Here is a 144,179-nt window from a genome sequence, read left to right as displayed (position 1 = left end):
GTAAAGGTTTGGTTTACACTTAAAGTAAGTGACTTATAAGCTGCTACTTTATACAAAATCCATAAAGACATTTTGTAAACATAAACAATTACCACTTCCTCACCTACATTTTCTACAATGTGTAGTGATATTTGTTTTCTTCTGATAAGTTCAGCTGCTGATGTCCAGTGCATGTCCAGTCATATCTAACAATGATGTCAGTGATGGTGTAAAGTTCAAAAATACAGAAATGTACATTAGTATCTGTGCTAGCCTGGCTCAGTTTTTTTTTTCCAATCACACAATAGATACATTTCACAACAGTTAAATATAGCTAAAGATCAAATTGTAGAGTCTTGAGTATCAATTTCAATTAGAGAATGTTTTGGTAAAACTGTACTTAAAGATTGGTTTAATGTTACACTTAATTGTTGCTTACTTCATGAATGAACCAGAATACTTGTTACTAATAACTATATCACAGGTTTGACATGGAGGTGTAATTGTAATGAATTTCCACAGCCAAGAAAATTGTATCTGTAAGACATAATGGGGTTGCTAATAACATAGTGCTAACAAGTATCAAAAGTCCAATGCTAACTGAAATTTTGAAACACTGTTCAGCGTAAAATGCTTTAGTATTTGTTTAAAATGCATAATTGATTATCTTGCATAGTATAACTGAAGTATTCTGCTTTCATACAATATTTGTTATTCTTGCATAACTTAAGTATCTTTCTTCATCATTGCACGTGTTACCGTTGTAACTATGGCTTCTTTAGGGTATTTGTTATGACACCGCTAAATGAACAGTTAACAACTTTGATTTCATTAGGGTATTTGATATGAAGCCACTACATTAACTGTTAACAACTTTGATTTCAGTAAGGTATTTGTTGTGACATCTCTGAGCGAGATTAGCAGTGGCTACCGTATTATGTTGGTTGGCGGTTTATGTAAATTTCTGTTTGTTAAACGGTGTGTTACCTGTGGATTATAGATTAATGTATATGTTTGAGAGACAGTCATGTATTATGTTTATTCAAACATATAACAATAGAAAATCAGAAAAACCAACTTCAGTCATTAACTCTTTCACTGCAATGTCCGACTGCAGTCGATCCTACGACTTTGTGACATTTGCGACAATCGTCAAATTTTTATATTGTCTTTTTTATTCATTAGGTAATAGCACTTTAGGGCAAATGCATAGCTTCCACTTAATTAGTCTTAGATGTTTATCTTGGAATATTTACTTATTCATGAACCTGATCACGTGATTAGTATTGTTTCCGGGATGCAGAAAAAGGGAAGAATGTTGTCAACAAAGTTTCCAAGATGGCTTCGTGTAGGTGTTCATCATTCACTGCAGCTCAAGTTTTGTAAATAACTTGGCAAGATTCAGACATAAGCAGTGACTGCTTTGAGTATGATAGCTCAGATGAAGACTCGGAAAACAATGGTGAAGAATGTAAATTAAGCACACAAAGCAAATTGAAAGAAACCAACATAGTAGAGACAGTTAAAACCACGAAGGGGCGTTGTTCCACTACAAGGGGAAGGTTGGTGAAATCACGGGAAGGGCCCGAGGAAACAGTTCAGGAATTCCACCCCAAGTACAGTCCCAATCTCTGCCTGAACCCTAACCATCGACCATTTCAGAACAGGATCTCAGTGGGAAACAGTGGAAGAAATGGAAATGTTTGAACAGGATTGATTACCCAACTATGTATGTTCCAAACAAACTAGGAAAATGTGATGTTTATATGCTCATTTGTAATGAAGATATAATTTTTTTATGTAACGCACTCCTATTTACAGTACTAACACGCAAAAACAATGTGACAACCAGCATGAAATAATAATAATACGTTGACAGCAAGAGAGTTAACCAACAAGGTTCCAAGCTCAGGATCTTACATACAACCTCTTTAGTGACTGTAACAAATTATACAGTTCTTATATTCTTGGAGAGTTATTCCTATGAAACTGGTATGAGGACTTACCAATGAACACCAATTACAGAAAAAAAATAAAATCTAGTGATATTAAAAGTTTACATAACTAAGTGTGTGGACCTAGACATTAAGTTATTTCACACTCTTCTTTATAAGGAATTACTAAATAAACTTTTATTTTTGAATGAACGTAAATAACACAATCATTTACTTTTCTCTTACAAACAACATTAATTTGGCAAAAATATTATTGTTTTGGAATCTCAATTATTGGCGAAAGAGACAAAGCGTTAGTTTAATTATCCGAGCAGTATGTGTAAAAGTTTTCTTCTGAATATCGCGCAAAGCTACACGGGGCTATCTGTGCTAGCCGTCCCTAATTTAACAGTGTAAGACAACAGGGAAGGCAGCTAGTTATTACCACCCACTGCCAACTCTTGGGCTACTCTTTTACCAACGAATATGGGATTGACCGTCACATTATAATGCCCCAAGGATGAAAGGGCGAGCATGTTTTGTGCAACGGTGATTCGAATCCGCGACCCTCAGATTACGAGTCATGTATAAAGGAAATCTAAAAACATTTTGCAACAAATTAATGCTAATGGTATTTCACTATCGTAAACTCAGATGTATGAAGTGTAATTAACTTTATAAAAGTAAGTTGTAAGTCACAGCAGTAAGCATACGAACCTTTAAAGGTAAAATCCGGAATTTTATTCCTCAAGGTGGACTGTGTAACTAAAATATCACTCATACTTATTGTAATCTTTGAAATATAAACCTTGATCAAACATTTTTTACCGTTCTAATATCGAATAAAAGAAACTATTTAGAAGCACCAGTTTCTGTTTACTTTTGTTAGAAAGAGCACAGACTTTCTTGTGCCCAGCGGTAAGTCTTAGAGCTCACACCGCTAAAAAACCGGTGGTGGGCACGGCACAGACAGCCCATTCTGCAGCTTTGTGCTTAAAAAAGAAACATAAAAATAAATTTTATCTTGGTCTTTATCAGTACAAAATGTAGATAAACAGATATTTTATATGTAAACCCTAATACAATTTACACATTTTGAAGAAGACGAGAAAATTTCACCGTACGCTTTGTTCTAATTCACCATAATTTATATGTTTTGATGCGTTTGTTTGTAGGTAAGTAGAAAGTTTGCAATAGACTATTTTTCCTGTACGCACAACGGTTAACAAAATTCGGTTTTTAAGTTCACAGACGTATTGTTGAACTATAAAGGGTCCTGGCCTGGCTCGGTGATTAAGACGCTCGACCCATAATCTGAGGATCGTGGGTTCGAATCTCCGTCACACCAAATATGCTCGCCCTTTCAGCATCGGGGAGAAATAATGTGACGGTCAATCTCACTATTCGTTGGTAAAAGAGTAGCCCAAGAGTTGGCGGTGGGTGGTGATGACTAGCTGCCTTCCCTTTAGTCTTGCACTGCTAAATTAGGGACGGCTAGCGCAGATAGCCCTCGTGTAGCTTTGCGAGAAATTAAACAAAAAAGAAGGAAAAACTATCAGGTCATCCCATAAGTAATTTTCAAAAATGTAATACAGAAAGTGTATTGTCATTTTTGTCTTTGCAAAAGACTTTAATGACTGAAATATGTAGTATAGAGTCTGAGGAGCACATTAGGCATATAATGCTTTATGAATTTAAAAAAGACAACCGTGCAGCAGAAACTACACGAAACATTCAAGGTGTTTAAGATGCGAAGTCTCTCAATGAAAGAAAATGTCGAATATGTTTTCAGAAGTTCAGATCAGGTGACTGCAGTTTATGTGATGCGCCACGATCAGGTCATCCTATATAGTTTAACGATGACTTGCTGCTGGCTGCACTTGATGAAGACTGTGCTGTAACTGTTGAAGAACTGGCACAAAAGCTAATTTCAAACCATTCTGGTTCACCGTCATCTACAGCAGCTAGAAAACGTTTCAAAACTTGGCAAATGGGTCACCCATGATTTGACAGAAGCCAACCTTAGAGCAAGAGTGGACATTTGCACTTTTCTGCACTCTCGTAAATGTAACTCACCTTTTTTGGACAGGTTAGTGACTGGAGATAAAAAATTGATATTTTATAAAAATGTTAAGTGCCGCAGACAATGGCTACGTGCAGGTGAACTGGCTAAAGCACAGCCCAAAATGGACCACCACCCTAGGAAAGTCTTGTTAATCTTTCGGTTGGGTATTGTTGGTGTTATCCACTTTAATTGCTGCTACTAATATAACGATTACATCAGACTTCTATTGTCAACAGTTAGAGCGCTCAAAGTTTGCACTGAAAGAAAAGAGGCCTGCTTTGATCAGTTGTAAAGATGTTATGTAACACCAGGATAATGCACGGCCCCATACCCAACATCTGCAAAGATTAAAGAGCTAGACTGGAAAAACTTCCACAACTTCCTTATTTTCCAGACCTTTTCCCATCTGATTATCATCTATTCCGAAGTTTGCAGAACTATCTTGATGGAAAAGAGCTTGGAACATATGAAATTGTCAAAACTACCTTCTCTACATTCTTTTCCTCCTAACCCTAATAATTTTATAGAAGTGGCATTCAGAAGTTTGTGAATCGTTGGCAGGAAGTAATTAATAATAAAGAAACATACATTGTTGATTAAATGACATTAAAAGTGTTTGAAATCCTTTCTCTTTTTCTGAACCTAAAATCGGACATTACTTGATAATGTGTGGCTTGATATTAAAGTACGTTTTCAATAAGAAAATATATATTTCATTTCTTCAACAGTTACCATTAGAATGTGAAACACTGACATGAAGAAAAATAAAAATGCAGCGACCTATTGGCTAAATAACATATTCTTAAGTTTTATGTTACTATTATCAACAAAAGGAAAATTTTGGCTCTATAAATTCAACACTTTTGGGTTAACTCAAATAATCACAAACAAACCTTTTGCACGTGTTTATCCAGAGATGGCGCTTACCGTCAATATCGGTTAAAAATGTAACTTGAGCTATACGAGTGACTGAGTTTCACTGAGCATTACACGGATAGTGTAGCACTGCTAACGATAAAACGTAGTCACCATGACAAAATACAAAGTTTTTGTTACTAGGCCTGACATATCGCAGGAAGTGAACGACATGTTGAGGAAGGTATGTGATGTTGAATTTTATAAAGAACCCAAAACAATACCACGTGAGGCGCTTATTAAGGGTATTCAGGGAAAGGATATTATTTACTGTTCAACAACAGATATAATCGACAGTGAAGTACTTGATGCAGCTGGACAGCAACTGAAAGTAATCGCGACCAATTCTGTCGGGTACGACCATATTGATATTACTGAATGCAGGAAACGCGACATCCTAGTAAGTAATACACCAGGGATACCAACTGATGGCGTTGCCGAATTAACAGTAGCTCTTATGCTGATAACTGGGAGACGACTGTTTGAAGCTTCAAACGCTATAAAAAATGGAGAGTGGGTACATAAGTAGGAGCCTTATTGGATGTGTGGTGTAGGACTTAAAATGCCACTGTGGGCATCGTGGGCATGGGAAAATCGGTCAGGCTGTTGCCGAAAGAATTTTATCATTTGAGGTCAATAAAGTTGTCTACCATGATATACACAAACCTGTTGATGCTGTAGAAAGTATGGGAGCCCGCTATGTAGAATTTGAAGATCTTCTGAGGGAGTCGGACTTCGTTCTTTGTACGTGCAATCTGACAGACAAAACAACAGAACTGTTTACTGCTAAGCAGTTTAACCTGATGAAATCTACTGCTATATTCATCAACACGAGCAGAGGAAAAGTCGTCCAACATGATGATTTATACGATGCCTTAAAACATGGAAAGATCCGTGCTGCTGGTTTGGATGTCATGGTTCCTGAACCGATACCAAAAGATCACAGACTCACCACTCTACCAAACTTGGTCCTTCTACCCCACATAGGAACTGCAGAAGTAACAGTTAGACAAAATATGGCTAAACTCGCGGCAAGAAACGTCTTGTCGTATTGCGATGGGAAAGGTTTGATAACACCGATCCCAGAGTTAAAAGATGTTCAACACAAGGTGGATAAAAAAACTAGACTCACCCAAATAGTTACGTCAAGTTTGGATAAGAATGTAAGACGGTTTCTGTATTATTATTTTAATAGCAAAAATACTGCCTCTCTAAATAAGAGTTGAATGTAATTATGTTGTTTGTTTTGTAAGTAGTTCGCTATATGATGATTGTGTGTCTTTTACGCCCAGAACTAAATAAAATCATACGATAATTTTAATCTAGGTAGCGTAATTTAATTTGTTTTACGTATAAACATGTCATGAAGTATTTACATGAGGTATTAAACACACGTCAGCAAACATTGGAAATGGTCTAACTGCTCACAACCATTAAGAATACAACTATATATTAATTGATTACACAAAAAAAGTAAGTATGAATGTGCCAAAGGATATCGCTGGAGACATTGATGTTATATGCGTTTTATGAAACAAATTGAAACTGATCCATATATTGATTGTATTGCTATGCTCGGTAACAAATCACTCACCCCTCCTAAGAGTAAATTTGACACTGTTTATTATCTATGTTTATGAAGTTATACGCTTCGTCGTCTCAAAGGATTGGTTAGTTGTAGGTTTATACCATAAAGACAAAAGGATAACGTTGAAACCACAATGTTTTGGAATGTTGGAATTAGAAATAATATTTGTGTGTTATAGATAAAAATACAAGAGAAAAGATGTTCCTTTATTTGAAACAATAAATAAAATTCTACGGGAGAATCTGAAGACACTGATACCATTGGGTAGTGGATTTAAGGTTTGTTGGCCCAGGAAATGATAATTTTGTGAGCCTTACATCCCATGTAATTTTACATATAATAAATTTATCAATGAGCCCCCATTAAAACCATGGGCCCTGGGATTAAGTCCCCTCTAGCCCCAAACTAAATACGTCATTGGTTTCATGCACACTTAAGAGAAAAAAAAAGTGTAGACACACAGGTGTTCTAAGTAATGATAACCAAAGTTGGGATCATTTATGGTGTGTGAACATAATGGATTTCATATTTTTTGTCTTTCAGAGAATCTCCAACACATTTCTCAAGCACATACAGTCTCTTACTTAATTTCGCCAATGGACTCGTGATGTGGAAAACAAAGTTTAATAATAAAGATGGCAATTAACAAAACAAAATATTTTTATTCAGTTTCAAGAATTTTGGAACATACATACTCCATCATCTGGAAGAAAATTGGAAAAATAATATATGTTGACTAATGATACAGTATTGTCAAACACTAATTTACTGACATGGGAGACAGAAAGAAAATAGATTATGCTAATATGATATTCTATTAATAAAACCGTACGTTTTTCACCAGAAGGTAGGGGTTAAAAAGACTAAAGAACTTGTTTTTGCAAATACACTCCAACAACATGAATTAAAATATCTTAATGAATGTTTAATTTATAATAATTTAGCATTCCTGAAAGTAAAGTTACAGTAAACCCAATCAACCAATACACGTTGTGATGTAACTTAAGAAAGATTAGATCATGATTCAAATTTAACTTTTTGAGTGCAATTAAACTTTCGGCGAGTTCTCGAAAAGTGTCAACTAACTTTTAAATCAAGTATAGCGGAATTTGGGCCTTTTTTTAAGTCCTTTTTGAATATCATAATCCACTAGCTGCATTTTGGCTCCGTTATATACACACATACGGTGCTATGGTGGGAAATTAAAAGACGTGAAATATTTAGCACTTTATTAAATAGTTTTAAGTCTAAGAAGCTGTATACGGCGTTAAGAGCAGAGCACTCTTTTGTTACGAGTAAACTTTCTTTAATACGAAGTTCAAGGTCTGAAGATTCCGTGATATTGATAAAGAAATTGCGTGACCCAAGGTTTCGACATATGAACAAATAGATGAGTGTCTGGGTTAAATAGTGGACGGCCATTTCATTACAATACTCCTCACAAACTAGTTTCTTAAGTGGTGTTTTGTCTTGGCAATGTATGAAACTTTACAGTCCCTAATATAATGAATAATTTGCAACTTTCTCAAAATATTGAAGTTTTACAGCTAAGTAGAATTAGCAGTTTAAAATATGAAAAATTGGAAATAACTCAATTTTCTAAATTACCGTTAGAACTACGAATAAGCACAAAAGTTTCGTTAATGCACAAAATGAATTTGGAATTAAAGACGAAGTGGGTAACTTTTACTTAACATCGAGGCCCGGCATGGCCAGGTGGGTTAAGGCGTTCTACTCGTAATCGGAGAGACGCGGGGTTCAAATCCCGGTCGTACCAAATATGCTCGCCCTTTCAGCCGTGGGAGCGTTATAGTGTGACGGTCAATCCCACTCTTCGTTGGTAAAAAAAGTAGCCCAAAAGTTGGTGGTGGGTGGTGATGACTAGCTGCCTTCCTTATAGTCTTATGGACGGCTGGCACAGATAGCTCTCGAGTAGCTTTGTGCGAAATTACAAAACAAAAAATCTATAATCAGAAATAAGCATGTAGATAGATTTTTCACATTTGTTCCAGGAAAGAGAATTTAAAATTGCTGGTAAATTTTATAAAAATTATAAGAGCATAGAAACTTCCAAGAAAATACATATAAATGAACTGTGACTGTGTTTTCAGTCCTGTGCACATCGGTAAAAAACAAAGTGTACTACAAACTTCTACAAAGTGCGATAAATTCGGTTGTATATATTCGATGTTAGTGTTAGCAATTACTCACTTTAATTCAGGCCATATCTTGTAGATCTACAAACTTTCTTTCGTGTGTATCACCTCTATCGCGTGCACTCCACAAAATGTTGGAGTGTTAGAAATTAACTTGATGGGGTATCTATGGGTACAAGTGTTGTACCATGTGTGGCTAATTGAAGTTACTATGAAGAGAACTGGTTGATAGGTTCTCCGATAAAGTTTAAACCTAAATACTAACAGAAGATATGTTGATGACACTTTTTCACAAATTAAATCTGACACCTTAGAATTTCAAAATTACATGAATAATCGACATAAAAATAGAATTACAGTTGAAGAACACACAGTTAACCAATCTCAGTGTCTTACAAAAGTAATTTAGGTAGAAATTTTGACAAAGTATTATCATAAGCCAACTTATAGAGGTAAATATTTAACATATTTTTACCTTTCGAATTTAAAAAGAACCGAATTTATAACTTTATTTAAAACATACTTCTCTTTTCACGAAGAAATACAAAACAGATTGTTTTACAAAAACAAACATCCTATACAATTAATTCATACTGGTAACAATTCAGTAGAATTTAAGAACAAGGTTAAATCGATTTTCAATAGCAACACTCTCCCTCACATTAAGTTTAGGATTGTGTTTAAACCATTGTTTCACTTAAGTAATTATATTAAAAATAAAAATATGTTCCCAGTTACGCATCGCTCTACGTAATATATAAGATTACGTGTCCGATGTGTAACTTTGGCCACGTAGGCTCAACAATACGTTATTTGAGCTCACATATTAAAGAACATGCGCAGAATACTGTATATAATCAGTCACATATTCTTAGTCCTTGTTCTTCCCGCTCCATTCACCCCTCAAGATACTACTACGTTAATAAAACAGCTGAACATTTACCGTTGAAACCACTTATTTTACCTTACATTGGTAATAGCCTGTAGTAGAGGAAGAAGTGAATACCAGATATAATTAATATATTGGGATATCTGAAAAAACAAAAACCTGTAGATATGAAACTAACATATTCTAGAAGTTATGTAAATAAAGTATACACTGAACAAAAGCATTTTCAATCCTAGCAGTGTATGAAGCATCTCCAGCTAAAGTAGCTTCATTTTTCTAACATGGTTGGATGGCCTTTGGAATGGGTTGTCTTCGGATGTTGTAAAGGCAATAAGTTTAAGAAAAAGCTTGGTAAGTACGTGAATGATAAGGGCTAGCTTTGAGGTTTTGCTGTTTTTAATTTAGTTTAGAGGGTGGAACAACTGAGATAGACCAACAGGCTCTATATTGTTCTAAAACGCCATGTTAACGCAGATTTGTCAGTCTGAGTCAGATCGATGGTTTCAGTTCACAGACATATCTTGAGTATAAATATGATTTTATGTGCGTGACAAGCTTGTACGTTTCACTAAAATCTTACCATATTTTGGGTAAATAATGTGTATCACAGAGCTAATTTAAAATCATAGTAAACATGCCTTCCCCACTATGAGGTCAGTCCACTGGACCAACCCCCTGCACACACAATTAAAGCAATGATTTGATAACTTTACATGACTATTGTGTATGTAATCCTATATAATACGAACAAGTGTCTCTTCTCGTGTGAATAACTAACTATTATCTCATATATGCCTTGTTTCAAATATGTGTCAGTTGCTTGACATACAGAATTATTACACATCTTCCAATAAAATTGTCCGTTTTTACAGTTATAAAAACATACTTGTACAATCAAAACTCCGGCTACAATTTGAAAAAAACAAACACTTTTTATAGTACAATACTAGATATAAAAGACAGGCACAAAACTGCTAAAAACATGCCTGTATGTTACTGTAGGTCTATTTCTGGCACCTCATTTTCATAACGGAACTACACTTGCTCCTTATTATATCAAAAATAATAATTCTTTCAAGTTTTAGTCTTCACTGAATGGTCTTTAATATTCATATTTTTTATTACGTGCCAGCAAAACACTCCAACCTGATTAACAGAAAATTCACAACAGAAAACATAATACACATTTTGTCAGATTTTAAAATTATAATCTTTGTGCTCACTATTTCTTTACTAATGTTACAAACTCATGTTTCAACCAAACTAGAACCACTGTATGAAGCCTAGTTTTGTTCCATTAGTTTGACCTTCTCCACTGATGAGTTAAATACACTGATGTTATTATAACTCAGTGATAAATTGTAAATCATACGACAGACTGGGGGTTGATATTCATTATTAGTGTAGTTGATATTACAGATAATAAACCACATTATCCTTTCAAGGTTATCCTTTATCACTGGTTATAAAATTCTGTCTCTTTAATATCAGCTACAGTGAGGCTAGTAAATGATATCTAAGGGCTTTGAACAAAAACAGACATTCATATGGCTGTACTCTGTTACATGAAAAACAATCTGAAAATACAATATGAAACGGCATTTTCAGACATAAGCAAGGACTGGCTAAAGAACATTTTCTCTGTATGTTAGTATAATTAATTAATAACACATCATATACAAAACGTTTTTTCACCAGAATTATCTTTCAACAAAAATACTGCAACTGTATTACACAACACACATTCACAAACATTTTATTTTTACAAGAAAAATACTGCAACTTTATTAAACAATACACATACAGACATATTTTATCCATAATACAAGTATATTCTACAATAAATACAATAAATTTACTGAGATTCATTTTTAAAATCCAAATGCTTGAGCTGATGCTACTGTTTTCAAAACAAACACTTTACTGTTGGTACTATTACATCTTTCTTCCATAACATCTAACACACATACAAACAAATTTCTAGTTTTTTAACTAATAACGTCAAAACCAGAGATTTACGCTACTTCAAGAAACAACGCTTTAGAGTGGAGTGTAATTTCCTGTTGGTCTGTAGAAAATTTGACCCTCCTTAATACGTCGAAATACTTCCTTTTGTAGCAGAAATCTCTCCTTGTCAACCTTTTGGAGTACACTACTGTTTTCTCTAGCTCGACGTGATAAATATGGCAGTACATCATTCACAGGGCCATAAGGAACATATTTGTAAACAGAGTAACCAGCCTGACCTGTCAATTTAATAAACATTTAAACCTTATTGGTACCTGAAACACACCAACAAATCTCGTGATGTTTTTTTCAATGTTAAACAAATCAACAAATGTTCTCAAAGACATTTTTCAAAATGTTACAAACTTATTAATAAAATAGCAAACCTGCTATTGCAATTATTATGGAAAGATCCCAAATGTATGGTAGTATACTCTTGAGTAATAAATATATTCTGCAAGAAGAGACAACATTGCAAAGTGACTTTAACCAAAGTACTAATGGAAAAAACATAAACAGAAAATTTCTGCATATATACCAAAACTTTACTTTTAAAAATGGATAAAACCCAGGTTATTCATACAACTATTTTCACATTAATGTATTTTATTTTGTTTCATAAATCACCTATTTGTTAATTCAAGCCCAAACAGGTACAACATAAAGTATCAAGTGTAAACTATGATAAATAAATACAAAAACAAACACATACCCAGAGCAAAACTAACTTGATCACACATGCCATACAGCTGACCAAAACACACCAATCTGTCTTCTGGTTTTATACCTAAATCTTTCATTCTTTCAAGAAAAAAAAATATACAACAAAGATGCTAGTTACAAAAAATATCAAAATATATTACAACAAAAATAATATTCTGTTTAAGTTAAGTTTATAAAATATTATTATGCACTTTCTTTAGCTATAATGTCCATTAAGAGATACGACTTTAACCTTGAAATAGATGAATGGTACAAAAAATAGTACCAGTTCTTAATAAACTTAACTAACAACATGTTAAATGTTAAGAGCAGCATTTAACAACCTATCCCTAGCCAGTGATAAACCACCAGACGTAAGCATGTTATTTGTTTTCCCATGTGATCATGTTTTGTACTTAGCTTTTTGAATGTGTTTGCTTTTAAATCATCAGTAACAGTGTCAAGGTTTATAACAAGTCCTAGCAGAACACTTTTAATATTTCAATAGCTTATACTGTTAAACGTTTTCTAGTTAATCTCTTGAATGTTTATGCCATATACTGCAAGATGTTTAATTTTGTAAGTTACCTAATACTAACTGTTTCACTATTGAATAAATCTCACTTGTTAACTGTATAGCGAACAGTGTCTTCATTATGGGTAGCTACCATCATGGAAAGCTTCCTGTCTTTTCGTTCCACAATTCGTTGCATTATTTCTGTCAACGTCTTATGGTACATCATCGACGTGGCTTCAAATGTAGGATTTATAGGATCTTCGTAGCCTACTGTCTTTGCTCGCAAACGTTCCTTAACAGAAAAATCAATAAATGCTGTTTTACATATTATTTCCAATGAAAACCCTCACTGATTCAAGTGGATAAAGATTCAATGATATTTTCAAACACGAGGCACACTCAAGACCCATACCAGAATAAAAAAAATGAACTGGCTGTGAGAAATAAACATGCAAAACTCAAGCTACAAAGACATCATACAACTCTTAATTTTAGTTGCATGGTAACTTGAAAAGAAACAAACAAACAAAATTACAGCAATGTATTCTGCAGAAAAGAAAACTAATCAGTGTTAATATTAAATTCTCTACAAGTTTCCAAAATACAAGTTTATTGTTTATTGTACTTGAAGTAAAGGGAACACAAGATGATTATTATAACTGGCTGGAACTATACAAGAATATAGTATTGCCCCATTAAAACACTATCACTGGGATCTGCGTGTATAGGAGGTATCATAATCAACTAGTCAAGAAGGGACTCGTACTGAATAAGCAAGGATTTAACAAATAAACTGAGCAATCAATTAAAGAAATGTTTATTTACAAATTCTTTCTTCATTTGCAAGTGTGAGAGAAAGGAACTACAGTAAAGTTCTTCCTCTGTTAAAAACTGAAAGGTTTCACACCTCAATAGCATTATTTCTAAAAGCAGCATTAAATATATGTAAAGCAAATTACTAACTTGAAATATCGTAGGCTTCTATTAACACACTGTAACTAAACATGTGATTTTTCAATCGATTCACTAAAACAACCAAATATTTAAAACAAGAAACTTACAATATTATAAAAATTTACATAAGAAAAGGAAACCTAAGCCAACACACTTGCTCCATGTAAGCTCCTCGAACCAACTTGGCACCAAAGAAGAATCCACGTCGATCAGCCAGTTCCATGTCTAGAACTGCATTGTCATAAGCTTCCTGTAACAGAAGATATCAATTAATACATAAGAATAAGTGAATGTTGAATAAATCATTCACTTAAGTTAAACATATTATTAATCAGAAATATAAAACTGGCTTTAATTACTGTGCTAGCAAAATAGCAATTTATACATTAGACTTGAAGTTGCATATAACAGATCTACTGAATTTTAAATAAGAGGCTCAATAGAGTACAATAAAACTTTTCTTTTCTGAACCTATTTCATTCTATGTCTCAAAAATGTTATGTAATATATACCATAGCATACAAATATCATAACATTCTGAAACATACTTTTGTAATGATTTGATGAAAACATTCTTTTATATGAATGTATCAACAGCAAGTCAACATGCAACAGAACTTTAAATACCCAATAATCAGATATATCAGTACACTGATTACCCCACTGACTGCTGACTGGTTGTATAGGATTCAGTCTGCCTATGGCAACTGAATATGAATGTGTCATAGACAATGTATGACATGCAAACATTCCATATGCATTCAAAGCAGCTGTAGTCAATGGATCAAAATAATTATTCTTTATGATAGACTAAAGCAGACATTAAGAGATATTTACTAGTTAATAATTATAACAAACAGGTTAAAAATATAAGATTACTTAAATACAGAAACATATTTATTTTAGCATCTTTTTTTTATAAGCATTACAAAACTTAAATGCAACTGCTATTCAAAAACAAACAGAATGATAACATGGATGCTAAACATACATTTAAGAAACAAGTTAAATGATGCTTTCTTTACTCTGGCAAAAACCTCATATTTTAGACTTTCTTAATATAATAGATTTTAATTAACTACGTGTTTCAAAAGTTAGTTCTTCTGTCCAAACAACTGCATTTAGGAAACTTGATACGTAAACCAATTTGACCATGTGGAAGACAACATACATAGTCAATGTGGTGCAATACAATGACATCATGGTATCTACAGGTATAAAAACCATAGTGAGAAATCACATCCAAGCAGTTTTAAACATGTCCTTGAAATGTGTTTGCTGCATTCCACGAAGTCAAATTTCACAATATTATTTCCACTGATTATTTGTTTGTTTTGAAATTTTGCACAAAGCTACTCGAGAGCTATCTGTGCTAGCTGTCCCTAATTTAGCAGTGTAAGACTAGAGGGAAGGCAGCTAGTCATCAACACCCACTGCTAACTCTTGGGCTACTTGTTTACCAACAAATAGTGGGTTTGACCGTAACATTATAACGCCCCCACGGCTGAAAGGGCAAGCATGTTTGGAGCAACCGGGATGCGAACCCGCGACCCTCAGATTACGAGTCGCACGCCTTAACACGCTTGGCCATGCCAGGCCTTATTTCCACTGATTTCCTCAACTCGGTCATCTGAAGTTACAAGTCATTTTTGAGACACAAGGCAGAAGCATCTTAATTTTGCATATGAACAAATGTAAGAAACGTGTTCTGACAAATGACATAAGAAATTTTATTAACACAGAACAAAAAGAAACAGTATTCTAGGGTGTTCACCTACACTTATGTTCAATTTAAAAATCTAAGTAATTTGTATTAACATTTTAAACACAACAGTCACTTGTTTGTCTATCAAGAGAATGTATGCAGCTAATGAGAGATGACATGACAAGATAAAGTCAAAGTTAGTAGGTTTTAAGTAAATGAGAATTATTAGGTTTTATGCAATGGATACATGACCAAATTTTGCCTATAACTGAAAGAATATTTTCTCATTTAATTGGCCATAATTACACAATAAAAGGTTGAATATTATATAATTTCACTTTGATGATAGAATATCATTAAACTGTGCATCCTACTTCAAACTCTTGTTTAGAATATGACTTCATACATACTACTATATTTTTGTATGGTGCTAACAAAGCTAAACTGTCAAAAACATTAATCCATGATGACAAGAAAACCCATTTGTAGGGAAAAATATATATGTAAAAACGGCAGATATGGGTAGAGAAAGCACAATGTAGAAGGGTGAACAATGTTTTGACCTTCTATACGCACACACCTAGAAAAAAGCAAAATCAACCAACAACAGTAAATATATCCCATGAATTAAAAAATCACGAAACCATATACTGCTGTATACCATATATTCCAACATCAGCAGAAAAATAACAAACATTTAGCAAAAACTAGTAACAAAATATGGCATTCCAGTTAATACCAAATTTATTCAAAATCCAGGCACAAAACTAAGGTCTATAACTATGTAAAAACTACACTGACAAAAAACCACACCAACATTATTTCTAAAATACAATGTGATAACTACCATGACTTCTATATTGGAGAAACAAGTAGAAAAATGGAAACCAGATTCAAAGAACATAAAAAGTCACCTTCACACTTTTCGAACACTGCAAATCAAATAAACACAACATAACCATAGAAAACACCCAAATACTAAATAAAGAAACAAACAAACAAATGCAAAATTAAAGAAGCCTTACTTATATAACAACAAGCCCAAAATAAACCAACACAAAGGAACACCTTTATACCTATATTAATGAATACAATCAAACATCTAAGCACGCCCACTACATTCCTATACTCAATTATACAACTGCCTTCAAACATGTGGTCAGCTAACAGTCAGTTACTTCTTTCTTTGTGAACCTGATGCGATGACTGAAGAAGATTGAAACGTTCACTCCTCTGCAAAGAGCTTTCTCTACCCATACCAACTGTTTTTACATACATACATGTCAAAAACATTGTTATTTAAGGTTTAAGTTGTCCTTCACTCAACAATTAAACCTCTACTGGTCCAGTTCTCTGAAGAACATTTAGTGTTAATACTCCTGATTTATCCTTTTGAATTATTCATGAACAAGCCACATAATGTGATTGTTCTCCCTTTAATAATTTTACTTGCCCAGAGTTTCTGACAAGTGTTAGAATTCCCTAAATCCAGTATAACTCAGTAACAAATGGCAAAGATAATGATAAACTTGGCATCACTTACATTCTTTCTGTATTGTAGTTGTTTGGTAATCAAGAGAAAAAATCATTTATTTCACAATTAAGTATTAAAAACACATTGTTTAAAAATTTTTGGGTACACTGTACTTAATTTACTTTTAAAAATTACTGGAATTTTTTAAAGTATTATAGATTTACATTTGTCATATCAAATAAAACAATGCACTAGCTCTTAAGATAATTATGTGGACATACATTTTAAATACATTCACTGTTTTCTTGACAACTGTTCATATAAAACTAATAATAATAGCAAGCAATACTGAATGAGGCTTTTCAATACACACATTAAAAGTAAGCCACACCTTCAAGTAACATTGGTAGGTGTTGAAAATAATAGGTTTTTCTTTGTTGTATTTACGCATCAGTTCCATAGTGATCCTGCTGATGGCTGGCTGAAAATACGTCTGTTCAGCATCAATCATGACTCTAACATCCTTCTCTCTAGCCACCTAGTGTTCATACCAAATTCAAAAATATTTTTTAAAGAAATATTAGGAATTTTCTAATAACAGTTGTTTTCATCCCAACATAACTTTCAGCACAGTAAAACTATAACCATAAAACAAACATTTTTGATCAAATGTGTACAGCCCTATACTCTCGCATTCCTTTTTATGAAGATAAAAATTAATAGCAAAAAGTCAATCCATTATTACACCTATGTACTAAACATTTTCATAGAAAATTTAAGATAGCAATAATACTACACAACTCTTTCAAAAACGTTTAATCCTACCTATGGATGGTGTTGGTCATTATGGTTTAACATTAACTTCAAAAGTAGTATTGTTACTATGGTCTTTTCGACCTTTAGTATTGCCTTACATTTCTTACAGTCGCAGTATATACAGTTATCTTCATTACATTTAAAACTCATCAACTAATGTCCTTATATTTAAGACAATACATGTACTTAATGCTGTTCATATATTTATAACAGTATCATGTCCTTGTTCTTCTAACAGTGTCACTTATGTATTTTTAGCATAGTTCTCTATGTATTTCTATTAGTGATATTCAGATAATGCCAGTGCTTCAGATAATTTTTGCCACGATCAACAAATTACTGGTTAAATTTTGATGATAACAGTTTGTTTGTTTGTTCTTGAATTTCGCACAAAGCTACACGAGGGCTATCTGCACTAGCTATCCCTAATTTAGCTGCATAAGACAAGAGGGAAGACATCTTGTCATCACCACCCACTGCCAACTCTTGGGCTATTCTTTTACCAATGAATAGTGGAATTGACCATAACATTATAATGCCCCCATAGCTGAAAAGGTGAGCATGTTTGTTGCAACAGGGATTCAAACCTGCAACCCTCAGATTACGAGTCAAACACTTTAACGGTAACAGTACTGCCGAAGGTGGTCAATAAGCTAATATCAATGACAAGCATCCGTACACTAGTTTATGTATCAATTAAGTCAAATGATACTGACACATTAAAACTTGTATAAAGAGCTTTTTCTGTATACAACAAGCACAAGACAAATTTAAATGCTGTATGAAAAGTGGAAAAGATGGGAAGTTTCAAGAAAATTGTTAGAAACATATTACATTCTATGTATCCCCAGTTCTGCAATTCAAATGTGGGGCAGTGCTAATAACAGAAGGGTGATGCTTTCACAGCCATACAGAAAGATAATTAATTAAGATACACAAAAATGCACACTCACAATTTACAAAACTATTTTTAATTATCTTTCTGTATGGCTGTGAAAGCATCACCATTCTTCTGTTATTAGCACTGCCCCACATTTGAATTGCAGAACTGGGGTTAAGTACAATATAATATGTTTATAACAATTTTCTTGAAACTTCCCATCTTTTCCACTTTTCATACAGCATTTAAATTTTGTCTTGTGCTCGTTGTATACAGAAAAATCTATTTCACAATACATGCTTTTTATACAAAAACATAGAGCTATTGAAACAATCCTGACATGTTAGTAAACAGATCACCAACCAGTTGGATAATTCTCAAATAAATTTTCAGTTTCAAGTTTTTAAATGTACCTTTTAGTATCAACCTAAGCCAATAATTTTCTACTAAAGGAATAAATTCAATTTCAGTGTTTTTCTTAACATCATTTGTAATTTTTGTGACTTTAGTTGTTCCATAAAAACCTGTAAGATCTGTAGTAGTACCATCTGCTAGAACTTCATCAAAAGTAAAAGGCTTCAGTGTGTGTTGTTTGTATAGAGACATCTACGTGTGTAATGTTACCTAAAACAACTTCTGATGTTCATTTACAGACTTTTAGAGATTACGTAAATAAAATATGAAAATGTTTTTAAATGAAATAAGTATAAGTTATCCTTACCAAGCAACACTGCTAATGACAGATGTGATACAAACACTTTTAGGCTTACAGGTGAGTAAAAATTATAAAACCAGTCTATTTAAAAGGAAAATTTACTAAGGAATGGCTTATATAAAACAAACAAAACCAAGAATATTCGATTTACAATTGATGCACTGCTATTTAGATGTTAATAATGGTAAGGCATCAATAGTTCAATGTGTCATTACACTCTTAGCTGTTGGTTTTCTTCTTTTTACACATGATACATGCATCTATGTAGAAAAAAAATAGCCCTTTTTCACAGTAAGTAACCAGTAGCACATCACTTCAAATGTATCATATCAGTGACAATACATCTGCAAGTGATGTATGAAAAATAAAAAAATGACATCTCTCCAAAACACGTGCATGTTTTATACAGATAAACCATCTGGAGCACTGTAATGCTATTATTTGTTCACAAATTTAAAACTTCAAAATGAAAACATAAATATTATTATTATTATTACAGCACAACAACATACACACTTACTGGAATTAAAGAGAATAACTGTGGCTTTCCTGTCACATGTACGTCATGTGGCAGTGAAATGGATGATGACAAAATGAAACACTATACAGAAAAACAAATAACTCTGACAACAATATTATATCTTTATTCATACATACACAAGTGTAACAATAACAATGAATTTTTGTTTACATATATATTCAATGTTGTATTTACCCTAGAAATGCAATGAAGTCGTCGCATCATATTCTTAAACATTTCTTCCTCTTCTGTAGTCAAAGCTCTAATGATTGGTTCCATACGTCCAGTCTGGAAATCATTATTTACTTGTGTTACTGAAGATCTTGTATTAGTTTAAAAATTATAGTAGTATGAACATTGCTGAAGATAACCAGTCCTAAATCTTACAACTTGTACAGAATCTAAAAAATGTAGTGCCTGTGAATTAGTAAATAATTACTTTTAGATTATTAAAAAGCAATCATATGTTGTTGTTCTGTGTAATGGTGGGAAAAGTGTGCATTGATGTACGAAGTTTACAAATGAGAACTTGTAGTCATTTTCTGTATGTTTTCTTATTAATCATTGTTAAAAATCCTTTCTTTCCACAGCAAGAACAGTTTTATCAAATATCTAACTTGTAATGAATAACCAACTATGTATTTAAAGCATAAACTAAACAAATTAGAAAAATAAGAACAATACAGAGACTAAAAATCCCTTTTCACCCAGCTATTAGCAAGACGTAGATTAATAACAGCAAGGTCAACTGACCAATTAGGATGGACAAACCCACCTTAGTATTTTAAAGTATGAATTAATTAATAAAAGAAATATGAAAAATAAATATTATAATAAATATGATAATGTCTTCACCTAAAATGTCTGGGAACCAGACTGATTACTGTCAGTTATTCTTGGTTGAAATATTTTTAACATAGCTAAAAAACAAAGAAACATTCTCTTCACATATGTGATGAGAATAAGAATAAAAATAGAAACTAAAACCCCATCTTCTAAAGCCAAAATATTCAAGCAGAGATTGACAATTAATAAGCGACTAAGAAAATGCTTCTTTATGGTTCTCTTTCAGTACTATTATTTGTTGAATATACATAGTTTAAAACATAAAACAAATATTTATACAGGTGTACACATAATTTAATGATTTTGAATTGGGTTTAAGTTCTGAAACTTGAATAAACCTTAAGTCTACTCATAACCTAAAAACTTTGAAATTAATATCTCTAAGTGCGAGTGTTGGTGAATATTATAGTAGTTTAACAGATGAAGTGTGTTTGCAACTGTATATTAGACAATTAGAAAATGTTGAGAACTCAACCAGTTAGGCCTTTCATAGCTATCAAATTGAATAAAAAATATATTTATGCCAATTGATTCTTTGCTTGTTGTTAAGCACACAGTAAAGAATGGGAGATCTGTCCACCACAGATACCAGAAACTGATTTTTAGCATTATAAGTCACTAGATGTACCATTGAGCCACCACAGAACATGAATGACAGTTAAAAAGAAACAACTTTTAGTAAATAATTATTGATATAAATCAATAGTATTACTTGTATATTAATATTATTAACTGTAAATAATTATTACAGTTAAAATGTAATAATTTTTGGATTTATTTTTAATATTAGGTACAAGTAAGAATAATAATAATAATAATAATAATAATACACCACATGATTAAACAAAAGTAGAGAAAGAATTAAGTTATGAATAACTTGTTTGTTGAATATCATGATAAACAGCTTAAAAAATAACTGCACTAAATTTAAAACAAACAAGAGACTAACCTTAATACTGGGAACTTTGAAAAGTTCAGACATAACATAGTTCATATCCACTAAGTCACTCCAAGAAAACAAATTAATTAACCTGTAAAAACAATTAAAATAATCATAAATAATAATTAATACTAAACAAAATAATTCTAAAAAAATAAAATAATAAGTTTAAATTTATATTTTAAGTTTTAAAAGAAGTTTTCAGTCCATAAATTATATTAAAACAAAATTAGTTTTTTGCAAAGCTTATAAAATAAAAAAAAACATTTTAGGAATTTTTTTCTTAATAACTTGTAATATTTGTTTTAATTTTTCTATACACACACAGAAAAGTGGTAATTCTTACCACATCTCTACTACACTTGTAAAAAAAATAAATAAAGAATTCTGAGATTCCACCATTAATATTCAGCCTCAAACAAAAATAACATCCACTTGAATTATAACTTTCAAAAACAGCTTGTACTTGAGAACATAGTATCAGTAAAACTGTAGTCAGTAACTTAATAAAACATTTTTACTTTGGCATTTCTTTGGCTTAGTTAATTGTAATATAAGATCACTGACAGTTGGCAACACATAGATAGTTAACAATCCAATTTGTGACCCATTTTGCTGACTTTAACAGAGAACCAATCACCTTATGCTGGTTCATAATAGGTTCTGTTTGTGCAGTGGTACACAGAAACTGGAACTTACAAAACTTGTGCTTGAGAAGTGCAGCTTTATTTTGAATATGAATTGTGTTTTAGAATATAACCCATTAAACTGACATAATACACTACAACATTATGATGTCCCCAGCTAGAGTCAACAAAGCTTATTAGCAGTACATCAGCTAAAAAAAAAAAAAAATTACACAGCATACCTAAACATCCTCATACAAAAAATACACCTCGATAGCAGTTAAAAAAGAAATAGTATATTTTTGGGCTCATTGCCAAATGCTTACATAAATGTGCTGTGCACTTTAAAGCCTTGAGTACATTATGATAGAAACAGCTAAATCCAATTTTTCAGTCAGACAAAAGTAGTTGAACACTTGACAGTGTGTGTTGCTGAGAAGCTGTATACTTTATCAGTTTATAGTTAAGGACTGTTATACATAAATAGTCCTTTGTGTTGCTTTGCATGAAAATTTAGAAACAAATAACATTTTGAAGAATCAATTACCAGAACTGTATGTTAAAAATACCTCTTTTTACCAGATGTGAAACTAAGAATCTGTGACAAAAGCCCAGTGAGGTCCAATGTATAATATTGAATAACAAAACATCACAAAATTATTCAAATACCTAAATTAATTTAAGTTGCTATACAGTGAAGTAAAACATACTGAAAACCAAATAATTAATTGCAAGGATCGTTGTCACTCATTCTGGCACATCATTAGCTTCATTTTTTTTAATTTGATCTGTAAATCATCATTAAGTTTTTTGTATCATGTTGACCTAGTGCCAAAAACTGGATGACATATTTAAATGGCATAGACCTAGTGGCAAAAACTTGGAAAACATTTTAATATGATGCAAGACCTAATAGCAAAAACTGAATGGTGTTTTATCTGTATCATAAAAGGATTATACTGTTACACCTGTAACTACTGAATTATGCCAAACAAAAAAGGTCTTAGAATCAAACCACATAAAAATATATAACAGACTTATTTGCTCAAGAATGTTAATATACTGTAATAGTTACTAGTAATTGTTTTACCCTTTTTTATCATAATCCATTTTTTCTAACCAATCTTTCACTTCCTTCTGATGTGTATTAACTTGAAGATCATTCTGAAGTTTCTTCTCAAACAAAGATGGTTGCACTTTACTTAAAATCATGTTCTTCTCAGTGCCTGTAACATCCTTAAAAAACTTACGTGTTCGAGCAATAACTTCTGACAGCTGTATCTGGGAAAAAAATAGTAAAGTAACTTATACCATGTTTTGTACAAAGTTTTTTATTTATTTCATAACTACTTAGCAGAAAACAGCTAAGCATCAATAATTACTACTTAGTACCTGTGTCTAATACTAACACATACAACGTTTTTGCTAAAGAAACCTTTAAACAAAATACTTAGCAGACTGGATTATACACGATACAGACACTGTTAATGCTGGTATGATTTGAAAGAAGGCAATTCTGCCTGCATAATATTATGCCACATTTATCACATTACTGGTTTATTTACATACACAACATTATCCCTGAATTATCGTAGTCTTAATATGAATTACAGGTAAGGTGTTTCGTCTAATACACAAACAACATTCACTAACAAATAACTCGTGCAAAATTCTTTAAATAAAACAGTAGAACAAAATATTCCAATACAAAGAAAAATAATTACCACACATTAAACTTTGAAAGTACATGATCATTAAAAAACAAACATAAACAACTATACATTTACAATAACTCAAAAAGAACAAAGGAAAGTCTTGCTTCCAGTCATCACACAACAACCTAATGTATCTTCAAGGCCTAGCAAAGGAGGAAATTACATGACACAACATACCAGAAGCTGGGGTCGTCCTAAGGCAGTCATTTTGATTGCTGCAAAACCAGTACTTTTAGTTGTTCCTGGGAAGTGGTTAAATAAAACATTATTTAAAATTTCATAAACAATCCCTTTTGGAAGATCATCAGTCAATAGGCCTTACAAGTCTATTCCAAAAAATGTTTCCAATGAAGAACTGAGAAGAAACACCGCTATACCAAAATCTTAAATTTGGAAGGGAAAGGCATAATTGTATCACATAACTTTTCTCATCCAGTTCCTCATGTTAGAAATTTTGTGCATACATCTTAATACTCTAAGTCATGTATGATGTCTGAACAACTGAAGCTTTCCGGAAAGCTCCAGCACTCGTGTTTTCTGAACTTTTATGCATGGTGGTAATAAAATAGATAGCTTTCTTAACCAAGAAGAGTTTATTTTGGTGTGTTTTGAATTTTGTGCAAAGCTCCACAAGGGCTATCTGTACTCCCAGTAAAGTTAATTGGCAAAACATTTCATTTAATGGAGTGATGCATCATGTTTTAGGATGTGTGCTTATTTCACATAAATATTGTTTTAACAAACACCAGTTATGTAACAATAGGATTTAACATATTTTAAATCAAATTATTTAGGTGGTTACAGTAAATATTCAGTGTGTCCAGTGTGTTCTTATTATGTATCATGTTTTTAAAAATGTTACACCAGAAGATAAAAAACAAAACATGATACCAAAACTAGACTGCCTGAAACCTACATTCATAACAAATGTTTAAATTTTGATGTAAATACAATTTCTTCAAGCAACATATCTCAATTCATAACAATCCTTAACACAGACCTAGAAGGGTTAATACAAGTTGACATAGCATAAAAATTCTTGCATTGTAGTTTTTAGCAGGAAATTGTGGGTTTTACTTATTTCATATCACGATTATCTTTGTTATAAAGCACTCATAAATAGCACTACTTGTTCTATGAAAGTTGTCAATACTAGAATTCAACACAACTGGCCATTAGCATTCGATACAATAACCATAATACTTAAGCCTTGTTTTCATTATTAAGCACTTCTGCTTAGTATCCATACGTTCTACAAAACTAACAACCATCAGAACTGCTCATCACGCACGAGCTGGGCTTGACATAAAAACTCATTGTGTTAACTTACAATAATGTGCACTTTCTGTAAACCAGTATAATTACTCATCACTGGTCAACAGTGCTTGGTATAACAACAAATCTTGTTAACTTGCAAAGCATACATCTAGAAACCAGCAGAACTGCTCATCACTAGCCAGCAGTATTTGATTTAAAACTAACTGTAACACTAAAACAATACACATCTTCAAACATGGTTATCTGGGTTATTTTTTGCATTATAAAATGAACTGACTGAGTGAAACTTTTAAAAAGTAAAAAGGAACATCTGTATAGACATGGAAAAGACTGCTTTTAGTTACACAGTTTTGTAACACTCTTAAACACATGAATCAATAAGTTCAAACAGCTGTTAAATTTACATACCTTACAAAATTTTCTAGGTGTATATTAGGCTTACAAAACATTATTTCAAATCATTTAAAATATCACCACAGTGGTAAGGAAAAACAAGTATGACAATTACTTCTCACACACTCCCTTAATATTCAGTATCATCCCATTATAATTTAACTGCTTGTTCTAAACTTTGGCTGCAGAGATTGCTTTTCAGTTTTAAATAAGGATACCCCAGAAACCCAAAACATAGTAGACAAAATTAACAACATGATAATGAAAACAGTTAATTTTAACTTAAAAAACCAAAAAAGTTCAAAATTACACCTGTAAACTATCATTTGTGGTAACTCAAAGAAACTAAAAAAAAAAAACAGTATGACTTAAAACACACCTACAGAATTATAATGCATTAAACTTTGTTATAAGTAAAATACAAACCTCAAATATTTCCCTACAATAAATATCCAATAATAAATATTCTAGGTTTATATATGTAACTTAAGCCTTTTTTTTAATCTAAAACATTAATCTGTAATAGTTTTTAAACCATTTAATGCAATTTTTTTATCATACATAGAATTAATTAAGCCCACAGCTGGACACAATAAGTGTAAGAATATTACATGTTTAATTTAAATAACTAATTATGAAATCAACTGATTAGCCTTCTTTATTTACTACTAATCATCCAGGTAGCAGACAACATAAAATAACAGGTCAGATTATATCAATAAACACTGTCACTATTTTCATCACTACATTAACACAAATGAATGTGACCATTTAAATGTGATTTTGGATAAGGTGACCTTGTCTTGAATGTTCTTTCACTGACACAAAACCAACAAACCTAGATACTTTTAAATATAGCAGAAAGGACTGGAAATGTCTTTTCATCTTTCCAGCTTACTGGAACAATATTTTCAGACAAAGCCAAATAACCCCTCAGTTATATTTATTTTGTCAACCTGTCAATATCATCCTTCCATTCCACTGAAAATATTCTAAACCTTCCCCATTCCTTGAAGATTTCTGTTAATAAATTGTGATAATTCATGGAAGCACTTTTCATAGAAGAACTAACTTGAGAGAAGTCCTATTTGTTACTTAGTTTCATTTTAATTTCTCAGTTTCACCTGAGCAATTATAAAGTTTTCTGCATGAAGTTTTCAAACAGGAGGTCAGAAACTGAACAGACATTGAGAAGTAAACTGTTATCTTTGTTTTATTCTTATCTGTTTTATCAAGCATGAACATCTGAAGATTATCTGATTCTACACTTGAAAACTCATTACTACCTGAAAATAAGTAACTTTCTTAGCTTCAACCTCCAAGTACAGCTATGAAAAAATAAACTTTCCAGAGAACTTTTAAATACTTGTTTCACCTCTGAGCATTAAATGCCAACTCATCACCTAAAGCCAAGTTTCAAATAACAAATCTCATCAATTGCAAAGGAAGAATCCCATCTGGTTGATTCGGTTAAAAGAGATGTTTCATTCCAAAATCTTCTTATGATAGAAACTATAAATGAGATATTGCTTCAGATGCATCTGGTGTTTTTAATGCCTTTGCTAGTGCAAGATATAAGTTATGCCCAATAGCTTATTATCACCCTTCTTATAGTTTGATATCACACACAGCAGGTTTTTAAGCAATGCCCACACTCAGTAAATATCCAATAGAGTGATAACTTCCAGTCACTGCTCCCATTGTCCTCTGTGAGCTAATAAACAACTGTTCTTGCACACAAATCATATGTTAAGGAATAAATGTTGTTTTGTTTCAAATACTTCTTAAAATTAAAATTAACAACAGAATTGGAGAAAGCAAAGATAATTGTATATTTCACTTATTACTATCAGGTAAAAGCATTTATGAGTGAAACCATGGAAGTAATAAGTGAACATTTGTGAAACATGCAATTCTTTAGTTTTCTCAATTTTATAACTATGGAGTTTAACAAAGTACCAACAGCTTAAGTATTTATTAAGCAAATCACATCAGATGTTGGCTCAGATTACAAAATGATGATTCAACAAAAATGAAGAGGAAGTTTTTAAAAGTTATTTCATATTTTTCTGTACATAAAGTTAGCTATAATTTTGATATTTTATCTTGTATCAGTTATCTGTAATTCTCTATTTGACAATGATGACTATTATAATGTCAACCTAATGTATTTTAACCTATAACTATATAATTCCAAAACCTACATTTATTTCTATTTTAATAAATAACTGTACCTGCAACAGCATCAATGCACCGAAGGAATGTGTCTGTATTTTTCTCACACTGAGCTTCACTCATATAGAAATATGTTCTGGCTGTGACATTATACTTCCGTCTATCAGCAAATTTTTCATGGTATCTGAACTGTTTCAAATCATCTTGGCCTAACAAGCACATAGAAAGGAAATAAAATATATGTAGAAATCAGGTTAAATAATGTTCTAACACAATTGTTTTTTACTTTTAGCAGTGTTTTCTGAATGTTTTTCTCATAAGAGATAGAGTTAGTAGCCAAAAATTTAAATTTTTGGCAAATGAAAACAAAATAAACTAAACATTTAATTAGATTCAAAAACACTTTTATTCTGTTCAAGCAAAACCAGTCATATTAACAAATAGAGCTGATATGTCAAAATCCATGTGCAGTTTTCACAATAGTTATTTAAGAATAAATAAATTATATTTGATTTATTTGAACTTGATACTATACAACAATCACTTTTTTTTTTATAGAACAAATATCATTAGAAACATTATATACATTACTGAAATGTAAGAAATGGTGTGTGGAACTTTAGCTATAATACCTTTAAATTAAAATAAGAGATAATGGAGAGTAAGATATTATTTCTCATCTTGTCCAATACTTTATTTGGCATTTTGGAATCCTTGCATAATAAATATTTAAAATCTAAATGAACATGTATTGAAACTGCAAAAACAAATATATATTAGACCTAATTTTAAAATTCTAATCCTACTTTCCCATTCTCTTCATACTGAAGGTGTGTTTAAGCCATAGGATTAACTAACAGAGTGAGACAATGGCATAAATCCATGCAGACAGTCAAAGTTAATATTTTGACTTAACAATAATGGCAGAAAATTGTCATCCATATTCAGCAAAACAGAGTTATTCTCAGTATTATATACATAATTTAATATAGTGATACATCTGTTTGTATGAGCAAAAGAAATAAAATAGCCTATTTTAATAAATGGAAAATATATCACATTCATGTAAAACAAATTTTATGTAACAGTCTTGTAAAAGAAAAAACAAAGGATAATAAATAATTTGACCAATTAAAAAACAGAAATATATAATTTGTAAGGAACTTAGAAAACTAGACTCAAACAGAATTGATAGCAAATTTTTATTAGCTAATAATGTTTATACTGATATTTCGTGCAAGTAGTCTCACACACATCGTATTACACGATATTTGCTTTAAGTCTGTCCAAATTCTTTTCAAATTAATGAATTCCAAAATAACAATTTTGAAATGTATTGTGCTCAAAGTTGTAAAAATGCAAAAACAATAAAATGGAGAGAAAAGTTCAACATAGGAAATGAGTATAGAAGTAATTATAAGGATAGGCTTAATCATTACTATTGTAATGTTAGAAGTATAAAAATTAAAATAGGTGACTTTGGAGCACTGGTAGAAATGGAGAATTTTAATGTGATGGAAATAACTGAAACATGGTTAAACACAGATCACTCTTATTATGGAGGTTTCTTTGAAAAAAAAGGTTACAGGCCATTGAAGAGGATAGAATACTAAAGAGAAGGAGTGGCTTTGTATGTTAAATGTGAGTTCCATCCTGTTAAAGATAACAGCAAAGGAAAATGAATCCATTTGGGTTTTTATTAATGAATATAAAGGGAAGACTAACAGTGGGAATATGTTACAGACCACCAAATGATATTGATGAAATTAGTGAGAAACTTTACAATACAGTTAATATTTCAGCTGGTAATTAAGTCATTATTATGCCTGATTTTAAATTCAGACATATAGAGTGGGAAATGCTTGAGTCAAACCATGAGGGAGGAAAGTTTGTTTTGTTTGTAAACTGTTCACGGTGGCTTTCTTAACCAATTAGTCAATGAACCTTCTAGAATCAATAATATTTTAGATTTATTGTTAACTTCTAATATAGAAATGATTGAGTGGGTGGATAATGGGGAACATCTGGGTACAAGTAATCATTGCTCTACAAAGGTTAATGTTTTGTTGCATATGGAGATAAGAAACAATGATATATTGGTTTCAAATTTCAAAAGAACTAGATTTAAAAGAGTACAACAAGAACTATCTGTTGTGAATTGGACAGCTGAGTTATGTGAAAACACTGATCAGATGTGGAAAATGTCTTGTTATATTTTTAAATATTGAAGGTAAACATATTCATCATAGAAAGGAAAAGTGGCTGCAAGTAAAAAAACAGTTTGGTCCACAAAGAGGTTAAGAGAAAATTAAAGAGAAGAATAAAAATTTAAGAACTCTAAACTGATAGGTATGATTTAGAAGATTATAGAAAGTCAAGAAAGTTGGTGAACAGGAAATTAGGACATCAAAAAGAATTTATGAAGAAAGGATTGGCTGAAAATGTAAAAATTGACATAAAGGATGTCTTTAAATACATTAAAGGTAAACAAAATGACAGGATGGGGGAGGATGTAAGACCCTTGATGGGTGATAAAGGACAGCTAATATCTGATGATTACAAGAAGGTAAGGTTATTAAATTTTGCTTTATCTTTGGTTTTTACTAACAAATGTTTAAACAGTATTCCACATACTGAACAGTTGATAAATGGAAATTAGATCAAACAAGATAACTGCATTCATTCTAAGCTTATTAAGAAGAAATTGTGAATTTAAAAAAAAAACAGTCTCCTAATACAGATATTTCCCAAAGGGTTTTTAAGAAGGTTAAAGATTGGCTATGTGAGCCACTTACTATTTTTTGTCAGTCCTTGAACAGTGGGCAATCCATAATACTATCCACACTACACTTACCCCTCCCTTGTGCTTAAGGTGTTTTCCCCTTTTTCAATACATAATACTATCCACACTACACTTACCCCTCCCTTGTGCTTAAGGTGTTTTCCCCTTTTTCAATCCATAATACTATCTACACTACGCTTACCCCTCCATTGTGCATAAGGTGTTTTCCACTTTTTCAATCCATAATACTATCTACACTACACTTACCCCTCCATTGTGCATACGGTGTTTTCCACTTTTTCAATCCATAATACTATCTACACTCTGCTTACCCCTCCCTTGTGCTTAAGGTGTTTTCCCTCCATTGTATCTACACTATGCTTACCCTCCCTTGTGCTTGTTTTCCACTTTTTCAATCCATAATACTATCTACACTACACTTACCCTCCTTTGTGCTTAGGTGTTTTCCTTTTTTCAATCCATAATACTATCTACACTACGCTTACCCTCCATTGTGCATAAGGTGTTTTCCTTTTTCAATCCATAATACTATCTACACTACACTTACCCTCCCTTGTGCTTAAGGTGTTTTCCTTTTTTCAATCCATAATACTATCTACACTACACTTACCCCTCCCTTGTGCTTAGGTTTTTCCTTTTTCAATCCATAATACTATCTACACTACGCTTACCCCTCCATTGTGCATACGGTGTTTTCCACTTTTTCAATCCATAATACTATCTACACTCACTTACCCCTCCCTTGTGCTTAAGGTGTTTTCCCCTTTTTCAATCCATAATACTATCTACACTACACTTACCCCTCCATTGTGCATACGGTGTTTTCCACTTTTTCAATCCATAGTACTATCTACACTATACTTAACCCTCCCTTGTGCATATGGTGTTTTCCCCATTTTCAATCCATAATACTATCTACACTACACTTACCCTCCATTGTGCTATCTACACTACGGTTGTTTTCCTTTTTTTTCAATCCATAGTACTATCTACACTACACTTACCCTCCCTTGTGCATATGGTGTTTTCCCCATTTTCAATCCATAATACTATCTACACTACACTTACCCCTCCATTGTGCATACGGTGTTTTCCCCTTTTCCAATCCATAATACCATCTACACTACACTTACCCCTCCATTGTGCATACAGTGTTTTCCCCCTTTTTCAATCCATAGTACTATCTACACTACACTTACCCCTCCATTGTGCATATGGTGTTTTCCCCTTTTTCAATCCATAATACTATCTACACTACACTTACCCCTCCATTGTGCATGCGGTGTTTTCCCCCTTTTTCAATCCATAATACTATCTACACTACACTTACCCCTCCCTTGTGCATATGGTATATTCCCCTTTTTCAATCCATAGTACTATCTACACTACACTTACCTCTCCCTTGTGCATACGGTGTTGTTTTCTTCATTTAATTTTTGCATAGTTTAATCAAGTTTAAAAACCTTCCCATGCTTGTAGTCACATGTTACATAAGTTTAAAGGGATGCATGCACACACTTTCTTAAAGTATAAAAATACCTACTACACAAAATTTATACTATAGATAAAGATGGGAAAACATTAAGTGTAACAGTTATAGATACGTGGTTGAATAATTACTAACATTCATTTAGATACCACTGAGATATTAGACTGAGACATGTATACAACTATGTCATATCAACTGTACAAAAAAAAAAAACACTAACTTTGCTGCTGTTCTTTTTGTTTCATTTCTGCAGCAGAAATACAAGCTCTGTAAGAAGAAAAAGACTGTCCTGTTGTCTACCAAGCATATATAACACCAAGCACCTATGATACTTGTTATTAGTACACAACATAATTATTTATTTTGATGTCACACTTTTAGTGCTTTAATGATCTGAAATTGATTAAAAAATGCACTTTAAACATTTGATTAGCAACATTCCAATTTAAAACTGAGAATTTAAAATCTCAATATAAAAACTTAAAACCTCCTCAGAATAGATAAAAATTAATATTTATATTTATATTTCCAGTTTCTTATTCATGTATCAAAAATACATAAGATAATTAATGAAAAGTATACATTAAAATTCAAATAAAAAACTTCATAGTTATTAATTATGCTTTTAAGTTTCAGCTGTTTTAGATACATATTAATCAGCTTAAAGTAATCTGAACAGAAAAAATTCAGTTGCCAACACAAAGTAATGGCACAGAAGAGCTAGTATATTAATGTGACTTGTATAATTCTTATATAAAAGATATTTTTAAAACACTTCCTTTGATAAAAGTGATAAGTGTCATCAAGCTTAACTGTTTCTCACTGATTTGTACTTTTTGAAATAAATTAGTTTATTTTTATTTCTTTTCACATCATTTTGTTGATATAGCTAATAACTGAATAAGTCTAGCCTGGAAACAGTTTATCGGTGAAGCATTTATCTCTGTCTTGCACACACACGTTTGAAGTTACTCATATTACTAAGGTGATCAGTTTTGATAACAAGAAATCAATTTTTAGAAAATTAAATATGTAGATGGCTTAAATAGGTAATGAAAGAAAACTTTTTCCAAGTAACTTCAGGTACCTGTCTGTACTCATTTTCTCATTTTTTTCTGTTTTTAAAATTTGTTGATATCCACTCTAATTTCAAATAGGTGTAAGATCATAAATAAATATCCTTCTATTGTTCTGATTCCTCTATTATTTCTTGTAAAACAATTTCAAAATAAGGCCTTTCTTTAAGTGTTGCATATGAAATGAATTTTCACCATATGAGCTGTGTGTTGGAATAAACCTCTTTTGCTGCAAGAAACTGTACGACCAAGAACAGCACAGGTGAAAATACTAGAACTACATCAGACTTCTTTTTTTTTCCTGAAAATATGTTTAGTTTTTTTTGATAGATTGTTTATGAAGAGTATTCATGATGAAACTTTGAAAGGCAAAAGAATTTCGAAATGTCGTCCTCTACACTTGTGTCTCCACAGCAGGCAGTTGTCGTCCATTATACAGAGTTTCATCATGTTCAGCTTTGTTTGCATTTTTTTCCATCAAAATTTTTAAAAAAAGTGTGTACTTTTATCTGATATAAACAGCATTGTGTACTCATCTCTGATATGAACTTTATCTAACCAAGTTTCATTTAACAGCATTGTACATCACTTAAAGCATTTCTAAAGCTTTCAAGAACATTCCAGAAGCCACATAACATCAGTAATCCCTCTGGTTAAACAACAATACAAATATCAAAATTAAACACGTATAACCTACAGCATTTGTTAGTCCTCAGACTGTAGTCCCTTGAACAATCTTATGAAACAAAAATGATACAATAGAACAATAATCTCAAAATAATTATAATAATTCTTAATAATGAACAACTATTCATATATCTACAGACACATATATATCTATTTAACATCATTAAATAAAGAATTGAATTATCTGATACCATGGAAAGTAAAAAATGTTTAACAAAGTAAAATCTTTCTTTCCTCATTCACTATTTTTAAACTACGTAATAACCAAATTGTATGGTGTTTTCATTTTCCATGGCTTATGATAAAAAATATAAAATAAACTCTTGCACTTTATCAACAATCATTGTCTTATCAATTTGATAGCTCTCTTTAGTTAGATGGTTAAGAGAAGCCATTGGTAGTTTCATCCATGGTGAAACTTTGAATGTGGTCTTGACAGAAACCTCATTTGTCTCTGGTTAACTTTAAAATTAATCAGTTAGCAGTTCTCTTGCCAATGTACCTCTAAACAAATTCACAATGGATGAATCATTGTCTTATGCTTCCATCTTTCACCACTAGAAGTTCAACCTTTAGTGGTATGACTGGACATATAGTACAAATGAATGTCTTGTTATAAAATTTGCATTATTTGAAGCTAGTCTAATTTCATATTTATGTTTCCATCTGAATTATATTCTTAATAAAAATCTTTTTTGAAGTCAAAGACCTGTACAACATGTTCTGTAAGGAAACTTCCCACAGTGATGATGACTTATAACTTTCCCCCACATGAATCTTTATAACAACTTATGTCTGCATCAATCCATCCTCTTCCTTCATTGTTAGAGACAATTTTTCACCTTTATTATCAGATTTCAAACAATTGTAGCTGGCCCAGCATGACCAGGTGGGTTAAAGCGTGCGACTCGTAATCTGAGGGTCGGGGGTTCGCATCCCCTTGCGACAAACATGCTTGCCCCTTCAGCCGTGGAAGTGTTATAATGTGACGGTCAATCCCACTATTCATTGGTAAAAGAGTAGCCCAAGAGTTGGTTGTGGGTGGTGATGACTAGCTGCCTTCCCTCTAGTCTTACACTGCAAAATTAGGGACAGTTAGCGCAGATAGCTTTGCACAAAATTCAAAAACAAACAAAGAAAACAATTGTAGCTGTAGAGCCAGTATCAATTAGCATGTTGCAAGGTTTCCCTTTCAATGGACTCATACTGACTCATGGACAGGTTTCTTTAAATGTTCCTCTCTTTATCTCATGATGTGTTTTCTTATAGCAAAATCACATTGGGCTATCTGCCTAGCCCACTAAGGGGAATCGAACCCCTGATTTTAGTGTTGTAAATCCAAAGACTTACCTCTGTACTAGCAAGAGGGGTTATCTCGGTTATGAAATATTATTCTTCAGTTTACTATCTCTTTGGTTTATAAGTACATTTCTGAATTTAATTAAAGTTTGAAATCATCTGTAAAGCTTACTTTTTAAAGATGTACACCTATTTTGTCATACTGCCATTCATAATGACATCTTTGAATTTATCATTTCACAAGGATCACCTGTAAGATAATTATGAGTCTTTTCATACCCTCAGAAAATTTGTCTAAGCTTTTAAACTGATACACTTCTCATGGTACATCTCCATCATAATCTGTTGGTTTAATGATAAATTAATGTTGTTGAAATAGCCTGCACAATTCCCTAACCTAATGAAATTGTAGTGTAGCAACAGTAGTCCTCAAAAGTCCTGCAGTCATAGTTGAAAAATAGCAGTAATAACAGATATAAATCAGATAACTTTCATTCCATATGACACACAATGTTTCAAATTAACAATCCAGAGAGAAGTGTGGCTTCTTTAATCCTTACCACACTTCCCAACTCAGTTGATGTTTCATCCTAGCACTGATGTCCTTTTATACATTATTTATAGCTTCTTTAATGCAATTACTTTACTGTAATGATTTTACTACTTCAGTCTTCTAATAATGTTTCTGTATATTTTCTATGGCTTCTTCTATTTTAACTTCAATCAAATTAATTTTCATTTTTAATCATTCTGTAAACTTCACATCTTCATGCAGTTCCTCTTTGAAATTAATGTTCATTTCTTCTTATTTTCGGTCTCTTTTCTCTCAATCTTTTTTTAATTTTCTGTTGTTTTTTTATCACTTCTCCATTATGTTACCATTTGTACATCTATTTTTGGTTCTATTTTTACCAAAGTAACACTATCATGACATCAATGTTTTAAAAATATTTGTTGAGAGAAAATCTTTTAGGATTATTCAGAAAATAAATAAGCCGAGGTACAGTCCAGTTTATGATAGTTTTTTTACTTCAAGTACAAGTGCAGCAACCTATAGAAGTAACATGTATCTAACAATAAGCCTAACTTATACCATGTATCTAACAATAAGCCTAACTTCACAAATATATAGTCTCAATAGAAATGTCGCTTACTTGCTGATATTTTTGTATGTGTAGGTACTTCTCATATCTCAATTACTTCACTGAAAACACAAGCCTAAAATTTACAGTGCTCAATAAATTGGCTAGCTTACTCAATAACCAATCAACAATCTAAAACTTGTCTTATACCAACAATAACCATTTAATAAATTTAAGAATATTCCAATGATCAAGCCCCAAACTTGTCACAATGACATCAACACTCCTTCTCACAAAATAATAATAATTATGTCTGCATTAAAACCAAAAAAAAAGCATTCTACAACAGTATTATAATTTGCCTATCTTGCTTCCCACCAGCACCTCAAAGTACAAGTTTATATGAATATAAAAGGTGAACAGTTTAGTATTCAACTTACAAAAACTCCAACTCTTTAGCTTCCTCTTCACACATATCTTCTTCAGCACTGTAGTCCAAAATGGGTTTAACTCCAAAGGAGTAAAGTCGATTAATTGTTGGCTGAATTCCATCTACACTTTCACCAGCCACGAAATGCCCATAAAAAGTTGATCTCATGAGATAGTTAAAGAGTCTTTGTCCAAGGATACTTAGCCCAATTTTCAGAAGCTTATGGAATAATATAAAAAGGACTAAATTACACTTCATTTTAACAAACACATACACATGCACAAAATTCAGACAGTGCAAGTTGCTTTTTACCTTTAAATCCTTGTCTCTATAATTAAAACTCATATATAATCCATATAAAATAACAAAAACACAAAAGATAATCAAGCCAAAGAGTTTATTCACCCAACAAATATATTCAGAGCAATTTTTATAATAGCATAATTTAACAACTGATACATAGATATAACCTTTGCAAGAAATTAGTTTTTTTTGGCTAATGAAATAACAGTTTGGTCTTGATAAATAACTTTCTTCATTAAGTGTTACACGTTAATTATTACTGTATGACTATGTTATGTACCAGTGATACAGCCCTCATTCATTTGTTAATAAGCATTCTACTTTTCAGTATAATTTGTTTCTTTGTATAGACCAGTACCTATATTTACCTATGTACACACACACACACACACACACACAATGTATATGTGGCTTTTAAGCCTAAAATTTATCATCAGTCACACTATACATTAAGATTATATAATATTAATTATATAATCCTGTGTCATGATGCATTAAAGAAAAAATTTAAAAATGATTGAAATGTTCAATCATGACAAAATATTTAGGTGATCCTAAAGGCAAAATATAATATTTTAATAAACAAGGTTGATACACACCCTGTTTTTTGCTATGTGTAGCTGTAAACAATGAAACCTAAATTTACAAGCATCTGTGGCTTACTTAGGTGTGTAATAGTATCATCAATCCACAAATTCTATCCATAATGCCTCAGTGTTGCATACCTGTTTGTACAAAGCAAGGAGGACATACCTTCCCCCCTTCAGTAACTAGAAGCTGTTAAGAATGAGAGTTGAGATTCAGCAATAAATACATAAGCAATGGATACCCACAGAGGAATGAATTCCCAGCAAAAATGTTAACTGCAAGCTCAAATCATGGTTAACTATCTACTGATTGCATTGAAGTTGTTATCACAAGAGTACACCTACAAAGGAATCAGCTTTTCTTCTTTTGTTTGTACCATATATCAGTTCATATACTGATCTTTCGTCAATTTCAGTTTTCAATTTTACTTCTTTCAGCAACATCACATGTGCCCCATTGTGCAAGCATTGCAGAGCAAACAAAGACAACAGGTAAAAATAGTTGTATAGTGAAATAAGTTTGATAATACCATACATGTTTAGACAGGCCTAGAATGCTACCAGAAGTTTTTAATCATATTACATATCCCTGGGCCAGCTGTACATAACTTAAAGTATCACTATGGCATGTGGCTCCTGGTATGTGTTGGGACCAGTTATTTATGACTTCAATAAAATTAAGAACCCATTCCAAAAACAAGGAGCCATCAATTCTTGTTGGTCTCTCAGAAAAGCAAGCCAGCAATATTTTTATTACTCAGATAATTTGTGTGTATAGTTAGTGGGATGACATCAATAGATGGCTCTTCTCAGAACTAGTACACTACTACTATGACACAAGCTTTGCTTTCAAGTTTCCTAAAACTGAAGTAATTATCGATGGAAGACCATACCATCTCAACAAACCATGTTTTCCATTTACAAGACAAGATATATAACAAAGGTTGTGATAGGAGTCACATCATGTGAACTGATTTCCTGTGTATCACTGGCACTTGGTTGATTGATTTTGTATTTTATGGCACAAAGCATAGGTAGGCTATATGTGCCAAAAGCCCAGTAAAAAGGTAAAAATGAATTAAATGTAGTAAAATACAGAAATGGAAATAAAGGTAAAACAAACCATCATTGAACACTGGCACTTGGAGGATCAGCAAGTGACTGGTAGAATGTTGGACATCCTAGTCTAACACAAATGTGTAACCCTGCAGATGAGGTGATTGTAGACAAGGCATTAATGTTAATGATTTGTTCTTCCAGACCACTTACTGGCAGATATTCCAACTTTTGTTAGAACATTAGAACAGCACTACATGGTGGCTCGTAAGTCCCTACCCATCCATATGTTATTATGTTATGTTCAATTACGCATGTATTATAAATCTGTTTCTTTTTTTCAGAGAAATATGGCCGATGTAAGCCCATTTACACTTGAAGAACATGGAGTTGCATAATATTATGCAGCAAGAATGTGGGACAGCATACAGATACACTGGATACATAAGATGTATGGATGGGTACGGACTAATGGGCCACCCTGTAGAAATAGTTTTCAAATGAATGATAATCAGGGATTTACCCACTTGGTACCATTTGTCACAGTGCACTATGCAAAGATTTACTGCAGCATTGCATTGTTGGAGATGCTGATTAGCACCCCCTTACTCTGGTGGTGGTTGTCATATTACACATTAACTATTAACAACAACAACAACAAAATATATATATAAAAATTCTTCAGTCTGCAAACACTACAGTACACCACATGGTGCAAAATCATAATATGAAATTATTACACATTCCCAAAACCTAAAAATGGAAAACTAATACACTAAAAAACAATCTGTTCATGAACTACGAACATAACTCATTCCTCATATTTCTGTTAATAATATTTTATAAATACAAGACCCAAAAGTCCATTCATATTTGGCAACTTGTGTAAAAAAAATATGTTTGTTGAATGTTAAAACCTGATAAAAATTAAGTTTTATTAAAATTTCATTGCAGGATTTGTTTCAATGCTGTAAACTACCACAGCTGATATTTTAATGACTAGCTGTAAAATAAAAATGTTACAATGTATTCTATCATCATGTAGGTGGAAATATTTTCCTTCTGAAATTATTGCTCTAATCTAAAATTTTAATCTAGTGGTTTATAATGCTAAGCCTTCAATTTTTATTCATACTGTTGTACAAAACACGAAAATGTAAAAACTGGTACACTTTCTACAATTTTAAAGATTGTGGATATTTTTACATAAAAAATTTTATATTAATTTTTTTACAAAAGTTACTGAAAAAGTAATTTGGTGGCATTCTCATTGGCAAAACCATATCACCTTTCACTGGTTTAACAGCAATGAGGATAGATATTTTCCTACCTATACTTAATGGTGAAAGTTACAGACTTTTGGGCCTAATTTCTCTTCAAAAACACCATATAAGAAAAAGCAATTTTCACAACTACATTCAGTGCATACAAATATGCCAGTGAAATATTCCAGGCATTTTTGGGTGTAAAAATTGCTAAAGTATCCATGTTAGAGAAACAAAGGTGAAAATAGGTTTCATCATAGCAGATGGTGACCGTTTTCAGATTTGTTTCATCGCAAAAACACGGTCTAAATTACCAGTTAAAGGAAGTACATAATTTCAAATACACTTATTAGTTGATATTCCTTAAAGGCTTTTCATTACACTTTTTAAAGTAGGCCTAATATGAATGTTACATTTATTACTTTGGTATCTCTACATGAGAGAGAGTTGATGCAATCAAGTGAAGTTCAAAACCAAGATCAGCATTAAAATAATTTGTTTAGATACGTTATTATTAAGAATATAATAAAGAGAAAAAAGCATACCAGTGTTGAAATGCACGTACAAAACTTAATATGATTCTGCATGTTGGTTATTTACTTTAACATATGCAACAAAATAATTCAGTATCAAACAATCAGTGTCATTAACTGGATCACAAAACCATACACATTTGTCATAAAACCCCAAAACATAACATACTCTTAAATGAAACAGTTTAACTACATATTTCTCCTTAAAACATGAGAAGGAAAATTTTAAACACAATGTTTCATAAAAGAATGAAATACATTTGAAATAATAATTTTAAAAACTACTGTGCATTTTAATTAAACACCAATATATTTCTAAAGACATTTAAAACACTTTTTCAATCTCTCAGATGTCAAAATGAACTCTTACTGGAACACCAAAATAAAAAGATAGTAAACATTTTTGTTCCTTACACATTTCACAGTAACTTCTAATACTCCAATAACATTAAAAAAAATAAGGACAACATTCTCCAGCCATGAGGATTTATTAAAGATACATCATTTTTTAATATATACACACACACACACACTTATAATGACCAGTGTACGTGTTACCTGCTTAAGAATTTGGCCTGGCATATCACTGACTACAGAGCATTACTATATGAGTCAAAGGTTCCAGGTTTAAACCCTAATAAAGGCAGTTTTCCCAAGTATACTGATTTGTTACTGTAGTGCCCAGTTAATGGTTGTTTTAACTTGAAGATCATTTAAACTTTCAACTCAAATCGTGTGTATGTGTAGTTGGCCTAGTGAACCACGTGTTTGTAGTCTGAGGATATGACATTGTACGATGACAATCACAATATGCTATTTGTTGTTGGGCTGAGGATGTTGTAAAATAAGTCATGAATGAATGACTGTGTGTATTATGTATTGACCAAGATAAGAGATATCTGTTTGGAATTTGAATCCTAGTGGCTTCATTGGTAAAGCTGCATCCTAAAGTCATAAGTTCAAGTCCTCAGTTAGGGCATCTTCTTTGTACCTTGTATTGAAATCTTGGAATGCAAACAGATATCTTGAATGGATTTCATTTGCTTTTATTTTAATATATAATCATGAAATGTCTGTAATAACCATAATGTTGAAATCTTTAACTGTACGGTTTTGACATGGCTACTATCCTCAACCAGAACTTTATTAACCATAATGTTGAAATCTTTAACTGTACGGTTTTGACATGGCTACTATCCTCAACCAGAACTTTATTAACCATAATGTTGAAATCTTTAACTGTACATGGCTACTATCCTCAACCAGAACTTTATTAACCATAATGTTTTGACATGGCTACTATCCTCAACCAGAACTTTATTAACCATAATGTTGAAATCTTTAACTGTAATGGTTTTGACATGGCTACTATCCTCAACCAGAACTTTATTAACCATAATGTTGAAATCTTTAACTGTAAATCTTTAACTGTACGGTTTTGACATGGCTACTATCCTCAACCAGAACTTTATTAACCATAATGTTGAAATCTTTAACTGTAATGGTTTTGACATGGCTACTATCCTCAACCAGAACTTTATTAACCATAATGTTGAAATCTTTAACTGTACGGTTTTGACATGGCTACTATCCTCAACCAGAACTTTATTAACCATAATGTTGAAATCTTTAACTGTACGGTTTTGACATGGCTACTATCCTCAACCAGAACTTTATTAACCATAATGTTGAAATCTTTAACTGTACGGTTTTGACATGGCTACTATCCTCAACCAGAACTTTACTGATCAAAATTCCCCACAGAAGGTCCTGTTTTGCCATGTTTCAAACCATTTATAGGTTTTAATGAAATGCTTTAATAAATGTAGTGCATCTACTGAATTTTTTTTCTGTATTATTCACTTATACAACCATTTCAAGCAGTTAATTTAAAATGTTTAGCAGTAGCCTTGGTTGATTACAGCTACACATTACATTTAATAAATTCCCTGATACATATGTCTCTAAGCTGCTTCATTCTGATGCCGATATCTTTATTAAGAATTGCATTAGTAAAATGATTACATGCTAATGAAGTCACAGTCTTTTTAGGGACTTCACTTTCAGTCAATGAGAGAAGCATTCATACTAATGAAGTCAGTCTCTTTAGGGACTTCATATTCCACCAATGCAAAAAGCGTTCATGCTAATGAAGTCGCAGTCTCTATAGGGACTTCATATTCCACCAATGTGAGAAGCATTCATGCTAATGAAGTCACAGTCTCTATAGAGACTTCACATTCAGCCAATGAGAGAAGCATTCATACTAATGAAGTCACAGTCTCTTTAGGGACTTCATATTACAGCAATGAGAGAATCATTCATACTAATGAAGTCACAGTCTCTTCAGGGATTTCATATTCAGCCAATGAGAGAAGCATTTTATATCTTACAGAAACTCCAGGAGTTCATACTTTCCTCTTCACTTAATTAATAAACTAGTTTCATAATACCTTTTTCTAGGGATACGTTTTGCACTAATTTAAAACAATAATTGAGAGTGTTCTATTTTTTGCACAGACCTATCCAGTCTAATGCAGAAAGTTGGAGAGTAACATATTCATAACTGATCTCCTACTTTCTCTCTCAGAGATAAAATTTCCCACCCAGCACAATAATTAAAAACAGTTGATCAAAGTGAGATTATAACATAAGGAAATGAAACTGCCCAGCCTATCAATATTATTACACGTGAATCTAGTGCTAGAAAACAATTAATTTAAAGCTACTTTCTAGGACTTAATAGCTCAATGGTCTTGTTCTGTCAATCACCTTTGAAGACTGTTAATATGATTTTTCATATAATAAAAAATGACACACTTGGTATCTTCTCAGCCTGTTATCAACAAAATAAAACACAAATAAATTAGAGACTTTGATAATTTTACCCTCCTTCCATTAACCTTGTAATCTTTAAAAAGTTCACTTCTTACCATTTTATTTCAAGAGCAAATAAATTAAGAGATGTTAACATACCCCATATGTTAACCCTATCATTTCTTGGTTCATCCTAGAATCCTTCTTTTGAACAATTTTCAATAAATTAGTATTCTTTGGCAGGAGCCCAAAAGGTATAGCTTTTAAGGTCACATTTTGAGCACATTTCCTTCACAATCTATATCGTTATAAATTTGCGTGTAAGTTTAGTTTCACATAACTCTTGCTGAAATAAATTACTTAAAATGTATCTGATGACATGAACAATATATTATGATATTTTGTAAACCTGAAGAGAGGCACCTGTAACTGTTTAACCATGATTCCTTTTAATTTATTGTTTTTATATTGCTACAACTTGACAATTAGAACTTCTCTTGTTTTATAGAGGATTCAATTATCAAATCAGTTCAAGAAATATTAATAAATATCTTAATTTTTACTGAATAACCAGCATTATGTACTGGAGAATAAGATATAACAATAAATGTAGTACAGAAATGACAAGTTCCTCGCAAAAATAATCGTATTCAAGATATATTTTTGCCAATTCTTTAAAATTAATTCAAAGAGTCAAATTATTTATTCATTCTGAACACTTTTTATCTCTGAAAATTTTACTTATCCACAAATTTGTATAAAAATGTCATCAGCTCAATTTAAATTCGTTTTTTGCTTCTTTTTCATTTTAAATTCAAGATTATTTTAAATTTTATTTTTATAAACATAGTTCAAGGCTTGTCTTCACTTTTTAAGTTTCAGTAATTTATAACTTATAATGTTATACTACAATATACTTATATAAATATAAGCAAGCTGCAACAAATTCTCAATAAACACTTATTATTTTTATAAATAATAGTTAGGCTTTCAAGAATTTAGTTTCAACCAACCTTTTCATTGTTTTCTACTAATACTTTGTAAGAACTTAACTTCATAACAAAAATCCCACGAAGAAGTTCCCACGACGTTTTACTTTTGTATGCTATTTTTGTATTTTCAAAACTTAAATCTAGTGGGTCACGCTGCGACGACTCATTACTTCGAGCAGTACCTACGCCATTAGTTTCACCAGAACCAACTGTAGATAACGGCCTCCACCTAATATTGAAGTTAGGTCTACCCCACCAAAAATTAATGTACGTCCTAGTAACGTAATAACTGTTGAGACCTGTGTACTTTGCTCTTATACTCGCAACCCCTAATACCACCATTATTACTAGTATTATACAAAAATACTTTTTAAATGTAAATATTATAAGGCAAAGTTTCAATATACTGTGACGTAACGACGCTGTACCGATTCCACCAATAAAAATGAACTCAAGTTCTTGTTGAGAAAAATAAATAAAAAAAAAACCTGCTAGAGAGAGACACTCCTGAATGAGTGCTATTCTGCAAGACGTGAGAAGAGAAACTTGAATTAATTATAACAAAGAATGAATTGACACTTTTAAATGAAAATCTTTTTTACTTTATTTTGTGCGACGTTTCGAGCAGGAGCTCTTCGTCAAGTCACAGCAGCATGTCTCCGAACTTACAACGCTAGAATCTGGGTTTCGATACCTATAGGCGAGGGGCTCAGATAACCCATTGTGAAGCTTTGTACTTAACTTTGAAACAACATCATCCGGTAGTAAAGACTGTGTTATGCTATTGTATACCTTTTCACTTAACAACAAACATTTTTTTTTTTTGCAACGAAAAGCTATTTCTCTCTGTTTTCTTTTATCAGAAGGTTTGGTTTTGAGTTCCTTTCTTTGTACATTTATTGTTAGACTAGTACTAGAACAAAAGGGTTTGTGTTTTGTGTTGTTTTTTTTTATAGCAAAGCCACATCGAGCTATTTGCTGAGTCCACCGAAGGGAATCGAACCCCTGATTTTAGCGTTGTAAATCCGTAGACTTATCGCTGTTCTGGCGAGGGGCGTACAAAAGGAAGTTACCCGCAGTGTGAAGATTGAAATTAAAGAATAACAAAGTTGAAACTGTTCCAAAGTACACTTTACCATCCATAAAGGGAAGTTATATAAGTTAATAAAGACCTGGCATGGCCAAGCGTGTTGGGTCGCGGGTTCGCATCCCCGTCGCGCCAAACATGCTTGCCCTTTCAGCCGTGGGGGTGTTATAATGTGACGGTAAATCCCCCTATTCGTTGGTAAAAGAGTAGTCCAAGAGTTGGCGGTGGGTGGTGATTACTAGCTGCCTTCCCTCTAGTCTTACACTGCTAAATTAGGGACAGCTAAAGCAGATAGCTCTCAAGTGGCTTTGCGCGAAATTCAAAAAACAAACAAACAATAAGTTAATAAATTCAATCCTCCTTTTACTCGTTCATAAAAGAGTAGCCCAAGAATTGGCGGTGGGTGAGATAACAGGTCTTACACCGCTAAATTAGAGACGGCTAGCGCAGATAGCTCTCGTATAGCTTTGCGCGAAAGTTAAAACAAACCAAACCTTCTATACAATGAAATCTAGAAGTTTCATGAAAGCTTCAGGGAAATAGCAATGTTCATGTGATAGAGTACAATATAACGCCAGTATGAGTGTGTTAGAATTTAATAAATCGGTTCAGAGATTTTTAGTGAGCTAGTCTTTTCACAACTCCTTGATTTTGATGTATTTCTTTTTCTTGATGGCCTTTTTAATCGTTAGGGAACTGGGTATAGGGTGATTTTATTACTAATCTTTCTGGACGTGGTTCAGCTTTTCAATGAACAATTCAAAGAAATTTACTCCTTTTATCTTCCAGGGTCCACCGCTAGAGACCAGGTTTCGATACCTGTGGTGGGAAGATCACAGATAGCCAATTGTGTAGCTTTGTATCTGGTTCCAAATAAACTCTTCCAAGGTCGGTATTGGGTTTGGTTTACTCTGAATTTCACTTTTCACGAATATCCTGAAACAAACGAATGCAAGAGCGATTTCTTTTTCTCTAAAATTAGACGAGAGCAAAGAGAAATGTTACATGAAAATATTCCCAAATGAGATACTTTCATGTAACATTTCTCTAAAGCTTATTTATCAGCCTGTCTTACAAAAATAAAAATAGCAATTAATTAGCAAGCTGAACTGTTCTTGCTCGTGAATCAGATAACAGTTGTGGGCGGACTCACTCTTTGTCTACACTGCTCGTTATCTAACTGAACTAATAGAAGCAATCCTTGTTTCTCATAAGCTAGACACCTGACATATTAAGGTTATATTAGTGTTTAAGAAAGAGCATAATTTAAATTAATTTAGCTTATTTCAATCTTCAAGCAGGAGATCAAACATAATATTTATGTGAGGTTTTTCTGTCCGTTAGTGAAAGCTAGTAAACTTCTTCCAGTAGATATCTGCTTATTATTTAATTCATTTCCGTTTCTCGAAAGTTCTTAAAGCGTTTCAGTAGAGTAGAAGGTGTTTATTCTTACTCTCATTAACACGAATCCCCATTAGACAGTCGCTGGTAGCTCTTTTGTTGATGTCTGTCATAAGTGGACGGCGTGAAGTTTGTTCCGCAATAGTTATTCTCTTATTTCCTATATTGTTCGTTTAATTTAGAATGAGGAGTATTTAACGTAAATCTAGTAATTTTGTTTTTCCTTTTAACTGAAATCATTATTAGTAAATCAAATTATTGCTTGGAATTTGTAGTATTATAGTGTTTATTTAAAATTTGCTAAACTGGGTCTCATTTTTACTTTTTGGTTGGTTTTTACTTATTAGTTTTCTTAGAGTTGAATGTAGTTTACAGAAATGGATAATACACATTGGAAACAACAGTTTATTTTTATTAGTCTGCTTTATGGATCCTACTTGTCCTACAACATTTCATTTCTAAAATATAGAGGAACATTCGTCCATTTTAGGCTTTATTCTACTGTTTTCTAGCGTGTCGTTGATTATTTTTATATCGTGATATTGTTATTAAATAATTGTTACTAGTTGAGTCCTTTGTTTGTTAAAGGGAAATTTATGGACTTTTGATGTTAAAATTATCAGCTTGATTCTCCCTGGCAGAGATAATTAAAATATTCCATTGTGTAACATTGCACTAAGAAACCAAAAACTAGTTTTGTAAATTTGTATCCTTGTCTGTTTCTGAGGAAAATGCGTCCTTAAAGACCTGGAATCCAATAACCTCAAATTATTAGAAGGCCTAAGTTTCAACTTTACTGGTTAACCTGAAAGATACCGCACTAACATATTATCCACAGGTTTTGTTTGTTTGTTTTTGAATTTCGCACAAAGCTACTCGAGGGCTATCTGTGCTAGCCGTCCCTAATTTAGCAGTGTAAGAATAGAGAGAAGGCAGCTAGTCATCCCCACCCACCGCCAACTCTTGGGCTACTCTTTTACCAACGAATAGTGGGATTGACCGTCACATTATAACGCCCCCATGGCTGAAAGGGCGAGCATGTTTGGCGCGACCGGGATGCGAACCCGCGACCCTCAGATTACGAGTCGCACACCTTAACACGCTTGGCCATGCCGGGCCTATCCACAGGTAAGACATCTTCCATTGCACCTCTGTCATTGTAATCTTAGCCTATTAAACGTGAAAGGTTCGTTACACAGGCTAATGACATAATATATACCCCAAACAAACATTCGTTAGCAGGTTTACTTTCACGATCCAGTTCAATTCGCCAAGAGGTGGAAGAAATGCATTTAATCAATGGGAACTTTTCACTAGATCCAAATTCTTGTGAATGTATTACATCGAAAATACATCAACTTTGTGTGAGTAAATCGTACTGCTTGATGTCTGGGACAACAGGTTTTACCATTATACTTTGCTCCTTGGACAAGTTGTTTTTGGTTGTCTTTGTTTCGGGTAATTTGTTATGTTTATAGAAAACACTTAGTAGATATTTTTTCGAAAACCACAAAACCTCTGAAAATTCTGAACAACGAAAATCTGATCAAGTTTGACTCCTAGTTCTTAAAAAAAATATACACCATAGTAAAAATTTAAAAACGACAAACTTTGAACGCTTATAATTCTTTGTAGCATTCACTTAAACCATGATTTACTTGTCACTTTATGCGTACTATGGTGTACAATATTAATGAAGACGTGCTAAAACCATAAAATATGTGAAAAAATACATACAAAGAGCTTGAACCCAAAATGTGGTATTATATTCCAATCTCAAAGGCCTGGCATAGCCAGGTAGTTAAGATGTTTGACCCGTAATATAAAGTCGCGGTTTCAAATTCCCGTCACACCAAACATGCTCGCCCTTTCAGAGGTGGTGGCATTATAATCTGACGGTCAATCCCACTATTCGTTAGTAAAAAAGAGTAATTCAAGAGTTGGCGGTGGGTGGTGATGACAGCTTGCCTTCCCTATAGTCTTACACTGCTAAATTAGGGATGGTTAGCGCAGATAGCCCTCGTGTAGCTTTGCCCGAAATTCAAAATAAACCAAACCAATCCCAAAGAATTGGAAGTGCAAACTACACCCTTGTGCAAATTAATTGAAACAAAAGGTCATTTTACAATATTTTCAGCATGGCGGCCGGTGTAGGCTCGCTGAACTCGCTGATTTCCTTTAATAGTCATTTTTTCACACAGACGGCGCCGTTAGCTGTGTTTTGCAGTACGGTCGATCTATTATTGGGATATATGATGAAATATTGAAGAATATTATGTTATTCGAAATTGCGTTAGAAGGGCAAGGAGACCAGTCAAAAAACAACTTCTTACCAACTCAATGAATAAAAAACGGTATCAATGGGACCTGAAATAACAAAACTGGACGCAAGAACAACGGAGGAAGGTGTTATTCAGTGACGAGACTCATTTCTTCGTACATGGTCAAAGAAGTCTGCATGTTCGCAGATCTCCAGGTGAGAAACTTCGAGAATATCACATCGATAAGTTCATAAAACATCCCTTGAAGATGTTTTGGGGCTTTATCAGCTACTATGGCATCGCAAGCTTACATATCGTAGAAGGTATGATGCAAGGACCACAGTACATCAAAGTTTTGCAGAAAAGAGTTATTCCAGAATTGAAAAAGAGATTTCCTGATGGATCTGGCATTTTTCAGCAAGATCTGGCTCCGTGCCACACATCGAAACTTGTGAAGAATTTTATGACTACAACGCGAATAAAGGTGCTGGACTGGCTTGAAAACTCTCCAGACTTAAATCCTATTGAAAATCTTTGGGTGATTTGTAAAGAAAGACTTCGGGGAAAAACTGTATTACGAAAGATAAGCGAATTGAGGCCATAATTGAGGTGTGGTACCGCGATCCAAAAATTAGTAAAGATTGCAGTCAACTCGTGTACTCGATGCCAAAGCGGATTAATGATCTTCTGAAAATTAAGGCGATCATATCATGTATTAATTTGTGAGTAATTTTTGGATTCTCAGAAATAAAACGCAAAAAATTGAAAAAAATCGTAATTTTCCGTCTTGTTTCAATTAATTTGCACAAGGGTGTATGTGAAGAATGGTCTATGTATATATTACACTTCGCCAAAAACAAGTTTTCTAAAGTTCGAGGAGGACAAGTAATTTTTTTTATGAAAAGTAAGTCCTCTTTTTTTATCATTTATCCCTTTGATAAGAAAGTTTTTTCCTTAATTTCGCACTTCTGGTGTAACTTGTTTAGCTATTACAGTTTTCCAGAACCTTCATATTTGAAGTGATTGCTCTTAAGCACAAATCTACACAATGGACTATCTAGACTTTGCCAACCATAATTGTCAAAACTCAATTTTTAGCCTTCAAAGCCTGCAGAGTTGCCACTGAGGGGGCACCTGTATATAGCTCACTTTCTCAATAATAACAAATGGCGAGGACTAGTCAATTTCAAGAGTTTGTGTCAATCTATTCTTCATCATCCACTTAATTTATGTACTAAAATATCTTTAGTTGTCTTTGTTTGTTTTTGAACTTTAGCATAAAGTTACACGAGAGCTAACTGCGTTAGCCATTCCTAATTTGACAGTGAAAGATTAGATGGAAGGCAGTTAGTCATCACTAACCACCGCCAACTCTTAAATCACTCTTTTACCAACAAATAGTGGGATTGACCGTCACATCATAAAGCCCCAGGGCTGAAAGGGTATGACGGAGATTCGAACCTGTAACTCTCAGATTACGAATCGAGTTCCCTTACCACCTGGCCAGTATTTTTGGTTTTTTATTTCTGTCGTTTGTATCTATTTAATTATAAATTACCCGAAAAGAATTCTTTGTAAACAGTTCACTGATATATTATCTCTGTCTGTGTGAAATTCATATTGTTAGTACAATCCCCAGTCATATAGTACGGCTGCATCATTTCATCTCTGGCAATATGCCATGACAATTCCAACTATACGCTGAGTAGCTAACTATTTGAAATCACAGATCAGGTAACTATTTGAGCAACCACAACTAGATTTCTGGACAGAAAAAATGACAATGACAGTGCACAAGACTACATCTCCATAATATCATGGAACACAACTTGCATATTCTGCAGAACCATAAACTTATTCTCTACTACACTGTTTTCCAATTCAATTTTTGTCAGCTTTGGATGTTTTTGGTTGTTTTACTGCAAAACTAAGGATCATCTTCGGCATATGCAAACCAGAATAACACCCTCCATAGTAGGCTTATTCCTAAGGTTTCAACGACTGAACCAAGCTTACAGTCTATTAACATTTTCATTTAGTAACAAATAATGCCAGTGCGAATACCTCTTCACTCAAGACCAGTTTACTACCATTTACTCAAATAAACTTATGTCACCAAGTCGAATGTTTCAACAACTGTTCAGATTCCTTGTTTGCTACCCCTTTTCAACACTGAAAAGTTAACGTGCTTAACTGTATCAAGCATCGTTGTGAAACAGTAACTTGTCGGGTAGGTACATGCTGTCAGAATCTTTAGTTGAAATAATTCAGTATTTCTGTAAGACTTCCCTCTTAAAGCATCATCTCGAGAGAGAAGAATCGTAAATCAAAATCTAGTGTTTCTTCCATCTGCATCCAGATGTAGTTTCAGTGTTATAACAATTCACTTTAAAAGCATGAAACACTATTTTATGGTAATTAATATCTCAAACAAATAAAAACAGTGACATTTAACGTTTCTTTTGATAATAGATAGTAGTGTAATGCCTTCTGACTTTTGATATTAGATAGTAGTGTAATGCCTTCTGACTTTTGATAATAGATAGTAGTGTAATGCCTTCTGACTTTTGATAATAGATAGTAGTGTAATGCCTTCTGACTTTTGATAATAGATAGTAGTGTAATACTTTCTGACATTTTATATTAAAATTGGAGGGAATATGGCCCCTTGCACCAATTCCTTAGATCCACATCTGCTTATACAACATAATAGAATATTAACATCTAAAAAAAATGGAAGGGTCCAGACCCATAGATACTCTAAATATCCGCCTGCTTATACAACATTAAATAATGCGACTATGCAACTATAAATTGTAAACATAAAACAATGTAAAAACAAACGGTAAGTTTACGCTTTATTTAGCAACTTAGGTAGTCAGCGAGTCAGTGGCGGTTACTTCCAACCAGTTGCATTTCCTTTAGTCAGAATTAGAGACAGTGAAAACAGCCCTGGTTTAACCATTAAGCAAAATAAGCACGTGCTTAGGGCACCAAGGGAAGGGGGCACCACAGAATTTTTACCCTAGTTATCATGCCCTTTACTCTTTCACTGCCACACTTAACTTCAGTAGATTTTTTTTGTAATTATCCTTATCTGCTGTGTTCGACTTTACTCTGCATTGTTTAAAAAAAACAACATTTTCTTTGGCTCGGCGAGTGACTAACGTTTCGAGAAATTACTAAACTATGTATCTGAAGTAAGAAGTTATTGATTTACTGTAAAGAGCTGTACAAAATGTTGATTAAATTTCAGGTAAAAGATGATCGTGTGTTATGATGTCTGAACTAGAAGATGAAATATTTTTTCTCAATCATTTCTTCTTTTATGGCTGCTTATAAGAAATTATAGACAGTGGAACTGTTTTGTTTTACCTTTTACTGCTTTCTTTATTCAGTCACATCTACAGAAAAATAAGAGTATGATACACCAAAAGCCAATGGTGAGAAATACAAAAGAGAGTGTTTATTGTATTCACCATCAACAGGGTCAATTTACTGCTTTGTTTGTAAACTTTTTGCCCCTAAATTTTCCTTGCATTTTATGGAAAGAGAAGGGTTCAGAAATATAAGTTAAATGAATAGGTAACAAATGTATACAGAGACGTGGCTAGTTTTATGTTTTTCGGCTTCTGTTTTGATACGTTATATTTGGGTAATTATCTCGTTTGTTTCAGTTTTATTTGCATTAGTATTGCATTATTCATGTGTGTTTTGTAATATTTTTATAAGTGTGTTTCTCTCTGATGCTTTACTGAGCCGTAATTTTTTTGATTCAACCAACTTGCTGTAAAAACAAACAAACCTCCTTTGCGTGTGAGTTCATGTTTTGAAATTTATCAGACTAGGAAAAAATTAAAAAGAATTCCTCTGTAGCAATGTCACCATTCATAGATTACATGTAACCTATAAGAGTATTTGGGAATTATGTATTCCCTTGTGATTATGTAATAATATAAACAGATCTGAAGCTGAGATTTATTTGTGATTTTAAACTGGGCACCTTTGTTTTTATCCACGTTCATAAAGAGCCAACAAAATTTTGTTAAATATACCATTTTCAGACCCAAATATGGAGATCACAATTATATTCTCCTTACTTCTTCCTTGATCCTATCTTGACGTCATAATACCCAAACACGGCCCGGCCCTTTGGTAATATTTTTTATGAGACGAACGAATAATCTGGGACAGAAATGCAGAGACAACGACGACAAACTTTTAGGTGTAATTCAACTATCTTGCGATTATAAATTCAGATTAATATTTGTTCTATTACATTTCTGAAAAGATGGGAAAACAAATGACTGATGGAAGCAGTCTAAGGGCGATAATTTGACCTTTAAAGTCAAATTGCGTAAGACTTCAACATGTATGACAACATGATTCTTGACGTTGTTATGCATACTCTTTACTACTAGTACAGTGGTTCTTAACCTTGTTGGAGGTGCTGAACCCCGGAAGTTTCGTACTTGCATTCACTGAGCCCTTCGTAATTGGAAAAATAAAATATGATTTTTTCAAATTCAAAACATAAGTAGATATTTTATTAGTGCACAAAATGAACCATGCATCAGTTGCACACAGTATCACTGTGTTCAAAAAACAAAACCAACAAAACATGAATTTTACACAAAAACAAAAACATAACTTAATGAATATTTATTGCAAATCAATGTGACTTTTGCTGTTGCCTTTCAGAGACAAGTTCAGAAATGTGCGGCTTCACCTTGGCAAGTGCCACTCTCATATCATTTTCGCAACAAAGTCTGTTCCTTTTCTTCGTTTTTATGTCTACCATCCTCGAAAAGGATTGCTCGCAAAGATACATTGTAACAAACATTATGAGTATCTCAAGGTCTTTCTTAGCAATAAGAGGGTATGCTACGATTTGGTGACACTAAAACGTTGAGAGCGTTGTTGTTCTGAAAAGTTGCTGTTGAACCTGGCTCTGCTGAAGTTCAATGATTTCGTCGAGGTTGTGTTCTTGTATTTCCCATCTCCATGCAGCTTTAGGGAGTGTTCTTTTAGTTTTGCCGGTGCTAGACTAGAATTGCTCAACTTGGCATTGCAAATCATGCATTGAGGACGTTGACTCCCATTATGTTTCGTTATACACGAGAATCCATATTGTACGTATTCGTCCGACAACTTTCTGTTTTTGCTCGACATAGTTAGTATGAAGGGATTGAAAGATTAGGAAAAAAATCACAAACGACGCACGATTACTACAGTCACAAGTCGACTTCTAAGCGCACGAAGTTCCCTGCAGCACAGATATTAAGGCCAACTGATGTGACGTGATCAGCCGCAGCCAATGATGGCCAAATGTAGCATGACGTTACGAATCATACGAGTGGGTGAACGGAACGAACACACACACAGTGTATATGTCTTGACTTCCGCCGAACGCCTGAGACTGACTAACCGAAACTCTGGGGTTCGATTGAACCCAGGGTTTAAACCACCGTACTAGTAGTAATAGAGTACTGTGGCACCGTGGTTATATAAAGGTACTGGAAAGAACAAACAAACCAACAACAAAATCAATTTAGAATTGTATGAAAAAGTGAATCTATTTAACAAGTTCATGTGAGCAAGGTTAGTACTAGGCTTAACGCTAGTGGCCTCTGTTCCAATGTATTAGCATTAGGCCTAACGTTATTATCTCTCAGTTCTCAGATAAAACTGTAAGTATATTGGAAACGCTATTGTAGCCTGGAATAATGAAGTGGACTATTCCCAATTTAAGGCCATCGTTTTGAATTTGCCTTCGCGTCCAGGTATGCAGATAAAGTTTCAGACATATGCCTATTTTATATATGTAAAAACGGCTCGTTTGGGTTGAAAAATTTTTTTTACGTAGAGGAGCGAACAACGTTTCGACCTTCTTTGGTCATCGTCAGTTTCACCAAAGAAGGTCGAAAAGATGTTCGCTCCTCTACGTAAAAATTTTCTCAACCCAAACGAGCCGTTTTACATATATATTTTTCTTTACAAGTGGGTTTTCTCGACATCACTGATTATATGCCTATTTTGTTGATGTATAGTTTGTTGGCTCATCTAAAGTCCCCAGGTCAAAACTAAGTTCAAAGATGAGGTTACAACTCATTCTTTATATATTTGATTAGGATTAAGGTACTCTAGCCTAGGCCTAACCCAGTATTTAGTAGTTCAATATGAAGTACAGTTCACAATTGATTATATGTTATATATGTGTACCAGTACAGAATGATCACTGTGTATATAGACTACTATAGTATGTGTTGTTGATCACAAATTATTTTGGAATACTTTTCAGCTCACAATGGATTTGCATATTACCATTAACATTGCTTCTTGCATACAGCTACCATCGCAACAACCTTAATGAAACTTTTGCAATGACTGAAAACTAATTCTCCTAAAATGGATTGAAGCCAGTCTTGAATCGATTCGAGACTGGTCTCGAATGGTTTTCAACCAATCAAAATGCAGGAAATCAATAAAGATATTTACGAATTCATGTTTATGTGCTGATGGACCTAGGTCCTAGGATAACTTTCTTAAAATCTTTGTCTAAATGTAGACCTAGAGTTTAGTATGTTTGACTATCTTACCAACGATTGCCAAAAATTAAAATCTACTGGACTATGGCTAAATGCTTCAGTCTACAAAAAGATGAAGAAACTAAAACGAAAGATGCAGGGTTGTGGCTCGATTTATCTGTTGATGATGTGGCTTATTAGACTGCTTGTGGACCCACTGACTGTCAACACCACAATGGGCCATTTGGCAAATTTTGCCGGACTTTCAATAGTGTCAAACCAACGAGATACTGTTCGCAAAAATTTTGTTTTTGGGTAAAAGCCAATGGTGAGCAATACAAGAGAGAGTGTTTATTGTATTCACCATCAACAAGGTCAATTTACTGCTCTGTTTGTAAACTTTTTGCCCTTAAATTTTCCTCGTGTTTTTTGCTCTATACATTTTTCAACCTAGACCAGCCAGTGGAAAATTCACAAAGCTTGTCTTGGAAATAAAAGTGTGTTAAAATCCCTCTTTGATACCAGATGGGAGGCACATGCTATGGCAACAACAACAATTTTGAAGTCTATCTTTAAGATTCTGGAAGCTTTAGAATGTCTAGTTAAAGACCACTCACAAAAGGGAGACACTAGAAGAGAAGCATACAATATTGTAAATAAGATGCAAGAGCTAGAATTTGTTTTTATGTTAATCATGTGGGATGAGATTTTGCAAAAGGCATACTTGGTCAACTAATGACCCGTACTACTCACTTTAAGGGATGAATTTGAAAGATTTAAAGCAGTTGCAAAGGAAATGCTTCCAGATGTCAATTACGATGCAGTTCAAACTCGCAAACGTGTCAGAAAGAAGGTACTCAATGGCAGAGATGCACAAGAAGTACATCTGAATGCCAGAGATAAATTTCGCATCACCACATTCTACACAATTGTTGACAAACTAGAAACCCATATGAGAAGAAGAGGAGAGGTGTACAAAGAAATAGTAAACATATTTTCTTTCCTGAGGGATGTGCCAAATGACGTCACTTCATCTACTGAAACTGAAAGGTATTCTCAATGTTCCCAAAAGTTAATTGATGCTTACCCAGAGGTCTTGGACACTAATCTCTCTGCCGAACCTTAACAGTTTCACTCATATGTGCGCCATAAGTTCAGTGCAACAAAAGCTGTAAAAACCAGATTCAGTCATACTGAACTTTATAAAATAATTTCAGAAGACAAAATTGAATGTGCGTTTCCAAACGTAGACATTGCACTGCGTATATTTGTAACATTAATGGTCACAAACTGCACAGCTGAGCGTTCATTTTCTCAACTCAAGCATATTAAAAATCCCAACAGAAAAACTATACAACAAGACAGGCTGGATGCCTTGCATCTGCTAAGTATAGGATCAGATTTGCAACGCCAAATTAGTTTTGAGGACTTGATCAAAGACTGCAATTACAAAATCTATAAGAAAACTTTTTAAAATTTAAATAAATATTAAGGTATAAGTAAATAATTTGGTTACAGGGTTTTAAGTTCAAAGTGAGAAATTTTTAACATCAAAGTGAGAATTTTTGAATAAAAGGTTTTCAGTAAATTTTTCATTCTTGTTTACATCAAAATGTGAACTTGTGAACATCAAAGTGAGAATTTTTACATCAAATTGTTAACTCAGAGTAAAAACAAATATACAGTAAAAATAATTCTTTTTAATTACCATTAATAAAACAAGTGATTTCCCTCATCATTTCTAAATAAAAGGCTTCAGTCATTGTTTGATTTTGATCCATGCCCAATCTATTAAATAAATAAAATAAAAAAATGTTTTAATTTAATATAGTTGTGAGGTCTGGCCTGGAAGAAAACTGAAGAAGGGTTATAAATTTTCAAACTTTTATTTCACCTTAAGCACTTATTGAATCTTAATGTCTTGTCAGTCAAGCAATAGAGGAGCCGAGAGGGGGAACCATTATTAGGTTGTGCTTACGGCATCAATTACCCTTAATCCGGACCTGAGTAACAGATAACCTTATTAGCTTTGTAAGTTTAGTACCACATGTGGTATGATTAGTACCCACAATATTTATTGGATGTGACACATAGACATTTTCCATTTAACCGTCAAAGGACGTTGCAGTCGTTGACCTTTTAATACGGGTTACTGCAACACCCCTCGTGCAAAGTAGATGTTATCTGTATAGAGAACAAAGACACAAAGTTAACTAAAAAAGGCGTTTTCAACAATTTTCAGACCACGTGTGTATGTCTTTCTTGCAAACTAACTCCAAACATACTCGATCTTTCAGCCGTGGAAGTGTTAATTAAAATATTCCCACGATCAATTCCACTATTCGTTAGTAAAAGAATAGCCCAAAGGTTGGCGGTGGGTGATGACTAGCTGCCTTCCCTCTAGTCTTACACTGCTAAATTATGGACGGCTAGTGCAGATAGTCCTAGAGTAGCTTTGCGCAAAATTCAAAACAAAACAAACAAACCTATTCTTATTCTCGTGTTAACTGCATGTTTTTCAGGTTCATTTTTTCTTTGGATTTATAAAGCATTTCACTGAAGTTATCGCTGGAAAGTCATTTCAGTAGATTTGTTTTGTTTGTTTTTGAATTTCGCGTAAAGCTACTCGAGGGCTATCTGCGCTAGTCGTGCCCTAACTGAGCAGTGTAAGACTAGAGGGAAGGCAGCTAGTCATCACTGCCAACTCTTGGGCTACTCTTTTACTAACGAATAGTGAGATTAACCGTAACATTATAACGCCCCCATGACTGTAACGGGGATTCGAACCCGCGACTATCGGATTACGAGTCGAGTGCCTTATCCACCTGGCCATGCCGGGCGTCACTTCAGTAGAACACTTTATATTCTCTAGCAACATAAACTGTGTGCAGGTTTAGGAAGATCTGGAAGCTCTGTTCTCTCCATTTTTACTCGCTGAAGTAATTAAAGTGCTAAAGGTAACAGATGCATTCAAGAATAAATTATTATAATGTGGTATATAAACATAGGTTGCCTGAAAATATCACACCTTTTCCACAAGGCTTTCATAATTTATAGTGTCAACAAATTCCCAAACCATAAAAAGAGAAATATCGACCACCCGATTTAATATCTTTAGAAATCACTTTCTCTCCCCCTCGGTTGGTCCCCCGCTAGTACAGCGGTAAGTCTACGGATTTACAACGCTAAAATCAGAGGTTTGATTTCCCTCGGTGGACTAAGCAGATATCCCGATGTGGCTTTGCTATGAGAAAGCACACATACACACTTTCACTTACCTCAATACGCTTTTTAATAATTTCGAAAAGGTTAACAAAAAGGATGTAATTGCTGGTTAGAAAGTTAATAAACAAAATTGTTGAATAAACATCAAAATTATTATCAGACACTTATTTATTTAGTTGTTTCATAAAAAGCGCCAATTCTATCATCTGCATACAGCATACAAGGAAAATCAAAGGTTTTAATTTCCATTCGTATTTTCATTTTAATAGCAAAGTTAAATAAATATCACTGAGGGCGCTGTGTGAATATTGCAGGTTAATCAGGGGAAAAGTGAGGTAAGGTAACGTTTTCGATTACTGTGTTTTATTGTTTTTATCCGATTGAATTTACAATATTTATTTTATTTTATCGATATTAAAGGTAAAGTGTTAGTTAATTTTGTTTTATAAACAAAGAAAAAGGTATGTTTGATTTGCTCCAATTTAATATTAGTACTAATATTAAACTGGCATTATTGTTACTAGTATTAGTACTAGATACATGGTTTCATCCACTTGTCACAAAAATATAATAAACTCATTCTGACGTTTAGGTTATGAATATGTTTTAAGTGTGCCAGTCAAATCGCAATACTGGCTTAAAGAAGTCGCGTAATGTAGATGTGGTACTATTGACTAACTTTCTGGTCTCTGAGTGTTAATCTTAGTGTCACTCGTGTCAATTAAAAATTGGGAATGCTAGTGCTGATATAGTGATAATTCTTGTGTAATGAAGCACAAATAGTATAAAATATCCAAAACAAAACTAAATACTGTTTGTGGTATGTAATAGTAGTGCTTGTAACTGGTATAGTAACTAAATATCAGGCTTGGTTCAAGTTACTATAAATCACATTATGTGCACATCTCTTGTAAATTATAAATATTTAATATATAAAATTAAATTTGAAGATATGAAACTTGGTCAAACATTAAATGTGAATACCAACTGCACCAGAATTCTGAAAAAACAGCAAGCAGTTATCATTTCAAGTTTGTGCAATTTGTGGCATGTTGTTTAATTTCTAAATAGACATTACTCTTTGTTATTGCAGGTGTGTTGTTTAAACTTTACAGTTTAGCAGTATATATTGAATTGCTCTATAATTGACAGCATACAAATGCACAGAAATAGCCCATCAACTAAATGTTGATCTTATCTTTTCTGTTTATCATCAGATTATTCATATTTAATTCATTTTCCAAATTTGAAATTTTATGTATTTAGCATACCTTTACATATTTTATTTAATTAAGCTGTTGTTTATGTTGATTTTGAAAAATATTATAATACTTTATTAAAACTTTTTTAAGTTTCATGCATGATATGGGGGGGGGGGTAGAGGAAGCATGTTTTGATTATTAGACAACTCAGAATTGTGTGAAAAATCATCCCAGAGCTAGGGATGTCTGGGGGCATGCCCCCCAATAATTTATTGACAGTATTAATTGTTTGAAAGAAGTTCTTTATGATTCACAAAAATAAGTGTTCACTGGCACTTGTATTCTCAATAGCTGAAAGCAGACAGAAGCGTAACACTTTTAAATCACACATATAATATATTATACTGCTTCATATATACTACTATAAGTCTACCTATTTACCTAGAAGTTAAATTTAAAAAAACAATTTTAAAGTCTGTGAATTAATTTAAATTGATGGATTATCTTGAAGTTTTCCCCATCAATGGGGCACGTACTTTTGCTATATTAACCTGAATTTTCCCATCAGTGTAGATGGGTACTTTTGCTTTAGTGTCGCAAGAGAGATGAGGTGTTTAACACTTGCATACCCTAATTTTGTTTCTTAATATTAATGTACATTTTATTAAGCTCTAACCCATTTTGTATTCTATAAGAATAATAAAAAAAAAATGCCACTGTCAGCAGTTCTTGCCTCACCTTGTATCTTAAGATCAGTAGAGTAATATAGTCCCTAAATAAGTAACAAATATTCAGTATTTACCCTTTATGAACACTATTGCATTGTATTCTGCTTCTAAGAATGGTATGATAATTTTATTGGAGTGTATGGAATTATCCTTTTCAAAAATCATTCTTAACCCATTGACTGCAGTTGTTTTTAATTAACCCATTGGAAATTCTACAAGCTGTACATGTTACATCACACTTGCATTCAATACCCGAAGTGATTATACCCAATATACCAAATCAGAATTGGATCAAAGTACAAGTCAAAGTCAGATTGAAATGATTCAGGTCAAAAGTAGCTTTGATTTCAGACTTTTATATATATAATATATCGAAACCTAAACTGTTGTAAAGTTTTATATGAAACACTGGTTTAGTAGATTTTCTCTTGTTCAAAGTTATCACCAATGTCTGCATTACCATCTTACAGTTTTAGGATTAAAGTACAATAAGTTATAACAAGTTGTCTAAATTTTCACAATTTGTTTTGAAAACTCGCATATTCAGTATTGCTCTTTTAATAGAGCAAAAATTTATGTAAATATTTTGTTATTTGTATTAGTATAATAAGAAATCCAAAAAGTGTACCACAAATCATCTGAGCTATTTAAAATTAATCATGGAAACATGAGCAGTGTCTACCAAATATTTTTCTTGTGCCAAAATTATAGAAAAAGAGAAAGCTGTTGTTGTTGGTATTGACTTTAGAAACATTTTCTATTTCTTGCTTGGATTGAACAGAATTTTCTGGATTATTATACAAATATATATATATATAAAAAAAAAAATGTGGTGTTGGAAGATAATTGATTTAACATGCACCTACTTGTGCAAAAGTCCAGTGTAAAGAAATACAGAAGTGCACATGATTATGTTTACACACACTCACAATGATGTAAGTATCACAAATAAACCTGTGCTTTTACAGTATATTTTAATGAACAGTAATAAATGTTACATGGGTGGTTATTTATACAACTGCATTAAAAAAATGTGTTCATACAGTTTCTTGTAATGAACAGTAACTAAATAAATGTAACATTGGTGGTTATATCTCCATAACTGCATTGCTAAAAAAGGTATAATTTCAGTGAAACTGTCTCCAAACTTTCATGTTTGTTAATGTATTTAAGTTCTAATAAAGTTGTTTTTTTTTGTTATATGTTCAGTCTGTTAACTTTATCAGCTTACCTTGTCTCAGTTACCTGATGTCCTCTCATTGAGAAAGTTTCTCTAGCTTTTTATACATGTATAATTTGACATTACACTTTCACAGTTCTCAAATGAGTGGAACTAAAAGGAATAATTATATAAATTATTATAACTTTAAACCTATATATTTATTATTGATAATATAATTCTTATTCTGTACAGTTATACTTTATAACTGTAGTAAGTGTTTGAAACACTTGACATTGTATCAAAACAATGTTTCAGTCAAGGTCTGTAAAGATATTTGGGAAAACATCTGAAAAACAAGAAGAGGGTAGGGCAACTGGTTCTTGATGAAAATAAGTATTCTTTATGATGAGGAAAAAAATTCTGAGCAAAAATCAAGTTGTTTTGTTTGCAGGCTAAGCTCTTTGCAGCTATGAAGAATTGGAAATACAAACTTTGTTTCTTCTTGCATTACTTTAAATCTTAGAAAACCACAAAATTCTGGTTCTGAAACTTTGAAGTATTTAAAGTTGTTGTAATTAACACACAAAATCAACATTAATCTTGTGAAGAAACAGTTTATCAATTAAAAAAAAAAATCTGGAAGAACCATGTCTGTGTACTTGAGACACAGTAACTTGGAAGTAAGTTACCAACTTTATTGTAAGCATTATTTATGTATCAGTCATCTACTGCATAAATACTGTGTACATGTTTATGTTCCCGTTATACTATATAATTCAGTGTTGTTTTACATGTTTATGACAATGTTAGGGGCTTGAGCTGTATCCATAACTACACAGTTGTTCAAATGATTTATAACCACATAAGGGAAATTAATAATTGTAATTTTTATTTATTAGACTAACCAGTACTTAGCTTCATATTCTTCAGTAGCCTAGATTTGTAGTAAAAAAATCATATAAGAACAACATCAATTCATTTTTAAAAGTAAAACTTTTGGTAGTTATAACATTATTTTACAAAGTTTGAAAACTGCAGGACTGAATTTGATGGAAACAAATCTTTAAGTTCAAGACACATTTATTCAGTGTTTGTAAAAAAACAAAAAAAAAAGACTAGGGTATAAAAATTCACCAATGTGTCATTTAATTGATGCTGGTGTTGTTATATTAGCTTAGAAAATAACCAGTTATTAACTTATTCTTAACATGATTGTTACATACATCAGTTCCGTTTATTTCAGAAATTCTCAAAAATTGTTACTTTTTGATATTATGTAGTTGTGTAGGGAAGTCTGGCAGTTTTGTTTGTTGTTGTTGATTTGTGTAAAAAATTGTTGGACTTGGAGGATTGTTTGGACCCTTAAATTTGCATTCTTTGTATATACATGAAATGAATGAAAAAGGTCTTTATGGCCTAGATCCCCTCTTCTAGGTTTGCAGAACTTCATTAATTTGTATATATATAAAATTAACCTGCTGTTACAATGTTAAATAATACTGTTACCAGTTTTAGAGCACAAACATAAGACAGTGTAAAAGAAATGTAAATTTCATTCAAAGTTTAAGTAATTGGGAAGTTGGTCCAGGATGCTGTTAGCTAAATATCTTCTTCCAGTTCAAAATTACATAGGTTTGTGTTTAACAATGAACAAATGTGACAGTGATGTTTCAATCACTTAAACAGTTGGAATGATTGAAAACTGACAACTGGAAACACTATTTGTAATTAGTTGGCTATTTTTGTAGCATTACTTGATTAATTATTTCACATAGATAATTGCTTATTGATTAATTTGCTGAATTTTAACTGTGTTTGAATGTTATATAACTATTTTTGATATCATTATTAGAAGTCATGTGGTGGCATGTTTAATAAGTTCTTGAAAACATTGATGGGTTGGCCATCTTAGTGGCATGAGAAGGGTGAGCCGAAATTGTTTTTTGTAAATAGAACTGATCCTGTTTCTGCTCTAGTTGTGAAGATCTCTGAAAGTGCATTTGGTTTTATCATTCATTTTTAAACTTAAAAGTTCTGTGAAACATCTTAATCTTTTGGAAGAACTTAAATTTCTGTTGTTGGAAGATGTCATCAACGAATCAGAAATGGAAGATCTTAGTATTCAAATCCACTGTAGGAAGTGCTTCACTTTTGGAATACTCTGTGAAGATATTACATAGAATTGGGAATGGAGGTAACCCAAAGCCATTCTATATATTTTATCTGTAATATTGTTATATGAATAGGTAAAAATTATTTTCACTGGAGAGATAAAAAAAATGTGGACAAACATAGGAATTAAATACTGACATGGGTAATTTTCTTGTTTCGGAAGTCTGCTGGTAATTTTCTTGCTTTGGATGTCTGCTGGTTCATTGACTGTTACATTTGCAACAAAAAAAATGAATATAAAAACTGACCATTTTGTCTTTGTTACAGTTTTTTGTTTTATTAATGAAATATATATTATTCAGAATGTATGACAAAGAGAAATTCCCTGGAGAAGGAGACAGATGTTCTACTAATCACTTTGATAACAGATGAGAAACAGTTATAGATCTAGGAGGGCAGCTGTCCTTGTGAATTGTTAGCAACCTGTACACATTAGCAGAAAAGAATTTATCCATTTAAATATTTTTAAAATGTCTGGATAATTTAATGGATAGCGAGTTAGTCATTGTGTAACTATTTTCATCTTTTAGTTACTCCTTCAGTTTTGTAAGTAAATGTGTCCAGAATGAATTTTTTTTTTATCAGGTTTGGTCACTACAATATTCTTAGACTTTTGTAATTACCCTGATGATTTTATGAAATAATGAGGAATTTCTAAGTATTTTTTTTTTTCTATTGTGAAAGAATGCGGTAGTTATACAACCACATAAGAAATTCTAACCAATTTAACAATATCTGGTATCAAGTCATGGCAAAGGTTAGCATTTTCGAGAGAAAACAGTGGACCATAACTTAACAGAATTACAATATTTGTCTGTGGTTGGGAAGGTTTTCACTGCATACTTCTGAAGTTTAGTTTGAAATGAATCTTTCTGGTACCATTTGATGTTAAAGAGCTTGGAACTTCTGCTATAAACAAAGAGTATATGTATATATCCTACAAACAAATGTTGGATTAAAGAAGCTATGTGAAAAGTTTGAAACTTGTATCCTTATAAATTTAGGGTAATTCAACAACAATGGATACTACCTGGTATTGTGTATTACCATCTGTTATATGAAGAATTGATGATACAGGTGTCTTGATTTCTTTGTACTGAATTTTAAAGATTTGAAATATACAGGGTAGACTCCACTTAAGACATTTTCTTTTCTAACAGGGAGATTGGCTTGTGGAGTGAGTTACATATTTGGTGTTTTTACTTTTCTCTTACTTAACACGTAAAAATGTTTACACAGGATTTGAAGAATGTTTCATGAATGGTACTAATTTATTTATAATGAGTTGTAATTTGTAGTGAAGGCTGGAACTTCATGATATCTAAAAGAAAAATCAATAATTTCCTGGAATATAAAAAGTGGGCTCAAGTTTATATTTTATCTTAAGGTTGGTGAACAAGAACTAGCCTTGAAAGATCAAACAACTTATCATGTTTTATTGATATTAACTTCGTGTAACGTTAAGAATTTTTCTTTTGTTTTGCCAAATATCTTTACTGATTACTTAAATTATGGCTTATCATAATTTCCAAATCTCAAACCAGGACAGTTTTCTATTTTTATTATAGGTACTGGCACTGGTATAATAAAGAAGTGCTTTCATAACCTAACTCCTCTTAAGCTTTAATGCTGCCACAAAAAAAAAAAGGAATACTGGTAGTTTATATCTCTAACATTTAATTTCAGCAAGACAAGGAACATCAAAATTTCATTAATTTTTCACTGAACACTTTATTTTGTGACTATTCATATTTTTCACTTGAGTGAACTTTCTTCAGAAAATCTTTATTAGTTTTTATTTTTTCAAAGAACTCGCTGCAGTTCAAGTCAACAATGAGTTTACAATGCAACAGTCCTTTTACTGTTGATTCATTCATTCTACTTCTTTCTTGAGACCAAATGCTATTCATCACTGAAAATACTCTTTCAACAGAGACCAGAAGTGCCTGGTAAACAAAAAATGTACTCCATAACTTGCCTGAGATTAGGTACAGAAATACTTTGACCTTTGAACTGGTTGAAAACCCTTTTTTTTTTTCACGACCTATTTCTTTTGTTTTCCACTCGTCACATTTTGATGATTTAACAAGAACAACTTCATCAAACTGATCGTCAACATTGACTGCAGCATTTCCAAGGTTTCATTAGTTTTTCCAGCAGCTGCTTCTGTGTCAACCCATATAGAAACAGCTTTTTACCCAAACAAAGTATTCCCCACCACTAAAACTGTTTTCCCACAGCTCAATATAAGACAGGCAGCAGTCATAAAAACTGGTAACAATATAAGACATGCAGCAGTCATAAAAACTGGTAACAATATAAGACAGGCAGCATAAAACCTGGTAACAATATAAGACAGGCAGCGGTCATAAAAACTGGTAACAATATAAGACAGGCAGCGGTCATAAAAACTGGTAAATTCTTTCCTAATCAAGTCTACCTGACATCCTCCCTCTTCCTTTAGTACACTTGAGTATTTTTTTTGCACCAAGGGGAATAAAGTTATCTTGTGTTTCTTTCAGGTTGGTTTTCAACTTATTGAGTTCTGCAACGATATCACTTCCAGTTGCTTTTGTTTTCTCCATGGTTAAATTCACTTTGTTCAACAAGCCTGGTTGTCCATGAACAAACATTAGATACATTTCTCCACATTTATTCTAAAAAAATCTTATCAACAATGGGCACTCTTCTTGTGATAAAAAATATTTCTTCAATCCTTCATAAATCTGGAGAATTCTCTCAACAGCTGGTAACAAAGACAGAAATTGTGTATTTCCATATTGGAGAACCTTCTTGTACTCAGTTTCTACAAACTCACAGAATTATTTTAGGTGTGCAACTTGCATAGTGTAAATACAGAAATACTTGTAAATTTTGACCACCAAGCTTTCCACTTCAGTAGAAAGGACATCAACTGCAGTTTGGAGACTGTTATGTACAATATGAGCACCACAACCGACACCCACAATATTTCTGCCAAGTTTCTTTTTCAATCGACTATATAAGTTGTTTTTTCGCTTTCTCTTTACAAAATTTGTATTGCACTTGTCACCACAATAAGAAACATTTTTTTTTGATAAATCATGTTTTTTTTAAGTGAACACCAAGCAATTTGTCAAAATTTCTGATGTCACTACAGAAACCACTGAAATCTAAAAGTTTTACTTTCAATCTTTCCTCTGGCAAAAAAATATTGCCCCATGACAGGTATAATTTTGGTATATTTTTGGTTTGGAGCATCTGCTGTAAGTGAAACAAATTGGACCTCCATTAAATCTTTCTTCAATTCCTCTGGTGCTGAAGGAACAATTGTATTCAAAATTATAGCCTCATTCTTTGTTCTGGTAGAACTGAACTTTGGTTCAAATAACGTTTCTGTCATTTTGGAAGAGCAATCAACTGTTTTAAAGCTTATGTTATAGAGAGCACTGTGATAAACAAAGGTTGCTTCTTTGGCAGCTCTTAAGTCACTTTTCAGACACGCGTTTTTTGAAGAACACATCAACTCTTGAAATTTGAGCAGTTACTGAAAGACTAGCTGCATGTTTAGCACTTTTTAAATGATCTTTTATGTCTGAGCAGCCACCATGTGAAATAGAGAACTCAGATGAACACTGCAAACATTTGACTCTGTTCTTGACACAATTTTTTTTCAAGAATGGATATTCTTTCTACAATTCACTGTTGAATGTGCACTTTCGTTTACCAGCTTTGGGCATTATGATTAAGATTAATTTCTAAAATGAAAGAACGAAAATAATTCATCATGTACCATATGACTAATATAATAAATACTGTAATAAATAAAGCAATCACAAAGCACAAACAATTGCTCAAATAAAGTTTTGCATATGCTGCCGTTCCCCACTTGTGCAGCTGCTATTAATGCATGTACCCTCAATAGTAGCCCACTGATGAATCATTATACTTGTACATGTACCGTATCAGCTGTCTGTGAGTTTAATTTCGTATGATACGATACCTTTTAAAATTTGCATGCTATAGCACTATGGCTTCCTCTACCCATCAACTAATAAAATTAAAACTTAAAAATTATTTTATGTCAACACCAAGTAAGTACTCTATGCAGATTTTAACATTTTCCATTTGTCCTTTTTGAAGTTTAAGCCTTTCCATTGAAAACTGGAACATCCTGAGGCAATTCAGGGTCAACCAGGACAAATTAGTAAACTGGACAGGACACTAGGACAGACCCCTCAAACTTGGATAATGGTAAGCCTACTTAAAAATATAGGAAAAAGAACAACAAAAAAAGTGAAAGAAGTCTTTTCAGCCCATCAAGGTCACCCATCACAAACAATCAGAACACTAGAATCAGTTTCATTTTAGTCCTTTATGTTTATTTGCCTATCCAAGAAAAAAATCCTTTTAAGTAATTCATATATACTTCGATCAGCAAACCATTTCATTTGTCCACAAAATAGATACTGTTGCAGAACACATTATCACAGAACACTAACGTTGCTTTGTGTAATACACAACTTTTGTAAGGTCTTCACAAACATGGTGATATGGGCAAATGTGACACCTTTAATTCACATCAGGCATCTTTCTTGGATACACAGTATGTAGTTTAGAGTACTGTTCTTGAAACATCATAAACATGTCAGTGGAAACCTAAAGTATGATAGTAGTAATAATGTGTGATTACTTGACCCTGAGGAAGAAAGGTCAACCTTTCAAAACCACTTGGGTTGTAGTTTTGTACCTTTTATACAAAAATCACTGAAAGTGTCCTTTTTTATTTTATAAACAATTACTGTGTATTAAAGGATTTAATGCTAATAGCATTCCTTTTTTAAAGGCAGGTGTTATAAATTGTCACATTGATTATAGGTGTATTATTCTCACATCAATTGGGAAATATTTTGGAATGTCTGATGAAAGGTGCTTAATAAAGTCATTAAACAAGATTTAGAATTTTATTGGATAGTCAACATGGTTTCATTAAGAGGAAATCTTTTGATATTCTTTGAAAAATTACTGCTCATATAGACGAGGCTAAGGGTGTAGATTTGTTGTATCAGGATTTTCAGAAAGTATTTGACAAGGTGTTATGTATATGGCTTGTAAAAATTATCTCTATTGGGGGACAAGTTAGCAAATTGTATAGAAAAGTGGCTGATGGGAGAAAGCAGAGAGTTGTCATAAATGGAACTCAGTCAAAGTGGATTGATATCACAAGTGGTGTACCACATGGCTCAGTCTTAGAACCTGTACACTTTTTAAGTTGCTTGAATGACATAAATAAAGGAATGATTAATAATTTTAAATTTACTGATGATATTAAGGTTATGTGCTGTTGGCCATGAGAAAGATACTGTTGTTTTACAAAAGGATTTCGATTAATTTTAATTAAATATTATTTAGATCAGAATAATGTTATCATTATTATGAAAGTAAGAGATCTTGGTGTAACAGTTGATCAGTCTCTTAAACCATCCAAGCAGTGTGCTGTTACTAGTGGTAGGGCAAATAAGAATTTAGGTTGTATCTACAGAAATATTGAATATAAGTCTAAAGAGGTAAGGCATTGAATTGTTGAAAAGTGTTCAGAGAAGGGTTACTAGAATGATCCCTGGGATGAAGGGGTTGTCATATGAGGAGAGGTTGAAATCTCTCAAATTCATTTCTCTTGAAAAAAAAAAAGTTAGGGAGGATCTGGTTGAGGTGTTTAAGATTGTAAAGGGAATTAATAGTGTCAGTGCATCACATTTTTTTCATATTTAACAGTGAGAATAGTAGGACTAGGGAAAACAATTATAAATATTAGGCATGGTAGGAGTCATCTTCACATGATACAGTCTCGTTTTTCTAACAGGTTGGTTCGCCTTTGGAATGGATTGCCTTCAAATTTTGTGGTGGTAGTAAACTTAAGTGAGTTCAAGAGAAAGCTTAATAATGATATGAATGTTAAAGACTGGCTTTGATGGTTTTTGTTATTTATTTTTTAATTAATAGTTTTAGTTTAGATTGTGCAGAATGGTCAGTCTCTTCTCACTTGTTGGTTCTATAGCTCCTTATGATGTGAGAGAAAATGCTGTGAGACAGATATAGCTTTGTTAAACATGTTTACTGATAACATCAATAATAATGTGAAAAGAACAAATGATGTTTAACACAAAATATCCTGATGATGACCTGGTCAAGATATGCACAGTTTAATGTTCATGATTTATTGACTCAGCCAATTATTTCTGTATTCTAGTCCCCTTTTTGTGATTGGTCAGTTACAGAGAATATGCATTGTATATACATACAGCTCAAGTACTTTTGGAATAAATTCTAAACAACCTCATATGATAATTTACCATCCTACAGAAGCCTCACTTGTGAAAGGCCTGTTCTTGTCTCATGATTAGGGTAATAGACAAATCAATCTCATTTGTGTTTCCTATTCCTTCTCCACCAATTACTGTGTTTTTGTTTCATCTTTATCTTGTTCTGAGTACTGTTATCTCTTATTCCACCTGTCACAAATCAACTGCATATGACACCATAAAATCTCTCATTTTTGCAGAGCTTGAGTTACTATGAACAGATGCAACCCTGAATTATCACACTGCACTTAAACAAATACGAGATTTCTTTTTGTTTTCCTGGTTCTATTGATAGCACAAAAAACAACAAAATTTATATAATGCCAGTACTTCAGAAAAGTGTATAGTATAGGTGCACCTGTAAACCAGACACTATACTTGCTACTATATTTGCATCTCCTGTGTATAGGTGCACCTGTAAACCAGACACTATACTTGCTACTATATTTGCATCTCCTGTGTATAGGTGCACCTGTAAACCAGACACTATACTTGCATCTCCTGTGTATAGGTGTGCCTGTAAACCAGACACTATACTTGCATCTCCTGTGTATAGGTGTGCCTGTAAACCAGACACTAAACTTGCATCTCCTGTGTATAGGTGCCTGTAAACCAGACACTATACTTGCATCTCCTGTGTATAGGTGCCCTGTAAACCAGACACTATACTTGCATCTCCTGTGTATAGGTGCACCTGTAAACCAGACACTATACTTGCATCTCCTGTGTATAGGTGCACCTGTAAACCAGACACTATACTTGCATCTCCTGTGTATAGGTGCACCTGTAAACCAGACACTATACTTGCATCTCCTGTGTATAGGTGCACCTGTAAACCAGACACTATACTTGCATCTCCTGTGTATAGGTGCACCTGTAAACCAGACACTATACTTGCATCTCCTGTGTATAGGTGCACCTGTAAACCAGACACTATACTTGCATCTCCTGTGTATAGGTGCACCTGTAAACCAGACACTATACTTGCATCTCCTGTGTATAGGTGCACCTGTAAACCAGACACAATATTTGCATCTCCTGTGTATAGGTGCACTTGTAAACCAGACACTATATTTGCATCTCCTGTGTATAGGTGCACTTGTAAACCAGACACTATATTTGCATCTCCTGTGTATAGGTGCACCTGTAAACCAGACACTATATTTGCATCTCCTGTGTATAGGTGCACCTGTAAACCAGACACTATACTTGCATCTCCTGTGTATAGGTGCACCTGTAAACCAGACACTATACTTGCATCTCCTGTGTATAGGTGCACCTGTAAACCAGACACTATACTTGCATCTCCTGTGTATAGGTGCACCTGTAAACCAGACACAATATTTGCATCTCCTGTGTATAGGTGCATCTGTAAACCAGCCACTATATTTGCATCTCCTGTGTATAGGTGCACCTGTAAACCAGACACTATACTTGCTACTATATTTGCATCTCCTGTGTATAGGTGTGCCTGTAAACCAGACACTAAACTTGCATCTCCTGTGTATAGGTGTGCCTGTAAACCAGACACTAAACTTGCATCTCCTGTGTATAGGTGCGCCTGTAAACCAGACACTAAACTTGCATCTCCTGTGTATAGGTGCCTGTAAACCAGACACTAAACTTGCATCTCCTGTGTAAAGGTGCGCCTGTAAACCAGACACTATACTTGCATCTCCTGTGTATAGGTGCGCCTGTAAACCAGACACTAAACCTGCATCTCCTGTGTATAGGTGCACCTGTAAACCAGACACTATACTTGCATCTCCTGTGTATAGGTGCACCTGTAAACCAGCCACTATATTTGCATCTCCTGTGTATAGGTGCACCTGTAAACCAGACACTATACTTGCTACTATATTTGCATCTCCTGTGTATAGGTGTGCCTGTAAACCAGACACTAAACTTGCATCTCCTGTGTATAGGTGTGCCTGTAAACCAGACACTAAACTTGCATCTCCTGTGTATAGGTGCGCCTGTAAACCAGACACTAAACTTGCATCTCCTGTGTATAGGTGCGCCTGTAAACCAGACACTAAACTTGCATCTCCTGTGTAAAGGTGCGCCTGTAAACCAGACACTATACTTGCATCTCCTGTGTATAGGTGCGCCTGTAAACCAGACACTAAACCTGCATCTCCTGTGTATAGGTGCGCCTGTAAACCAGACACTATACTTGCATCTCCTGTGTATAGGTGCACCTGTAAACCAGACACTATACTTGCATCTCCTGTGTATAGGTGCACCTGTAAACCAGCCACTATATTTGCATCTCCTGTGTATAGGTGCACCTGTAAACCAGCCACTATATTTGCATCTCCTGTGTATAGGTGCACCTGTAAACCAGACACAATATTTGCATCTCCTGTGTATAGGTGCACCTGTAAACCAGCCACTATATTTGCATCTCCTGTGTATAGGTGCACCTGTAAACCAGCCACTATATTTGCATCTCCTGTGTATAGGTGCACCTGTAAACCAGACACAATATTTGCATCTCCTGTGTATAGGTGCACCTGTAAACCAGACACAATATTTGCATCTCCTGTGTATAGGTGCACCTGTAAACCAGCCACTATATTTGCATCTCCTGTGTACAGGTGCACCTGTAAACCAGCTACCATACTTGCATCTCCTGTGTACAGGTGCACCTGTAAACCAGCTACCATACTTGCATCTCCTGTGTACAGGTGCACCTGTAAACCAGCTACCATACTTGCATCTCCTGTGTACAGGTGCACCTGTAATCCAGCTACCATACTTGCATCTCCTGTGTACAGGTGCACCTGTAAACCAGCTACCATACTTGCATCTCCTGTGTACAGGTGCACCTGTAAACCAGCTACCATACTTGCATCTCCTGTGTACAGGTGCACCTGTAATCCAGCTACCATACTTGCATCTCCTGTGTACAGGTGCACCTGTAAACCAGCTACCATACTTGCATCTCCTGTGTACAGGTGCACCTGTAAACCAGCTACCATACTTGCATCTCCTGTGTACAGGTGCACCTGTAAACCAGCTACCATACTTGCATCTCCTGTGTACAGGTGCACCTGTAAACCAGCTACCATACTTGCATCTCCTGTGTACAGGTGCACCTGTAAACCAGCTACCATACTTGCATCTCCTGTGTACAGGTGCACCTGTAAACCAGCTACCATACTTGCATCTCCTGTGTACAGGTGCACCTGTAAACCAGCTACCATACTTGCATCTCCTGTGTATAGGTGCACCTGTAAACCAGCTACCATACTTGCATCTCCTGTGTATAGGTGCACCTGTAAACCAGCTACCATACTTGCATCTCCTGTGTATAGGTGCACCTGTAAACCAGACACTATACTTGCATCTCCTGTGTATAGGTGCACCTGTAAACCAGCCACTATACTTGCATCTCCTGTGTATAGGTGCACCTGTAAACCAGCCACTATACTTGCATCTCCTGTGTATAGGTGCACCTGTAAACCAAACACTATACTTGCATCTCCTGTGTATAGGTGCGCCTGTAAACCAGACACTATACTTGCATCTCCTGTGTATAGGTGCGCCTGTAAACCAGACACTATACTTGCATCTCCTGTGTATAGGTGCGCCTGTAAACCAGACACTATACTTGCATCTCCTGTGTATAGGTGCGCCTGTAAACCAGCCACTATACTTGCATCTCCTGTGTATAGGTGCGCCTGTAAACCAGCCATAAAACGTGCGTCTACTATGTTCACTCACCTTGGCTTTGTGATGCCACGTCTCTGGATTCGTAACGTTTCACAATTGGCTTTAGTATCTGGTCTTCGTGTTTTGTGTTATATTAGTGTGGTTTCATTTCTACCACTTGCACCTTTGTAAATAGAAACTTTTGATAATCTGTTATCCGCGAGAGACGCCGGTATGTTTGCTTTCACTGTCACTACATGGCTGGTCGTCTCTGGTAGGAATGCTAGTTTCAACAGATAGAGAATGAGATAAGCAATAACCTGCTAGGAGGTGCTTTGTTGGCGGATCACTTCGGTCCTGTTATACCCATTTGTTCTCTCCTATGGCCTAGGTCATGGTATTACGCGTTATTCACTTGTATTTTGGCCCAGCCCTCGGACTTTGAGGACCTACCAGTGGTCCTTGCGTGTGTTTATGTCTAACATTTTCCATAAACCTTAAACAGTAAACGCTTTGGAAAAGACATCTTGTATGCGTTTACAAACACCTAAAAAACGCAATACAAACTTTAGTTTCTAATAATATACAACTGCTTAAATGTGGCGTTTAATTGTGTTTTTTTTTCCGTTTGTTCTAATAAACCACAAAAATGACCAACGACATCGATTTTTAAGAGCTAATCTTTCTTTTCCCTCTTATCTTTTGTTTGAAACAAGAACCAAATAATGTTTAATATTTCTTCCTCTCCAAATGCATGTATTTTAGTAAATACGTGCCAAGTGACCATAATTCACGAAACCAATACGTGTTTGTTCTACCCCCTTACCTTTAAATGTACGCGTAGTGACTGCTGTTTCTTACGAACTGCAAGGTCATGTTTTATCGCAAGGAGATTCTATTACCACCTAGTTGTTCAATTATTTAACTAGAAAACCACAGAGAGGCTAGCTTCATTATGTGAACGATTTCACAGTCGCATTGATCTGATCCCTTCCATTTATTCTTTAGAACTGTTGTTGTTTGCTAATTATCGTTTGGTCTTATGCGTTTAAGCCTTGTTTGTGTGAGTGTGTGTTGTAATTGTTCACCGTTAACAGTAGTAGTTTGCAATCTGCAGTGGTGCTTGGAAAACTCGAAAGCTTTTCGGTGTCGGACACAATTTCTTCTGTGGGTTTGAAATCACTGAGTACTGGTGTAGCGTTTTGAGCAGACAGACGCGTTGAGTTTCCTCGCCGTGTGGCTTGTTTGCCTTGAGCGATAAGGAGGTTTCCGGTGCCTGGCGTCTCTTATCGCTAAGCGAGCGGACACAGCTTTTCGGAAGTGTGTAACAGAGGCAGGGATTTCGGCGCCGCTTCCCGGTGTGGGACGTACCTGACTTCGGCACGATTTACCACACACCAGTAACAACAGGATTCCACGGAACATTCTCTTCGCTTTCCACTTCTTTCGTCCATTGCTATGAATAATAAGTTAGTAATAACAACATAAACAACTTTAAGCACAGAAGTATCCCATCTGTTTTATTAGAGCACTGTTGTAACGTGTTAAAAGTTACTTCTGGTTAAACTGAAAGAAACAGGTGTTTGTGCACTTTCCTCAGATTCTGGAACGTTGTAAGTAAAGAATATTTTGTTTCGGGTGCAACGTTTTGAGTTAAAGTAATATAAGTAAACAGATAACGTATTCAGTTTTGTGGACAATTATTTTGTACTTATAAAATAGTGAAGAACTTTAGGCTTAAAGTTGTTACCCAGTTCAGCACAAGAGAAACTTGGGGGTAGATTTTTTTAGGGTTTTTGTTTTCTTCTTTAGGTTATTTGTAAGCTTGATGGCGTGTTATCGAAATAGTGTACATTATTTTTAAATAATTGAAATTGTTTTGTCATAATATCTCTGGGAAAGGGTCAGAGGTAAGGCGACCAGTTAGTAGAAACGTACTGCCCACACTAAGGGATTGACTGTCACTCACATAACGAACCCACAGCTTCAAGTGCGGGAAATCTTGAAGTATCCCGGAGATTCGAACCCTGCTCTTCGTCTCTAAACTAGAGAGATATAACACAGGCCATTCCGTGGCTGAATTTGTTATTTGGTTTTATAGAAAAGCGTTGTATGTCTTATTAAAAGTTAAAAATATTTTAAAAGGTTTACATATTTCACGAGCAGTGGCGTATTAGGTGGGGGATAGAACGGGCTCATGGTCTTAATGGTGGCACATTGATAATTTTATTCTATATAAAATTACATGGGATTTAGGGCCCATAAAATATTACTAGCCCTTGAGCTCTTACACAACCTTAAATCCGCTACTGTTTGCAAGTATAGAACAGTTTTAGAGATTAACGTTTAGTGTTTTTTTAGTTTACTTATAAGTCGATCACTGCTTCATTTTGATTGTGTAAGTATTTAGTTCGCTCTTCTACATAGTGTTTTCTCTATCCATACCAGCCGTTATTTTACATATATAATTTTCTCTACAGGTGGGTTTTCTCGTCATCACAGAGTTAGTTGTAATAATATTCCCAATTACAGGGTAATATTGTTCTGTATGAAGAAAGCTTACAATCATAAAGTTATACATATGTTTTTCTTTATAAATTAGAATACGAATTAGGAAATTTATTGATTATGCAAAGACACGCATCCTTTAAAAGTTCGGTCAGGCATGGCCCAGTATAGCGTGCCAGGACTGAGTACACTGCTTGATCACTGTTGTCTCGAAAACACATCTGCACTTTGGGCCTTGGTTTGCACTATTATTCCATCAGACAAGAGTATCCGAAGTTTTGACGGTGGGTCCTGTTGGCAGGCTACCTTTACTGTAGTCAACCAATTTAGAATTAGGGCTGAAGGATCTTTTCTGTTCAATGCACTGCGTCAAATGGAATTTAAATATTTTTGAGTGCAGTTTATAATGCTGATTTTTAAAATTAGGAGAAATGAACTTTTTTTGGCTTGCGAAACAAAGGAAATATTAGTATTACATATTTATCTATGTATTTAAAAGAACTACAAAACGTCAATACGATACAATGTATATAGAGACTAAGAAATTCAGTGTGAAAATTAGAGAATGATTCTTAAATATTTGCTTAAAGAATTATAATTTCCTTGCCTACTACGCCAAGTAAACTTGCAGAGTCAAGTGTTAATCGTATGATTGATTCCACTGTCTCATTTTGCGTGCCTTAACCACATTGTAACAATCTTCAGTTTGCTGCAGATTTCAGAAATATCAGTTAAAATTTGGAGAATTGATTTTCAAAGGAGTAAAACGGAAAATATTTACAATATTTTAGAATATTTAAAATTAAATATATTGTTTGAAATAAACATCAAGTTATTTGCTAATTCATCTAACTTTAACCTCACGTAAACTGACCTAACCAAGCAAAATAAAAACGTATATTTGTATTTCGCAAAATGTTAATTTACACTTATGAACTCAGCATTAAAAACATTTTTTCTAACTGAACGCGGTTCATGAAACAGAAAACACACACAGGTTGGCTATGTTCGAAATAAAATTTTGAAAATTTAACACAAGGAAATTTTGTGAAACTGAAATAAAAGGTCACGTGACTGTTGTTGTGCACGTTATTTCGGAGGGTGAAGTGGCATATCGTACACACACTCAGTTTTTTGGTATAACTGTTCTAATTTGCTTTACGTATGTTATCTGCGCTCTTATTGTTAAACTTACACTTTCTGTGTACGATTTATTATACAACAATTCTATTAAATTGGGAAATACGGATTATTTTATAAAGCGAAAAGTATTTGCATATCAGCATTATTTTTATAACGTATTTTACTGAAAATTGCATTGCTTGGTTTTTGCGGTTAAAGAGTCGGACTATGTATCGGAGGGTCTATAATTCGAGACGTGATATCGTGGGGCATTCTCCACACTTTCATTTGTGTACGCAGTTTAAAAGTGTTACTCAACTCCATTATTCATTTCAATATAATGAATACTTAGCTCTGAAACAAACTTAAATATATTTAAAGTTGATTCTCACTCATTCGCGTTGTGCAAATTTTTACTTGGGGTACAGGGCGGTTAGAATATTTGGCGCCTGTCCTGTGAAAATGGTTTTTTCGGGATCTCCCGTCTCTCTCCACAACAGATTCAATGGCACTTGGAATTAATGTCCCCAATCTTGGCATTGCATATCGGATCTCAGTCACCAGGTGATTCTGTTTACGAGACGTTTGTTTATGATATGTTTGTCGCCTTGCATCTTTGTCTTGAAAGTCATCATAGGCCTTGATCTTCTCTCTGTCTTGAAGACATACAGACATTTCTCAAGTTTTCTTGTCCATCAAATTAGTAGATATGGTCTGTCTTCGAAACTTTATCAATTCCACGAACTCAGCAAAAATGTCATCGCGAACGGTGTGATGTTAATATCTCTAAACACTCCAGTTTGGGAAAATTTTTTTCCTATAAAAACAAAATCCCGTCACGTTTTTTGTAGTTGTTTTTGCTTTCGTTCAGTTCAAAGAGCTGGACAAGCTTCTGGAACACTGGGTGTTGCTGGCAATAGTTCGAAATTAATAACTGCTATAAAACGGAGAGCTATGCGGCTTAAATTTTATTGCTTGTCATCGTTTAAGACTGGACTGTAGGCCTAACGTTCGAATTTTAGTGTGCAAGCGAAATGTTTTGTACCTTTGTTACCAAGTGTGTGCGTAGAATTGTAGGAGTTTTGTTAATGTTATTGTAATACTGGCGTATAGTGCGTCAACATTGATGGGTCAAGTACTACCACCCTTAGTGTACCGTAAACTTACATTTTGTAACTAACTGAAATAAATACATTTAGCTTGACCAACAAAGAGGCAGAAAAGTGTAGTCGAGGCAGTCAAACGTTGTGAAATTTATTTGTAAGCCAATCCACTTAATATCATTCATCAAATGAATTCGTGAAGTATTCGTAATTATTATTAAAACATCAGTTACATTAATAACTTTAATATATAAAAAACCCAGTGCTTTTTGGTAACACTACGTTCTAACTATGACTTTTATGTTATATAGCCAAATATTGTTGAACAATATACTGAAAGTTTAAAATATATAGACAACAAAACTGGAAAAATTATTTGTTGATTTTTTTACAAGTCTCCATTCATTAGAGGTTTGTTTTCATATTACGAATGTCCGTGTTATAACAATAAAATAGCTTAAATCAAAAACTATTTAAGTTTCAAATTAAATCGTTATTTTTTACTTTCATGATAAATTTTATGCTCTTGGCTCGAGATTAGGTGATCCTATACGACGTCTTTAGGCTTGATATACTAATACTCACTACGCTTAGATTACACGGCACTTTCTCACTCATATCCATGTCACTAAAATTGTAATGGGCAGACAGTAATCGAACCATTCAATATGGACAAGTGCATTTTGGTTTAATGAGTACCCTTGCTTTGAGAAATCAAGCGTTACGTACCGTGAAATACACTATCTTGAATATATAAATATGCTCGGATTTTTGTAAAACCAAAATTAATTTATTTCATCCATGCAATTTTTCGATAGCATGTGTGGTCATTATCAGGTACTATTTTGAGTAATTAAGAACACATTTTTATTACAGAATTCATCAGGGTAGCCGAAGGTATTGATACGTCGGAAATCTCCATTATGCTGGTCTGGAACTCTTCTGTTAGAAAAAAGCTACTTTAGTAAGTGGTAGGTGTTATTATTATTTCCACATTTGATTTTTATACTTTTATTTGCATGGTTTGTGTTAGCACTTTAGAAATCAAAGTTATTGAACATCTTTTTAGGCTTTTAAATCTCTCGTTTATAATATTGATTTAAAATTTTGTCATTATATAAAACACTGATTGTTAATGATCTTGTATAAAAAGTCGGTATGTGTCACGTGAAGGTTGATTTCTCGAAATAGAAGTCATAAAAAATGCATTTATACTGATAGATTAGTTTGATTATTGTGTGCACATTACGATTTTACTGACGGGCGTGAAAGGGACCCGTGAGAGAGGGTGTTGTAAAACCTTATCTGTAGTGTATTAAGCCTAAAGTAAAGACGTCGTATGGGATCACCTAATCTCGAGCTAAGTGTATAAAATTTATCATGAAAGTAAAAATATCAATTTAATTTGAAATTTAAATAGTTTTTGATTTAAGCTATTTTTCTGTTATAACACGGACATTCGTAATATGAAAACAAACCTCTAATGAATGGAGACTTGTTAAAATATCAATATTTTTCCAGTTATGTTGTTTATACATAAAATTTTATACTGATTGCATAGACTAACAACAATATTACGTTATACATTTGTTGCCAAGCAACGACACACAAATTCTCTTGTTGTGGCGTAGTGTTATCAAAACACACTGGCTTTTCTGTATATTAGAAGTTGTTAATCTAACAGATTTTTTACCAATAATTATTCTATGAATATGTCACGAATTTATTTGAAGAATGACCTTAATTTTGATTGGCTCGCGAATAAAAGTACCGACGTTTGACTGGTTCGACTGCATTTTTCTACAACTTTGTTGGTTAAACTAAATTTTTAAAATGTTTTTATTTTAGTTATCTATGAAATGTGATAGGGTGTAATATGTGGTGGGGGTGATAGTACTTGACCCGTCAGTTTTGACTTGGCTATACGCTAGTGTTTGTGATATAATACACTTGCTGGTAGCATGGCACAAACCCAAGAATTTTAGTGTACAATTATAATACTGCTAACTGAATAGTTAAATCATCCAAGATGTTTAACAAACTGGTCGCCAGATATCGCTGATGTATATGGTATAATCAACATAGATCGGGATATTTCTCTCAGCTGCATAGCAATTCCTGAACGCGAACTCTCTTCGTGGTTTTGGAACCTATATATATTTATAGGTAAGTGTGTCACGTATATGTATATATACACGTCGAGTTTGTTCAGTAATGATTAAGTTTACAAGTGAAATAACATCTTGGATGATAGAAGAGACAGTAATATTAAATATTACATCTGCGGACGAATGTCAAACATTTTTCTTCGGTGTTTCAGCGTGTAAAAATAAATACCAGACCACATAAGAATTTCACAAACTCTCATTCGATACAGTAACATCATAATGTTATACTGCGCTATTTGTATTCGAATCTCCGAACACTTTTGGTGTGATGAAAATTATTCTTTTTCTTCATTTCTACCATTATTACATGGTAATAGCTGGGAGAGTTTGCCCCTAAAGAAGAAAGGTCCACCTTTCGAAGACAATCGCGTTATAGGGTTTTCATTTCATTATAACAATGTTTTGTTATCGTCGACAATTAAGGTGCTTTCGCAATTATTTTTTATAATTCAAGAAACAACAACGTCACAGAGAATAAGAAAAATCAAGTTTCTACACCTTAGAACGTTGCTCTGTTTTGATAAAGCAACGTACAGGTAAATATACCTGCATGTTACAAGGTAATTTGTCAAAGACACGGTGTTATGTTGTGACATGTGTTCCAAAGAATCGGGTTGTGTGGCTGTACGCGATTAATGAGGTGCGAGGATACGAAGTTATTAAAACTGGGTAACAAGACATTGAGTGTTACATTTATGCAAGTCGGCTATTTTCTACAGACGTTTAGTCTAATGTTGTCAGGGTTCTTTGTTGTTTTTGTACAAAGTAATAAAAAGCAATTTTTGTTTTTGTACTAACTGTTTTTCAAGTTCATTTGTCACAGAATTCATTATCTATAGAAGTAGAGAGGGCATTTTTTTATTGTTACTTATTTGTTATACGATATAATTTTTTAACATGTTCACTCTAGGCTTACAGATACACATCGAAACGTTGATTCACAAAATAACTTTCTTCACAATATAGTTTTTGTTTTTCTGAATATTTTCATTGCCCCAAATGAATGCACAAGACGGCAAGGATTATAAGTTAGGGAGATCGACACTGTGTAGGTGAGACAAGTTAGGCTTAGCGTTCTGTATTCATTTACTAACTGGCAGAGTATCCACGAGATTTTAGACGACGATTTGCTTCCACTTGTATTTGATGCCTTATTTTAACGTATTGTTCTCTATAATTAGCTTTCAGTTTGCTCGCTGTGGCGGCGCCACGGAAGTATTACCCCCTCCCTTCCAAGGTAGGCATTGCAGTTGTCCAATGAGAGAAATCTGGCGCTGCCAATGTTTGCTTGAAACTCGAATATTCGCTGTACAAGACGTAAACAAATCTAATACATTGGTGAAACTATAACGCATATTAGGTGACAGATTCCATGAAGATTTCCGACTTTTACGCAACCTTACTCTCGAAAAAACACATCAACTCTCCGCATCGTGACGGTATTGACGTTGAGTGTACTAGTTTTAACCCCCCCCTTCAAGTTATTATTAGCTTCCGTCTATATTTCTTTGTCACTGTTGTTAAACTTGACACCGTCTATTAAATAGCTAGTTTATCATTTTTCGAACATATGTTTAGTACTTTTCAGTTTACTTTTAACTTCTCAAATCCCATTTTTCTTTTTAATTTCGCGCAAAACTAATTTAACAGAGTAAGACTAGAGGAAAGGCAACTAGTCATCACCACCCACCGCTAACTCTTGGGCTACTCTTACGAACGAATAGTTGTATTGACCGTAATATTATGACGTCCCCACGGCTGAAAGGGTGAGCATGTTTAGTGCGACGGGGATTCGAACCTGCGACCCTCAGATTACAAGTCGAACGCCTTAATCCACCTGGCCAAACCTATTTCTGCAACTTTATACTCGTTTTGTGATTGTTTATGGAACAACTACAACAATGTTGATTATAACAATATTCTTTGTTAACGTGTCCCCCGCTTGTACAGCGGTAAGTCTACGGATTTACAACGCTAAAATTAGGGGTTCAATTCCCTTCGGTAGACTCAGCAGGTAGCTCGAGGTGACTTGGTTATAAGAAACACATCTTTGTTAATGTACTCCACGCAGTACGTACATAATTTAGAATCTTTATTGTGATCTTTCAAGGAATCTGTCTTAGCCTTTTTGCCCGAAACGGTCCAAGTTAATAATAGTTTTTATCATAGACATGTATTTTTATCTTTTTAATTATTTCGTCAGAAAAAAACATTTTGCTTCCTATTACTTTTTTTTTTTTTTTTTCGAAAATAGGATAGGTTAGTTGAGTATTGGGGTGATTGGATTTTTTTGCTGTATACTTTGATCCAGTGGTACTTTTAACTTTCGCGGGTAATTTACACTTAGGCTTACACTGTCTTTTTTATGAAAACGTGGGCATTTGTTAAAAGCAACAGCTAGTATTGTAGTCGCCGGGATGAAATATTTGACCTCGCTCAACTATAATTGGCTGAAAATCTTCACACATCACACCAAGTAACGAACCATAATTGTAGTTTCTTATGACCTTCACCTTGCACAATATGGTAGTAGATTGGTGAAATAATATAATAAAAATAATTGAAGGGTGTTTTTCATTAGTTGTTTTTTGTTTTTTTTTGGAGGGGAAGCGTTTAGAGTGGACATTTTTATGGAGTCGGGTAACAGGAAACAAAACATTGTTTTGGGCTTTTGGCCCTAATGTGCAACCAGTTTAATAATGGTGTAATTAATACGAAATGGTTTTGTGTGTATGAACATTCAAGCGACAACGTTGAAATTTAATCGCGTACAGGAAAATATAAGCTATTGTTTGTATAATTTCTACATATATGAGTGAATGGAAACACAGTAGGAAAGTCACTGTACATATATAGAACGGCCTCATTTTGATTCTCTGTGTAATAATTTGATGGTGCTTGTATCTGCAAATTTTTTGTACTCAGTAATACTTTAATATCTTAATCAGTAATAAAGTTCAGCAACAGTTACATATAATGAGAACCAGTTGAAATTCTTTTCTCGTCAATTTTGTATTTTTCCATAAAATACTTTACGCATCTATTTGATTTGATACTAAAAGGAACGTGTTATTATTTAGGTACACAGAAGAATGTGTAGAGAAAATGTGGGTTGCTATAGAAACTCGAGGTTTCATCTGGTAACAAACTGTAGAAAAAGAGAATCTCTAAATGTAAGTTTTTTGTTCTACTTCTAATAGAGCAAGAAGGTTAACAAATATACAGGTTATAAGTAGTGATATAAACATTTGTTTACCACTTTGTGCAATGAAATTATGTGAAGAGATGTAATTTAAGTACTGTGTATTAAAAAAAACAAGAAAGAAAAATCAGTGGTTTATACACGAACTGTCTCATATTTCTATCTTTGGTCATCTACTGTTGGCTCAGTGGTACGTCAGTATAAAGACTTATGACACTAGAAATTGGGGTTTCAATTCCCCTGGCTGACGCACTACAGGTATCCCATACTTAATGGGCAACTGAATATTTACACCAGTTTTCTGTAGTTATGTTGTGATAAATATTTAAAATAAGTTTAACCAGTACTGGGGAAATTATGCTATACTTTTGTCCCCTTTTAATGGTGAATAATATACTCACTTCCTTCACTAGCTTTCATCAGAATTGTATAATTACAAAAGGTGCATATTCAATGGATCTCTGCTTGTCTTGGCAAGACAGATAGCCACTTTCTGTACTTGGTTCATCTACAGTTTGCAATTGTTGGTTGTTTTGTTTTTATAGTACATGAATTTTGTATCTAATCTACTCCTTGGACAGTTGAACAGAATTGATCCACAACTTTTAAGAAGGTATAGATCAGAACAAATGTGTAAATTGTAAAAATCTTCCTTTGATTTTTCTTCAGTTATCCCACATGAATGGAGCTTGTAAGAAATGTTCATAATGAACTTCTTAGTCTTCTGTGAATTTCCAAAAAAATCTAATCACTATGATTAGGTAAAACTGAATGGAGTGTTTGACTTGTAATTAATTACACATGCTACCACAAAACTCGGATGGTAAACTGGTCCTGTCTGAGGTGGTCCCTTTGTTCAAGAAGTTAAAGTAACACTATAAAACAATTTGCTGCAAACATGCTTGCCAGTAGAAATAAATACAAGACAAAATAAGTCTCACAGAAAGAAATTTTATAAAACAACCTACTGCTATATAATTGTCTGTGGCTATAATTTTTGGTAAAGCACCTCACTAGAAAGTCACATTACATTATTTTTTATTTCCATTACTCTGGGGTATTGAACTTTTAAACATTCACTAAGAAATACAAGCATGAAAAAAATTGCAGAACATATTCCATAACATCAGCATCTTTGCATACATTTAATCCATGTAAGCATTCCCCCTTCAAAATAATTTATATAAATAACTGACTTCAAACTTTGAAAACACTATTTTTATTGTTGACTCGAAAAATCATTTATAAAGATGATGGTACTGTACTAGATACTTCAGGTTTTTAAAGTTAAAAGAGGAGTTTATATTTTTCAAACTTCTTTAAAAAATATATAATTACAAATATAGACATACAGAAGTATTATTTGACTTTTGTTTTTCTCTGATTTATTTAGTCTGTTGAGCAGTGTTTGCCCTCTTTTTTACATGAAGTCTAGGTCTGATGCTGGTTATTGAAATATTATTCTTGAAATAATTTAAACAGATTCTCTTCCACTTGGAACAAATATTCTGTGCAACAGTTCTTTACTGTTCATAACTGTAGTAAAACAACAATTCTGAAGCTATGTGAGACCAGTGGTTTAGATGTACTAATGTTGCTTTTGTTTTCATTGTGTTATATATTATTGATCAGTGTACATTTGGTTTTATTGAACTGTTATTTAATTCATAACTAAAGATATTGATGTTAATACCAGCGTTGTGTTCTTCCTTAAGGCAGTGCTATGTTACATTTGTTTTTGTACTTTGAACCACTGCAGGAAGTTCCAGTAGGTAGTTTACTTCTGTGCTTTCATCTTTTTTTAGGCTCAGCATGGCCAGGTGGTTGAGGCACTCCACTTGTAATCCCAGGGTCACAAGTTCAAATCCCTGTCCCACCAAACATGCTCACCCTTTTAGTCATGGGGGTATTTATAATGTGACAGTCAATCCCACTATTGATTAGTAAAAGAAACCAATCATCTTTTATTCTTGTTTAGTAGTTTGACAAAATCTTAGGCCTTGTTAAATATTGAAAAAGAATCATCTAGCATTAACCTACAATAAAAACTAAAGAAATAATTTGATGCAGTTAAATCATATCTATTGGTTATTTAGTTTTGTATTATATTCCAATTAGTTCTTTAAATATAACTGATTTTGTGAAGTGGTAAATTAAACCTGTCTCTGTAAAATAGAAAAACTACAGTTATGACAGAAATTGGTGTGTGTGTGTATATATAATTATATATATATATATGTTATGACAGAAATTGGTGTGTGTGTATATATATATAATTATATATATATATATGTTATGACAGAAATTGGTGTGTGTGTATATATAATAGAAAAACTACAGTTATGACAGAAATTGGTGTGTGTGTATATATAATAGAAAAACTACAGTTATGACAGAAATTGGTTTGTGTGTAATTGATTATTAGAAAGAAAAATAATATTTTTAAAAACGTTTTTTCCTTCAAGTTATTTTCTTTTAAAGCTACAAATATGACTGAAAATTTTCTAACTTGTCTCACTCTTAAAATGGTTTCAATTATTTGTTGGAATAATAGCATTCATGAAAGTTTCTACTTGTGATTTAACATATTATTGAAAATATAAATGTTGCTTTAACACATTTGCTGCCATAGGGTATTTTGTGTTTTAAGTATTATTTGCCAAGTTCAGTTTTTTGTATATTTCTCAATGTAAATGTTTTTAATGCTTATATATGTATAAATACTTCTTCTACAACATGACAAATCATAATAATGGATGAGTAACCTCGTTTATGGCAAGTTGAAATGATTTTATTTCTGTGTACCAAATATGAGGAGTCTGAACGGTCTCGAAGTGACTTTAGATAGGGCCAGCATGAAGCAAATGAATTACTTGTACAACAATTTAAAGCTAAAATAAACCTATATAAAGGAATGCCTTTATACCCCCTTCCAAACATGTGGTCAGCTTCTGGTCATTTACCTCTTTCTTTGTGAACCTGACGATGACCGAAGAAGGTCGAAACGTTGTTCGCTCTTCTATGTAAAATATTTTATCAACCCAAATGATCCGTTTTTGCATATATATTTCTCTACAAGTGGGTTTTCTCGACATCACTGAACTAAATATTTGCTTAGTTGTACTTCATATAGTTGGTGATTAAACGCTAAAGAAAAAGAACTGTCCCTCTTGAGAACCTTGCTTCTACAAGTGTTCATTACTTAGAATCTCTTCCACCAAGAGAATAGAAAGCAAGACCTACCTAACTATGCCAAATGTGCATAAAGAAAAAGTTAGATATGAAATACAATCTGTGTGTTTACAGCTTGCACTGAAAACCCAGCTCTCTGTGTTGAAAATTGATTCAAAGAATATTGTATGTAATTCATATCAGATTTCACTAAAATTCTATTTTGTTAAAATTCTTTTGCAGATTTTGTTTAATGTGATTTATGTTATTTTATGCCAAACACTGCTTTTTTTTTTTTTTTTTTACAATAAATTTATTTTTTTGTACCAGATGATTAGTTTCTTTTTTGTAAGTTAAAACAATAAAACAAAGATTAATGTACATTTACAATCTTGCAACAAAACAAGAAGATACTGTATTTTTCATTGTCATTTTAAACCACTATACAAGGTACCTCGTACTATCTTAAATGAAGAACTGATGCCTCAGATCATCAGCCTCAGATATAAATGTTAACCCTCAAGAAAACAAGACTCTCGATATTAAAAGAAGTTACTAAGAGTTTTCTCGCATCTGGCAGCATCAACCCTTCTGCCAACTATGAGTTAACTCATAATTTGCAGCAAACGTGTTTAAAATTATCAAATAAGGATATCTTTTAGGGAAAAATAAATATTTAACTTATTTTTCGTAAACCTAGTAATGATAAAAATTTGTAATTTAGTTTTTTTTGTTGAATGTACATTCAGCACCTTTTTTATGCATTACTACATTTGTCTACAGTTTCAAATTTGGCTGACAATATGCGACACGATATCACTGTTACTGGGAACTGTGTCCTTTCCAGTAAATTTTATTATCAACACCTTAAAATGCTGGTTTGAAACTGTACTGTTGATATATAACTTGGATAGTCCATGAGAGTTTTAACCTCTTTAGTTATTGTTACCAGGCTGAAATATTAAGAAAATCCAGCGATATCTGGCAGAGCCACCTGTGAGATTTGTGATTCTTTTTTCCAGCATTCTTCATCATCTCTTTGTACATTTTAATAGTTTCTTAATGCTTATAGTACACTTGCTAGGACTGATCTAGGTCTTTCAACTCTTTCAGTATAGTCCATCATCGGGCTGCTTGCTGGTTTTGGTAGGCGAGCTGCCCAGTGAAGGGCTGTCTTGTTGGAGTATCCTCAGCATGCTGTGTCTCACTGGATGAGAGTGTAATGTGCGAGATTTATCATTAAAAATATGATCAGTTATAATGTATGCATGTTGAATATTCTAAAGTCTTTGTTTATAATAAAATGGGAATTTTTAAAGTTCCAAATACGTTGTTTTGTCTACTAGAAAATAGATTAGAATGTACATGGTTAGATTTGAACTCTATTTTGATAAGTAACAGAGAACGTTGTATTATTGTACTTGGTTAATTTAATTTCTCATTAAACCTAGTAAATAAGGTTTGTGTAAAACATTGTTAGTAGGATATCTTGTATAATGTAATATTTACCAGTGTATATGTTGAAAATAAGATTTATATAACACAGTGGGTGAAGTAAGTTTGGTTTTACTACACCTTAACAATGAGATCTGTAGTGATAGTTTCTTATTAAGATCTGGGTGTAGAGATGATTTTTTTATTATTACACATTTCAAGCTTAAAATTTAATTTGTTTGAGTTTTTGTACATAATATGATACACCAACTTGGAGTACCCATCCCCTGGATGGAAGTTATATAAATGAATGATTAATGAAAGGTTACCTAAGGACATGAAAAGTTACTGCCCTGTATCTAACTGTAAAAAATGTAGAAAATGCCTATAAAAACTGCAAAACATAAATGTTAAACTGTAAATTTGTAGGTATCTCCACACGGACCCAACAAACTTTCATACTAAATCTGGTGAAGATCCACCCATGGGGCGTGAGGTAGTGGTAAAAAATGCACATAAAATATGTAAAATGCAAAATTGAAAATTCATATATACCCTTGCATGGATCTAATGAACCTCCATACCAGTTTTGGTGAAAATCATCCATCCACACCCTGCGAAGTAGCTAAATAGATGTACAACACACAGTACTATTATATTCATAAAGATATAGTGCATAAGAAAGTTATTTGAGTATAACCAGTTTTGATCAGTAGCACTGGATCATCAACATCCCTGCTTCTAAGTGGCAGAAGTTTAATTCTGCAATCTTTAGGACAACCCGGGTAGGAACATGAAATATCCATTTGGTAGTTAGGTAATAACCTTTTCTCTTGTTTAGCATAATGATTTGTATGTACAATTTAAGATGTGTAAGTTATTGTAAAATAAAAATCATTACTTCAAGCAGTTTGGTAAACAACAGTGTTGAAACATTCTTTGTGACTTTTTGAAAAATCTAAAATGTTAGGGTGTAGTGTCAAATATTATTCTGCATGAAGGATCATGACTAACAAACTTGTACTGTTTATAGGCAGTGGTTAAATTTATTCTATAAGTTCTAACATCTGCCCTTTATTTTACAGGACCCTGTTGGCCAGGCATTGATAAATGAACCCTAAATCTTATTGCACAACTAAACAACAAACACAGTAACTGCATCATGTTTCACCTAAGTAAAGCTGAAGAAGATATAGATTATGAAAGTGACAGATAAGTAAGAAGCCATGTTATGTTTCCTACAAAATAGTATTCAACTTTTTTGATGGTTGGTTTTCCTTTGACCCTCTTTCCACCTGTAGTAAACTGATAGGTACATACTTTTCCTACAAGTTTGTTTTTCATGTGGATCTTGGTAACATAGTTTACTTGAGAAGTTATTTTTGTGCAAAAATGTACTCTTTATTCTGGATCTGTTATAAGAGTGATAGTCAGATCCTATTCTTTGATCAGGAAATAGAAGGCCAAGAATTGATGGTGGTCACTGTTGACTAGCTGCCTTTCCTTTAGTCTGTCAGTTCAAAATTAAATCTGGTCCTGTGACTTAGTACAAAATTCCAAAATAAATAAATAAATACATATGTAAAAACGGCTGGTTTGGGTTGAGAAAATTTTTTATGTAGAGGAGCGAACAACTTTCGACTTTCTTCGGTCATCATCAGGTTCACAAAGAAAGAGGTAAATGACTGATAGCTGGCCACATGTTTGAAGGGGGTTGTGTAATTGAGTATAGGAATGTAGAGGGCGTGCTTAGATGTTTTGATTATATTTCTTGATATAGGTATAAACGTGTTTCTTTGTATTGGTTTATTTTGGGCTTGAGTTGTTGAAAGTAAGGCTTCTTTAATTTTGCGTTTGTTTATGTTTGTGTCTTTATTTAGTATTTGGGTGTTTTCTATGGTTATGTTGTGTTTATCTGATTTGCAGTGTTTGAAAACACGTGAAAGTGACTTTTTGCGTTCTTTTGAATCTGGTTTTCATTTTTCTACTTCTTTCTCCAATACAGAAGTCGTGGCAGTTATCACATTGTATTTTATAAATAATGTTGGTGTGGTGTTTGTCAGTGTAGTTTTTACACAGTATAAACCTTATTTTTGTGCCTGGTTTTTGAATAAATTTGGTATTAACTAGAATGTCATATTTTGTTACTGGTTTTTATCAAATGTTGATTATTTTTCTGCTGATGTCGGGAATATATGGTATGCAGCAGTATATGGTTTTGTGATTTTTTAATTCGTGGCATATACTTACTTTTGTTAGTTGATTTTGCTTTTTGTCTACGTGTGTGCATATAATGTTTGCTACGGTTTGTGGAGGAAACTTATTGATGTTGATGAAGTATTGTTTTATTTTGTCTAATACTGGACTATACATTCCTTGGGATTCTGCACATGAAACAAAACAAATACTCAACATACTGCAAAACCAAATAAACACAGCCATAAAACTATGCTCGCCAGACAAAATTAATGACGAATTAGCCCATAATAAACCAATACAAAGGAACACCTTTAATATCTATATTAATAAATATAATCCAATATCTTAGCATGCCTTCTACATTCCTACAGTCAGTTACACAACCCCCTACAAACATGTGGTCAGTTATATCTTTCTTTGTGAACCTGATGATGACCGAAGAAGGTCGAAACGTTGTTCGCTCTTCTACAAAAAAATATTTTTTAACCCAAACAACCCCCTACAAACATGTGGTCAGCTATCGGTCAGTTATATCTTTCTTTGTGAACCTGATGATGACCGAAGAAGGTCAAAACGTTGTTTGCTCTTCTACAAAAAAATATTTTTCAACCCAAACCAGCCATTTTCACATGTATTTTTCTCTACAAGTGGGTTTTCTCGTCATCACTGAAATAAATAAATTATTTTTTCCTCTAAAAATTTCCAGTAAACTATTTTTTACCTTTTGTTGTTTGTTTATAGAGCAAGGCTTTTGATGGGAATGTCGAAGTAGGTTGAAATATATTTTGTTAACAAAACGGGGTCACTTATTTTTTAAACTGATCGTGAATGGTAAGCTGTCCTTTGTTAAGTGTTTTAATAATCTCTTCTGATTGGTTTCCAGCTAACACTGAGGTGGTCATCACACAGCTGGAACAAGTGTCTTGTGCAAGAACACAGTAACCTTCTGACTACAGTCAAAAGCATGAAGCCATGCATTAAAACTATTAGTGTAAGTAATTAGAACTTTTTTCCTGAGTTTGCATAAGTAATTAGAACACTTCATGAGTTTGCATAAGTAATTAGAACACTCACTTTTACATGAGTTTCTGTAAGCAATTCAAACCTTTTTACATGAGTTACCGTGAGTAATTAGGACCTTTTTCTTGAGTTTATTATATATTTTGTAATGAGCTATTATTCTTTTGACTTTCCCTAATTTTGTTGCTTGTAAGAGAAACAGAATGAAGGTTTAATTTCATAAGTATCTTATGTAATGATGTTAAATTTAAAATATTTACTTTTAGTGGTTTGTTATGTAATCTGAAGCATGTCGGAAAACCTTAAAAACACCTTAACAAATCGAAGATGAATTAGAAGCTGTTTAACTTACAGTAATATACCACTGGAATATAGTTTCCCCTTTCTTTTGTTTACATGTAAATAATGGTATAATAAAACATAACTTATTTTCGTAATAATGTAAATGACAAATTAATTGTTTTTTGATATTTACAGAAAGTGACAATGCAGATCAAGCAATATATAAGGCCTTGACTGAACAAATGTTTTGAAATGTCAACTATATGTGTTCCAAATCTTGCTAATTTTACCACCAGTCCCTATACCAAAGTGTTGCAGACTTTTCTTTTGACTATCTATTTATTTCGGAGGTTTATTCCTTCTTACACGTGTCTTTGATACAGATATTAGTATATTTTTTAAAGTTCCCTAAATTTTGCATTTTTTATAAAAACAATTGAGACTTATGTACTATTTATTTAAATTTAATGATAGAAAAAAAATCTTATCTGAAAATTTTTATAAATTAGAAATTTGCATTAGTATACATAACAGCTACTTTCTTTTTTCAACTTCATTGAAAATTATATGGTGGATGGTGATTCATTCCTGAAACCTTGGTACAGTGTTCTGCAGTCTAAAAAAAGGTTTGCTTTGCATAAATAAATTATATGTTGATAAAAATATAATACTTGGACTTTGCATTACAGATTAATTAATACAAACACTTTTTCTAGTAGTCTAGTTATCCTGTCTTCACCAAAATATATTCATAAACAGTGATAGCTTCAGTACAAAGAAAGATTGAATCTGTATTATTATGGACAAGGCACTCAAGTTAACAGTTTGGTTAACTCTAAGTATTATAATTTACACTTCTACTGCAGGTATTTCATTTTGAAGTTTTTACGTTTGCTTCTAGCGATGTTGTAAAGTACAAAAGGTTGAACATCCGTAAGCAATGAGTATATAACGGTAGTTTTCCCCGAGTTCAGATGTTTTTCATTTTTAACCTTTCCAGATGATGAATGTTTGTTGTGTTTAAATAACACATGACCAGTTTTAACTATAATTCACTAGAATATTAGAGATCTAATTCCATTTAAAACTGTGTGAGATAAATCCTCAAGATTGAAATATGTAATGCAGCAGTTTTTGAAGCTTATCCAAATAATACATTTTTAGGTAAATTTACTTTGATTTTTTGCTACTTAAAACCTAGTGTGACAATTTCCTAAACAGTACCAAACTTTCAGTCAACTAGAGATCACTTTTGAATTTTTTTGTTATATATACTTTTACAAGTCAAACTTAAAATATTTGATGATATAACAGACTGCCTGTTTTATTAGGTCTATTTTGTAATTTGATTTTTTAATTAAACTGAACTCTGCTATTTTCTGAAAATATGGTTGGTCTTAGAAGACTTTAAATTATACTATATTAAATTAGTGATTTTTTGTACATATCTAAACAAGTGTTATTTTCATATCTCACTTTATTTCTCCAGAAAGTTTCCCACTCCGTTAAAAGACTCGAAGCTCTCGTGTTTAGAATCTAAACCAAACATCTTTCTTCTGTTCGCATAATTGTACGCCCTATGAAAAGCATATTTTGCAGAAAACAAAACACCCAGCTGAGTTCCATGGAAGTAAAATGGGATTTTAATGCACTCATAATTCTTGTTTACATATTTCTGGGATAAATACATTCATTCTACAAATATCAGTTTTTGTAGTAAGTTAAAGCCTCTTGCTGATATAAAAAAACTTGAGGCACAAAATATTTAACACAAACAAATCAATAATTCACAACAGTAAGTTGAGCATTCTGAACATTTAAATTTTTAACCTACATAATCTTTTCTCAGTAAATGTGGGTTAAATGGTTTTAAACCTAACTTTTAAAAATGCAAGTACAGTAGTTTGTTTTAAGTTTAGATTTCATATAAATAAACCTAACAAAACATTATGAAAGGAATGTACAGGACAAAGGAGATTTTTTTAGCACCTATAATAAACAATAAAATTCACTCTTAGTCAAAAATATAAGTGAATCATTAACACAATTGTTTCATTTATACTCTTTGAACAAGACAGTTTTAAACAGTGTGATGGTATGTTAAAAACTGCTTCTCCCTGATGAAGAAAGTCTGAAACATTCTTCAGATTAGACAAAAGATGTTCACACACACCCAACTGTAATGTCCAAACTTATCCATTATATTTACATAATTCCAAATGTTGATAAATTTATTTCTAGCTTGAACTTGCATATTATTTTACCTTTTTTTCAATGTGTGAGAGGGAATGTACCTCTTCCTTCAAAGATTGTTCATGCTTGTTAATCTTAGAATAATGTCCTACCTACTGTAATAGCTAAAATCCTTTGATGGTATGAAAAATAATGGATAAGATAGTGTCTTCTGATGATTCAAGAAGCTTGCTTTAAAAAAAAATTTTGGGGAAAACTTTTTTCCTGTGGGTTGGATTACTCTGAAATCATATACAAAATTAGGCATGATACAACCCCCCCTGTTCTGACCAATCTCCAAACAAAGTCTCTGACTTACTTTTGTAGCATATAACCAGATATATACAACTGAAATTTATGTTGCTGTAATTGTGTACCTTATCAATATTCCTACCAAATCAAGGTATAATAAATAGTTTTTAAAACAACCAACATTATTAAACAGGAGTTATAAAAACACTTGAAAATTGAACTTGACTATCACTTAAAATAATTAAGAAGTCTGGAATATACAATCAGTAATTTCAGTTCTCCCTCTTTTAAGATATTGTCCAATGCTTTATACACACTTTGTTAGTAGCGTGTGCTGGTCCACACCCACACTAGAAGTTCAGCTCAATAATTGTGTACAAACTTAACATCTGTTTGTTACTGTAGGTAACACACAATGGTAATGACCACCCCAGAAAACAACTGGGGTTCAAGAGGGCAACATGCATTTCATCATTCATAAATTCTGTTCTTGTACACAAAAATTTACAGTTTAATAGCAAATAATTATTTTTTTTTTATAATGAATTTGTGAAATCACAAGAAAGTTTAACAATTCTTAATTAATTCAACTCCACTTGTACTCAATGGTTCTTATAATCTATTTATGAAAAACTATAACACATCAAGTACTTTAGTATATCCAGTCAGTTCATTTATCAAAATCATATATGCTGTATTGTCAAGAATTCATAAGTTTAAAGAAAGCCTTACTTAAGAAGTAAACGTTTTATTAAAACAACACATGCCTTAGAAGTTAGGAACTACTAAATATTGCTAAAAATATACTGTTTCAGTGTACCTTCAAGATGAAAAGAAATAACCAAGTTTTTACATGTTCTGAAATAAACTTTATATTTCCTACATTATTATTAATTCCATATGAAGTTTAATGAAGGAATATGTTACTGGACCATAAAGTCCAGAGGATTCAATCCACAATCACTATCTACAAAGAAGTAGAAACAAAAGCTTGTGTGGAAATAGTTGGTTCTTCTTTCTGATGTAAAACTCAATTAATAGGAGTTAAAACAATTCAGCATTTAACAGACAGAATTTTAGTACTTAACATAGATTTGACCTACTTTATTTAGTAATCTGAGAAAATGTTATTTATAATGCAACGTTCCATCCAGTTGTTATGAGTGATTTTAATTGTCTATTTACAGTACATGATAAGCTTGTACAAAGTTGTATTATTATTGTTTATAAATAGCAAGTAAAAATTCTTAAAAACTAAAATTCCAAAGAATGGTAAACCTAATAACAGTTTGGGATTTAGAAGTTTAACACACCAGAAACTACAAACAAAAAATTATGACTTTGCAACATTCACGTATGAACTCCATTACAGACATAAAAGATTTGATACTCACCAAACGTTGTTCAAGAGGTTTATTTGCTCTGCCCACCACACATATTGAAACTTTGTGTGGGGTGGGGTGCAAAAAAAAAAGAGCGTCATAGTAATAAAATTCCACTTTTTTACACAAGAGGGCGTTACTCATGACAAGGGCATTTATTTATAATTTAAGTCAGAGAACATTAGTCAAGATTAATTTCACTTCAAAATGCTAAAAGAAAAGAAAGTTTATTGTGAAATACAGACTTCTACGAACTGGAAAATGTTCAAAATCAGTGTAAAACTTTGAGAAAATTATAACAGTAAAAACAATTTTTCTGAAAACAACAGAGCCACAGAACAAAATTATTTATATTGGATAAACTGAGATTGATCAGATTTATACCAAAAAAAAGTAACCAAACAATATCAATAATAAATAAAATGTGCCAAAAGAGGAATCTGAAACAGAATTTACCTTTATTAACCACTTAGGAATCTGAAACAGAATTTACTTTTATTAACAACTTAGGAATCTGAAACAGAATTTACTTTTATTAACCACTTAGGAATCTGAAACAGAATTTACCTTTATTAACCACTTAGGAATCTAAAACAGAATTTACCTTTATTAACCACTTCCATGTTGTGTCCAAATAACTCTAGTACTCTCCGATTAAAAAAAAATTGCTTAAGTTTATTGGGACACAATTTCTACCTCTATTTTTAATTTGTTTGTGCTGATAGCTACTGGATTTACTTTGAATTATGTATTATAAACATGAGAGAAAAATATCCCTATTTCTTTAACTGTAGTTTCACTGAAATAATATATACTGTGTATGAATCCTCATACGTAAAAATTATTTATCAAGCATATTTTCAACAGAAATATAAATATTCATGTTTCATAACTGTATGAAAAAACAACTTGGAGGTGGATAAGGAAGGGATTAATTTTAGAAGATGCAAACAAAATTAAATTCATGTGTATTTATTCTACTTCAAATGTCATAAAATTTCTCAGTCAAACAAAAATAAGCTATGTTACACTGTATAATTATTTTTATAGTATTGTTACCAAGCTACACAGCAATGTACAGTTATTTCTATAGTAATGTACAGTTACTTTTATAGTAATATTACCATGCTACATTACAATGTACAGTTACTTCTGTAGTAATATTACAATGTAAAGTTATTTCTATAGTAATGGACAGTTACTTCTATAGTAATATTGCCATGTTATGTTACAATGTACAGTTATTTCTATAGTAATGTTGCCAAGCTTGTTACCTCTCAAGTTTACCATACACTTTAAAATACAGATATTCCTACTAACAAGTTCTCTTCTATTCAACTATATTACACAATACACAACATAAACATTGAAATAAACTAAAAATTTCATCTTGTTGAGAAAAATATCAAACTCTATCAGGTGCTTAAAAAAAGTTTTGTCTCGAGTAAAGACAGACATTTGAGTATTATTACTTTGACCACTCGGTAAGTTTTCACATATCTGTCTTGACTTGCAGCACTAAGAAAGTGTACTTAAGCCTTTCAGACATTAATGTTTCTTTCTAGAGATCCTTGTTTCTCTCACCACCAGCATCATTCAACAATTAAATCTAACAATTGTTATTTGACATGAATGATGGAACTCTCTTCTACACAGTTCTGTTTTACAAATTAAAAACGAATAAGTTATGAATGGATGTTTAGAAAATTTGAAGTAATTGCATTACTCTACATGACAAATGCCAGCAATATTCAACATGCAGTTAGTGTGGGAGCATTAGTCTAATAAATTATTGTTGTACATAAACAACTGTGTAAACAATGTTGGAACGTTTAGCGGTAAAATAAAATATTACACACAAAGGTTACAATTTAGCAAATCAGAGCTATATCAAATCAAACCAACAAATAACATACATTAATATTGGGTAATGAAAAGCTTATTTAATAAAAGATTGATTGATTAATATTCTGGATAAAGAAATGTAATGTCAATATCATCATCAAACTTAGTCCTGCTTCTCATTATCAATAATTTTTATTCATAAAAAAAGTTATCTGAAGTGCCCTCTACCTATAATAATAAAAGGATGTGTGTGGGTGACCACCATAATTCCAAGAGGAAAGAACTTAGAAATCTGAGATTTTGCATTCATATTAAGTGGATCCTGAGTGTGCACACCTAGGTACTATTACTTATCAGTGTGTGCAAAAAACTACATGGAAAAGAAGTGGTTCCTTATATTACAAATAGAAATCACAGATGGACACATACATGTGTACATCCTTTTAATGAGACAAACTAGCAAATAACCACATAAAAAATAAGTGGTTCCTCATATAAAAACTTCTAATACATATAAAAGCCAGTGCATTTTGGTAACAATGCACTCCAACAATATTATTTCTTGATTATCTTGCACTATGTTTTTACTTTAGGCTTATTTATTGATTTCTTTAAATCATACCAACTTGACAATATTTACAAGGTTTCACAGTCCCTTTCACCTACTTTTCTCACTAAATTGATAATGGGAAGATGTTAAAAAAATATTCTATCTGGATAAATGCATTTTGGCTTTTATGACTCCTCTTATTTCAAGACATCAAGAGTGACATAACACAACAGACACTGGTCTTTATATTGGTTAGATAACATGATATACAGTGGCATCTAAAATTATCTATAAAAATTTTATTATCATCAAACCTTTCCGCATTTGTTATGTTGATGAAAAATAAAAATATGATTAAAAACATACGTTATTCTATGCAAAATAGGTTCAGAATACACCCACAAACATAATCATCTTGAATACATTAACCTAATAACTTTGTGAAGCTGGGTGTTATAACTAGTATGTATATACATGTGTGTATGTAACATCTACGAATTTTGTTTTTGTGGGTTAATACCATCAAACGCTTAAAAAGATGAATAAAACAACTTGGAAGTAGTTTACCAAGTTGGAATGTCTAGAGGGTATGTAGAAATAACTATTAAAAATACCAATCAACTCTTAGGATCATAACAATATAGAAACAGGTGGTTAATTAAAACAATTTTTTTATATTTAGAGAGATGCCAATGCTATGTAACAACAAACAGGAATGTTAGCCTGAAAGAAAATCACAATCTGAGTAGGAAAGTAGGAATGATTTCATTATTGCAGTTGGTTTTCCATCATGAACAATGGTGACACACCTGCAAAGTAAAGCACGTGAAATACATGGTCCTTAGTTTATTTTAGACACTTTAATGCTTGACCAGTTGACAGAATATTTAGACCTAAGTTTTTTGTAAGATCCACACTTAACAGTAGTACCGTACCAGAATGCCACTGGTAGTTGCTGTAGTTAATGTTTTTATCACCTTCAGTTTACTTTTAAGGGTAATTTTTTAGCTATTAAAATTATCTGACATTTGTTCTTTTCTATTATTTTACTCATGTTTTGATATTTTTTCTTCCATGCTGGTCTAAGAGTTATGTCCCAATACACCGTTGGAGTTCCATATTGGGATGCAGTTTCATTCTGATTGTTGTGGCTCATTGTACTCTTTATTACCTTTACCTTATGGATATCATTTAGGTAATAAACATATCTAGGAATTTTACTGTGTGTTTTCAGTTACTTTGTTGTGAGAGCACATCCTGATATAGGGCTTTCTACCCTGTGGTTTCTCATAAACACATGGCTTTCTAATGACACTATAACAAGACTATCTTCAATGGAATGACTATCAATATGATTCCTAATTGGCTGATATTTTATTCACTGCTACAAATGACTATGATTTCAGTGATATGGCTATTTTATTTATCTAGTTGTTTTATAAAACAAACTGGAAATTGTAAGGATATTATCATAATAGTCTAATCTCTAACAAGAATGAGAAAAGGTTTGATCATAATGGCGTAACCCTGGAGTTTAAAATGAGTAATGGAATGATCATAACAGTGTAACCTGGAATTAAAAATGAGTAATGGTATGATCGTAATGGCATAATCTGGAGTTAAAATGAGTAAGGATACAATAATAATGGTAAGATCTGGAGTTAGGATGAGTAAAGGTATGCTTTTAATAGTGTAAGTTGGAGTTAAGAAGATAATATACAAGATGAAACTTATTTTATAGTAACCAGTTTCTACTTAATTCATTCCTAATTGAGAGTTACACTGAGAAAGAAGCTAAAATAAGAAAAAAAAGGTAGAATCACTAAATTGGAATAATGAAGTTACAGAAGTCAGGCTAATGTGTTTATAAACCCTATATTCAGTAATCACTGGTGATTTACGAAGTAAAATGTGGTTATAACAACTGAGTGAAGTGTGGGTATTCAGGCAAATGTCATAAAATGAATAATTCTAATTTGTGACAGAGATTCATGCACAATACCTCTGTAGTCACAACCAGGAAGATAAGTTGAACGTTGGAAGGAAAGGTTTACAGGTACAAACTATAAGTGAGAGTGTCATCTATGCTTGTGTTCAGAAAACATTACAAAAAATAAATTTTTATAAAAAATTCCTACTTTTAAGTTTTTAATAAACTTATTTCGTGGCACACATACTATAAAATTTTCTTGACTATTTTCTGTGATTTTACATTATTGGAAACCACTTTGTAGCATTTTATCACCTCATAAAGAAAACAGCTTGTCAGATACTGGTCTCATGTTCCGTCACTGTTGTAGGCTTATCCTTCAATAGCCTGGATGCTACTTCTGCAGGGAATATAGGTACAGAATTGGCAGAGTATGCAGGTGTATTTCTAGTGGAGCTATCCTGCATGATGGACATTTCACTGGGGTACCCAGTAGATGAGAGTGGTATGTCACTTTTATTGGAAACTTCAGTCAAAATAATGGTTGGGTTAACATTCCAGGCTTGTTTAGGTGAAGTGCGTAGTTGTGGTCTTACAGTTTCATTCAACCTCTGTTTTACACAAATTGTAGTAAGCATAAGTTACAAGAGAGAGTAAAAGTGAGAATGAATTATTCAAATATATTTTTGAAAAATAATGTACATCAAACTTATTACAAGGTTATCTATATGTATAATTTTTAACAATCACCATTTAATACACTTTCCAATGCTCCACTTACATTGTTCACTGTAAGGAAATCTAGATGTGGTACTATTTGAATGTGTATCTAAGCACACCATTTTTATTCCCATACTAAGAACAGTATTATATTGAAACATTTGAATTCAATAATCATTGTAAAAATAATATGAGAAAGGCAATGGATTTGACAGATTGTTTCTAACTAAAAGAACCTAAGTACTTGAAAAGTAGGGTTCTTAATCATCTGGTGTTTCATTTTTACATTTTAAACAATTATCAATGATAAACAGAAGTGGGAGATAATACTATTAATATGATGACTACACCTGAAACATGTTCATATTCTTTACTGTCAAGTTAGTCGTTATGCTGAAAGCTGTCTGTTCTGTCTGCCACAGCCATAAAAATCCACTTTTTAGTATCATAAGCTCTTTAAGTAATTATTCTCATAATAAATTTCTTCACATCTAATTTAAAAGTGAATTTAAACAGCTACTCTTGTATTTCATTGATCTAACTCTGAAATAATTACCTAAAACGTCACAAGATTATCTTCAAAGGAAAATTACTGTGTACCAATGATTCACATTACAAGGTAATATCCATAAACATAATACAATAAATCTTGTTAAAATTCACTTTTCACACATGGCAGTAATAACTTTTTAATACAGTACTTCAAGAGCAATTCATGTCTCTTTGCAACAAACATCAGGCTGTTCCATATGAAATGTCAGATTTTCATGTGCAAATTTGAAATTCAATTTCTAGCGTTATCATTTGTCAGAACAATATAGTATATTTTCTCATTCACTTCATGCTCACTTTATATTTTTATTTTAGAAAATAAATCATAGTTACATTAATTTTTATGACCATGGATCCATTACTGATTCTTAAACCCAGGAGAAACAATCACAGCAGATAAATATTGTGAATTTGAACCCGTGCATCAAAAGGTTGTCATGAAAACATCCAGCAGTAGCCAATCACAGTGGACCCATACTGCTTCATGACAATGCTCAAACTCGTGTCTCGCACGTTACTGTCCAAAAACTAAACAAACTTCAGTATGAAACTTTACCTCATTCAACACATCTTTCCTATACAGATGATCACTTTTTAAACATTTGGACATTTTTAAACTAAAAAAATGTTTTCAGACTAAAGGTCAATAGAAAGTACCTTTGAAGACTTCATTGCATTAAGACATCCAATTATTTAAAGCTGGTACTCTTACACTTATAACAGGTAGACAAAAGCGTACTGAGTCTAAATAAGCTTATATTGATTAAATAAATTAAATAACAAAGGTGTTTCTCATCTTCCTTTAAAAATCTGACATTTTATATGTAACAGCCTGATAACTAAAATTCTATATATAAACTGTTACAAAATAAATAAAAACAAAGGTAATAAACTCAACTGCTATTTTAAACTTTCCCAGAATAACGTATGTAACCTGTCTTAAATTTTACCTGTCATGCAACTCAAGAAGTACATTACAAGAAAATCTGCTATTTTTGTGTCAGTTCAAAAAGAACTTTCATGTTTAATAATGAAATTGATTTTCTTTATATAAATAAGTACTGTATGATGTTAAACACCATGAACCATCTTGTTACTTCTACAATGGTATTTTATTCTTTTTTTTTCAAAAGGGAGATTTTTTAGTACCAACATTAAAAAGTAAACTTGATTTCTGTCAAAAATAGAATTATATCATTAACACACAAAATTGCTTCATTTTTTGTACTTTTCAAACAACAGACAAAATTAAATTGATTATTTTACTACCAAGGTAAGTTTATTGATAATTAACCTCATAAATTTCAGAATTATTTTATTTGGACAAGTCATTAATTTTATAAAGTGTGTTGGTATGCTGAACTGCTTCACTGAGACTGTTTCTCCCTGATGAAGAAATTCCAAAATGCTGTTTCCAAATCAGACAGAAGCTGTCTAAGATAATAATGTGTTCATATTGCAACTCTAATGCCCAAAAGGAAGAAACAGTCAAACCTATTTGTTTATATTTACCTTCAGTTAAAAATACCAATGCAACTCTGCTATCTTATAGAGAGATTAATACAACTGTCTTTCACTAAACATATCATTAATTATTATTCATATTTGAGATAAACTTATTTTCAGCTTGAATTTAAGATACTGTTTTGCTGAATTGTTAGAAAAACAAGACTGTTCAGTTTTAGTTTGTTCGGTAATTTACCATTTAACAAGACTGTTAAAAATGATCATTTTAAAGGTGATAGTTATGACTGGTTTGGTTGTGTAACTTGATAAGAGTTGTACAGTGCATGTGTGGTTCAACTAATATCGTACTGTTGATGTCAAGTTACTCAAATCTGTTAACTTGTTACCTTAACTGTTACATTATAGTGCTACTCATGTAATTTGTAGAAAATCCAAGTCTCAGTGGGTAGTATAAGAGCATTATTCACTGATACCATTGTGAAAAGAGTAGAGAAAAATAGTTCTTTTCAATTGGATTCCAAAGTGATTGAATCAGCCTAAGTGGTCTTTCAACACAAAAAGAGAATTTAGTTTCAGATACAACTGATATTCCATAGTGTACAAAATGTTGGTAAACACATACGACTTGTTTTGAATATTATTTTAAAACAAGTAGTTTGTGTGCTGTCTATTTATTATCTGAATTTATCACCAACAGGCCACAGGCACCTACTGCTAATAATTCATACTTAAAACCTTAGCACGAATATTTTACCATATTTTTTTGTTTCCGTGAGATGGAACATTCTTCTTCTTCTTAAGTCTAGACATTATTTGGTTTAAATACAAAAATACAGCATAATTCACTGGGATAACAAGGAAGCTATTGCTCCATTTTGGCTATCCGTTCCTCTATATCAAAACTAAGTAAGTAAACTTTTTTAAAAAATCTTAAAGCCAGCTCTTATCATTCACATACTTAAAGCTTTCTCTTAAACTTACTACCTACATAAAACCCAAAAGCAACCCATTCCAAATCCAAACATCCTATTTAAAAACAAACTGTATTAGCTAAAGATGACTCCTTCCATCAAAAATTTATATTTGTCCTTGATCTAATCCTACTATTCTCACTCTTAAAAATGAAAAAAAAAAAACATCAACACTATCAATCCCCTTTACAAACTTAAACACCTCAATCAGAGCCCCTATAATTCTTCTTTTTTCCAACAGAAAAAAAGAATTTGAGAGGTCTTAGCCTTTCTTCATATGGTAAACCCTTCACCTCAGGCAACAATCTAGTAACTCTTTCCAATAATTTGATATCTTTCCTGTTATAAAGAGCCCAATACTGAATACAATATTCTAACTATGGCCTAACCAGTGACATATAAAAGAAATTATGTCTTCTTTAAGACTTGTATTCAATATTTCTGTAAATAGAACCAAAAATCTTAAACAAGCATATCCTACTTTTGCAAATCATTCATTCCAAGAAGCTCCCTTCTTCCACTGAACAAATCCACAAGTCCAACTACAAATCTTTTCATTCTTTCATACTAATGTAAGCCTATCATTCAGCCCTAGTAACCTACTTATAACTTCCTCCTCACAGTTAATTATGGGCAGTATCCCTGATCAAATTAAGTTATGATCCTTTTCTTCAAATACCTTTATCAACCTCTTGTACCTAAAATAACACTATGTAACAAAATTTTTACTTTTTCTTGTTACTAGGCAGAAAGTGTCATTTCCCAATTGCTTATGCCTAAAGTAAATAGAAAAGACCCATTTTTCTTTTCAAACTTTGCTTTTGTGATCTGGGTAATGAAATATTCAAATTTTCCCATTTTCCAGAACATTCCAGGTAGATTCAGTGCTGAGTAGCTGATAGAGAATTTTCTCAAACTTACAAGAACTTTCTAGAATGTTGTAAAACTTATAAGAATTTTCAAGAACCTTTTAGAATTTTCTAAAACTTTCCATTGTAATATATATACACAGGCTGACCATTCACCACTTCAGTTTAGTTCTAGCTGCCTAAGTGAACACATAGACCTATCTAATTTCATCAGAGATGGCATCAAGAAGTGGCAAGCATTCTCCAGATGCATTCTACTATGTATGTGGCCAATTTATCAAGAAAAATATGAAAAGTACTCTGTGACAGCATCTGCTAAAATGTGTGAAGCCTACAAGGCATATTTCGACATGCCTGTCGGGATCAAGATAAACCCTGGGCACCTCATTTTACCTGCGAGCACTGCAAAAAACTCTTAGAAGGTAAGATGAGCAATTTTTGCTTGTCAAATAGTAAGATTTTATATTATACAAATTTTAGACCTTTTAAAATTTAAGTATCTTTCAGTGCACCTCAAAGAGGAATACAACAGCATCAAGACCTTGCTAGAAGCCTTGAAGTATGATGAATATGGTTGGGAGGTTATCAGAGACTTCAAAATGGTGGCATTCCTGATGGATCTCCAAGGAGGCTATACCAAGTTTCCCTGTTATCTTTGCCTTTGGGACAGCAGGGACACCACAGAGCACTGCAACAGGAAGCACTGGCCACAACAGACCATGTACTCTGTGGGGAGGCACAATGTCTAGTGTGAGCCACTAGTGGACCACCAGAAGGTGCTTTTCCCACCATTGCACATAAAGTTGGTTCTTATGAAACAATTTGTCACAGATCTTGATAAGGAGACTGCAGTCTTCAAGTACCTTCAAGACTTCTTGCTTAAGCTGTCTGAGGCAAAGGTCAAAACTGGTGTTTCTGCTGGACCACAAATAAAGAAGATCCTGAAGTGCACAGAATTCCCCAAGAAGCTCAGCAGGAAGGAAAAAAAACTTGGGGCAGCTTTGTCTCAGTGGTTTGTGGCTTCTTGAGCAATCACAAGGCCGAACATTATGTGGAACTGGTTGAGGCTCTGATGAAGAACTACAGCAAAATAGGCTGCAATATGTCCCTGAAAGTCCATATCCTTGATGCTCATCTTGATAAATACAAGGAGAACATGGGAATATACTCAGAGGAGCAAGGTAAGCACTTCCACCAAGATATACTGGACTGTGAATGTCACTACCAAGCAGCGTATAATGAAAACACGATGGGATACTATTTGGGGCTGATACAGGAAAGTGATTTACATTACAGTCACAAGTCTCAAAAAACTACTCACTTCTAAACATTTTTGGATAACTTTAGCATCAATACATGGAAATCTTGATTCATATGTTGTTTTATTCAGACCTTATGTCAATGAAAATGTGCAAATTTGCCTGTTTTTACATAGAAAACAGGTTAATTTCTAAATTTCATTATCCAGCTCATAAGAGCAAAGTTTGAAGGGAATAATGGCCATTTTCTGTACTTTTACAACATAAACAATTAAGAAATAGCACATACTATCCAGTAACAAAATTTGTGTTACATAGTGTTATTAGCCCCTCTGTTACATAACACAATTTGTGTTACATGGTGTTATTAGCCCCTCTGAAATAGCACATACTATCCAGTAACACAATTTGTGATACATGGTGTTATTAGCCCCTCTGAGCTATCTTTCCTTATATCATTACTCCATACATGCACCAAAAAAATGGCACTTCTGCTAGACCTCTTTATATCTCCTTCTCTGTCATTTATATCCTTCTCCTGTGCTCCTGGGTAGCATAATCTAATTCTTTTATCTTTATTTATCTCACAGACTATCCTTTCAACATGTCAAGGAATCTGTTATAACTGCTAAAGTTCACCATCCATTACCTTCTCTGTCAATTTTGTTTTCCTTCCCTGTAATAGTTCCTCATCTTCACAAGCCAAATGATGACACCAGTTGAATAATTAATACAAAACTTTAAATTATAAATCATAATCCACACTAATTTTAATTATTTCCTATAATATAAGAAATCTAGATATCTGTAATAATGAATAAACTGAAACGTATGTATATTAATTTTCAATACATTTCAATATCAATTTCATTGCTGGTTGTTCAGAAAATAGTCATATCGATTGTTAAATAAAATGTTTCAAAGAAATAATTGTTCTTTCCATGATATATCCATGTTGTTAAATCTATACCTTGCAGCTTTTTATAAGAACTCAAACTCACTTTTAACACCCTTTATTTAATGGGTAATTTGTTGTTGTTTTTCAGGTGGGTATTTATACAAAGGTTTTCTAGGATGTCAAGAGAAAAGGAACTAAAACTATGTTTGTAAGAAAAAAAACCAGACACAAAACTTAACTTACAGAGAAAATATTGGCTTTTGATGCATTCCTAAATGCCTGGACAGCCAGAATGAGAAGTGAACTGAGACTCACTCCCAGAAATAATCCTCCAAGGATGTGACTCCACGTAGGGTAGACGTAGCTTTGAGTTGGCATTCCACCATCCTGAATGCTATAGTAAATAATGATCACCTGCCAGAGTTAACAAACAAAATTATCTTAAATCTGAAGCCCATAGAAGATTTAAGTGGCTTTAGTGAAACCAGTTTTTAAAAAACAAAGGATTCTTAATAGAATAAATATAGAGATATGTTACATCTTAAATTTGCTTCACATGAAAGTTCCAGATGACTTTAGTAAAACCAGAGTTTAAAAAAAAAACAAAGGGCTCTTAACATAATAAATACAGAAACAGATCACATCTTAAGTCTTGCTTTAATTGGTAGTTATTTTTAACTGTCTTACATATACTGCTTTGTAAGACAGCTGTTGAACTTAAAGCAAACATTATTCACAATGAAAAATCAGTTATTACTACATTTTACCTAAACTGAAATTAAATACACTGATATGTCTACTTACTTCTGTCCAAACTTGTGTAAAACAAAGTGTAATAATGTCCAACACCAAAAGCTACTATTTACATCAGTGCTCAAAGTAGAATTAAAATATAAATATGGTTAACTACAGGGAATAATTAAGAAAGTATTATATAATACTTCTGGTTACAAATTGAAGGTTATTGTCATTATTTTCAACCAACTACAGAAATACTACACAAAGGAATTGTTCGTATTTTTTATGAAGAGATGAATGACAATCAGGCCTTCCTGAAGTGTTATAATACTAAACCCAGAGAAGTTATGGTTAGTGAAGACATGGAACTGAAAAATAATTATCACAGTTTGTTAAAACAATCATTATTCTTCAATTTGAATTTTTTTTCAGTCCTCAAAAATATAAGTATTATGCAAGAAAGTCCAACACACAAAAGTACAAACAACAACAAAAATTATAAAACTACAGAGCTGCTTTTACAGTTGTGTATCTTATATATATTGGTGTCCAAGCATTCAATTTTAAAATGATTGGAGAATGGAAATGAATAATATTGATGTGAAATGTTATTTTGCAAGCATGATGTTCTACACTAAATTGTTACAAATTACACACACCATCTTTACAGTTAAAAAGTAATGTCACTTAAAAATAAAAATGTAGATTTACCGTGTGTCACTGTTGAGTGACTCTTAGATTGACCAAAATACTCCATTTTTTGCAATGGGTGGAATAAATAGCTCTGAATAAAACCAAGAGAGCCACAGTATTAACCTTTTTAAACTCAGTGCAATAGTTTAAATTGATGGGTGAAGTTAAACTTTTCCCATCACTAGGGAAATGTATTTTTGCTGGATGACATTAAATTTTTCTTATAGCTGAGAATGGGTAATTTTGCTTTATATACTATGGTTCAGAAGTAACTCCTAAATGTTTTAAAATAGGATTATTGCTGTAACCACAGACACTTAAAACTTTACTAAAGATGATACAACAAAGAGAAACTGATGGTTGTCACTACACCTGGTCCTCAAAATGACAGGTTTATTCCATTTCACACACTGGTATTTCAGAGAAACTGAATGTGTGTACTTAGTTAACAGTGTGAACACCTGCTGTTAATTTCTAAAATATCATGGTGAAAACAATGTGAAAAGAAGTTACCTCTTAGAAATAAACTGAATCAAAGGTTTACTGTAACCACACTTATCTAGTACTTTACTGTCAAAAACTTTGTTCTGGAATGTACTAGGTTCTGATTACAAGGAACTTCACATGGCTGTTGTTTGTTTTACATAAACTGACACCTTGAAGTGGAAATGTGAACACTACAGCACCTCTGCTGTGACATTAATGCTCCAAGCAAAATTTGTGTTAGAAATATTTGGAATAAGTCATTGAATAAGTCACTTAAACTTACAACATTTAGCAATACCTTATAAGTCATTAATTAAACAATATTGGTCAATTTCTTAAAATTAATGGAATAAGTGATGAAATATTATGAATTTCTAATTTCCTATACCAAACAGTTACGGTAAAAAAAAGTTATGGTGAGAATACTTTTACAAGCTGGCAAAGCATGATTATAGCTTAGTACACATCATAAGAATGTATGTTAATTAAGCCTATTAGATTTTTAAACACTATTTTTTAATCTAGTATCTTATAGATTTTTAGAATAAAGTATAATAATAATTGTAGTTCAATCTCACAATATTCATTATATCCATTCTAGATGACATTCTTTACCCAATCCAGAGATCCTCAGGCTGTCAGGATACAATGAATGCAGTTTAATAATAATAATAGGCTTAACATAATGTTTTATGACAAATATAATTAGTTATGATCACATTTCACCAACTTGTAAAAGGCATTTACACCATAACAGTTATTGCTCAAATGAATGATAAAGTATCTCCACTGCTGTGTTTATTGTCTCCCAGCCAGCCTGAGAAGTTCTGGATCGAACAAAACATTGATGAACAATGGACATGAAGAATATAGCATAGTTGAAATACTATCACTAGACCCTCTCCTAATTCTTGAAAATCCCTGGGGAAGTAGATTAAGACCGTAGTGTTAAAAACAAGGCCTAGCATAATGTCTTATGAAAAATATGGTTAATCACATTCTGTATTCATTTTAGTCAACCAATGTTGGTTAACTCAAACTTTATCAATTATCTTGATGTGTAAGAATGACTTAAACTTTTATAAAAATGGTTAAGACCAGCTGTTATTCCCTGATTATTAAAGCTAATCAGCATTTTTGTTGTTTAAAACACTAAAATGTCTGACAATGTGAAAGAGTATAACACTTAACTTCATGTTTGTATCAAAATTCTTCTGAGAAGGGTTACTAACATCTAAACAGACTCTGATAAAAGTAAGCTGTTCATCAGAGATCAAATAGATTCAAACAGAGATCTTTGACCATTCTTAAGTCATCATGAAATTAGAAATAAGTATGAAAAACAGGCAGTTTAAGTAGCCAAAGATATTGAAATTGCAGTAAAACATCTGAATAATATAAATCACAAAAGAAAATCTATACCAAGACTCTGTATGTGTTTATATGTATACTAGCTTACCAGCATAAGAACTGGTGCAGCACAGTAGAGACACACAATGAAGTAAAGAGACGGCATCTTCCCCGTCATCTGTCGGATATTAGCAACCAAGTGTTTCACTCCTGTAATACAAAACTCTCTGTAAACATACGTACTGAAAATCAGCGATGTCACAATGCTTATGATCATATTTTGTTAACTGGTTCATAATGTATTACATATAATACGACTATGGACATTTTTATGACATTCTTGTGACATATTTTTCTAGCCATCTTTCAACAAAATTCCAGATTTTCCAATCCTGATATTGAAATTTTCCTCATAAATCTGCTTTATTAATATCACTGGTTAAATTTTCCTCATAAATCTGCTTCATTAATATCACTGGTTAAAACTGAAAAAAAATTCAGAATATGGTATCACATTATAAAAAAACCTTTCAAATATGGATAAATTGTTGCATTTTTATGTGTAATAAAAAAGTTCTATTGTATTATGAAATACAATAATCAATATTACCAGATAAATCAACAGAATGGCTAATCAAAATTAAGTTACAATATACCAATAAAGAGTATAGCTGAGAAACGTGGTCAACACATGTACACAAGTTTCTTGGATGACACATAGAAGTTGTGTCCATACATTTTCCAGACTTAAGTTTTTTTACTTTATCATCCTTTCTTTTTATTCTCTGACTTTAACAGACTGTTTCCAGGTTTGTAATAACCATGTTTTTGTAACAACTCTATACTATAGTTCTCAAGACAGTTGGTATGGGTATTAAAACTTTAATTAAAATAAAGTGCAGAACAACATTTTGACCTTCTTAGGTAATCTTCAGGTTAAAAAAAAAGTTTGCAATTGACAGTCAGTTTTAATACCCATACCAGCTGTCTTAAGATTACATTTTTACTTCACGTGGGTTTCTCATCATTGTGAACGTACTATAGTTCCTTCATCACACTATAATGGCTAATGCAGTGGACACGTTAAAATTATTTGGTGAAATATCAAGTGAGAATAAGTTTCTGTAAATATTCATGAATGATATTCATTATAAATAGATTATCTACAAAATCTCACAACTGTCTCTTGAAAAACAGCAAACTCACATACCATATTTACCTAACTTTTTTGCATGCATTTTTCTCGTTTTTTCTCCTTACAACAACTTTCATAATACTTTAAAGAAACATTCTTAATCTCTCAGTGTTACCTTACACAAAACTAGCTGTGTAATTTATACCTAATTTATTTCCATATCCTATTCCAATTTACCTCATCCAAAACTTGGTGTGTGATGTACACCAACCTCATTACTAAATTCTGTACCTCAAATTATAATTATTACTCATCCAAAAGTAGCTGTGTGATTTATGCCTAATTTATTTCCAGATTCTGTAGTTTAATACAGACACCACAGACATCACTTGATTAATGTAAAATAGTTAGTTTAAACTACAACTGTCACTTTTACACAGTGTTTACAAATGACAGAATGATTAATATACAATATTCATATAAGCAGATCTGTAACATACAGAATACAGTGAAAACATGATGTAAACTTCTACAATTTGGAAAAATATGAGAGAAAATGGGGTCAACAGCTATTAGAAGAAACAAAAAGGGTTGCAAAGAAAATACTGAAAAACTAAAGAAAGTAAAAGAATCAAAGGGTTAGAAATAGTTCCCACCCATCTTATATTTCACAAACAAACATGAAATTCAGTAATCTTATGTCTACATAATTACAGTTTAAAAGAGGTCGCTGTTATCATGCTATTCAGCCATTTTGTATTTTCAGGAAAAAGGTAAAATTATGAACTTCAACCACAAATCATATATTTTATTTAAAATCACTCAACAAACCACAGATCACTTAAGTGTGAAAAGTCCTTAACAAAGAATTCAGAGTATCTTAAGAACTCTTTACCAGCATTTATAATGTGAAAACCTTTGTAGAGATGAAGTGAAACCCAAATAAAACACGTCACAATTTTATTCCACTATGAATACCAAGTGACGCTTTCTTCTGGAGCTGGTGAAGAATGAAAGAGACCCTCTTAACTTTTAAACATTAACATGTGCATCATTTCAATGAAATAACAGTATAAAGGAATCTCATTTTTAAATTGTAAGCATATGATGCATTCTAGGTCATTATTTTTCACTATAATACAGTCCTGTAATGTCACAGAATGGGCTACTTAGCAACTGACTTTAAAATTGACACATTTTTGAAGACTTTGGTAACATGATTTCTATGTTGGTTCTTTTAACGTCTATTTCACCACCACTAAGCAAAACACTTATACCTTATTGTGTTTCCAATCTACTCTATGGTAAAAACTAAAAAGAATTAATATGCTGTGGTGGTGTTTTCCAACAGTTTGTACTTATATTTACACAAAACAAAAGTCAATGTCAAAAACATACATTGTACTTTTCTACACCTTACTTTTACATTAAAAATTATTCAAAAAAAAGTAATCTTATAACATATGGTATATACACAAAAATTTGTCTTTCAAGACTTACCATACAACCAGGACAAGGTACAAAGTTCAATAGTTGCAATGATAATAACCAGTATTACTGCAAGATAGTGATCCATCAACTTGAAGTAGTAGATACCTCCCTGTTAACACATGGGTTGATTATTTCAAATATTCATTATGTATTTTATTTTTTTTAATCAAACCTGAGGTCTGATTCAAAGAAAAGAAATTTAACTTTTTATAATTTTAAAATAGTTTTAATATTACCTATAGTTACCAAATCACGCCAGAACACTCTAACTTCTAAGTGGTAGTTCAATTTTTGGATCACATTAATGTTACATTTGTGTTACCTACAACATTATACATTAAGAACTTGTAATAGTATGTACATAATTTAATATCATTGTAGTGAATTCTAACATACTTGATACAGTTAATCTTTAGAAACAATGCTATATTCTATAAAAGTGAACATTGAAAATATCTCCGGTTAAACATACTTTAAAAAGAAAAATCAAGCTTTTAATAACATATGTATGGAGTGAGTCATGTCCAGTGACAGGATAACAATTCAGAAATGTAAAGGTACAGGGAATTAATTATTAGGTGTATGGAATGAGATGTGACAGTAACATCAAAATCATTCAAGGTAAAACATTTATCAACATCATTCCAAAACAACAATAGTTACAGACATAAATACATTCCCTCCATGCATACAAAGTAGTGACAGAGAAGATTCGCCTCTTACCACAACAATGGTTGTTACAAAAAACTAAGTCTAAAGAGCAAGATCACACCAAGGGCTCAAAATGTTAAGTGTTAAAATAAAAACTTCTTCATAAAGGATGACACAAGGACTGTACAGCAGATGCTTCCCAATCATCTAAATAATAGAACAATATTCAGATGAAGGACAGTTTATCATGATTTTATTGTATGAAGACAGTAACCACAATGCCCAAGTTTCCAGATGGATACTGTTCTTCACAGGTGTCAAAAATAGTTGGAACCTGGGAGCCACTGGCTCCTAAAAATGGAGGTGGGCACACAAAAAAGTGTCTGCATGGTTGCCCTGCATGTCCCCTTAAATTTAAAAGAGCCATTAGAAGTTTGACTCCAAATAATTTGATCTCAGCTTTTCTTAACAGAGCAGGATTTACATCAAACCATGAATGAACATTCCCAACTTTACAAACATTCATCAGTCATGTACAATCCACAAACATTGTTACTACGAATGCTCATGCAAGTGCAGTTTCATTAATACAAATGCTGTAACTTTGTCTAGTATACAAACATTTTTTATCAGTGATGGTTTACAGCTTTAATGGTTTGGATGACCAGCAGTGGTCCATGGTCTAATGAGGACAAATAACTAACTACATGAATGTTTTGTAGTGGCATACAGTTTTAATAATATAACTTTGAATACAGTACATTTATTCTCACAACAAAACTCGGCAGACATTTAGTAAACATTTGTAAACAAAAAAAAGGCTTTTTCAATAAAGTGTATTTTTACTAAAGTTTATCCAACAAAAGTTTTGTTTACTAGTCCTTGTGGAAGATTAAAAATACTTTTTTGTTTTAAATGTCTTAAATTTCAATTGTACAATTTTTAAAACCTAAATAAATTTCAAACATTTTTTTTATTTAAACTTCATATTTAATCTGTTATTTCTTCTCAGGCATGCCAATGACATTTATGAAAAAAAGAGGAAAAGGTATATAGCCTGACGCCAGAGGCGCCACAGCCGCGACTGACTAGGGGTCCGGGGGCATTCTGTTGAATTATGTAATGTCACTGAATTTAGTGAATTTTTTCCTGGTAACATCCACTATAGAATACATTTTACAATGAATTATAGGACTGGTCCCTAAAAATGTGTTTTCTCAAAGGCCCGGGTGAAACTGTGTGTCAGAGGTTGCATAATACAGGCAGACCATGAAAAGCATCCAGAAATGAGAAAGAATCAATATTTTGCTATTTTTACATTTTACCAGCACTGACTGCTTGTCCCACTATTTTGTAACACTGTTAGGATGTTTACCTCATCCACTTTCATTCCTTTAACTTGTTGTTGTGAAACAAACTTTGTAATGTTTGGTTGGATATGTTTCTTTCAATACTGTGCACATCTACGTGACTGACCATTTTGGTGCATGATCCATGTAAGTAAAAGTTCTGAAGGACATGACCTTGAATTACTTCAATGATATTACCAAAGTGCAGGCCCACTCCTCATTTCTTGCCACTAACAATAAATTTTCATTACCTCTATATTATTAAATTATTTATCTCTCAGCAGATAAAATAGCAGAGAAGGATACAGGAAAAAAATATTCTATAGTCAGAAATTAATTTTGTCAGAAATATTAGGACTGTTTGTTCCAATGTTTTACCAGTTTTTGGTATTTAACACCATAAAATAATTTTTTGTTTACTTTTTAATACAAATAAATAGCATTTCAGATAAATTCAACTGCACCTGATCCAGCCTGGCAAACTTAAGAGTTCTATTATTAAATAAAAGACCTCCTACTCAGCAAATGTGGAAGACAGAAGATCGATCTGAAATGTTATTTTTACAGACATGTCCAATTTAAACTAAGAAGCAAGAGAGAAAAAAAAAAAACATGTAGTGACAAAGATTCATAAGTGTGTTAATATGTCATTTACCACTAACTGTTTCAATACATGTTGACATGCATGAAAACTGGTGAACACTTGCTGAAATCAAGTGCAATTTTTGTCATATATATTGGGCCTAACTATTTTTAAAAAAAGACTTATATCACAAATATTAGGCTTAATTGTATATGTAAAAATGGCTGGTGTGGATAGAGAAAGTTCTACGTAGAGGAGTGAACAACGTTTCGACCTTCTTTTGGTCATTTTCAGGTTCACAAAGAAAGAAAGAGGTAACTGATCAATAGCTGACCACATGTTTGAAAGGGGTTGTGTAATAGAGTGTCGGAATGTAGAGGGTGGTGTTAGATGTTTGAATATATATTTTATATTATTTATTATATTATTTTTAATATAGGTATAAAGATGTTCCTTTGTATAAGTAAGGCTTCTTTAATTTTGCGTTTATAAAATACAATGTGATAATTGCCACGACTTCTATATCGGAGAAACAAGTAGGAAAATGGAAACCAGATTCGAAGAACTTAAAAAGTTACCTTCACACGTTTTTGAACACTGCAAGTCAAATAAACATAACCATAGAAAACACTCAAATACTAAATAAAGAAACAAACATAAACAAATGCAAAATTAAAGAAGCCTTACTTATACAAAGGAACACCTTTATACCTATATTAAAAATAATAAAATAAATAATATAAAATTATATATTCAAACATCTAACACCACCCTCTACATTCCGACACTCAGTAGCACAACCCCTTTCAAACATGTGGTCAGCTTCCTGTCAGTTACCTCTTTTTTTTCTTTGTAAACCTTACGATGATCAAAGAAGGTTGAAACATTGTTCGCTCCTCTACGTAAAATATTTTCTTAACCCAAACAAGCCATTTTTACATATATATTTTTCTCTACAAGTGGATTTTCTTGACATCACTGATTAAGGGTGTCCCTTTGTATTGGTTTTGAGAACTTTCCCTACCCATACCAGCCGTTTTTACATATATATCTTTCTTTACAAGTGGGTTTTCCTGTCATCACAGATTATTAAGCCTAATTATTAAAAAAAAAAAACTTTTAGAAAAAAAGACTTGTATCAAACCTCTGTTATATATGGAATACTAGAAGCCAATGACAACCAAGTACACATGAAAACTGGTAAACACTTGCTGAAATCAAATGCAATTTTTGTCACAAATATTAGGCCTAATTATTTTAAAAAAAACACTTTTAAAAAAAGACTTATATCAAACCTCTGTTATATATGGCATACTGAAAGCCAGTGACAAACCAAACAAAAGGCAAAGAAACATCTCATGTCCTCTGCAGTGTAACTTTATTTTTGATCCATATGCTTCCTCGAGTGTGTAAACTATGGTTTCCATCAAGATTTCCTGCAGGTAAAACATCATATTACAAAGACAGTAACATTTGTTCTTTTATCTTATTTTATCCACAAACACCTAATCTTCATTATGCATAATGTGGCATCAAGAACATTTTCCTCCTGTAACTTACCAGCCCAAGAATGATATTTCATAAATTTGCTTTATGTTTTCACAAAAACAAAAAAGATTTATCTTATATCACTTTATGATTAATTTAGGAAAAGTACCTGAAAAATCAACTATCTCCAAATGTGAACATATAAACACACATATTCTTAATACTCTCTTATGAAAAAAAACTAGAGTTAAACCAATCGCATGTACCAAAAAAAGATGTTTTTTTAATGTAAAAAGTATGTTTTTAGTGCAAAAATAAATTAAAATCTATTTAACTACCACAAATCTTATGCCAACGTAAGTAAACCCATAAAAATTGTAAACTGTGTCAATCACATTTCTACCCTTTTCCATTACTCTACAAGTATTTGCCTATAAGCACTCAGGCTTATAGTTCACTTAAACATTTAATATGAAAAAAATTAACTGTCTAAGGCTATTATATGCATAAGAAAATTAAAGTTCTTCAGAGTAATGTGATGAATACTTACAATCACAAGTCCTTAACAGGCAGCATAAAATAAATACAACAACAATTAAACCATCACACTATGAAACTTTTTTTTTAGCCTTCTTGTAAGCATGTAAAAAACAAAAAGTTAAACAAATCTTATTTTACCAATTCTTAAAACCTAAATTACAAAACCATATATAGTAAAAAATTGAAGTAACCAATTTTTAAATGCTGTTAGTACCAACTGTTTTTTCTTTATGGATGACGTTGGGGTAAGAGGACCAGGAAACATATGATTTTTGGAATATTACTGAAGTCTAATCATACATTAAAATACAGAAACTGAACAAATCCAACATATAATCCACTAGAGTGTAACGACAGAGCTAAACTTCACCAGCTGGCAATCAATTAAGGACCTCTTTAAGAAATAGTTTTTAAAATTAGTTTTGAGAAACTGTTAATTTTAAACTTATTTAGTTGGCTACAGCACCACCAGAATCATAGTTTTCAAACTACACTTTATTTTGATTGTACTGAATCAAACAACTGCCTGAACTAACTTGTTTCATTTCCTAAACCATTATGGGGGACAACAGATGAATCACAAGCTTATCAGGTTAATAAGACACTTCCTGAACTACTGGTATATTTTAATCTCTTACAGTTAAACTATTTTAACAGGCTTATTCCATAAAAATCACTTCATTACAAAATAATTAGGTCTATAATGTCAGTTATCAAATAAATTGCTAAAAAAATAAATTAATCTTATCACATATGGGAGAAGAAATAATTTACATTTAAATTTTATTCTAATTAATTACACATCATGAATTAATGAGAAATATATTATAATTATATCAAACCATAAAATTTATACTGTTAACTTATTTCATGTCATAGAAACTACATTATGGAATTAATGAAAACAGGTAATGAAACAGTTGCTAAAATAGTTGGTAGGAAATGTTTTTATATCTCTGTTTTTCATTACATTTCTATATTTTAGTTGCAAGTTTAATATTTGCAGATTCATTCTTCCTAACTAACACGCTTGACAAAACATTTGTCAGAGAAATAATGTATATGTACAAAACAAAAACATTAATGAATGATCTACTTCTGAAACAAAAACATTAATCAATGATCTACTTCTAAAACAAACACATTAATGAAAGGAATTATCTACCTCTAAGACAAAAACATACCTGAGAATTGAGAGCCAAACATAACATCATAATGAAGAAAAGAATGGCCCAGAGTGTTGGTAAAGGCATCGTAGACAGAAGTTCAGAATACAGAACAAACACAGACCCAGGCTCTTAAAAAAAAAAGTACAGTAAGAAAAAAAACTGCAAAACTTCTGAAGTTGTCTGTGACTACTTTCCAAAATTAATAAATGCATTATATAGATTTAAAACAAAATAACATCAAGAAGATGAAATGTGGAAGTCACTTCAATATAATTTAGTAGCATTACAAGATTAAACCATTACAAACTTCAATATTACATCGTAAGATACTTCGCAGTTGCTTTTCACAATTACCTTTACATGTCACTAGGTCTAACAACTGTATGTATAACATGATTGGAATTGAAATGGAGAAGGAATATTTCAATCATATACAAATTCTATATTTTTAAAGCTGAAAGTCCATTTTAAAGAGTTATTAACTTCTGGGTGCACAAGCAACCAATATTTCCGTATACAGAGTTGTCCAAATTTATCTTCCCTATTTTATGATTTGTTTTAAGGAAATACAACCATACACAACCATGCAGTTTTCAATATCTTGAACCAAACTCAACAGTTATTATCAATGTTTTTTTTCACTCCAGTCAGTAGTGTTACAAGTAAAATGCAGGAAAAAAATTCAATACGTCATTTGGCTTGCAAGGTGTGCCAATGCTTGGGGGTATGTTAAGGACACTGTGCATTGTACACCTACAGCAAACATAATGGGACTAAAGAGCACAACAGAAGATGCCATTGCCAGTATAACTTTAGACATGTTGCAGCAAATATGCACTGAAATCAAATATTAATTGGATGTGCTGAGAATCACTAATGGTGCATGTGCAGAGGTCAATAAAGCCCATATAGGTTTGGCTACAAGATGTTGAAAAATGTATGGTTGTATTTTCTTAATTGTTTAATTTTTAAATGGGCAAGATAAATTTGGACATCCCTGTACTACTGACTCAAGTCTCTTTGTCTTGCACAAAAAATAAATTGCTGATTTACTTAAAAATTATTCAGTTGTTAAAATTAAGGTGCAAAGTCAGACAACCATTCAATGGCTAACCTCAGTAGATAACACTCAAAAATTTTAAATGTTTAGACCCTGTTACTTTACTTTCACCAACTGAAAAAACATTTCATTAAACAATCACCCGAATGTATCACAAAACACTTAATTACAAAAAAATTAAAATCTAAAATCAAGCTTGAAATTTATATTTAACTAGTGTACTGAATTTCTGAATATATTAGTCCTAATACCAATACTATTAAGTGTAACAGCAACAAAAATTAGTTTTAAAGACAAACTACAGAAGTACCAACTTACCATAGTTCAGTACATTATCTATAGGTGTTTGCCAGACATAAGACACATGGCCAACTGCACCAAAGAAGACACAACCCACAAGAGTAATGACCACAAGATTAACCAATGCAATGATTCTGCTATCTCTAGTATACAACAAATGGATTCTGTAAACACAGTGTTCCTTATATTCTCTAAACACAAAAAATACACATTTACACAATTCTCTCATTATAACCTAATGAAAAGGAAACATGGCCGTTTCCATTTTTTCTTTTAATAATATTAATGTTTACACCACAAAAATATTTACTGAAACCAATGTTTTAAACATCTGATAGAGCTGGCATTCAATCATTTGTTTTCAGAATTCTTTAAAAAGTATTTGAAAATTCTGATGAAGATAGACACACACACACACAAGAGTGTACAACCCCCCCCCCTGAAATCTTGTTCATTTCTTACATCTTTCATTAGATAACACAAAAATCTGTAAAAGCAAGTTTTGAAAACATGCTCAATAAATTCTGTTCAAATATGATCTCAAATCCTAATTTTACCACTGATTTTCATAAATATCCAAACTTTTCATGATTTTAGTTACATATTATCATACAAACTGTTGTACACCTGCTGTAGTTTATTAGACCTTATTTCAAATAGCCTACAAAATGATCAAACAAGTTTCTCTGCAAAAACTGAACATAAAAAGGAAATTCAAAATAACAGAAATCAGACTCACAAAGCATTATTCAGTTGGTATTCCCTTAAATTTCAGTTCTGCTTCACAATGATGTGGCATGCTTTCAATGATTTTGTGCAAATGTTCCTGAGTGGCTGACTGCCATTCTTCGAGCACTTTAAAAAGTTCATCTTCCATGTTTGGTTTGCTATCCTTTGATAATTGGTTTAACTCAGTCCTCAAGTTTTCAGTCTGATTGGTATCAGGTAACTGGCCTGGCCATTCAAAAGCATCAACTCTCTTACTTCTAAGATATCTTTTAACAGCTCCACAATTGTACAGAAACGTGTTTCATTATTTTTCTAGGCTAATTGGAATAAAAATGTCTAAGAAACTATAGCAGGTGCACACACTTTTTATGAGACCGTGTAACTAAAATCATGAAAAGTTCAGGTGTTTACTAAAGCCAGTGTTAAAATTAGGATTTCATATCATAATTAAACAGATCTCAATGAGTTTTTTCTAAAAAAACAGTTTTACATGTTATCTAATAAAACAAATTAACAGCATTTCCAGGGGAGGCCACTTTTTCCTCTGTATATGCTCGTACTATTTACAAAGCCATGAAAAATATATCTAAGATAAATGTTCCATGATCTTTCAAATACAACTTGCATGAAAATATCTTGCATTGTTTCTTATATTGTTAAATTCAGTTTTCATACCTGATCATGTCATTGTGTTGTTTGTTTTGTGATGCTGTTGACATAAGTGTCCCTATTCCTAGCCCAAAAGAATGCAATGTTTGAACAGCAGCATACAGCCACACCTGTAAGGATCATTGTAACTCAGACTTACAAACTTAAGCACACTTACATCATTTATTTCTAGGTTTTTTTTTATTTTTTAATGCATTAAGTGACATTATACAAGTTTTTTCATTGTATTCATTCAAAATACTTTAAAACATGAAAAACACTAAATTCAGTATGGTTAATTCCACAAAAACATGTATCACACACAAAATAGTTTCCAAGTGGAACCAGTATTACCACTAAAAATTCTGGTTATACATGTAACAGCTTACCATTACTGTCAATGAGTAAACAATTCTTTTTACATTTCTAATATATACTGATTTGAAATCTACCAATTATGTACGTATAAAATAAAACAGGGAACCACATTTGTAATTATCTTACTTTGGGATTAACAAGGCCTTTTACTGTAGGATGAAAGAAATAATGAAGGCCAGATGAAGAGCCATCTAAAACAACAACACGAATAAGGAAGGCAAGCAACAGCACAAGGGGAACCAAAACCAGTTTGTACCTTCGCCGAACCAAGCGAAATGGAGACTTCCTCACTGCAATATAAACCAATATCAGGCACACCAAAATTGATGCAAAGAGTTCCCACCGGACCTGACCCATGTTATCCAATCCATTTGTAACCTCCATTAACTTCTTACTGAAAGAAAGGGGGAAAACAGTTATAAGCTGTTAAAATAAAATAATATTCTAACAAAATATAAAAAAGACAATCCTTCTGCTGAAATATTTGACATTTTCTCTTTCAAACTCAATGTATGATCCATCCAAAATCCTCTCATCATAAAACAAGCAACTTAAATAGAACAGCAGTCTTGTAAACTACTTAACAAAGTATGCAATAAATACCTTAATTAAACACAATGCAATTGAAAAACTACAAATTCGTGAACAAAGCCTTAACTGAAAAATGTTAAAGTCACAGCTGTTCTTTTTTAAATACATTTTTCCAACTAAAGTTATTGAAAAAAATACAAACAAAACAAACAATAATAAATTTCATAATTATACAGAATTAAGATGTCAAACCTACAAAGGTTAGCTATAACATATAAAACCAAATATGATTATTAAAATCAGTTAATGACAATGCACTTTCTTCAAGTAAGTAAATTTTTTGTTCTTGTATTGTGCTTAACTACTAATCAAAGAAAAACCTCACTTCTTCGTGGTCGCTAAAATGCTTATAATAACCAACAACACTTGGCAGAGAAGAACCTTAGGAGCCATATATTGTTGTTAAAACCTAAGGTCTTTATGGTATGTGTCCACATTATAGGTTGAGTTAGCTGTGGCAACAACTATCTGGTTAAGACACCATGTGCTCAAAAGACCAGCAGTAATACTCTTAGCTTCTGGAGATAAGCTTCATCCCAGCACCCCTGAAGTCTTACTACAAGTTTTACAAAATCCTTGTTGAAATTTCAGAGCTGATAAGTATTTTTCAATCATGCTTTATTTCATATATATCAACTAACAACTCTGTCCTGGTATAGTTTCATGCACGTCAACTAACAACTCTGTCCTGGTATAGTTTCATGCACGTCAACTAACAACTCTGTCCTGGTATAGTTTCATGCACGTCAACTAACAACTCTGTCCTGGTATAGTTACATGCACGTCAACTAAGAACTTTGTCCTGGTTTAGTTACATGCACATCAACTAAGAACTTTGTCCTGGTTTAGTTACATGCACATCAACTGACAACTCTGTGGTGCTTTAGTTACATGCACATCAACTGACAACTCTGTCCTGGTTTAGTTACATGCACATCAACTGACAACTCTGTGGTGCTTTAGTTACCTACACATCAACTGACAACTCTGTCCTGGTTTAGTTACATGTACATCAACTGTTAGCTTTGTACTGGTTTAGTTACAGGTACATCAACTGTTAGCTTTGTACTGGTTTAGTTACAGGTACATCAACTGTTAGCTTTGTCCTGGATTAGTTACAGGTACATCAACCAACAACTTTACTCTGGATTATTTACATATACATAAAATAACACCTCTGTCGTGGTTTAGTAACATCAACTAGCAATTTTGTCATGTTTGACAAATATGTAAATTTACTAACCATATTTTAACCATGAATACAGTAATAATAATAAATATTATTTACACTTCCCAGGTATGTATAGAAACCCCTCATAACTACCCTGTCTTCATTCTTATCGAGATTTTTGGTTCTTTCTAACACTTACTTGAAAAACTCTTCAGTGGAACGATGAAGCCCTGACAGTGATGAAACCATCTCACTGTTATTATTTTCTGAAGAAATTATGGATGAAGATCCAACTTTTCCTTCAGGCTCAGTATCATTCCCTACAGAAACAGTTTTATTTGGTCCTGACATCAGTGCTTGATCAACTGTTAAAAGTTTGGTAGTGAGTTCTGTAATGGAACTGTGTGTCCTACACAACTCAGAGTTCCACGAATTGTTGCAACGTGACCAACGAGGAACTTCGAATATGGAATTGAAAAAGTAGAAAAGAGACCATGCAAACAAGACACTGTATGAAGCTGTAAGCCAAAAAGAAGCAAGCATGCCTGCTATTCCAAGACCTGTAAGAATGAGAAATGTTTACACTCCAACAAACTCATATCTATGTAGAAACATAACATTGCAATGTTTATCACAAAAAAAAAAAGTTTAATAAAATAGTTCATGAATTTATCTATTTTAGTATTTGATAAAGGAAAATAATTACTTATCATTTTGAAAATTTAAATAAATTTCAACACTCTCACTAACCAAACACTACAAATACTCTAAATTAAAGCATTTATTTTAATATCAATTTCAACAGAAATCTTCAAAATATCACGTTCAGTATTAAAAAAAAAGCAATGTTGTGACAAATGGGCTTGACCACAAAATTAATATGCAATTAAATTCTACAGGAATTTTATAATTAGCATAACACTGGGGGAATGATGAACAGATAACAGAATGATTCCAAAGAATGAGTTGGGGACACAAAATACAGATACATCCAACTCCAATCAATCAACTGAGGAAAGCCAAGTGTGCATCAGGTGAGTCATACCTAACTTTCAATGGAGAAATTATGCCATAACTGAGCTTACCCACTTTACTCAATATGGGTCTCACAACTAAGTAGAATGGTATTAAGAGTACTCTGTGTTACTTCAGGACAGAAAACTATTTACTTACACAGAACAGCTGAGTATAGTGGCCACTGATAATGGATTAAAATTTGTTTCAACTAATATTTACAAAAAATGGCACATAATTACACTCCAGCAAGGTAACCTAGCCATTATATAAAAAAATGTTGGCAGGAAAACTAAAGAACACAGAACACCAACAGAAATCTCAAAATAATGAAAATACTTTATACACAAAAACGGCTCATTTGGGCTGAGAAAACACTTTACATAGAAGAGCGAACAACGTTTCGACCTTCTTCGGTCATCGTCAGGTTCACAAAGAAAGAGGTAACTGACCGGAAGCTGACCACATGTTTGAAAGGGGTTGTGTAACTGTGTGTCGAAATGTAGAGGGCGGTATTAGATGTTTGAATATATAATTTTATTTATTATATTAATATAGGTATAAAGGCGTTCCTTTATATTGGTTTATTTTGGGTTTAAGTTGTTGTATAAGTAAGGCTTCTTTAATTTTACGTTTGTTTATGTTTGTTTCTTTATTTAGTATTTGAGTGTTTTCTATGGTTATGTTGTGTTTATTTGACTTGCAGTGTTCAAAACGGTGAAGGTGACTTTTATGTTCTTTGAATCTGGTTTCCATTTTTCTACTTGTTTCTCCAATATAGAAGTCGTGGCAGTTATCACATTGTATTTTATAAATAATGTTGGTGTGGTGTTTGTCAGTGTAGTTTTACATAGTATAGACCTCAGTTTTGTGCCGGTTTTGAATAAATTTAGTATTAATTGGAATGTCATATTTTGTTACTAATTTTGCCAAATGTTGGTTATTTGTTTGCTGATGTCGGGAATATATGGTATACAGCAGTATATGGTTTCATGGTTTTTTGATTCGTGAGCTGTATTTACTTTAGTTGGTTGATTTTTCTTTCTGTCTAGGTGTGTGCGTATAATGTTTTCTACGGTTTGTGGAGGAAACTTATTGATGTTGGTGAAGTATTGTTTTATTTTGTCTAATTCATCGTTAATTTTATCTGGTGAGCATAGTTTTATGGCTGTGTTTATTTGGTTTCTTAGTATGTTGAGTTTTTGTTTTGTTTCATGTGCTGAGTCCCAAGGAATGTATAGTCCAGTATGGGTGATTTTTCGGTGGATTTCTGTTTGAAATTGTGTATCAGTTCTTGTAATTTTGAGGTTAAGAAATGATATTTGATTGTTTTCTTCCTGTTCACATGTGAAGTTGATGTTGGGATGTATAGAGTTAATGTGATTGAAAAAATTAAGTATGTGTTCTGTAGATTTGAATCCCGCAATTAATACCAAATTTATTCAAAAACCCGGCACAAAACTGAGGTCTATACTATGTAAAAACTACACTGACAAACACCACACCAACATTATTTATAAAATACAATGTGATAACTGCCACGACTTCTATATTGGAGAAACAAGTAGAAAATGGAAACCAGATTCAAAGAACATAAAAAGTCACTTTCACACGTTTTCGAACACTGCAAGTCAAATAAACACAACATAACCATAGAAAACACTCAAATACTAAATAAAGAAACAAACATAAACAAACGTAAAATTAAAGAAGCCTTACTTATACAACAACTTAAACCCAAAATAAACCAATATAAAGGAACGCCTTTATACCTATATTAATATAATAAATAAAATTATATATTCAAACATCTAATACCGCCCTCTACATTTCGACACACAGTTACACAACCCCTTTCAAACATGTGGTCAGCTTCCGGTCAGTTACCTCTTTCTTTGTGAACCTGACGATGACCGAAGAAGGTCGAAACGTTGTTCGCTCTTCTATGTAAAGTGTTTTCTCAGCCCAAACGAGCCGTTTTTGCATATAAATTTCTCAACAAGTGGGTTTCTCGTCATCACTGAATGAAAATACTTGATATCAATAAATGTTAACAAGAACAGCTACAAATCTATCACTGGGAATGTCAAATCTCCAAAGTGGAAAAGAGAATCATACCATGCAAAAAATGTGATGTTAGGCTTAATTCTTGTGCCAGCAGAGACAGTACTCAAAAGAACAAAAATGCCAAACACCAAGATGTCAAAATCTAGTAGGATAACAATCAAACTTAAATTGCACAAGTCTCCATTAATATCCACATCATACCTCTGAATGACACATCAAGACGTCAAAATATGAAAGGATATACCTATAAACTTTCATTTGAAGCTCCCATTTAATGTCTACATAATAGCACCAAATGACACATAAAGATGTCAAAATAAGATAGAATCTTGGATGTTCACTGCAAATCCTTATTAATGTCTACATAATTTCTCTGAATAATTTGCTGAAGTAAACTCAGAAGATTAGGGAAAGAAAGAAATATTACTTTGGTTGAAACAATGCATTAGAACAAAAACACATAGAAAGAATAAATTTTCCAAAACCTGGTAATTTGTAATAGGAGTTGCAGAGAGACCACATCTGAAGAAATTGTTTTTATCTTAGAGTTTGGGGATGTTCTATCAATAGACTTTAATTTTATTTTGTAAATTTCTTTGAGCTTAGAACGAAACCTAGCAAGTCTAATAAGATCATCTGCTAAGTATTCTGCAATTAACAAAAGGTTCCAATTTTATTAAACCAAAAATCAAATAACAAAATTCTACTGAAAGAGAAACAACTCTGCCTTAGCTTTGGAATGAATATCAACCAATAAGTCAGGTTGTACAAAGAAATACAAAACCTCTGAGTGACTGAACTTCCAAGGAGAGAATACATGTGGTCTCAGTGGAAAAAACTTGAATACTAGACAATTCATAAAATGAATGGAAATCCAAGAAAAAGCCAAAGATCCCAGTGAAACTGATATTTCCTCCATAAAATATTTAGCTTATACCAAGAAAATCAACTGGTCTTGAAATTTAAAGCCAGGAAGAGTCAAATCCAGAGTTTTAGGAATAAACAAAAGCACTGAAAAAGAGCAACAAATGATAAAATTCCCTATAATTTGAGTTGGAAAATGCATAGACTAATTTTAGAATGAACACAAGAAAATTAGAAATGGGTAGAAATTCTGTTCCCTATGAAATTAATGAAGAGTGAAGTTGTTTGGCATTTACTTGCATAAAGCAACTAGGCTATCTGCACCATAAAACCAGTAAAAAACTAAAAATAAAAATTAAATTAATAAAATATATAAAAAGGAATCATATTAAAACAAAACAAAGTCTAATATTTGAATGAAAAGCTTAAATAGAGTTTAAAAGGCCAATGACCCTTTAAAATTTAAAAACACGACCTAGGTGGACAGTGTGACCATTGCCAATGAATGACATTGTCCAGCATCAAGGGTGAACCCATGATAAAAAAATATGTCTGAAATGGTGCCATCACTCACGTTTGTAACGACACGTTGTCAGTAAAATGCGGGCTATTGTGGCTTGAGGTTCATACAGACCATACATTGGTGCATCAGTTCCAGATGAAAGAAAATAACTAGTTAAAAAACTGTGATCAATGCGTAGCTAAGCCAGGATAACTTCTTCTGTCCAATTCCTATGAAAGCAACAAAGCCAAAGTCCAATAGAAGGTTTTATCTGGAAGAACGTATCATGTTGCTCACTCAACTGCCAACCAACGTGAAGCCGAGCCTTGAACACAGGACTGCAGTCCATGTAAGATACAAGCACAAGTGTGATTACATCAGAGCAGACAGAGTTAACTGTAGTGTCTGCAAGCTCATTCTCACAAATATAAATGTTGCCTGGTATCCAGAAGAACTGGTCAGAAATGTATAATAAAGAAACAAGCCAGTTGGTTTTGAATATTGATGAGAACAGTGTAGGAACTAACGTCAAACAATTCCAAAGCTAGTAGAGAGCTAAGCGAATCTGTATAAATAGTATGGTTCATGTACTGCATAGCTTCTACATGATCCAGGTCAAAAGAAATGGCAAACAGTTTAGAAGTGAATGCAGAAACTATACAAGGTATCCTGCATGCAACCACCAAGCCACAACAAACCAAGGTAGAGCCTACAGAGTCACCCAATTATGAATCATCCATATAAATGGAAATGGAACGATGGTTCGGGAGATGTTCTGCAAATAGAAGACAGCATTCCAATCAGGAGTATTGGAATCCCATCCCATATAGGGATGGTAATAAGTCATAGTGGGATGGACTGACTAATGGAGACAGCAATGTCATCCATGGACAAATCATATCAAGCCAACTGCACCTGGATACAAAGGCCAAAAAGGGCAATGGCAAACCATCTATCCTGAAAAAGCATGGCCCACTGAGGAAGGAAAACACAACCCTGGGTAGAATGCTGTGGTAGGGATCAACTTTTTGTTATGTACACTAAAAACAGCAGCAGAGGTGTAGAGCACGTTTATGAGACTTAGTGTACAAATTCTGGACTGGGGAAGTGTGGAAAGCTCCAGTGCTGAGCCAAAGTCCCTGATGTTGAATGAGGTCCAGCATCTTCAAGACCAAGGTCCTAGCAGAGCCATAGACCAGTGACTCAGTCAAGTTTTGATCGAATAAGAGAATGATATATCATTAGCACAGAACACTAATCCGCTCCCCAAGTAGTGGAAGAGAGGACATGGAGGATGTTCAGTGCTCTTGTACATTTGACCCACAGCTGTTTGATGTGTGGTATAAAGGTTAACTTACGGTCAAAGATAAGCCCCAAGAAATTTGTCTCAGGGGCCACAGGTAGCACAACTTCACTGATACAGAGTTCAGGATCAGGGTGAATACCCCATTAGCAGCAAAAGTGCATGCAAATGGTTTTAGAGAGAGAGAGAGAGAGAGTTAAAACCATTTGCTGTGGTCCACTTCAGTAAACAATGAAAGGCAGTCTGTAGCTGCCGCTCAATATACCTCATGTTCAACAACTGACATGAGATGTGAAAGTTGTCAACGTAGAGCCCATTTGCAACAGTAAGAGGGAATTGTTCGTTAATCCTTACAATGAAAAGTATGACACTCAAAACACAGCCCCAAGGGACTCCAAGTTCCTGTAGAAAAGAAAGGGAAAGTGTCAAATCCATACCAACTTGGAATCTCCTGTCCATTAAAAAAAATTTAATAAAAATGAGTAAATTACCACATAATTTATATGAATGGAGTTCTCGCAAAATGCCATACCTCCATGTAGTATCACAAGCATTCTCAATGTCAAAGAATATTAATACAAGAAAAAGGCTTCTCTAACTGATGTTTCAAGTCGAATCAGGTGGTCCATGGTGGAATGCTGTCATTGGAACCCACACTGGTTGGGCAAGAGAAGGTTGTTTGATTTGAGGAACCAAACAAGACGAGCATTAACCATCTTCTCTAAGGTCTTGCAGAGACAGCTCATCATAAAAATTGGATGATAGTTTGAAGGAATCTTGGGATCCTTCCCAGGCTTAGAGAAAGACAGGATAATAGCCCAGCTACAGGCATCACAAAAAACATTCTCCTGCCAGATCTTATTAAAAACATTCAGAAGAATACCAAGAGAAGCAGGAGATAGATAGAGCAGCATCTTGTAGTGTACATCATCAGATCCAACTAATGAAGAGCCAGTTTGAGTTCCACCAGTGTAAAGGGACAATTAGAGTCATAGAGACAATCAGCTCAAAAGTAAAGAGGTGATCACTCTGCTCGAGTCTTGATGACTAAGAAGGTGGGGGATGAAGTAGAAGTGCTAGATACCTAGCAAAAGCTTTCACTTGGAGTATCAGCTACTTCCTGGCCATCTGAGAGCAAGATCAAGAGAATGACAGAATCATATTGCCCACTGATCTTTCAAATCTCATCCCATATGACTTTGGAACTGGTGATAGAAGAAATGCTGGTTGTGAACTTAATCCAATATTCCTCCTGGCTTTGACATCTTACCCACTGAACATGTGAAAGGGCCTGCTGGAAAGTCATGTGCTGCAAGAGTGTTGGATACCTACGAAAAGTATCCCAGACCCATTTTTGAGCCTTTCTGTACCATGTGACAGGCAGGATTCCAATACGAATGAGGATATCATGAAAAACGTGTCGAGGTTTTAGGTATATTTTGAGCAGCTACCTGTATAATACAGTTATCTGCTGATGGCTTACAGATGATGGCAGGATCAAGTTCTGTGAGAACAGCAAAAGAGGGCCAATGTGCTTGATCCAGCTTCCACTGGGGCACATGGATCAGGTGGCATCGACCACGGCCAGTATCTCTCAAAATTAGAGGAAAATGATCACTGCCTTGTGGGTTATTGTCAACCTTAACAGTTCCACTGTATCAAGGTGGCCATTTTTATTTATATGTGGATGAATTGGGTAGAGAACCCTTCTGTTTATGACCATATCTTTTTCTTTATTTTCTTTATTTGAGGGAGATCTGTCGGCCTCCATGGATTCTGCTCTGGGTCACTTGGACAGATCTTTGTTGTTGGAAGGGATTCCAGTGACTGAGGACGTGAACTAATGATCATTTTGCATATTGGGGTGGAAAAAGATGTACCTGAGGTACATGAGAAATGCCCATACCCAGAACTAAAGTAAGTGAATCTTGGGGTTTGCTGGAATGAATGTTAGGGACAGAGATGGGTCCTGGTGTTGATTCATCAGCTTTTTTAACCATGGAGGTCAAAAGACTTCATATGGTTTGAGAATGATTCTTTTGGAGGCACAGAGAGATCTGTCTGCACTCCCACTGTTGTAGTGGAATAAAGTGCAGCAGCATACATCTGAGATAAAGTGTGGACACAACTTTCGAGCCTCAGGGTAAGTAATGTTTTGAATTGTCTTCAAATACTGCTCCTCTTTTTTCTTCTAACCATTTAGGGTAAGAATAAAAGTAGGATGGGTGAGAGCCATTGCAACTGACACAATGAGGGACTATTCACATGTTCCTTGCTGCCACAACAAGCACATGTCAAGGAATGACATGATGTCTTCAAGAGACTGAATCACTGACACTGGAAACATCTGAGAGGGTTTGGAATGTATGGCTGTAACCTGCCTTGATGGTAGCAGGTGGACACAGTGATGTAAATGTTAAAATGAAAACACTGGTCAGCATCATAATTCCATCTTTGCAAGTGGAGATACACATCACTGCAGAAACTCCTTGGGTGAAGAAACCACTGAGAATCTCTAACTCTGAGATGTTCTTCAAATCCCTCTTAACAACTTCTCATGACGAATTCAAAGTAGCATGAGGCGTAACCTCAATAGGTATATCCCCAATCGCCTTTGAATGTAAGAGGAATTTAGTTGTGAATGTTTCCATTAATATGTTATCAGAGCAAAGTTTTTTTTACTGATTATGGAGAGCCAGCAAGTCCCTCTAGTCCTTTCTGAAAAAAATGGGAGACATTTGCCCTAAAAGTTCTGAAAGTTCTAAAAGTCTGAAAGAGAATGTATTATAAGAAAATGAGGTACAGGTGTTGAAGATTGCTGCTCAGTCTTCAAGACATGGTCATTTGCCTATGGAATGTTTTTTCACTATTTTATTTAAGTTTTTATTTGGAGGATCCATAATAAAAAAAATAATTTTTGGTGCCCACTAACCCCACCCATCATGGAGCCTTATGAGGGGAAGCGCTACAATGCCAAACAAGGACATTGCAGCAACACCAGGGTTTCGTGAGCACCATACCCAAACATCAGCATCAGATATAATGTCCACAACATCTGTTGAAAAGATCCAACACTGGTACTTGGTTGACCATACCCCAAGTGGACCAGCTGATTGACCCTAGGGGGCCCACCCCAAGGCCACCCATCTACAGGAATTCAAGGCGAAAGTGGTGTGTCAGGGCAGGGCCCCTCAACCACCAGGATCCTCTCCTCCCCTTCACAGGTCACCATACACAGCAAACACATAGATGGATGTTTAGATCTCAGAGGAGGTAAACTGAAAGAACAGAACCTTCCCTGGGAGGTTCCCTCCCATGTACAAGAATCCACTCTGAGGGGTAAAAAAGAGAGATTGTGTCCACATTAACAGGCCAAAATTCTTAAGCAAAAATCAAAGTTACAAAAACAATGGAAAAGACTAATAAATCATTAATTAAACAAAGCATCAGCTTTCTTTGTTAATCTATAAAAAGTAAAATCAAACTTCACTACAATTTCAATCTATTTCCATCACAAGAATGCTTGAAATATCTGGTATTAAAACTATGGTATCACAATATTTTTAACTGTTGAATTTGGATTTTGGAATTTTTATTAGCTTTAACTATGAACAACATAATTTAAAAGAAGTTTAAAAAAGTTACTCAAGAAATCAAATAAGTAATACTGTACAATTGTAAAGCAAACCTTTTGTTAGAGGGCACAATCGTCCAAAAGCATTGATCATCTTATTCTGAGTTAGCTGACCAATAGCAAGCTCAGCCCTCAACATTGGAATCCCACATAAAAGCATTACTATCAAATAGGCTACAAAAAATGACCCTGGCAATAGAGAAAAATAAAACAATGAGTAAAATCAAAACACAGGAGTAGCTTAAATAAATATGTTTGTATATGTGTGTAATTAATAATAATTCTGTTTGGATTTTATATAAAGTTGCTTATGATAATATTCAAACTTGTATAAAAAATATGTATTTCCCATTCTAAGAAAAAACACTCAATTAAAAGTGATCAAAATACACCATGAATACTGTGTATCAAACTGAATGCATACGAGAAAAATTACTTGTAAGACCCTTTTCCATATGTACACATTTTTTTTAATATCACTATATAATGATTAATAAATAATATTATTATAATAAATATAAAAGTCATATCATAAATGACTAGTTTAGTCAATATAATAGTATTTCACTCTGTATATGGTTCTTCCATTAAGTTGTTACTTAAATACAAAACCTGATGCTGAAACGTAATAACCTTTGAATTATGTTTGAAACTAAATTTAAACCTCCATTTTTGTATGCCTGAAAAAAAATTTGCATAAGTTACCTTAATATCTCACATACACACAAATTATCAAACAGCTTAGAACTCAAACATTCAAGCATCTTATTTTCTAGCTAAAATGAATAATTTCAAGAAATTCCATTTAAAATTTCTCAAATAACAAACACTCAAATCTTACATCAGGACTACTTCTCTTGTTCTATGATAATTATTCCATTAATACAAATGTTTTTTGTAACCATACACCAGACAAACTGACAAGACACGTGTAGTTAATGTCCAAGTTTTAGTTCACAGCATAAAGTGTGTATTATGACTCTTTGCACATAAAATTAATAAACCTTTTTAACAAAAATATTACTACATTTAAACATGTTGTGGGATGATAATTATAAGGTTGTTGTTGGTTAAAACATTATAATTCATGTTGTGACAAAATCAAGTCTACTTTACAATGTGTAAGTTCATATAGTAACAGCTAAAAGGGGTGGTTACTGAATATCAGTATCCAACATGCAGGGGTTCCATATTTCAGAAACTTGTTTATATTACTGAAAAATTTTAAGTTACTTAAAATAATTTACTTTAATGGTTTGGTTCTTGGTATGTACAAGGTTAAACAATTTTAAAATCTGGATATCTGTGGTGTGTCCACAGCAGGTATCAAAAACCAATTTTTAGTGTTATAAGCTTTCACACTTATTACTATACAACCAATGGGGCTCTGCATTCTTAGACTGACCAGATGTCCCAGTTTTTCCTGGAATAACACAAGTCCAAGTTTCATGATAAAGACATCAAACTTTGAGTCACTTCAAACCACAGTCATATTTGACTTGCTCATTGTTGTAACAAGTATTCTCCTGCTGCCAAACTCTCTTAAACATTCCATCTGTGCTAGGTGAGAAAACCAGGACCACAGAGGTTTATAGTTAGCAGTAATATACTTATATAATATTAAAAGTTGAATTATAAACTATATTTTGGTGTCACCCATACTGACATACAATGACAGTAAATTTTCAATGTAACCCTGAGTACTTAACCCCTCCCACGTGCTACGGCTAATGGTATACGCTGCAATTTAAATTTTCTTAATATTGCAAGGCAACAATGAAATAATGAACAATAATAAGAAATAACAGATTTTGAGGGGAGATCAAGGAGAGAATGAATCAAAAGATGAACAGCCACTGATAAAGAAAGAACATGCATATCAGCTTTTTCAGACAAAAAATCTTCATGGCTATGCTGTAAAAATGGAAAGATGTCCAACTCTGTATATGATGTCTTCTTGCTTTGCTGTCAAGTTCAACATTATTATAGGGTTCACTCATTTCAAAAAGCAAATACTTACGGTTTGCATTAAGAAGCAAAACACAAACAACCTGCTGAGACACAGCTTCAAACAAATCAAGTAAGGAAACTATCTCACAATCAACCACAGACAGAATGCTTTGGAAGTAGAGGGAAATTAAGTTTATCTTGAAGTAAATCTCAATATGTCACATTTCACAGGTGAAGGAGAGCTGTATTTCACTGAATTCAATCCATTGTTTGAATTATAGAAGAAGAATAAGGCAGCTGCCACACACATTAGCCAACAACGTAAAATGTGCCGATATAATAGGTACAACAGCCAGGAATATGAAAAGCAACGTTGGAGCTAAAGGAAGAGGGAAGAACTATCTTATCACAGCATCATGACTGATACAGCATCCAATTTATCAGTGAAAATAAACAACACTGTTACCGTTCTTAATGTTTGAGACATAAAGATGACTCACAAACTACCAAAAATTCTGGAAGTCAAGCATGCTCCAACAGAAGATATAGTTTATCTTTCTTTCATTCCAAGTTCAAATGACCCAACTCATTGTAAAAAAAGTTAAAAAAAGGTTTTCAAAAAGAAAGTAAATATAAGGATGGCTGACATCAATCCTTCAAAAACAATGCAAACAAATTATTAAGGATGGCAACTACATCATCCATAAATAATAGCACAGACACACAGTGTAGTAGGATGTTAATAAAGTAAAATAGAATAAACTAAATTCATCTGTGACTGAACAGTTTTACATACATATGTTGATTCTTACCTATTTTGAAAAGTTTTTATTCACATGTTTGCTTGGTTCTTTTAATGTAGTGTTTGGATAGATATTGCAAGATTGTATTTAAACCATGTTTTTAAATACAACAAGGTTCCAACTATGATATTATTGGCTGGTAATTCCCAGTTAATCCTGTACTTAAGCTTTTAGAGGAACACCAAATTTCTATGAGAAAGCTAATTTTAAAGGGTAATAAAATCATTTACTCTAGAATTATGTGTTTTTTTTTTAAATTGGTACTAATTAGTAATACTTACAAAAGCAGATACTCTATTTAAAACTACATCACCTCAATGAAATCGGCTGACGCCATTGTTTTGCTTTAAGAGTTACCAAAGAATAAAAAACAAGAAATTTAAACTTCCTCTGTGATATTTACAGACATCACCAGAACTTGTGACTCAGTTATTACATAAATATGATTATAAAAGGAAACAGTATGTAGTATTGTAAAGTTCTGATGATTCAGTGAAGAAATATTTAAAACACCATTTTGATGAATAATCTCTGCTATCTCTACACAGGCAGTGCTACCACCTGTTTACTATGTACAAGTTAACATTGTCGTTATCAGTTCAAATTAAGGTGTCATTTAGTCATAAAGATGACTAAATGTAATTTGTACAAAACTTACAAATGGAAGATAATTCTTAGGAAACAAATATATTAGTGAAATCTAGTGCTGGTATTCTATTCTTGTATTAAAACTACAACTGGCTATACTACAATCAACATATTAACAATGAAATGTATCAATATTTTATAATTTTGAATAATAAATGTTCTCCACAGTTTACATCTAGGAATCTACAGTGCAACATAAGAACCACTTGAGGCCATTAATAACCAACAATAAAAGGCTCACAGTATTCTGCTCAGATGATGGTGCTACCAATCAAGGAGAATAGTCTAGTGTCATAATCAAACTTGCTGATGAGTGCCCTTGACTGGATGCTGTGCGATGCATGCCTCAGAGTTTAGTGAGGGTTATAATTACTTATAAAATTTCATGGTTTGTTTATTCAAAACCAATAGTTTTTTTCTTATGTTTGAGATCTTTCACGTGTAGATGTATCACATTATCAGATATGACTAAATACTGTATTGGTATGTACATTTAGAATGGAGCTTGCAGTCCTAAACATGATGATGAACAAGGATAACAAAGATACTGCAGATGTACTGCTCTACGTCTCACCATCATAGCCAAGAGTAAAAATGAACTTCATTGACTTGCAGAAGAAAAGGATGTCAACACAATCAGAGTAAAGATGGATACCTCATCTGGAGAAAACCTTGAGGATTCTTCTTCATCTAGTCAATAGACTTTACTACTGCAACACATCAATCAACTAGTGTCTGAAAGTGACCAAAAAGAGGATTGTAGATTTGAATTATTGACCCTCTGAAATCTTCCCTCAGACCCATTCTGTTGTCAAGACCCTAAATGAGAAGTTTCAGTCAAACAAGACTGTCTTACCTACTGCTGTGTTTTTCCTGAGAATATGGAAACTCTGACAGCAGCTCTCAGACACCACACCAAAGCAGAGACAAAGAGGCACAATTTATATATCTGGTGTTCATTATCAAAAGCTGCAAATGAAGAATTTCCCAGAAAGCAGGATGGACACTGATGACTGCCCAGAAGACTGATTAACAAATAAGTAAATCTGACCATGGAAGCTTTGAAAATCAGGTTTAGGAATCTTCTTGGATCAGTGTATTAAAAGAGGAGCACCTGGAGTTGTGTTTAATTATGATGCTTGGCCTGAAAAAAGCAACAGTAGTTAAACAACAGGGAAGGCATACACATTTTACAATAACAAGATAAGATGAACACAACTGAAAAAATGCACAGTATATTACAGTAATATCAGATAAGACATACTACAGCTAGTGAGACACACTGTCATATAGTAATAACAGATGAGCCATGTTTTATGGTAATAACATATAAAACAATATCTTACAATGCTAGCTGATAAGACAATATTTCACAACAGCAGTAGATACAATATACAAACAAAATATTACAAAGTACACTCATTCAGCACACATTAAGCCCAGCCTATAAATGAAACAAAACACAAATTATAATAAATTCAACAGAGAAAGAAACTTGGTGGTTTAATAACACCAGTCTTGTGGATCAAAGGGTAGCCTCAGAAATTAATAACATTAAAGAATAACAAAGGATCTTTTAGTCCCTCTGGGTCACCCTACCCACAAAACAGTAAAAGAAACCAAAACCAGCTCTTATCATTCATACATTTATCAAACTTTTCATTAAACTCTTAAATTATTTGAATCCACCACATGTAAAGTTAACAAACATTAAAATTAAAAAGCTACTATAACCAGCTGTTTTAATTCAAAATTGTACCACTCCAGACTGATATTTTACTTGTAAGTGACTTATAACCAATAAATACTTTACAAATCAGACAACTTTATTTTGTGTAATAACTCTTAACAAATTTCAAGTATTTTAGTTTTTGAAAGGGGTTTCTTTTATTTGATATGCATAAACTGCATTAAAAGAAAACACCTAGAAGTTCAGTGCACAGCATGTTAGGTTACAATAAACAAAACTATACAAGATTTAGTTACTTGTACCAAGGACTGATAGTCACTTTTGGTGAACATACAACAACAGTCAAAATCAATGGATGTTGAAAGAGGTTTACCCAAATGGTAAACATAAGAGCAAATAAAGACAGAAGCTGGATCTCGGTGTTTAAACCTACATATTTGAGGGTGAGAAACTTTTATATTTCAGGTTGGTTACTATAAGTGTCAACCACAGCAGAGCAGGGGTTGCAGGCTATAAATGGCTTCTAGTATTATCTCTTAAGTTTAGTACAAGTTTCAAACTGACATCACAATGTAGTTTAGAGAATAAAAACTAAAAGAACATCTAATGATCTTGTCAAAAGATTAAATACATGTTTAAACCTAGTCATATTTGCATCAGTATCAGGAAGAAAACATACAGTAGTTTTAGTATCCACTAGTTCTTTTAAAACTACCATCATTTGATGAAATAATTTTTAGTTTCTCCAAAACATCTACACCATTCAGTATTCAATAAGAAACATTAATATACAAGAACAACAACTTAGCACAGACATACAGATTATCTTTGATAAATCAGGAAACACCCCTTTAAGAGCACAACAAAAATGAGATTATATATAACAGCCAATTCATTTTCTTCTTTCCACAGTTTAATATAATCAAATTCAAGAATTTCCATGTCTTAATATTCAAATGTAGTTTATTATTTTATTGTTACATAATTTAGGTGTTTTTTTTCTAATGCAAAACTCTTCAAATTTACAACTGTTATGGAATTTTTGTTACGCTTTTTATAAGCTATGATGTCCTTAAACTAATATTTTTGCCTTTTAAAACTACAAGTATGCATTTCTTACCTCCACCACTCATATAACAGAAATATGGAAACCTCCAAATGTTCCCTAATCCCAAGGCATGAGAAATGCAAAAAAATAAAAAATCTAATTTTCTGTTCCAAGATGGTTGGAAATCTGTGCTCGATGTTACACTTTGGACTGTACTGCTATCAGAATCAGAATCCACTACCTGGGTGTTGAAAATATCACAAAACTGTTTAATTTCTGGAAGAGAATGAGAAAATCTTCTTTCATTCAGGACATTAGTTTGACTTGCAGTGAACAAAGGTGGTTCAGAGTACCTCGTAGAATAAGACAGATCACACGAGTAATTTCTACTTGGGGGACCAGAATGGGACCCTCTGACTGCTGTTTCTTGAGAGCCAACTGCTAACACTGTGTGTGCTCTTGGTATTGCTAGGCTAGACTGACCATGAGAAGTAAACTCATTTTGATCTCGAGGTTCTGGCTTTTCCATCGTAAATTCAATTGGTGTCATATCAATACCATGATAACCAAACTAAGTTACCTTAGTTTAATACAACAGTCACATCTCTGACATTAAACCACTCCTGGTATTCTTGATGTTACAACATACCCATTCCTTAAAATAAAAAACAAATTACTATAAGCTTTATTAATTAAGGTATAAACATAAAACATTATCAAATTCAAAGCAGTCTTGTATTGTTTATTTACAAATACACTACCAAAACGTTAAGCAACAAACTAAATGAATATGAAAGAAAGGCTAGTACCAGCATCTACTATAGATATTACTAAGCAAAAAAAGATTGCATATAATCCAGTTTCAAGAGAAAAGTTTTCATTCAGTTTCATGACAATATATGTAAGTACATCTGTAAAGTAAGAAACACAAAGCACAGCCAAGAGAGATTTATTAATATTTGTATAATTACAAATTCTTAACTTCATCCTTATTTTAATTCAACTTGAGCATATTACACTTAAGATGTTTCTATTGCTTTTGAGATTAAATTTTCATCAGCACTCAACAGATATGTAACTATATCACGCACATAATGTAACAACAACAAACTGATGGAAGTTCCATTCAGCCTTATCCTTCATCTTTCTTTTTGAGACATTTTAAATGGATGAAGTATTTCATAAAGAAGTAACCAGCACCTTGAAAAAACCCAAAGAAATGGATAATCTTACATGCTAGAAAAGATTTTTTTACAACAACCAATCTCTGTCCATATGTTAATATTACATGTATATTATTAGATTTACAATATAAACTGCAAGCTACTGAATTAAACTTTAAACACAGAGACATGAGATTTCACATAAAATCTTAAAATGGATTCTAGACTCAACAGATAGTCTGCAAAAACAAATTTAACATTAGAATTTTTTTAGTTTCAAATTTACATAAAGTATTAAAACAGTATTTTCCAAACAGACATTATGTAACCTTACTGATAGCCAAAAATATACAAGATATTTGTGAATATCTAGTAGTTATATTTTAAGAATATGTCAAACCTAAACATATGTGAAATAAGGTTTTACTCAAAAATTTTCACCTTCAGATTTACCCTAATTGAAGACTATGAAGGTGTTCTAGTCTTCAATATTGCAACTGTAATGACATTATTTATATTTTTAATACTTATAAATAATTTTTTAAACTTACAAAAATAAAACCATTAACACCAGAATGATTTCAGACATTTTACCCATAGATAAATGTAGTTTGTTTTGCCTTTGAATTTGCAAAATATTAAGTTCCACACAATATTTTTTTAATCTTGTGCTTTGGACTATACCAATTTTGATCTGTACTGTAACTCTAGATAGACATACAGATACGAAGGGTTAAATTTAGCTTTATGGTCTTGTTATTAACGATGTAACCTCAAAATGGCCAAGTGCCCCTTTCTAATCTTAACCTCTCATTATTTAATTTGTATTGGAAAATTGAACATTCTGTATTTTCTGATAATTAAAAATGTAGAATCTAGTAGAGTACAGTTTCTCCTTTCCAAAAGAAATCTTGTATGGGGTACAAGGGGGTCTTCTCTCCTTTGCAAACCCAACCTTGAAGGAAGTGAAAAATTAAACAATTATCTATTTTTAAATAAACCATAAATTCACTTCTTAAACTGGAATATTAGATAGAAATCTGTACAACTTTAAATTTAACACTCAGTTATGATTCATGCACTCTAAACTGCATTTAACACGCTATCGTTCCATGTATTTTACATGTGATAAAAATAAACAGTCATTATTTTAAATAATGGACTCAAAAACTATTTTAAACTAATTCCCAGATATACTTCAGGTGCATTACAACTAACTTAAACAGAGTATATCTTACAAAATTCAATACATTTGTTCTTTCTCTATTTCAACCTTAAATATAATTAAAAATTTGATTATTAACACTTCCATGTCTTATTTTTATTTCATTAACAGCAAACAAAACACCTTACTTTGTCTAAATATTGACTAAATGAAACTTTAGTTTACACAGGTCCACACTAATGATCTTTATGTTAAAATGAGAAATGTACCCACATACTTAATAACTCATGCTAAAACATGCAGTTGTCAAACTAGTGGCTGGCAATTCAACTTGCTGATAAAAATAGATAGATCTTAAAGTTTGCTACTTTCAACAGTTATCAACTTCCTTTATTGTCAGTAATTCAGTTTATTCTTTAATACTTTTTGTAAAGAAATGAACATCTCATGTATCATAGTTCAATATTTATTGCAAAATATGAATTACACTGAGCCATTAATACAACATTTAAAACATTCAAAGCACATTAAAGGTGTGATAATAACTAGTAAGTGTTACCTAAATAACTGGGTATACTAGAAGCAGTAGATCTGCAGAGTACTACTTCTGTGTTCTATTACCATTATTACTCGTAGACCCTTAAATCACAAATGATTAAGTAGTGGTGTGTAAATTAATCATAACATACATTATCTATATAACATCATTATTAATATCAAGCGATTACCCTAAATATAACTTGAAAAGGTAACACTAAAACTGAAAGTCAATAACTAAACTAACTAGTCTGTAGCCAATACAATTTGTAAAGAGTTGCATTTCCAAAGTTATTTATTTCAGAAATATTGAGATATGTATACTAATAATTTATTAATTACAATAATAGTGGCAGAAATACTACTACACTAGTCGCTAAAAAGCAAGACACAGAGCAGTTGATATAATAAAATCTCTTATAATAAACAATTTTGCACGTTTGATGTATTTAAATTTCAAATTCAATGTATACAATAAATACAAAATGCTCTATTCCTCGCGAACATACGGCGTTAAATGGCGAAAATATTTTTCTTGAATCGTAATAAAAATTTACTTACGGAATCCAAACAACAGATTTATAATATTTCTTACTATTGCCAACCATTCAAGAATCAACACACATAATATAAAACGTTTCAACAACAAAGTATCACACCGAGATAGACTAGAAATTATAGCATTATAAGTTATGCTAGTTACAACAGTAATAAGACTGCTAAAAAACTGGCGACCTTTACGGACCCTGCGATACTGACGACACCTTTAAAAGGTCATTAAATTAAAATATTTTAAATGTTGCGAAGCAGGATATGCAGAAGTTGTTTTTCTTCTTCCTTTTCAAAATTAAGTGACCTTCAGCTTTATGAGAAAAAACAACAACAATGCTCTTGATTTTATCTCAGCATTTCAGTCTATACATTCACTTTAATTTTAATAAGTTTAATTGAAAATCAGCTTGTAACATGTAGGATAAAAAGGATATTTTCCTTATCAACTGGGCGATAGTACAAAAAATCCCACTAAACAGCAAATTCTGAAACACAGTGAGCGAAAACCAGAACTAAAATCACAGACTTCCATAAGTAAGTAGCGATATTAAAGAGAATCAGACAATAATCAGTGCGTTTAACGTCGTTGTAAAAGATATAACTGATTTTACAAGATGACGAGAAACCCAACTTGCAGACGACTGGTATGGGTGTTAGAACTTCAATTAAAATAAAGTACAGAACTACGTTTTGATCTTCTTAGGTCACCTCGAGAATACATTATTACTGATTTTAGTGTACCTCTCACAAAAGGGGCGCACACACACAGTTTTTAACAAACAAAAAAAAGCGTACAGAAATATTAGTACTCGTATAACGGACTTTCCACTCAATTCACTGGTAGGAATGCCATAGTAATGACCACAACGTCACCAACAAAATACGTTTTAAAAAGATATTCCCCTACACCTTAGTTCATCACTTATAATACAACTGATTATAACAAATTTAGTCACCAGAATAAACAGTAGTAACAGAAAACCAGTACATAAATATATCAGGTATTACTGATAATTCTCAGAAATACTGTACAAATTACAGGGGGACCCGGCATGGCCAGGTGGGTTAAGGCGTTCAACTCGTAATCTGAGTGTCGCGGGTTCGAATCCCTGTCGTACTAAAAATACTCGCCCTTTCAGCCATGGGAATTTTATATAATGCGGGTCAATATCACTATTTTTTGGTAAAAGAGTAGCCCAAGAGTTAGCGGTAGATTGTGATGACTAACTGCCTTCCCTCTACTCTTATACTGCTAAATTATGGACGCCTAGCGCAGATAGCCATCATGTAGCTTTGCGCGAAATTAAAGAAAATGTTACAGTTGAACTGATTTTTTTTTAAGTATCAGATAGATCTGGAAAAAAGAAATAACATATTCAATCAGGAAATGTGTACAGTACTGTATTTAATAACTCGATTGAGTTTCTTACTCTATGTAAAATAAGGAGACTTGAAAAATGTGATAAATGAAGAAAATCCTTATTTCTACAGTTAAAGAAAGCACAATGTTTGTGCTTGCGCAGTCGATATTTATATTAGCCTGTACTTAGTCTCTTACCTTTCACTATATTGGAATTGGTCT

The 144,179-nt window shown here is 32.9% G+C and overlaps 2 protein-coding genes, 1 long non-coding RNA gene and 1 pseudogene across 25 annotated transcripts; 2 read left to right on the top strand and 2 right to left on the bottom strand.

Moving 5' to 3' along the window:
* Positions 1-4,951: 4,951 nt before the first annotated feature.
* On the top strand, positions 4,952-8,866 carry LOC143257719 (glyoxylate reductase/hydroxypyruvate reductase pseudogene; annotated as a pseudogene).
* A 2,414-nt stretch (positions 8,867-11,280) lies between these two features.
* slgA (proline dehydrogenase slgA) lies at positions 11,281-44,654 on the bottom strand. Of its 5 annotated transcripts, XM_076512923.1 has the most exons (14): positions 44,230-44,366; positions 43,376-43,514; positions 36,666-36,874; positions 32,302-32,348; positions 27,849-27,998; positions 24,121-24,185; positions 23,319-23,509; positions 21,612-21,693; positions 20,012-20,104; positions 17,277-17,423; positions 13,861-13,956; positions 12,860-13,044; positions 12,246-12,334; positions 11,281-11,772 (listed from the first exon to the last, which is right to left on the bottom strand). In XM_076512923.1, the coding sequence occupies exons 2-14, from the start codon at positions 43,406-43,408 to the stop codon at positions 11,567-11,569; spliced, it is 1,593 nt and encodes a 530-aa protein (XP_076369038.1). In that variant the 5' UTR covers positions 43,409-43,514; positions 44,230-44,366; the 3' UTR covers positions 11,281-11,566. The 5 variants fall into 5 exon arrangements, with proteins under 5 accessions (XP_076369038.1, XP_076369036.1, XP_076369039.1 ...); XM_076512921.1 differs by lacking the exon at positions 43,376-43,514 and having other exon boundaries at positions 44,230-44,654; XM_076512924.1 differs by lacking the exons at positions 32,302-32,348; positions 43,376-43,514 and having other exon boundaries at positions 44,230-44,634.
* Positions 44,655-59,018: 14,364 nt separating this feature from the next.
* On the top strand, positions 59,019-93,566 carry LOC143256134 (uncharacterized). 16 transcript variants are annotated; one of them, XR_013031173.1, is made up of 7 exons: positions 59,027-59,044; positions 68,096-68,206; positions 79,581-79,675; positions 83,953-84,045; positions 89,765-89,895; positions 91,762-91,869; positions 92,376-93,566. It is a non-coding gene; the product is annotated as an uncharacterized LOC143256134 (long non-coding RNA). The 16 variants fall into 16 exon arrangements; XR_013031174.1 differs by lacking the exon at positions 68,096-68,206 and having other exon boundaries at positions 59,025-59,044; XR_013031169.1 differs by lacking the exon at positions 89,765-89,895 and having other exon boundaries at positions 59,025-59,044; positions 79,581-79,668.
* Positions 93,567-93,800: 234 nt separating this feature from the next.
* LOC143256133 (sodium- and chloride-dependent GABA transporter ine-like) lies at positions 93,801-142,767 on the bottom strand. 4 transcript variants are annotated; one of them, XM_076512917.1, is made up of 14 exons: positions 142,607-142,767; positions 141,231-141,298; positions 139,253-139,835; positions 133,096-133,230; positions 123,857-124,217; positions 122,022-122,289; positions 121,545-121,648; positions 120,159-120,304; positions 118,796-118,908; positions 116,879-117,019; positions 113,010-113,109; positions 110,484-110,584; positions 107,351-107,521; positions 93,801-100,982 (listed from the first exon to the last, which is right to left on the bottom strand). In XM_076512917.1, the coding sequence occupies exons 3-14, from the start codon at positions 139,728-139,730 to the stop codon at positions 100,707-100,709; spliced, it is 2,394 nt and encodes a 797-aa protein (XP_076369032.1). In that variant the 5' UTR covers positions 139,731-139,835; positions 141,231-141,298; positions 142,607-142,767; the 3' UTR covers positions 93,801-100,706. The 4 variants fall into 4 exon arrangements, with proteins under 4 accessions (XP_076369032.1, XP_076369031.1, XP_076369033.1 ...); XM_076512916.1 differs by lacking the exon at positions 141,231-141,298 and having other exon boundaries at positions 142,607-142,746; XM_076512918.1 differs by lacking the exon at positions 141,231-141,298 and having other exon boundaries at positions 120,159-120,283; positions 142,607-142,746.
* Positions 142,768-144,179: the final 1,412 nt, after the last annotated feature.

Source organism: Tachypleus tridentatus, chromosome 7 (assembly GCF_004210375.1).
Source record: "Tachypleus tridentatus isolate NWPU-2018 chromosome 7, ASM421037v1, whole genome shotgun sequence".
Lineage (NCBI taxonomy): Eukaryota > Metazoa > Arthropoda > Merostomata > Xiphosura > Limulidae > Tachypleus > Tachypleus tridentatus.
The sequence above is the reverse complement of the archived record's forward strand: the minus strand, read 5'-3'. Positions and strand labels throughout refer to the sequence as shown.

What these genes read in the sequence shown, in the direction of transcription:
- slgA (XM_076512921.1), bottom strand. Translation starts at nt 44,550, where the DNA reads ATGGTGGTATTAGGGGTTGCGAGTATAAGAGCAAAGTACACAGGTCTC. An exon ending in ACAAAAAGAACAGCAGCAAA is followed by an intron (nt 27,999 to 32,301) that starts GTTAGTGTTTTT and finishes TGTGCTTGTTAG; the next exon opens with GCCAAGATGATTTGAAACAG. An exon ending in CCTACCAATGTTACTTGAAG is followed by an intron (nt 13,957 to 17,276) that starts GTGTGGCTTACT and finishes CTTCTGTTACAG; the next exon opens with GAAGCTTATGACAATGCAGT.
- LOC143256133 (XM_076512917.1), bottom strand. Translation starts at nt 139,730, where the DNA reads ATGACACCAATTGAATTTACGATGGAAAAGCCAGAACCTCGAGATCAA. An exon ending in CTGTTATATGAGTGGTGGAG is followed by an intron (nt 133,231 to 139,252) that starts GTAAGAAATGCA and finishes CTCTATTGCCAG; the next exon opens with GGTCATTTTTTGTAGCCTAT. An exon ending in AGATAATGTACTGAACTATG is followed by an intron (nt 118,909 to 120,158) that starts GTAAGTTGGTAC and finishes TTTTTTTTTAAG; the next exon opens with AGCCTGGGTCTGTGTTTGTT.